Source organism: Heloderma suspectum, chromosome 9 (assembly GCF_057233095.1).
Source record: "Heloderma suspectum isolate Gila_16-S chromosome 9, 16-S_ref, whole genome shotgun sequence".
NCBI classification, from domain to species: domain Eukaryota; kingdom Metazoa; phylum Chordata; class Lepidosauria; order Squamata; family Helodermatidae; genus Heloderma; species Heloderma suspectum.
The window spans coordinates 9,393,996-9,538,174 of NC_139466.1; positions in this window are offsets into that span (position 1 = coordinate 9,393,996).

Consider the following 144,179-nt stretch of genomic DNA (forward strand, 5'->3'; position numbering starts at 1 on the left):
TGCAATATCTGATTAGGCTCTTGAAACATTCTGCTTTACTTGTCTGGCAGGCATTTTATGCTATTGATTTTATTTTGATTTATATTTAAACTTGTATAACATGCCCTAAATCTTTGGAATGAGGTGCATGGGAGAAAAAGAACAACAACAACACAACACCAATGGCGTTTATTTGTTGGTGCACTGATTATACACAGCTCCCCTGGAATGCAAGATAATGATCCAATAGCACAATTCATGTACAATGGCATAGTGAATTGAACAGAGGTGGTTTGCTAGACTCAATGCTGATTACCAGCCAAAGTAATCCAGATAAGTATGCAACAGATCAATAATGTGATTCAGTTGCTGACTTGAATTTATGGAGGTTTGTATGGTTTGTGACCTAGATATCCGGGGGACTGGAGCTGCTTATCAATGAAGCTGATCGTGATCAGCAGAAGATTCAGGAGCATCACAAGGGTTGTATTTCTTTTCTTTTATTCTGTACGCTGAATTAATGGAATTTACTAAGAAGAGTTTTGTTATAGCTTGGGGCCAAGCAAATGATAGTAATAATATTAAAACACACACACACACACACACACACATGCTAACACGAGATGGAGTGATAGGGGGCCTTAAAAATGTTATATAAATCCATGGAGAATAAGTTTGTTGATGACTATTCACCATTATGGCATTCTTCTTCCTCTCCACACAGTTGCCCAATTCACCTGCCCAATTCCCAGCATTCCTGTAGTTCAGCTGAGAATTGGCAAACCCAATAGCTTGAAATATATGAAAATAGGCACACAAGATGATTGAGCAGACTTGTTTTCTCTTGCTCCAGGGAGTATGACTAGAACTAGCTTGCCCAGTTCTTAAGGTCTTCAGCTGAGGGAGTATTTATTTTATATATTTATTGCATTTATACCCCACCTTTTTTTGAGTGGGGACTAGAACCCAGATCTCCCAGCTCCTACTAGTCCAACACTCTTGCCACTACACCACACTGGCTCTCAAGTAAGGAAGTAAGTGATGCTATTACAAAGGAGAGGGCTTTCTCTGTGATGATGCTTCAGTTTTGAAATGCTTTCCCCAAAATGCTAGGGTGCCTAATTTACATTCTTTTTTGATGTCAGGTTAAGACATATATATATATATATATATATATATACACACACACACACACACACACACACACAGGCATTTGAATTTGTATTTTTATTGTCTTTTCTTGCGGCTGTTCAGTATTAGTTCCACTGTACTGTATTTAGAGTAGACCCACTGAAATCAATGGGACATACGTTTGTCTTCAGTAATTAAGTCCCACTGATGGATATACTGTATTAACTTTTTAAATGATTAATTATTATTGATAATGAGATGCTTCTAGATAGCTGAAGCTCTCTGGGTAGTTTACAAAAGTTAAAACATTAAAATACAATGTACAAAGTTTAAATGCCATTTACACAAAATCATATGGACAATATACACAAACAACATATATAACTAAAAACAACTTTGAACTAAAAACAATTTAATAAAAAACATCCAACAATAAAACAACACCGCTTAAAACAGCACAGCTTAAAAACAGTATAGAAGGGTCAGCAAAAGGAACAAGAGTTCTCAAAAGGGAAGCCCCGCCAGAATAGCAGAGCCCAGCCCTGGTAGTCGCTCCAGGACTGGCAAGGTCATTTTAAAAGGTTTTTTCTTTCTTTTAAACAGCATTGCTTTAAACAAAGAGTTCATTGCTCAGGCACACCTAAGACAGCCTTATTTTGGGAAGGCCCTAGGAAGGGGAAGAGTTTTGGCTGAAACTAAACGGAGGTGGAGGATTTCAATTTTTTAAAAAATACATACATATTTACAAAAAATAGCAATTCTTACGGAAGTTATGCAGACTCACGGAGATGGCTGGGCACTGGAATTACGGTTTTCAGTACGGATTTATCTTTGTAATTTTCAGAGCAGAAAAAAAAGGAGAATTCTGGGGGCTTGTGAACAGTGGAACAGAGCACTAGCTGCAAATTGCGGAAGTCAAGCGGCACCGAACGTACACAATTCGTACATCCCAAGTGGCAAAGGAAAAGTTCCTCTTGCACGTGGCTGCCAATCTCACATTAGGTAGCCTCAGCAGATAGCCCTCAGATGACCTTCCGTGGTGGACTGGGATGTAGGGGAGAAGGCCTATTTCAAGTATGACTAAGTTTTGTTCCATCCCATTGCACACAGGCCTGGAATCCCATGTGATGAAGGGCAGTATATATAATGATGATGGGGGGGGGGGAGAGAGAGAGGTGTAGTGGTTAGAATGCTGGATGGGGACTTGGGAGATCTGGGTTCTAGTCCCCACTCAGCCATAAAGCTCACTGGATGACTGTGGGCCAGTCACTGACTCTCAGCCTAACCTACCTCAGAAGGTTGTTGTGAGGATAAAATGGAGATGAGGAAGGCCAGTGAGCTGCCTTGGGTTCCTTCCAAGGGAAGGGAGGTGGGATAGAAATGCAATTTAATAATAGTTTAGGGCATAGCCCTCACACACAAAAAATCATAAAAATCATTAAAAGCATTAAAAGCATAGTACACCATTTAATAGAGCAGCTTGTAAGGTATGTCTAAAGCACTGTGTAGAGATTTACATTGCACACATAAAAAGCCAGCTGTATTGTTAAGAGAACATGGCCCAGAATAGGTAAATTATATATTCCAAGGGGAGATATCACAAAGAAGCAGATTTCAGTTAAACATTAGGAGAACCTTCCTAATGATAACAGCAATTTAACAATGAAACAAAGTTCCTCAGATTGGGGAATTAACAATGAAATAAACTTCCTCAAATATTTGCGTAGCCTACTGCGTGAATGAAAAGCACGGATGCAAATGGCATCCAGGATGCCATTTGCGGCCGTAAAGGTCTTAGTTTAAGCTAAATGGAGCCATTTACGGCTGCATTTACCTTAAACTAAGGCCTTTATGGCTGCAAATGGTGTCCTGGACGCCATTTGTGTCCACAGTTAGTCCCCTTCAGCCAGCGATATGGCATGGCGGCCGTATCACTGGCAATCCGGAGCCGGATGATCCGACTGAAGAGGATTCCTCAGGGAACTGGAGGTAAGTGTTCTGTTCCACCATGGACTCCAGGGGGCCAGATTCTTTGGAATCCAGCCTCATTGGCATCTATGGCAGAATTCTCCGCCATCCCTAGCTAGCATTGTTAAACACAATAGAAAGGAAGTGTGATGCTTGCAAGAACTGAAGGAGATGAAGCTAAGATCTCTGTATGTCCTTGGGGAGAGACAATCCTGCTTAATGCATCACCGTTTTTTTTGTAAATGATGTTCTGCAGAGTTGTTTCTGAACTGTGGTTGGATTATAGATCTCCAAGGCTGTAATCTGTAAAACAACTAACCTAATTCTTATTCCTTCTCAGTATATGAGCTCATTAATGTAAATGAGTTAACCTACTGAGAGCACAATTCAGCAGTCTTTGTTCAATGGTGGCTATATCTCAGGTCTTCTCTGATGGATAAGGTAAAGTTTACTTCTACATGTTTAGTTGTTTTGGCTCTGTTGAGTTTTGGTTTATATTTATTTAGTTACTTATTTTAGGGGGGGGGGTTGTCTCCCTGAATCTTGTTAAGGATAGTCAAACTTCAACCAGCTCACCCCACCCCACCCATCATTAGGAGTTTGTTATCCCTTGAAATATCCACAACATTAGGGACAGGGATGTACGAAAGTGACTGAACTTTCGCAGATTATGTTGATGGGGGGGGGAGGCGGTCCGTCCCTCCCCCCGGCATCCTGGCCGGAGGGGGGAAGCGCTCCGTTCCTCCCCCTGGAATCCTCGAATGGCCGGCTGTGCTCCACGGCAGCTCCGCAGCCGGATTTCCAGCCACAGAGGGCTCTGGGTAAAAAAACCCCAACAACCGCATATGCAAATGGTGGCAGTTACGGCCACCGCCATTTGCGTTCCTTCTTTTTGGCCGTCTAAATCTACGTAAATATTTACATAACCTATGATAGCGAAAATCAAGGGGAACGCAAATAGTGTAGTGGGCGCTATTTGCATCCCTTTTTCATTCAACATTTTAGCCCATGTAAATATTTATGTAGGCTAAAATGGTGAATCAAAAGGTTGCCCTTATTAGCGTTTCCCTTATTATCGCCATAGTCTATGTAAATCTTTACGTAGACTACCCGGGCCCAAATAAGGAACTAAAAAGCATTTGCGTACGTGCTTTTTTTTTTTTTTGCAAAGTCACCCGTGATAGGCTACGTAACGATTTATGTAGCCCATCATGGCTGACTTTGGAAATCTAGCCGTGATAGGCTACATAAATCGTTACATAGCCTATCACGTGTTTTTTTTTTTAACTTAATTTTGTAATGGCGGCGGCGGCAGCCGGTCGGAAGACTGGCCACCGCCCATACCCCCGCTGAACTGCCGCCGGGACCCGCCACCGAGAGGGACATTCGCAGGAGGTAAGTCCCATCCCGGGGGGGTGGCGGAGAATTTCACCGCCAATTTCGGGGGGCTGAATGCATTGGCATTCGGCCTCCCTGAGATTCGTGGAGAAATTCTCCGCCATCCCTAATTGTTTTCCTCGATTTCTTTGCATTTTTCATTTAAAAAGGCCTCCTTGTCCCTCCTTGCTATTGTCTGGAAATCTGCATTCAGTTGAGTGTGCCTTCCCCTTTCTCCCTTGCTTTTTGCTTCCCTTCTTTCCTCAGCTAAAGCCTCATCAGACAGCCACTTTGCTTTCTTGCATTTCTTTTTCTTTGGGACGGATTTCGTTGCTGCCTCCTGAACAATGTTATGGAGCTCCGTCCATAGTTCCTCAGGTACTCTGTCTATCCGGTCTAATCCCTTAAATCTATTCCTCACCTCCACTGTATATTCATAAGGGATATGATTGAGGTCATACCTGAATGGTTTAGTGGTTTTTCCTACGTTCTTCAATTTAAGCTGAAATTTTGCAATAAGAAGCTCATGATCTGAGCCACAGTCAGCTCCAGGTCTTGTTTTTATTGACTGTATAGAGCTTCTCCCTCTTTGTCTGCAAAGTACATAATCAATCTGATTTCGATATTGACCATCTGGTGATGTCCATGTGTAGAGTCACCTCTTGTGCTGTTGGAAAAGAGTGTTTGCTATGATCAGCGTGTTCTCTTGGCAAAACTCTATTAGCCTTTCTCCTGCTTCATTTTGTACACCAAGGCCATGCTTGCCTGTTATCCCAGTTCTTTCTTAACTTCCTGCTTTAGCATTCCAATCCCCTATGATGAAAAGGACATCTTTTTTTGGTGTTAGTTCTAGAAGGTGTTGTAAGTCTTCATAGAACCAATCAACCTCAGCTTCTTCAGCTTCAGTGGTTGGGGCATAGACTTGTATTACTGTGATGTTGAATGGTTTTCCTTGGATTCGTACTGAGATCATTCTATCATTTTTGATATTGTACCCCAGTACTGCTTTTTCCCCACCCTTTTATTGACTATGAGTGCTACTCCATTTCTTCTAAGGGATTCTTGCCCACAGTAGTAGATACGATGGTCACATGAATTAAATTCACCCACGCTTGTCCATTTTAGTTCACTGATTCCCAAGATGTCGATGTTCAATCTTGCCATCTCATGTTTGACCACCTCCAGCTTGCCTTGATTCATTGATCTGACATTCCAGGTTCCTAAACAATATTGTTCTTTACAGCATTGGATTTTCTTTTCACCACCAGACACATCCACAGCTGAGTGTCCTTTCAGCTTTGGCCCAGCTGCTTCACTCTTTCTGGCACTACTTGGAAATTCCCTCTGCTCTTTCCCAGTAGTATATCGGACACCTTCCGACCTGAGGGGCTCATCTTCCAGTGTCATATCTTTTAGCCTTGTGATACATTTCAAGGGGTTTTCTTGGCAGGAATACTGGAGTGGGTTGCCATTTCCTTCTCCAGTGGACCGCATTTTGTCAGAACTCTCCGCCATGACCTGTCCATCTTGGGTGGCCCTGCACGACATAGCTTATGGCTTCACTGAGTTATGCAAGCCCCTTCGCCACAGCAAGGCAGTGATCCATGAAGGGGGAAAAGATATATACTTTGACCAAAAAGTCACCAGCTAATAATACTGAATTAATTTCCAGTCATACATGGTGCAGAAATTCAATTTGAAATCAGTAGTTTTCACCCATGTCTGCTTTTTTTGCATTTATTAATGTCTTGCATTTTTCTGCCATAAAATTATTGAATTTCAACAGATGTTCTACCAGGCATTAAAGAGAAGCATTCTCTTAAATATACTTTAGAGTGTTTTTTTGTAAACCTACCTTCTTCCTCTTTTTTAAAGGATCTCTGATAATGATGTCAGTTCAAGTTAAATTAGTATTATTTCATATTTATTTTAAATGTGTAGATGCCATGGGTAGGTGGGTGGGCAATGTGAAAAGAAGAAGAAAAAGGAATTAATGTCAATTTCAATGCGTAAACAGGTTTAAAAAATGAAACAAAATGTTCTGGTAACTTCTTTAAAACTAACTCTACCATTCAGGTAATCCAAACCTTGGATTATTATGGATTCATGGTTTAACAAAACAGTCTTAAACATATCTCTGTTTGGTCATTCACCACCACCACCAGAAGAGACTAGGAATGGAAAAATCTCTCACTTTAACTTTCCATAAAATTGATATTTTATCAAGCACAAGTTCATCAAGTTCTGCTTCCACATATTTGTATGTGAATTTGTATTCTTGTAAGTCTGCATGAGAATGTGTACGCATTTTCATACACATGAAAATTCATATGCATTTTTATACACATTTTCCCTAACACATAGATTTTTGTTTGCATTCTTTGATCAGAGATCTGCACTGCAAACTTTGGAGAAGTGCAAAAACCAAAGGAGAATTGTTTTCCAGTCTGTTTTAGTTTCAGAATTGAGAATTAGGTTGGTTCAGATTAAAATGTAAACCAATCAAATGTTTCCCTCATCCATAGACATATTCTAGGGTAGAAATTCCTAGACATTTCTCCCCTATCCCTAGACCATACATATTCTAATGTATCCCCAATATATTGTTTCTTTGTGACACATTCAATTGTTTGTAAGCTTATTTGGGGGGCATTTTTTTCTGACCGTTGAGGCAAGATCAAATGTGATCATTCAATCAGCCAATGTTTCTTCAATGGCTGGAGTTACTAGGGTTACTAGAGCTAGTAACATGTCCTGTCCGCTCTCCGGTGGAGTCCCCGAGTACAGCCCTCTAGTGAAGGGGGAACAAAAATGACAATTTGTACCTGCTTTCAAGATAAGTGGCACAAATAATGCCAAAGATCCAAGATTAAATAGAGAACACCTTGTTTTTTATGGATGCTAAGCCTGTATGCATGATATAACTTGTGTAGGAAGGTATCAGGAACAACTGAGGCTAGAACTGAATAGTCTTGGCTAGGGATGCTGGAGAAATTTGAGATGGACTAAAATTAGTTCAGATTTCTAAGAATCCAATCTGCAGAACCTCCTCCTTGGGACTCCACAGAGTCCATGGACTTTTGGACCATTTTTTGGACCAAAATTCACACAAACATATTTGTTGGAAAATTCACAAGTTTTCTGTGAGACATACGCTTTTCTGAAAAATCACAGAAACATATATTCCAGGAAAAATTGAATGGAACCAGGGAAACTATGTTAGATTGTGTAAATTGTGGCAACATCTCTAACATATTTTTTTTTGTCTACCCCCCCCCCCAGACTATGAAGCACATGTTTTCGATGTCTATATACTAATGCCCAGAGTATGGGAAACAAACAGAACGAACTTGAACTCTTAATACAAGAGGGAAATTATGACCTGATAGGTATAACTGAGACTTGGTGGGATGACTCTCATGACTGGAATACAGCAATTGAAGGATATAACTTGTTCAAAAAGAACAGGAGGAACAGAAAGGGAGGTGGGGTTGCACTGTATGTGAAAAATACATATCTCTGCACAGAAAGACAGGAGGAGGAGCTTGGTAGCCCCATTGAGAGCATCTGGGTTGAAATAAATGGAGCAAAGAATAAAAGGAACCTGGTGGTCGGAGTCTACTACCGGCCACCCAATCAAGGAGAAGACAAGGATGAAACTTTTGAAAAGCAAATAGCCAATGTTTTAAGGAAGCATGATGTAGTAGTAATGGGGGACTTCAATTTCCCCAATATTTGTTGGGAGACAAATTCTGCAAAACATGGCCCCTCCAGGAAATTCCTGACTTGTGTGGCAGATAACTTCCTCCTACAGAAAGTAGAGGAAGGAACTAGAGGATCGGCTATCCTTGACTTGATCCTAACCAACAGAGATGACTTAGTGGATAAAGTAGCAGTTACAGGAACTCTGGGGGAAAGCGACCATGTTGTACTTGAGTTCTTGGTTCTAAGGGAAGCAAAAGCTGAGTGTAGTCAAACGCGTACCCTGGATTTTAGGAAAGCTGATTTTCATAAACTCAGAACAATGATCAGTAAGGTCCCATGGCAAGCGATGGTAGCGAGAAAAGGAGTCCAAGATGGGTGGGAACTTTTAAAAAAGGAAATTCTCAAGGCACAATCACAAGCAATTCCAACAAGAAGAAAAGGTGGAAGACAACAGAAGAAGCCAATGTGGCTTCACAAAAAGCTTAGGGATGACCTGAAAACAAAAAAGGACACATATAGGAAGTGGAAAGAAGGCCAAGTAACAAAGGAAGAGTACAGGCAGATAGCACAGAATTGCAGGGATGGCGTCAGGAAGGCTAAAGGTGAGAATGAGCTGAGGTTAGCAAGGGATGTTAAAAACAACAAAAAGGCTTTCTTCAGTTACATGCATAGTAAAAGGCAGAGGAAAGAAATGGTGGTTCAGCTATTAAATAAGGATGGCAAAACGATAACAGATGACAAAGAAAAGGCAGAGGTGCTCAATTCCTACTTTGGCTCAGTCTTCTCCCAAAAGAGGGTCTATGACCCCCCTGGCAAAGGCGAAGTACAGGCTGAAGGGGCAGGATTGCTGCTTGAGATCGACAGGCATATGGTCAAGGAACACCTCATTACTTTGAATGAGTTCAAATCTCCAGGGCCAGATGAACTGCATCCTAGAGTAATAAAGGAAGTGGCAGAAGAACTCTCAGAACCGCTGTCTATTCTCTTTGAGAAATCATGGAGGACGGGGGAAGTGCCAGATGACTGGAGGAGGGCTAACGTTGTCCCTATCTTCAAAAAGGGTAAAAAGGAGGAACCTGGGGACTACAGACCAGTCATTCTGACATCAATCCCTGGGAAAATTCTGGAGCAGGTCATAAAGCAATCCATCTGGAAGCACCTTGACAACAATACTGTGATTACTCGAAGCCAACATGGATTTGTCAAAAACAAGTCTTTCCAGACAAATCTGATCTCATTTTTTGATCAAGTAACCTCCCTTGTAGACTGTGGGAATGCTGTAGACATCATATACCTCGACTTCAGCAAAGCTTTCGACAAAGTGCCCCATGATATCCTGATGAGCAAACTAGCTCGAAGTGGGCTAGATGAAACAACGATCCGGTGGATCCACAGTTGGCTACAGAATCGGACTCAAAGAGTGCTTATCAATGGGACCTTCTCAAACTGGGGAGAGGTAACGAGTGGGGTACCGCAGGGCTCAGTCCTGGGCCCAGTGCTCTTCAACATTTTTATTAATGACTTGGAGGAGGAGGTGCAGGGAGTGCTGATCAAATTTGCAGATGACACAAAATTGGGAGGGATAGCTAATACTTTGGAAGACAGAAACAAAATTCAAAGTGATCTGGATAGACTGGAGCACTGGGCAGAAAACAACAGAATGGCATTTAATAGGGATAAATGCCAAGTTCTGCACCTAGGAAAAAGAAACCAAATGCACAGTTACAAGATGAGGGATACGTGGCTCAACCACACTACAAGCGAGAAGGATCTTTGAATTGTTGTTGATCACAAGCTGAATATGAGCCAACAATGTGATGTGGCTGCAAAAAAGGCAAATGCTATTTTGGGCTGCGTTCATAGAAGCATTGCTTCCAAATCCCGGGAAGTACTAGTTCCCCTCTACTCAGCACTGGTTAGGCCTCATCTGGAGTACTGTGTCCAGTTCTGGGCACCACACTTTAAGAAGGATGCAGACAAACTGGAGAGGGTTCAGAGGAGGGCAACAAAGATGATCAGGGGACTGGAAACAAAGCCCTATGAAGAGAGACTGAAAGAACTGGGCATGTTTAGGCTTGAGAAGAGAAGACTGAGGGGAGATAGGATAGCACTCTTCAAGTACTTGAAAGGTTGTCACAGAGAAGAAGGCCAGGATCTCTTCTTGATCATCCCAGAGTGCAGGACACGGAATCATGGGCTCAAGTGACAGGAAGCCAGATTCCGGCTGAACATCAGGAAAAACTTCCTGACTGTAAGAGCAATATGACAATGGAACCAATTACCTGGGGAGGTGGTGGGCTCTCCCACACTGGAGGCCTTCAAGACGAGGCTGAACAGCCATTTGTCAGGGATGCTCTGACTTGGATTCCTGCATTGAGCAGGGGGTTGGACTCAATGGCCTTGTAGGCCCCTTCCAACCCTACTATTCTATGATTCTATGATTCTATGATCCCCCAATCCATCTGTGAGCAGACACCAGGAGAAGTGACACTGCATATTCCATGAAACATACAGGATGGATTCGAAAAAGTCCAGACATCCCTGCTCTTGGCTCTGTATTAGGAGTGCACGAAAGCCACTTACCTGGTCTCGTAGCTTTTTGCGGTGGGGGGGAGGTGCTTCGCTGCTCTCCCCCCGATGTTCAGGCTGGGGGGGGAGGCTTCCCACCTCGCCCGGCCAAAATTCAGGCTGGGGAGGAGGCGCCTCGCCTCGCCCGGCCGCAAAATAAAAAGTAAAAAAAAAAAAAAAAAGCCCCCGTGATAGGCTACGTGACGATTAACGTAGCCTATCACGGCTAGATTTGCAAAGTCAGCCGTGATAGGCTACATAAATCGTCACGTAGCCTATCACAGGTGACTTAAAAAAAAAAAGCACGTACGCAAATGACGGCCCCCATAGGGAGCCTCCATTCGCGTTCCTTATTTGGTCGCTGTAGTCTACGTAAATCTTTACGTAGACTATGGCGCAAATAATTTTCGCCGTAGTCTACGTAATCTTTACGTAGACTACAGCAACCAAATAAGGAACGTGAATGGCGGCTCCCTATGGGGGCCGCCATTAGCCGTACACGCTTTTTTTTTTTAAGTCACCCGTGATAGGCTACGTGACGATTTACGTAGCCTATCACAGCTGACTTTGCAAATCTAGCCATGATAGGCTACGTTAATCGTCACATAGCCTATCACGGGTGTGTTATTTTTTTTTTAGTTTTATTGGAATGGCGGCGGCGGCAGCTGGTCGAAAGATCAGCTGCCGCCCCCGCCCCTGACAAAGACCCGACGAACCGCCGCCGGGACCCGCCTCCGGGAGGAACATTCGGGAAAGGTAAGTCCCATCCCGGGGGCGGTGCGGGGGGCAGGGGGGTGCGGAAAATTTCTCCCCGAAACTTCTTCGGGGGGCTGAACACGTTGGCGCTCAGCCCCCCGAAGTTTCGGGGAGAAATTCTCCGCCAACCCTACTTTGTATATACCCCAGAAGTGTGGACTGGAGCATCTTTCTTGCAGTAAAGTATTTTCAGGCTCTCAACTGTTCCTGGGCACCCAGCGGGGCCACTGGGGCCTCCTGAACAAGAAGGGACACAAAAAGCTTCCTGTTTGGACTAGGACTTTGCTTAGACTTTAACCACAGTGGTCTTCCTGGTTCTGATGAGTGTGGGTGTGTTACTCAGCACTGACTCAGTGGCACAACTCCTGGTTTCTGGCTCTTCTCTGACAACTGACCACTACTGATGGGAGTACCAGCTAAGCTCCCCTAAATTCTCCAAAGATCATTTTGGTTTCTCCTCTTTCTGCTTTTGAACTTTGGAGGTGGGGGTGGGTGTTCAAATGGGAAAAGACCACATTTCTGTGTGTATTTTTCAGAAGTGTGTACTCTCCCCCCATTGAATAAAGTGTGAAAATGCACATTTTTAAGAAATACACATTTTACCAAGTGATTACAAATGTGGGAATTTGGGAACATTTTGCAAGCAAAAGGACTCCTGCCTGTGCTTGCAATTGTGAATAGGACATGTTTTATGATTTGCAAACAGAAACAAAGTTCTCACACATCATTACTGACTACAATCAGCCCTGACACAAGGCCTCATTGCTAGACCTCGCTGGTTGAGAGTAGTGTATATGGGATGAGGCTTCTTTGAGATAATCATGTTTCAAGCTGTATAGGGTTTTAATGGTTAAAACTAGGGATGAACAGATCCCCTCAATTTTGCTTCACGATTATTCCAATGCTCCAATAGCCCTTGGGATTCTTCCTTTTCTTTTTTTAAATGTTATCAGGAATCCTGGATTTCTGAATGCCCATAAAAGATTTTGAACATGCACCCTCAAAATACTATTTGAAAAGCAAAGTACCCAATCGTTTGGTTTCCTTTAGAAATTTAGAAAACAACAAAAAGCGAACAAAGCACAAAACACAGAATTATCCCTTTAAAAAAAGGCAAGATTTTTGTTCAAGTAAAAATTACTGGAAAACGAAATAAAACAGGCAGGAGGAATGTGATAGCAAGTTTGGGAATGTGCAGTGCAGACATCCCTCCCGCCATGGTCCCATTTGTGCTTGTGTTCAGGGTTGTGAATGAAGCATGTTAATTTGTGAATTGAAACGAACTTCTCCTACATCCCTATTCTCTAGAAAATCTATCCAGTGAAGTGGGCCCTCGAAATCTGGGCAGGAATATGCAAGAGGTCGATTCCATAACCCCCCTCTCCAAACCAATTACAACACCACAACACCACCCACCACCACAACTCCTTGATTTGGGCCTGAAAACAGATGGGTAGCCAGTGAAGATGTTATATCACACTGCATGGGGGAATGTGTGAGGTCAATGGGACCTAGAATAGCATCACGATTTGGCCAGATAGTTAAATAAAGTACAACACTTATATTTTACCTTTCTTCCACCATGGTATTCATGTGCTCATACACCAGCCTAAAATCTCAATTTAATGCAGGGCTTTCTGCTTGGGTTTTAAATGCATGATCATGGCAGATTCCCTTTACACGTGCTTCCTTTTCCCTGTCCCCTGTCCCCTTCCTTTTCCCCTTTATCTGAGTCTTCCATATGTTTCATTATACATCCACTAGATGGTGCTGTGGTCTAGCTCCTCTTATTGCTGGTTTTTAGTGATGTACGAAAGGTACTTACCTTTTGGGGATTATGCTGATGGTGCAGGGGGAGGAGTTCCATCCCTCCCCCTGGAATCCTTGACAGGGGGGGAGGCGCTCCGTTCCTCCCGCTCCCAGAATCCTGGCCGGACGGCTGTGCTCCGCAGCGATTCTGCGGAGCTTCCGGCCGGCTCCACCAGCAGCTGGACATCCGGCCGCTGGCTAGCAGGGCCGCAAATGGCGGCTGCCGTAGCCGCCACCGTTTGCGTCCCTGCAGTCAGCCGCGATAGGCTACGTAAATCTTTACGTAGCCTATCACAGCTGATTAAAAAACAAACGCGCGTACGCAAATGGCGGTGGCCATGGGCACTGCCATTTGCGTCCCTTATTTTGGCACGTCTTAGTCTACGTAAACATTTACGTAGACTAAGACGGCGAAAATAAGGGGAACGCAATTAGCGTAGCATCTACACTATTTGCGTTCCCCTTATTTTCGCTGTCTTAGTCTACGTAAATGTTTACGTAGACTAAAACGTGCCAAAATAAGGAACACAAATGGCGGTGGCCATGGCCGCCGCCATTTGCATATGCGCGGTTTTTTTTTTTTGTTTTAAGTCAGCCGTGATAGGCTACGTAAACATTTATGTAGCCTATCACGGTGTTTTTTAAAAAAATCTAGCCGTGATAGGCTACATAAATCTTTACGTAGCCTATCACTTTTTTTTTTTTTTTTAAACCTGGAAATGGCGGCGGTGGCAGCCGGTCGAAAGACCGGCTGCCGCAGCTGCCGCTGCCGAACCACCGCCGAACTGCCGCCGGAGCCACCTCCACCAGGAAGATCTGCCCCAGGTAAGTCCCGTCCCGGGGGGGGTGGCAGGGGGTGGCGGGCCATTCTGCTACCGATTTTGGGGGGCCGAACGCACTGGCATTCGGCCTCCCCGAGATCCGTGGCAGAACTTTCGTACATCCCTACTGGCTTTCCTCTTTCCACAAGGGAACTCAAGCGGAACTCAAGCACAGTAATTTGATAGCTCATCATATCTGATCTTTTAAGAAAGGGAATAAAGGTCATTTAGTGTGAGCAATGCCCTTGAGGTTGCCGACATCATCTAAAGGACCCACAAACATCCAGAAGTAACCAATCTCAATAGCACGATAAAAGCTCCATGTGAAGAAGCTCAGGGTTCAAAACTACTCTCCAATCCAGGCTTTGACCAGACCTAGATGTTTAGCAGGAATGCTACACCATGTACCCTCATATATGTGCCTCCACATGGATGTCTATGTGTATGGACACCTCCTTCCATTCACAGAGCTCCCATGGTCAATTGGGGCAGCTGTATTTTACAGCTGAATACATTTCAAAGTTAGGGATGTAAAGCTGTTGTAGAATCACGTTCTTGTTATTCCATTTAACAGGCCTGTGTGTGTTTGGGGGGAGGGGGTGGCTTAGAAGCAAAATAAGGTTTTCTCCTGCATGCACTAACTGGGATATTTATGTTATAGTAATAATAATTAATGGGACAGTAGCAGTTGCTTGCACCGGACTCAAGATCAAGAACTGATTACAAATGCAGAGGGATGAGACTGCATATTAAACATTATGTGAACAAGAATGGCTCTGACTTAAGGAGAAATGCCCGGTGATCTGGAAACTACAGAGCTAGGTTGAAATTACATATTGTATAGCATTTATGAAACCAGTGGAGGAAAGTAGTTTTCCTTTCTACACATTGCAACATTTTAATAGTGATACTATCTATGCATCAGATTAGACAGGTGGTTTCAAGCTACTTTTGGATGAGCTCAAATCCAGCAAGAGAGATCTGTTTTAACAATATAAGAACATAGGAAGAGCCCTGATGGATAAGACCACAGGTCTATCTAGTGTATTCCTAACTGACCATAGAGATTTTAGAGGCAGACAAGTACCGATATTTGTGGTGGTGGTGGTGGTGGTGGGATCTATGCTCTACTTACATTGTTGGTAGCTTAAAAATGGTAGGAGGACCTAATCTTGGTGATCAAAGATTAGTCCTCACAGGATGTAGGAATCTCATAAAGCACAGACCTCATTTTTGTCCCTTAAAATGAAGGGTGTTTTGTGTTTCTTCTTCCTGGAAATTTTCCGGTGGGGTGGGGGTGGAATAGGAAGCACACACACACACATGCACACACACACACACATGCACACACACCACGGAGGTCTCTGGATAAGCCCTCTGCTCAATTAAAGATTGATAAGGTGTTCTAACTATTCTTCATCTCTTTCCTTCGTACTGATGTTTCAGAGGGAAGTTCCCTCCCCCGCCCCCATCACAACTATGAAAAGATGGAACCGATTTTCCATTTGCTGTTTTCTGCTTTATTTACCTCCATTACATGTTTCCTCCCAGTTCTTTCCCTCCCTCCAATCTGTTCCTTTTCAGTCCCTCCACGTGTATGTATTTGTCATGCAGCAGAGGAGAGCTCTGGATGACACAGGAGATTAATGTACACGGCTGTTTCAACTGTGATTGCATACCAAACAGTATCCTTTGCTTTTCTATCATCACTAATTTCAATGCAAAAAAGAGAAAAAGAGCGCCTTACACTTCAGTTGTTTTAATCTTGTTAAAAATATTTTCTTTTTCTGCCCTTATGAAGACCAACTGCAGCAAGATTTATCATGCGCCTGCTAGTTGTACACAGAGCTGAGCTGAAATTTCTCACAAAACATTTTTCCTGAGAAAATGTCTGAGAGTTTTGTTTTTGTTTTTAATCACCCCCATAGGGAAAAAAAAAGGAATTATGATTATTATTTATTACATTTCTATACTGCCCAATAGCCAAAGCTCTCTGGACAGTTTACAAAACATTAACACTTTAAAAATGAAAGGCCACTTCGCAGAATTTTCTCTGAATATTCATTCTCCACCATTAACTTGTTCTGGTGGCGACCATCCCTTCCACCCTGCACAGTGCCCCAGACTCATGCTAGGTTGGGGCATTGTGCAATATGCAAAATGGTGGCCAGGCTGCTACCGCTTATACCAGCAGCAACAATAACAACTCCTTAGAAGTGTGTGAGGTGGTGTGGGGGGGGGGAGAAAGAGAGAGAGAGAGAGAGAAGCTTGCTACTGGCACCTCCGAGAACCTGTTTGACAATTGCTCCTCCCCCTGGAGAAATTTGGTGAAATGGTCCCTCCTCCAATTTCTTTCCCCACAAATAGGGTGTGGACATTTGCTCACAGCTCTAGTGTATCCTTTCAACCCTTTGGCTGTGTGTGTTCTGGATACCTGAAGGACCACTTACTTCCATTCAGACTTCTGCAGGTGTTAAGATATTCATTTCAGATACTTTTCTGGTTTCTCTAACCATCCGAGGTGGGGCTGGTGGATACCAAGGACAGACCTCTTTCAGCGCTGGTGCCCCTGGCTGTTTATGAAATGTCATCCCCAGGGAGGTCTTCTTCACACCCCTCATGTTAGGTTTCAGGAACCAGGTGAAGACCGTAAAACAAACAAACAAACAAACACTTCTCAAATGGAAACACCAAGGCTCAACTCCAATGGCAATGTTCTTCTGCTTTTGAAATTTATGGGATTTTCAGAAGCCATAGCATGTTACATGGGAATAGAGGTCTTCTCAGTTAAAAAATAAATTTACTGGATATGTCCAGGTGGCAGGGCATATCAAAAGTAGCTTTTAACAACTCTAATTTGTTTATTTATTTATCTATCTATTGCTCTAAGAAATTTTACACAGACAAATCCTTTGTTGGACACTTTTTACAGACTAAAGTATAATTACCTGCATGCATGTATAAATAATTATGATAAATGTATTAATAAAATGCCATAATAATAATAATAATAATAATAATAATAACAACAACAATAATAATAATAACAACAACCACTGCAAGTAAAATAATAGAAGGTCTTAGGCTTCAATCCTATTCCCATGCATAAATAAACATGCATAAATTGCCTTCATTCATAAATAAATAAGTTTGATAATGTATATTAACACAATGTCTTTATAATAACCACTGCAAGTAAAATAATAGCAGGCCTTAGACTTCAATCCTATTCCCTTGTACTGTTTCTTCTTCTTCTTCTTCTTCTTCTTCTTCTTCTTCTTCTTCTTCTTCTTCTTCTTCTCTCTCTCTCTCTCTCTCTCTCATGACACAATGCATCTCATGAAACAATGCATCTTATAGCATTGTGCTGGTAGTAAACAAAAATCAAAGAAATAAACCTACATAAAAGATTGTAACGTGTTATTTGTACTTATAATATTTAAAATAAAATATAATTTGCATAATATCATCTATTGCAAAAATCATATTTTTTTTAAATACTAATTGTATAGAAACTTGTGTTTTGCATAACATTATCTAACACTGCAATCCTATACACGTCTATTCAGAAGAAAGCCCAATCAAGTTCAATGGGACTTACTCCCAGGTAAGAGTGTATAGGACTGCTGAGTATAATAGGTCTTTCTGACTAATGCTAATATTTATTTACTCATTCATAATCATTATTTTTTCTCCTACTTTGATATGTCTTGCTCTGACCTGATTTGTATATAACTGAAGGGCTTCCAGGTAATCAAATTCATAATAAAATCAATAATAGAACATAATGGGTGTTGAGTAATCAAATTTGATAAAGATATGGGCTTCTCAAGTGGTTGGAGTTTTTTTGTGATCATCAATTTTAATTTTGTTAATACAACTAGGGATGTACGAAAGTCACTTAACTTTTCGCGGATTCTGTTCGTGGGGGGGGAGGCGCTCCGTCCCTCCCCCCAGAATCCTCAATGGGGGGGAGGAGATCCGGTCCTCCCCCCCAGAATCCTCGACAGCTGGCTCTGCTCTGCAGTGGCTCTGCGGAGCGGCCAGCCAGGGCTGGCCATAGCCGGATTTCCAGCCATGGACTGGCTGGTATGGGTGCAAATGGCGGCCGCTGTAGCGGCCACCATTTGCGTCCAGCCAGGCAGCCATGATAGGCTACATAAGTCTTTACGTAGCCTATCATGGCTGGGCAAAAAAAAAAAAAAAATGGCGTACACAAATGGCAGCTATGGTGGCTGCCATATGCGTTCCTTATTTTTCCCCATTTTAGTCTACGTAAATATTTACGTAGACTATGACAGAGAAAAAAAGGGGAACGCAAATAGTAGGGATCTATGAAAATCACTTACCTGTTTGCGGATTATGTTTATTGGGGGGGAGGAGTTCTGTCCCTCCCCCCGGAATCCTGGACAGTGGGGAGGCGCTCCGTTCCTCCCACCCGGAATCCTCCGCAGCCGGCTGTGCTGTGTGGCAGCTCCGTGGAGCAGCCGGCCAGGCCCAGCCAGCAGAGAGCCATCCGCAGTCGGATTTCCAGCCGTGGAGGGCTCTGGGGAAAAAAAAAAAACCCCGCATACGCAAATGGCGGCGGCTATGGCCACCGCCATTTGCATATACTTTCTTTTTTTAACCCAGTCGTTTTAGGCTACGTAAGTTTTTACATAGCCTAAAACGTCTGGGTAAAAAAAAAAAAAAGTATATGCAAATGGCGGCGGCCAATGGTGGCATAGCCTATCACGTGTGTGTAAAAAAAACAAAAAAAAACCTGCAAGTGGCGGTGGAGGCAGCCAGTCGGAAGACCAGCCGCTGCCGCTGCCTGGAAGATCCGCCCCAGGAAAGTCTCATCCCGGGGGGATCCGCGGGGGGGCCGGAGGGTGGCAGGCCATTCCGCCACAGATTTCAGGGGGCTGAATGCACTGGCATTCGGCCTCCCCGAGATCCATGGTGGAATCCTCTGCAATCCTTAGCAAATAGCATAGTGGGAGCTATTTGCATTCCATTTTTATTTGCCGTTTTAGCCTATGTAAGTATTTACGTAGGCTAGAACGGCAAAAGTAAAGGAATGCAAATAGTGCCCACTATGCTATTTGTGTTCCTCCTTTTTTTGCCATTTTATCTTATGTAAATATTTACGTAAGATAAATCGGTGAAAAATAGGGAACGCAAATGGCGGCTGCCGTAGCCTCCGCCATTTGCGTACGCTGGGTGTTTTTTGGGGGGGTTAGCCATGATAGGCCATGTAAATTCTTACGTAGCCTATCATGGCTACAAGGATGGCAATGGCGGCGGCAGCAGCAGGCCGGCCATGGCCGGCCAGGAGACCAGCCGCCACCTCCGCCAAGTCCGCTGCATCCGCCCCAGGTAAGTGTCATCACAGGGGGATTCTGCGGGGGGGTGGGGGGGCAGGGGGCCGTTCCACCATGGATTCCAGGGGGCCAGATTCTAAAGAATCCAGCCCCACTGGAATCTGTGGTGGAATTCTCTGCCATCCCTAAATACAACCCAGATAATGTAATGAAGAGAACACCTACTGTGCCTCAGCATCAAAGATCTACTCATTTTAAAGCAGCAGTTCAGAAAACTTTCCCCCTGAGTAATGATTTCCAGTCATAACTTGCCTCAATGTCATGTATATTTCATTGCAGTAACATCTTCTTCAACACCTGAGCAAATTGTCCCCCCCCCCACCCTTAGGTCATGTTTTCTTTATTTTCTGGTCTTGATCTTTGACTGGATTCAGAGAGCTTTTGAATAAATTAACATCATTTCGGAGTTCACCAATTCTTTGTTTGTTCTTCACCAATTTAGCCAACTGTCAGTCCTTCTAACAGTGGATTTATGGTGAGTTCTAACTGTTACTGAGCCAAAATGGGTGGCTGAGAGATTAGAGGGATTTACAAACATGTCATGGGAACACCAAGGTTTGCAGAAGAACAAACACATTAAAAAGGGGCAAAAACCAACCACCCAGTCAACAACCCAAAACAGCCTAATTAGGACTAGGGATGTGCAATGCTAGGAATTCCATTCTGTTTAAGTCCAATGGAATTCTGCAGTGTTTCCATTGCGAGCGGAGATGGGTTAAAGAAGACGCAGACAACAAGCTTGGGTTGAAAATTGGGCCACATTTATTGAAATAGCTGCAAAGGGGTAACTAGGACGGGCATCTAACTGTGTCAGCGGCTAGCTGGCACTTCTTGGGCAAAAACATACCCAGCCTGAGGGGTGGCAGTGATTTCACCATCCCTCCGGACTGCCCCTTCTGGGGGAGGTAGACCTTCCGGTTTCACCCCCAACCCGGTGCCGCGAAACACCTGGGTGAGTGAGTAGGGTTGGTCTCCCAGGCAACCCTTATCCCCCCGCCGAGCCGCACAACCCGTTCGGGGGGCTCTCAGGCGTTACCTGTCACCATAAGGTGCCTCTGCATGCACACCATCCCTACTTTCCTGTTTTGCCTCTCCTAGCCGCCACAGGAGTCACAAGCCTAGAGCTTGTGAAACTCCCCCAACCTGCACAGAAGAACTTCCCACAGGCCCCTTTGCAGATCAGACAGACATATGTTATTCACTAAATGAGACAGGCGGACACCGTCCTACCTGTAACGCTCCCTCCATGTCCACAGAATTCCCTGGCGGGTGGTGCATCCATCACCTCATTCACCTGGCAATAAGCCATTTCTCTGTGCACTTTCCAACGTGCCCTGCCACTGGCAATGTCATTCCATTCCTTCCCATTGATCCATGGGAGCAGTGAGGGCTGCAATAGGCTACTTCCGGCCAGGTATGCCAGACGACCTGTATCTCAACCAAGGCCTGTTCCATCAGGTCCTCGCCTGGCTTACAGCCGAAGTCATTCCCTCCAATGTGCAGCACCTGGACCAGCGGAGGAAGACTGACAAACTTGGTGGGACAGAGTGAGGAGGGGACTCCCACCGTATGCTACGTCTATGGAGCCACTGGATCTTAATGTGACAGGGTGACAGAAGCTGAATTCTGAAGAAGACATACAAGCTCTTCATGCAGCTCCAGACATCGAAACGTGCCCATGTAAGAGCACCCGTACCGGCGTACAATGAGTCTGCTGGTCTAAGGAAGAAGCACATTAAGGGAAACTACACAATTGCCCTTAAGTCAACAGCAAACCGTTGAAGTGATAAAAACGGAGGCCCCACCTCAGACCCGTGCATGCCATAATACCCATAAGGTGCCGCCAGAGCATAATCCATTGACTTGCGGTTGGCTGTGGGCCACTGCCGTGCCCTTGCCATGCCGATTAATTTGATCACCAAATATGTAAATGGATTACTTTGGGCCAGACCTGTACCTTGCAGCAAATCAAGGCCCTCCGGGACAAGTCGGCCTTGTGAGCCCAGACCAACCCTGCATTCCGTTAGGGCTGCTACTTGGAACAGGGAAACGTCTTATTGGAAAGCTCAAATGGAGGGCCATTACCCCCGGAGCCCGAAAGGGGTATCCAGAGAGAGAGGGTGGTTAATTTACTAATGCAGGCAAACATCTGCGCCCAACACTATCTTGCATGCCAAAACCTAAATTCTGACATGGAGTCAGTGAAACCCACCTTTGTGGGCTGGAAGGCTAAATGGCCAGCTTGCGACTTATGGTCCCAAATGGTCTGTTGTTCCTTATGGAGGTGTGAAATTGTGGCCAATGATCTATAGATAAGGGCCATGAATCCTATCGCTGAGGTTTTGCCTAATGCGCGGCAGACACACCCTGCTCTGTCGCAGGTGGCTTCTGTATGGAGAGCCATGGAATGCAGGCTGGCATGCCTGGCTTCAGTATCCCGATCTCCCATAGTACTGCAAGGATGGGATCTGGGAATGGAGCACCCACGGGGCTAAGGCCCGGAAGATGCTGACCTAATTTCATGACAAGGCATCGACAATTGGGTTTGCCTAACCCAGCACATGGTGGACCCAGAACCAGGTGTTGTAATACTGACTCTGGAGCGTGAACACACTAACACATGACATGACCCTCCAATTTCGGGAGGACGGAAAATGAATAACGTGGTCATGTTGTCATAGCGAAGGGGGGGTACTGACTTGGCTATAAGGTTATCCCTCAATGTGCTTGGCGGGGGCGGCAGCCTCCACTCTACAGGCCTTTACCCACTGCACGATTCGACCTGCCCTAAGAATCTGAAACCCCTTGGGGTAGGGGCGGAACCATGTGAGTCCGCAGTCTGGCTTTGAGGAGAGGCTCACGCTTCTGAAAGGAGGTGCCATTAAAGCCCTACTAAGTTGAAGCCATGCCTGATGTATCACTAATTGGAGCTGTGCCTAATGGACCTAAAAATTGTCCTGAGGGAGGTGAGAATAACACCTAAGGGTATCGGATTGGCTTCACCGAATGTTGCTGTGGGAGACAGGCCCTCAGCCTTTGTGAGCTAAGGGGCACTGAAGTAACAGAAAAGGGGAAGCAATACTTGCGTTAGGTCAGAACAATGACCACCATCTTTGGACTCCATGTAGTACATGCCCATCAGGGACCCGTGGCCGGGATCCCAGACAAAGACAGCTGCCTCAACGAAGAGGTGTGACACACTGAGCAGAGATGATCAGGGATCTCGTGATAATTGACTGGCCCTCAGAAAAGAGAGGTTACGAATCAGGATAAACTCCCTAGAGGATTTCCTGGGCACCATTTTGAGAAGGGAGATCCCTAGAATAGCTAATGGGGTGTGGAAAAAAGAGGGGGGGCTAAAACCCTTCTACCAGTACTGCATTGTTAACCTCTCCTGAACCTGTCGAAGCCTAGCAAGGAGAAATGTTGCTTACGAAGTAGGGATGGTCTATGTTGACCTAAAGAAAAAATGCTAGGAGGCCCTAGAACCTAGCATAAACCGTGTTCCAAGTTAAGACTCGTTCCCCCAGTTGGGTAGTGTCTTCAAGCCGGAGTATCAGCGCCAACCTTACTAGGCATTGGCCATCCAGAGCTTCCTACTGCCTCGGCTTTTCCAAGGGGACCCTCCCCTCCTGAGCATTGGACAAGAGGTGCAAGAGTGCTGACTGCTACAAGGGAGCCTTCACGATGAAAACTGCACGTGTGCTGGGAGCATGTGCCCATTGGGGCTTTACTCCCAGCACAGATAGCAGTGCGGAAGCAGCGGACCCACCATAGGCCGAGGGCCAGTGCGGGAGACCACCTGGTGAACGTGGCCACTGCCGGATCTGTTGCGACCCCAGCTGGGAAGGAGTCAAAATTGGAGTGAAAGGTCCTGGTCAAACAGGTCCTTACGCAGAGAAGGGCAATGGCGGCCCTCCTGCGAGAGGCCTAAAGCCATTCGCACACCTCCTCGGGCGAAAGACATTATGAGAAGGAGTAGCCCTGGTGACAATACAACTCGCCAGATTAGCATAAGGATCTGATATGCCCCTTACATGGATGTCCAAAACGGGCGGGGGCAGGCGAGGGATCCTACTTAATCCAGGAAAAAACCCTGTAAGATGATGCATTAAGCGGCTGGGGTTACTGGGGTGTGACTGACGGAGCTGCAGGCGGCCCGAGCGTCATATAGGGAGATGACATTGGGAGGGACAGCCGCCCCCAGGTAGGTAAGCTAAGGCAGCAACCCCCCAGCCCTAAGGGTCATCCGTCTGAACAACTGGGGTGAGGTGCAGTCATCTCACCCATATCCAGGGCAGCCGTGTCTGGGTCCCCGGGAGCAAGGGAGGCGATACCACTTGCATTGCTCCTGATGGAGATGCCTCATGAGGGCGGACTGCCTTCAGGTGTGCTGTGTCGCCTGGGCGAAACCCCAAGGAGGAGGATGTTGCTTGGATCACTGCTGACGGAGATGCCGCAGGAAGGTGGACTGCCTACAGTGGTGGGGTGCTGCCATGGTGAACCTGCGAAGGCGAGATGGAGGCCTCAATGGCGTCCAGGTGCCCTGAACCCAGAGACGCGCTGTACCAATCGTGGGCACTCTGATCCCCAGCTGGAAAAAACCGAGGTTGTTGCTTGTGCGCCCAGGAAAGATAAGGCAGCAGAAGGGAGGAGCTCCGCTGAAGGCGGTGAGCCTTCTGGAAGAGCCGATGAAGAGGAGGTGGATGCCTCAATAGCATCCAGGCGATCTGAAATAGAAAGGAGCAACGAGCGTTGGGTCTGCTGTCATGTTCGCTTGTGCTGGACCACTGAGGATTTTTGTGCCTGGCCAGGGGAGGAGGAGGGATCCCCGAGGAACGCTCAGCAGCTTCCAAACGAGAAAAAATTGATGCCAGTACCGGGTCTGCGTCCACATCAGAGTCAGAATCGGGCCTTGGCAGTGGACTTTGGGGAGGGGGGTGGGGCCCTGCCATTCCCTTTCTTACCACCCTGGCCCTTCTTAGGAGGCATGATGCAGGAGGTGAATTAAGCAAGCTATCTGTCAGGGTGGACACTGAGCCCATAGGATCCCAGAGTAGTTCTAATGCTGAGGAAGAGCAGTCGCTCCTGGGAGAGGAGCGCGCTCCTCTTTCCCAGGACCAACAGCTGACGGTGTTTCCTCCCCCCCACATTCCTAGTTTTAGTTAGCAGTCAAGGGAGTGACCGAGCACAGATAGCAGACTTAGTGAAGGCGCGCACTCAACGGTTGCGCCCCGAGGATCCAAGGGAAAAGGGGAGGGATTCTCCCTAGTCCTTATATTCAGGGGTCTGCCAGTAATTGCTTTTCAAACGGGGACCAACTGTTCAACTTAGGGCATAGGTACTCTGCTGCTCAGATCTAGTTGATACCTGTAGAGTTGTTAAGTTGCAAAGGAAGAATAAATCTTTGAAAAGAATCCCTTTGTCTATGTCTGGACTTGGCTACTGGATTAGACTGAGAGAGCCCTCTAAGGAGCTCTTGACACCATCAAAGAGTTAATAAAGCCGCTGGGCACCCCAGACAATAGGCAGCCACCCCACAGTCTTACGATCTGTGGGTATGAGTTCCAGACCGAGACAGAGAGGCCTGGGGATGAAGATGGGAGCGCTGCGCTACCGTTTAGATAGAAAATCAGATTTTCAAGAGGCGCAGCCAGGGGCCAAAGGTGATGGGAGCTGCGTTTGAGCGTGGGCGCCCACAGCCGAGGGCACCCTGTCACGGGAGGCGCCAAACAGGCAGTCGCCGCTGTTACGCAATTTTATTAATGAAATATTTAATAATCGTAATTTAATGATTTTTTATTATTTTTTTATTATTAATATTAATATTATTATTTATTTAATTAAAGCTTTCTTTTCATGCAAACATAGGAAGCTGCCTTATACTGAGTCAGACCCTGGGCCCATCTAGCACGGAATTGTTGACACTGACTGGCAGCAGCAGATCTCCAAAGTTTCAGGCAGGATTCTTTCGTAGCCCTACCTGGAGACGCTGGGGATTAAACCTGGGGCCTTCCTCATGCCAAGCATGTGCTCTACCACTGAGCCGCAGCTCCTCCTATTTTTTTTTTAATTATTATTATTTATTTATTTATTTATTTATTTATTTTTGGGTGGGAGGGGGAGACGTCGCAAGCCCGTGGGAGGCGACCAATCGGGCTGTGATATACACGCCCCGACTCGGCTCAGCAGCCAGGCGCCCCTCCAACAGGCAGGCTCGGCTGACCAGTGGGGGGGGCAGTCAGACCGTCGCTTGGAGCGCTGCCGCCAGCAAACACCGGCGCCGTGCTCACCCGCCCGCCGACGCCTCCCGCCGGGAGCAACACCTCAGGGAGGCCGGCAAGGCGAGGAGGAAGAGCAGGCCAGAGTCCCTCAGCGTGACTGAGGAGAAAGGAGGGGGCGGGCGCACTGCAGCCTCAAGAGCCAGGGCCCTCAGCATGCGTGACGACACCGGTCTCCAGCAGGCCGGCGTCCTTCGTCGTTTCTGGCGGAGCTGCAGTTCTCTCTAGCTGCGTTGAGCCAGAGAGCTGAGTTTGAGAAGGGGGCTGAGTTTAAGGCAACTCAGCCTGCCCCTCCTTGCATGGTGGTGCCACTGGGGTGCACCAATCAAAGGCCCCTGCGTCATGCCACCCCACCCACCCGCAATGCCCCCCCCTTTTAGATTCTGGAAATATTTTGCCCATTTGTTTCATGTTCCACTATTTATGCAAATTTGCCCTTAAAAAGGGAGAGGGGATCTATGAAAGATAGGAAGACTAAAAACCGAGTATTCTAAAAATATATTTAAGATAACATTTCAGCATTCACCCTCATCAGTAGCTGTGCTCTTAACTGGGTATCGGGATCGGCAATTTGGAATGCCTGGAGATGAAAGTTCCTTCAGAGAAACAAACAAACAAACAAACAAAGGCAACAACAACAACAACCAGAGGTATGAGTGGTATTTTGCTTATGAATTGTCCTCCAGATTAAGGCCATTGAGACTAAGAATTCTCTGTCTATATATCCAGAAATGAATCTGCCCTTTTTTCAAGCACATCATTGCCTTTGTTTGTTCTGTTGGACTCGGAAGCTACTGTAAATTCAAGAGACTATGTGAAGGAAAGCTAAAATGTCTTGCAACAGGCTTCTTCAGTTTTTTGGTAAGAATTGCAGATTTGTGGTTACAGAACCTTGTTCTTAGGTCTTTTGTAGTTTTCCCTACACATTGGATACAGGTAGATTTGTGATTGTGTGCAATTGCCCAAGATGGGAAATACCCCCCCCCCAAGCACAAATTTCAGGATCCCCACCCCAAATACTTTTGCAAATTCCCACCTTAAAAAAGAAAAAGAAAAAAGACGGGTGGGGAAAGGGGTGGGAATCCACATATTGTCTCAAATCGCTAGATCAAGTCAATGCCAGTGCGAGGAAACAGAATGAAATACGCAGGGTCAAACTGGAAAAAATCTGTCAGGTTTTCACTCACTTCCCTTGAATTCTCATACATTCCTAATTAGTACTGCATGCTAGCTGCCCCATCACATTGAGGGTCAGTTGGAAGAGAAAGGTGGAAAACTGGGCAGGCAGGAAACGGATTAGAATATCCTGGATGTGAGCACTGATATCTGGAAGGCTGCATTCCTATTAGATGTTCAGAATACACTGCAATATCTTCTCCATCGATACAAGCACACACATCCGTTCACAGACACCCTCCAACCAAACCAACCACATCCACACACACTTTATTCACACAGCTGGAATCGATACTGAGTCCCCTTTGCAAGCAGCATAGAGTGGGGGAAGTAGGGATGTACGAAAGTTCCGCCACGGATCTTGGGGAGGCCGAATGCCAGCGCATTCAGCCCCCCGAAATCGGTGGCAGAATGGCCCGCCACCCCCCACAGGACGGGACTTACCTTGGGAGGATCTTCCTGGCGGCAGTGGCTCCTGTGGCAGCCCCGGTGGCGGTTCAGCGGCTGCCGTGGCCGGTCTTCTGACCAGCTGCCACCGCAGCCATTTCCAGTTGAAAACAAACAAACAAACAAAAAAAGTGATAGGCTACGTAAATGTTTATGTAGCCTATCACGGCTGACTTAAAAAAAAAAAAAGCACGCGTACGCAAATGATGGCGGCCATGGCTGCCGCCATTTGCTTTCCTTATTTTGCAATATCTTAGTCTACATAAACATTTACGTAGACTAAGACGGCGAAAATAAGGGGAACGCAAATAGCGTAGACGCTACGCTATTTGCGTTCACCTTATTTTCGCCGTCTTAGTCTATGTAAATGTTTACGTAGACTAAGACGTGCCAAAATAAAGAACGCAAATGGTGGCGGCCAAGGGCGCCGCCATTTGCGTACGCGCATTAGGGATGGCGGAGAATTTCTCCCCGAAACCTCGGGGGGCCGAGCGCCAACGTGTTCGGCCCCCTGAACAAGTTTCGGGGAGAAATCCTCCGCACCCCCCCGCCCCCCGCACCCCCTCCGGGACGGGACTTACCTTCCCTGAATGTCCCTCCCGGCGGCGGGTCCGGCTGGCAGTTCATCGTGTGTTCGAGCAGGACGGGAGCGGCAGCCGGTCTTTCGACCGGCTGCTGCCGCCGCCATTGCAATCAAAGAAAAAAAAAAAAGTCCCCTGATAGGCTACGTGACGATTCACGTAGCCTATCACGGCTAGATTTGCAAAGTCAGCTGTGATAGGCTACATGAATCGTCACGTAGCCTATCACGGGTGACTTAAAAAAAAAAAAGTGTGTACGGGTAATGGCGGTCCCCATAGGGAGCCACCATTCCCGTTCCTTATTTGGTCGCTGTAGTCTACGTAAATGTTTACGTAGACTACGGCGAAAATAAGGGCAACGCTATTTGCGTTCCCCTTATTTTCGCCGTAGTCTACGTAAACATTTATGTAGACTACAGCAACTAAATAAAGAACGCGAATGGCGGCTCCCTATGGGGGCCACCATTCGCGTACGCGCTTTTTTTTTTTTTAAAGTCACCCGTGATAGGCTACGTGACGATTCACGTAGCCTATCACGGCTGACTTTGCAGATCTAGCCATGATAGGCTACGTGAATCGTCACGTAGCCTATCAGGGGACTTTTTTTTTTTTTTTCACTTTCGTGTTCGCGGCCGGGTGAGGCGGCAAGCCTCCTCCCTGGCCTGAATTTTGGCCGGGCGAGGCGGGAAGCCTCCCCCCCAGCTTGAATTTCGGCCGGGCGAGGCGGGAAGCCTCCCCCCCCGGCCTGAACTTCGCGGGGGGAGCAGCGAAGCGCTCCCCCCCACCGCGAACAAGCTGCGAGAAAAGGGAAGTGACTTTCGTCCACCCCTAACGCGCATGTTGTTGTTTTTTTAAAATCAGCCGTGATAGGCTACGTAAACATTTACGTAACCTATCATGGCTGACTGCAGGGACGCAAATGGCGGCAGTTACGGCCACCGCCATTTGCGTCCCTGCTAGCCAGCGGCCAGATGTCCGGCTGCTGGCGGAGCCAGCCGGTGGCTCCGCAGAATTGCTGCGGAGCACAGCCGGCCAACCAGGATTCCAGGGGGGAGGAACGGAGCGCCCACCCAGGCCAGGATTCTGGGGGGAGGGATGGAACACCTCCCCCCCAGCATCAACATAATCCACAGAAAGGTAAGTCACTTTCGTACATCCCTAGGGGGAAGGGACAGGCATGTGTAAATCAGCCCAATTCAAGCTTGTAGATATTCTCCAAATTCCACCTTGAAGCTCATTCTGACTCAAGTCCATATCATAGAATCATAGAATAGTAGGGTTGGAAGGGGCCTACAAGACCATCGAGTCCAACCCCCTGCTCATTGCAGGAATCCAAGTCAGAACATCCCCGACAGATGGCTGTCCAGCCTCATTTATGTTCCTAAAGGATGTACAAGAGGCAGAAAAGCAAAAGTAATTAGGCAATAAGGCAAAAGAAACCTGAAAACATCTCTGTTAAGTAATCTGCCTTTTTTCTATTTATGGGTTGAACTTTTCAAATGCTTGTAAAAACATGACTCCACAGGCCCTGCTATTTATTTTATGTATTTATTTACAACATTTGTATACCTAGAATCATACAATAGATTAGTAGGGTTGGAAGGGGCCTACAAGGCCATCGAGTCCAACCCCCTGCTCAATTCAGGAATCCAAGTCAGAGCATCCCTGACAAATGGCTGTCCAGCCTCATCTTGAATGCCTCCAGTGTGGGAGAGCCCACCACCACCCTAGGAAATTGGTTCCATTGTTGTATTGCTCTAAAAATCAGGAAGTTTTTCCTGATGTTCAGCCAGAATCTGGCTTCCTGTAACTTGAGCCCATTATTCCGTGTCCTGCATTCTGGGATGATTGAGAAGAGATCCTGGCCTTCCTTTCTGTGACAACCTTTCAAGTACTTCAAGAGTGCTATCCTATCGCCCCTCCGTCTTCTCTTCTCAAGCCTAAACATGCCCAGTTCTTTCAGTCTCTCTCCATAGGGCTTTGTTTCCAGTCCCCTGATCATCTTTGTTGCCCTCCTCTGAACCCTCTCCAGTTGGTCTGCTTCCTTCTTAAAATGTGGTGCCCAGAACTGGACACAGTTCTCTGAATGAGGCCTAACCAGTGCTGAGTAGAGGGGAACTAGTACTTTCTGGGATTTGGAAGCTATGCTTCTATTAATGCAGCCCAAAATAGCATTTGCCCATTTTGCAGCCACATCACATTGTTGGCTCATATTCAGCTTGTGATCAACAACAATTCCAGGATCCTTCTCGCTTGTAGTGTTGTTGAGCCACGTATCCCCCATCTGGTAACTGTGCATTTGGTTTCTTTTTCCTAGGTGCAGAACTTGGCATTTATCCCTATTAAATGTCATTCTGTTGTTTTCTGCCCAGCGCTCCAGTCTATCCAGATTACTTTGAATTTTGTTTCTGTCTTCCAAAGTATTAGCTATCCCACCCAATTTGGTGTCATCTGCACATTTGATCAGCATTCCCTCCACCTCCTCCTCCAATTCATTAATAAAAATGTTGAAGAGCACTGGGCCCAGGACTGAGTTCTGCAGTACCCCGCTCGTTACCTCTCCCCAGCTTGAGAAGATCCCATTGATAAACACTCTTTGAGTCTGATTCTGTAGCCAACTGTGGATCCACCGGATCATTGTCATCTAGCTCACTTTGAGCTAGTTTGCTCATCAGGATATCATGGGGCACTTTGTCGAAAGCTTTGCTGAAGTCAAGGTATATTATGTCTATGGCATTCCCACAGTCCACAAGGGAGGTTACCTGATCAAAAATGAGATGAGATTCATCTGGCAGGATTTGTTCTTGACAAATCCATGTTGGCTTTGAGTAATTACTGCATTGTTTTCAAGGTGCTTCCAGATGGATTGCTTTATGATCTGCTCCAGAATTTTCCCAGGGATGGTTGTCAGACTGACTGGTCTGTAGTCCCCAGGTTCCTCCTTTTTACCCTTTTTGAAGATAGGGACAACATTAGCCCTCCTCCAGTCATCTGGCACTTCCCCCGTCCTCCATGATTTCTCAAAGAGAATAGACAGCGGTTCTGAGAGTTCTTCTGCCACTTCCTTTTTTACTCTAGGGTGCAGTTCATCTGGCCCTGGAGATTTGAACTCATTCAAAGTAATGAGGTGTTCCTTGACCATATGCCTGTCGATCTCAAGCAGCAATCCTGCCCCTTCAGCCTGTACTTCGCCTTTGTCAGGGGGGTCAGAGACCCTCTTTTGGGAGAAGACTGAGCCAAAGTAGGAATTGAGCACCTCTGCCTTTTCTTTGTCATCTGTTATCATTTTGCCATCCTTATTTAATAGCTGAACCACCCTTTCTTTCCTCTGTCTTTTACTATCAGATTGTGAGCACTGTTCTCTTTCATTTTTCATGAAGATCCATGCATGTTTTCATATTTTCCAGATACACGTCAACTGTGTGCATCTTTGAAATGTGCACATTCTTCTCCCTTTTATTAATGTGAATTTGCATGCATTTTTCAGAGGTACATATTTTTGCATTCACGTTTTTTCAAATGTATGGGTTTTGTAAAAAAAAAAAAAGTTGTTTTTTTAAAAAAAATCTGTGAATTGCTTTGCAAACTTGGAAACATTCAGAATTTGATTTGTGTCCAAATCTGTGTTCAGCCCACAAGTTGCAAACTGGACAAATCCGAATAAAAAACAAACTGAAACAAATTTCTCATACATCCATAGGTAGAGTAGAGCTGCTCCTTTGTCCCATTGCCACAATGCCTCCTACCTTCTCCTGCACAGCGAAGTCCTTGCCGGCGGATCCTCCCTGCCACCGTCTCCAAATCCCCAGCGATACGGCCTCCATGGCTGTATCACTGGCTGCGCGGATTGACTGAGGATGCAAATGGCATCCGGGATGCTATTTGCGGCTGTAAAGGCCTTAGTTTAAGGTAAATGCAGCCGTAAATGGCTGCATTTGCCTCAAACTAAGGCCATTATGGCTGCAAATGGCATCCTGGACACCATTTGCATCTGTGGTTTTCACTAATGTGATAGGCTATGCAAATATTTGCATAGCCTATCACATAAAATCAGGGACGTCCCTGCATCCCTGCTTTTACGTGATAGGCTAGGCTACGCAAATATTTGCGTAGCCTATCACGTTAATGAAAACCACAGACACAAATGGCGTCCAGGACGCCATTTGCGGCTGTAAAGATGTTAGTTTAAGGCAAATGCAGCCATTTACGGCTGCATTTACCTTAAACTAAGGCCTTTATGGCCGCAAATGGCGTCCTGGATGCCATTTGCGTCTGGAGACTCACCCTACCTACCCCAGCGATACAGCCCTGGCGGCCGTATTGCTGGGGCTTCGGAGCCGGCCGGCGGTTCTGCGGCATCACCGCAGAGCTGAGCCAGCCGAAGAGTATTCCAGGGGGGAAGAAACGGATCGCCTCCCCCCCTGCAGACCCCCCTCCGGAATGGCAAGTAAGCGTTCTGGCCATCCCTAATTAGAACCTTCATTGGTCTTTTCAAATTTTCACCCCTCAAAGTCCTAGCTAATTAATTTATCTTTAGGTACCAATCTATGTGGCCTCTACTAACTTCAAAGGCTCCAAGATGCCAACAGAAAACCTTTAAAGGTGTTATGGCCTAGCAGTTACACATATTATCACATCAAGTATCCCTTCATTTTTTGAAAAAAATCAATTATATCTTATATCCTATATATATTCTCACACACACACACACACACACACACACCTCACTAGTTACAAAATTCTTCTTTAAGCACGCTCTGTCAAATTCATAGGATAGCTGGGTTGTGAAAAATATGCACTTTTATGCATATTTGCTAGGATTTACATCTGGATGTGTTCAATGGGATTTACTCCTAGGGAAGTGTGAATAGGGCTGCAGCCTAAAACCCTACAAAGACTAGATTCCTTCAGTATATGTCATCTCATTCTCCATTCCATGAGGATGGAAATGATAACAGATAGGTCTATACCAGACTTATTTTACTTATTGCATTTATATCATAGGATGGAAATAAGAGGCTGAATGACACCCAGTGAGATCACAATATCCATCCAGCTCCATCTAACTCAGTATAGAATCTAACTGATAGCAACTCACCATGGTTTCAGAAAAAAATCTTTCCCAGATCTACCTGGAGATGTCAGGGATTAAACCTGGGACTCTCTGCATGCTGCAGCCTTTGTCTCTCATCCCAAATTTTCTCCAATAAGCTTTGGGTGATGTATATGTTTGTCCCCTTCAATCCATCAATAATTATGTAGGGATGGCAGAGAATTCCGCCACGGATCTTGGTGAGGCCAAATGCCAGTGCATTCGCCCCCCCCGAACTCCGTGTTGGAATGGCCTGCCCCCCCGCAGATCCCCCCATGGATCCCCCCCCCCCGGGACGAGACTTACCTGGGGCGGACCTTCCGGCCGGCGGTGGCTCTGGAGGTGGCTGTGGCGGCGGCGGCGGCGGCTGCAGCAGCTGGTCTTCTGTCCGGCTGCCGCCACCGCCATTTCCAGTGTTAAAAAAAAAAATAAGACGTGATCGGCTATGTAAAGGTTTACATAGCCTATCATGGCTAGGTTAAAAAAAACAACAATGACATGATAGGCTACGTAAATTTTTATGTAGCCTATCACGTCTGACTTAAAAAAAAAAAAACACGCGCGTACGCAAATGGCGGCGGCTACAGCCCCCGCCATTTGCGTTCTTTATTTTGGCCCGTCTTAGTCTACGTAAGTATTTACGTAGACTGAGACGGTGAAAATAAGGGGGAACGCAAATAGCGTCTGCGACGGGCCAAAATAAGGAATGCAAATGGCGTCGGCCATAGCCTAGGGATGTACGAAAGTCACTTACCTGTTTGCGGATTATGCTGATGTTGGGGGGGAGGCGCTCCGTCCCTCCCCCCAAAATTCTGGCCGGGGGGTTGCTCCGTCCCTCCCCTCCCCTAATCCTGGCTGGCCAGCTCCGCTCCACAGGGATTTTGCAGAGATTCCGGCTGGCTCCGCCAGCAGCCGGACATCCGGCCGCTGGCTAGCAGGAACGCAAATGGCAGTGCCCATGGGCGCCGCCATTTGCGTATGCACTTTTTTTTTATCAGCTGTGATAGGCTACGTAAACATTTACATAGCCTATCACGGTGGTTTTTTTTTAAATTTAGCCGTGATAGGCTACATAAACCTTTACGTATCCTATCACTTTTTTTTTTTTTTAACTTGGAAATGGCGGCGGTGGCAGCCGGTCGGAAGACCGACCACCTCAGCCGCCGCTGCTGAACCGCCACCGAAGCTGCCGCCGGAGCCGCCACCACCAGGAAGATTCGCCCCAGGTAAGTCCTGTCCCCGGGGGGCGGGGGGGGTGTTCCGCCACCAATTTCTGGGGGCCGAATGCACTGGCATTCGGCCTCCCCAAGATCCGTGGCGGAACATTCGTACATCCCTACTTTAGCCACCGCCATTTGCGTACGCACGTTGTTGTTTTTTTTTAAAGTCAGACATGATAGGCTACGTAAAGATTTACATAGCCTATCACAGCTGACTACAGGGACGCAAACAGTGGCAGCTATGGCCTTATTTGGGCACGTGTAGTCTAATTTAAATAATAATTATTTTCGCCGTAGTCTACGTAAATGTTTACGTAGACTACACGTGCCCAAAGAAATAGCACGTCCCTGCTAGCCAGCGGCTGGATGTTCCTTATCCCCACGGAGCCCATGTGTGCCGCCATTTGCGTACGTGCTTTTTTTTTTCCCCCCAAAGTCAGCCGTGATAGGCTACGTAAAGATTTACGTAGCCTATCATGGTGTTTTTTGAAAATCTAGCCGAGATAGGCTACGTAAATCTTTGCATAGCCTATCACGTTTGTTGTTTTGTTTTTTACTTGGAAATGGCAGCGGTGGCACCTGGTCGGAAGACCGGCCGCCTCCGCCGCTGAACCGCCGCCGATCCGCTGCCGGGAGCCGCCACTGCCAGGGACATTCGCACAAGGTAAGTCCCATCCCGTGGGGGGGCGGGGGGGCGGACTGTTACTCCACCAATTTCGGGGGGCCGAATGCATTGGCATTTGGCCTCCCGGAGATTTGTGAAGAAATTCTCCGACATCCCTACCGGAGGGAATCCTCGGGAGACGGAGGTAAGTGATCCATTCCACCATGGATTCTGGAGACCAGATTCAAAAGAATCTGGCCTCTTTTGAGTCCATGGCGGAATTCTCCACCATGGATTCCCTACCTGCTGGTCCAGGTGGGAATCCGCCCTTGCGGGGAGGCGATCCTTCCCTCCCCCCAGACCCCCAGAATCCATCCGGGCCAGCTCCGCTCCACTACAATCCTGCAGAGTGGGCTGCTGGGTCCGCATCACTGGCAATATGGCCGGCCACCATTACTGTGCCATATCGCTGGGCTACCTCCGGATGCAAATGGCATCCATTAATGTCTGCATTTAGGTTAACCCAACAGCTTTACAGCCGCGAATGGCGTAGTGGACACCATTTGTGTCCAGAGTTAGCCCAGCGACTTGGCATGGCAATGGTGGCTGGCGGTATCGCCAGCGATGCTGACCCAGCAGCCGGCTCCACAGGATTGCTGCATGGAGGAGCCGGCCCAGATGGATTCGGGAGGGAGGTGGAAATGAGTGCCCCATTCTGCCATGGACTCTGGAGAATCCAGCCTCATTGGGGTCTGTGGTGGAATTCTCCGCCACCCCTACTTTTTTCTTCTTTTACTAGAACCCTGGGATACACCAACCAGAGCTTGGTGCATAAGACATGCTGTTAGGATTGAAGAATTATGACCTTGGGTATTTGTTTTGAGGCCCAGAACTGACATGAACTCACAGTCCTTCAACATAAAAAAACCAAAACCCACTTCTGGTATCCGCACTCTCTGCAAAGCTTACTTCATTTCAGCAGTACAATATGGAGGAGGGGTGTCACATGATTGTTGCTATTGCTAAATGTTTGGGGGTTAGAAATCATTGCTGATCTACTGAAAGTCACCCACAGATCTGCCACACACAAACCCCTTAAAATACCCCCACACACACACACACACACAGACACATGCACACACAGTTTCCCCTAATTTCAGGGGCCCATTTTGCCTCACCTTCCCCAAATTCAAGTCAAAATGTATGTCCAGATAATTCTTGGCATGCCACTAGGTTTTAACCATCACTATTGGCCTATATCCCCTCCCCCATACACCACACATTTTCCCGTTTATATTTGAAAACAACAACAACAACAACAACAGAGCACAAAGTTCTATTTATAAAGGAGAATAAAGGATAAATGTAAAAGTGATGAATAAAGTTCTCTTTACATTTCAGGCTGGTTTATTTTATGTCTGAAATTTTGTGACACTCTTATCTCTTTGGGATTAGTGATCTTCTATCGAAAGCTGAAGGAATATTTATCTTTCTCAGCTCAGCAGTTTAAGAAGACGGAGATAGAAGGAGCAGTTTGTGTGTTTGTGTGTTGATTATGGTCTTGAATAATGTAGATCCTTCTTTCATCTCACTTGAGGAATCTGACTGAGGCTGTAGGGGGCCTATAGGTTTTAGAACTTTGCACATACTGAGCTTATCATTAGGATTCTGGATATGCATCTGGAGTAAAACTGGAACACAAAAAATTGGACCTGGGATAAAATGTATTTCAGAGTGATTACACAAATGCCACCACCTGCATGCAAGTATTATTTGAGCATGGAATATCTGCATAAGAGGGGATGCAGAATGCAGCCACATGAAAGAGAAAGAGAAACATTATAAATGAAGACTCCATTGAAAATCCATGCTTAGAAGCAGTAAGGACATGGGAAGCAAGTGTAAAGTGATGCATATTGGGGTAAAAATGTCCCAGCTTCACATATAAGCTGATGGGATCTGAGTTAGTGATGACTGACCAAGAAAGAGGTCTTGGGGTTATAGGGGACAGCTCAATGAAAATGTCAACCCAGTGTGCAGTGGCTGTGAAAAAGGCAAATCTCATGTTCAGTATAATTAGAAAAGGAATTGAAAGTAAAACTGCCAATATCATACTGCCCTTATACAAATATATTGTGCAACCAGACTCAGAATACTGTGTACCGTTCTGGTCACCTAAAAAGGATATTACAGATTTGGGAAAAGTGCAGAAAAGGACATCTGGAATGATCAAGAGGGTGGAGCAAGTCCCCTATGAGGAACAGTTACAACATCTGGAATTGTTTAGCTTAGAGAAAAGGAGAGTAAGGGGAGACAGCACATAGAATCATAGAATCATAGAATAGTAGGGTTGGAAGGGGCCTACAAGGCCATCGAGTCCAACCCCCTGCTCAATGCAGGAATCCAAGTCAGAGCATCCCTGACAAATGGCTGTCCAGCCTCGTCTTAAAGGCCTCCAGTGTGGGAGAGCCCACCACCTCCCCAGGTAATTGGTTCCATTGCCGTATTGCTCTGACACTCAGGAAGTTTTTCCTGATGTTCAGCCGGAATCTGGCTTCCTGTAACTTGAGCCCATTATTCCGTGTCCTGCACTCTGGGATGATCAAGAAGAGATCCTGGCCTTCTTCTCTGTGACAACCTTTCAAGTACTTGAAGAGTGCTATCATATCTCCCCTCAGTCTTCTCTTCTCAAGGCTAAACATGCCCAGTTCTTTCAGTCTCTCTTCATAGGGCTTTGTTTCCAGTCCCCTGATCATCTTTGTTGCCCTCCTTTGAACCCTCTCCAGCTTGTCTGCATCCTTCTTAAAGTGTGGTGCCCAGAACTGGACACAGTACTCCAGATGAGGCCTAACCAGTGCTGAGTAGAGGGGAACTAGTACTTCCCGGGATTTGGAAGCGATGCTTCTATTAATGCAGCCCAAAATAGCATTTGCCTTTTTTGCAGCCACATCACATTGTTGGCTCATATTCAGCTTGTGATCGACGACAATTCCAAGATCCTTCTCGCTCGTAGTGTGGTTGAGCCACGTATCCCCCATCTTGTAACTGTGCATTTGGTTTCTTTTTCCTAGGTGCAGAACTTGGCATTTGTCCCTATTAAATGCCATTCTGTTGTTTTCTGCCCAGCACTCCAGTCTATCAAGATCACTTTGAATTTTGTTTCTGTCTTCCAAAGTATTAGCTATCCCTCCCAATTTTGTGTCATCTGCAAATTTGATCAGCATTCCCTGCACCTCCTCCTCCAAGTCATTAATAAAAATGTTGAAGAGCACTGGGCCCAGGACTGAGCCCTGCGGTACCCCGCTCGTTACCTCTCCCCAGCTTGAGAAGGTCCCATTGATAAGCACTCTTTGAGTCCGATTCTGTAGCCAACTGTGGATCCACATGATCGTTGTTTCATCTAGCCCACTTCGAGCAAGTTTGCTCATCAGGATATCATGGGGCACTTTGTCGAAAGCTTTGCTGAAGTCGAGGTATATGATGTCTACAGCATTCCCACGGTCTACAAGGGAGGTGACTTGATCAAAAAATGAGATCAGATTTGTCTGGCAGGACTTGTTTTTGACAAATCCATGTTGGCTTCGAGTAATCACGGCATTGTTGTCAAGGTGCTTCCAGATGGATTGCTTTATGATCTGCTCCAGAATTTTCCCAGGGATTGATGTCAGACTGACTGGTCTGTAGTTCCCAGGTTCCTCCTTTTTACCCTTTTTGAAGATAGGGACAACGTTAGCCCTCCTCCAGTCATCTGGCACTTCCCCGGTCCTCCATGATTTCTCAAAGAGAATAGACAGCGGTTCTGAGAGTTCTTCTGCCAGTTCCTTTATTACTCTCGGATGCAGTTCATCTGGCCCTGGAGATTTGAACTCATTCAAAGTAATGAGGTGTTCCTTGACCATATGCCTGTCGATCTCAAGCTGCAATCCTGCCCCTTCAGCCTGTACTTCGCCTTTGCCAGGGGGGTCATAGACCCTCTTTTGGGAGAAGACTGAGCCAAAGTAGGAATTGAGCACCTCTGCCTTTTCTTTGTCATCTGTTATCATTTTGCCATCCTTATTTAATAGCTGAACAACCATTTCTTTCCTCTGCCTTTTACTATGCACGTAGCTGAAGAAAGCCTTTTTGTTGTTTTTAGCATCCCTCGCTAACCTCACCTCGTTCTCCGCTTTAGCCTTCCTGACGCCATCCCTGCAATTCTGTGCTACCTGCCTGTACTCTTCCTTTGTTACTTGGCCTTCTTTCCTCTTCTTATATGTGTGCTTTTTTGTTTTCAGGTCATCCCTAAGCTTTTTGTGAAGCCACATTGGCTTCTTCTGTTGTCTTCCACCTTTTCTTCTTGTTGGAATTGTTTGTGATTGTGCCTTGAGAATTTCCTTTTTTAAAAGTTCCCACCCATCTTGGACTCCTTTTCTCGCTAGCATTGTTTGCCATGGGACCTTACTGATCATTGTTCTGAGTTTATTAAAATCAGCTTTCCTAAAATCCAGGGTACGCGTTTGAGTACACTCGGCTTTTGCTTCCCTTAGAACCAAGAACTCAAGTACAACATGGTCGCTTTCCCCCAGAGTTCCTGTAACTGCTACTTTATCCACTAAGTCATCTCTGTTGGTTAGGATCAAGTCAAGGATAGCCGATCCTCTAGTTCCTTCCTCTACTTTCTGTAGGAGGAAGTTATCCGCCACACAAGTCAGGAATTTCCTGGAGGGGCCATGTTTTGCAGAATTTGTCTCCCAACAAATATCGGGGAAATTGAAGTCCCCCATTACTACTACATCATGCTTCCTTAAAACATTGGCTATTTGCTTTTCAAAAGTTTCATCCTTGGCTTCTCCTTGATTGGGTGGCCGGTAGTAGACTCCGACCACCAGGTTCCTTTTATTCTTTGCTCCATTTATTTCAACCCAGATGCTCTCGATGGGGCTACCAAGCTCCTCCTCCTGTATTTCTGTGCAGAGATATGTATTTTTCACATACAGTGCAACCCCGCCTCCCTTTCTGTTCCTCCTGTTCTTTTTGAACAAGTTATATCCTTCAACTGCTGTATTCCAGTCATGAGAGTCATCCCACCAAGTCTCAGTTATACCTATCAAGTCATAATTTCCCTCCTGTATTAAGAGTTCAAGTTCATTCTGTTTGTTTCCCATACTCTGGGCATTAGTATATAGACATCGAAGACCATGTGCTTCATAGTCTGGCTTTCTTCCTACATGTGTCTGAAGACTATTATTGGGCGCTATCAGCGCTGTTCTCTCCATTGCAGTGCATGCGCCTACGTCCATTGTTACCCCCAACATTACATCTCCCTTCCCCGTAGGATTCAGTTTAAAGCCCTCCTGATGAAGTTCTTCATGCTGTGTCCAAACACATTCTTCCCAGCCTTTGTGAGGTGCAACCCATCCCTAGCCAACAGCCCATCTTCCAGGAAGTATAGCCCGTGGTCCCAGAATCCAAATCTCTCTCGTCGGCACCACCTTCGTAGCCAGTCATTCACCCGGAGTATTTTTCGTTCCCTTTCTATCCCTCTTCTAACTACTGGAAGGATGGATGAGAAAACTATCTGGGCCCCAAAGTTCTTGAGTTTCCTTCCCAAAGCTTCAAAGTCTGACGTGATCTCTTCGTAGCTCCGCTTGGCGGTATCATTTGTTCCCACATGGATGAGAAGAAAGGGATACCTGTCAGTGGGCTTTATGAGTGCAGGCAACCTTTCAGTCACGTCTCTAATCTGTCCTCCCGGGAGACAACATACCTGGCGAGTCCACGGGTCTTCGCGACATACTTGGGTCTCGATCCCACGCAGCAAGGAGTCTCCCACTACTACCACTCTTCTCTTCTTCTTCTTGTAGGCCTGGGTTTCATCGCCTCTGTTTGACTGACCTTTAGCCTCTTGCTCACTCTCATGCAGGTTCCCCTGTGATTCTTCCTCTGCAGGCTGTCCTCCAGTCTCATCTGCAAGTACCTGGAATCGGTTCCACAGCTCCACCGCTTCCACTGGTGCAGAGTGGCGTCTAGTTCTTCTTCTCCTAACTGTCACCGTTTTCCAAGGAGTATCCTCTACTCCATTTTTCTTCTCCTCAGCATTTCCCACTTCTGCCTCATCTTGCTGTTGCTCTTCAAGCTTCTGGTCTGCCCTTTGCTGCTGTAGTTCCCCCATTCTGTCCAAGAACTCTTCGTGTTCTCTTATTCCCCGGAGGGTTGACAGTCGCCGCTCCAGTCCACTTACTTTTTCCTCCAGCAGCGTGATCAACTTGCACTTGTTGCAGGTGTAGGCCATGTTGTTCTCAGGCAAGAAAACAAACATTGCACACACCTTGCAGGTCACCACCACTGGAGAGTCTTGTCCTTCCATAGCCCCTTTTCCCTTTTTGTGTCTAGCTTTGTGATTGTTCTAGACTAGCCTGTGCCTGCTCCTCTACTCAGTAGAGGTTAAAAGCAGAGTCCCACTGGTGTGGAAGTGTGTGTTACAAGACAAATAAATGGGAAAAAGTTAGTTAAAAAAAAAAAAAAATGTTAGGGGCCTCCCCCTTGACCTCCCCTGCCGAACTCCCCTGGCCAACTCCTGTTTCCTCCCCCTGTTCGCTCGCTCTGTTCGCTCGCTCTCTGGGAGCTTGCCTGCTTCTGTAGTCCCTGGACCAGCTGGAGCAGCTTGCTCTGCTCTGCTCTGCTCAGCTGGGAGGCGGGAAACAGACTGAAGCTTCCCGCCCAGTCAGCTGCTGGGAGTACTCAGGCCACACCCCTCCAATTCAGTTGGAGCTCTCAGAAGCTCCTGGTGAGCTCACAGCCAGTCAGAAGGATAAAGGGCAGCGCCCTGGGCTTCCTGCAACCCACTTACCTCTTAGCCTCTGTCTCCTTTGTCTCCTTTGTCTCTTCAACCACTGCAACTCCCCTGGCCAACTCCTGTTTGCTCCCCCTGTTCGCTCGCTCTGTTCGCTCGCTCTCTGGGAGCTTGCCTGCTTCTGTAGTCCCTGGACCAGCTGGAGCAGCTTGCTCTGCTCTGCTCTGCTCAGCTGGGAGGCGGGAAACAGACTGAAGCTTCCCGCCCAGTCAGCTGCTGGGAGTACTCAGGCCACACCCCTCCAATTCAGTTGGAGCTCTCAGAAGCTCCTGGTGAGCTCACAGCCAGTCAGAAGGATAAAGGGCAGCGCCCTGGGCTTCCTGCAACCCACTTACCTCTTAGCCTCTGTCTCCTTTGTCTCCTTTGTCTCTTCAACCACTGCAACTCCCCTGGCCAACTCCTGTTTGCTCCCCCTGTTCGCTCGCTCTGTTCGCTCGCTCTCTGGGAGCTTGCCTGCTTCTGTAGTCCCTGGACCAGCTGGAGCAGCTTGCTCTGCTCTGCTCTGCTCAGCTGGGAGGCGGGAAACAGACTGAAGCTTCCCGCCCAGTCAGCTGCTGGGAGTACTCAGGCCACACCCCTCCAATTCAGTTGGAGCTCTCAGAAGCTCCTGGTGAGCTCACAGCCAGTCAGAAGGATAAAGGGCAGCGCCCTGGGCTTCCTGCAACCCACTTACCTCTTAGCCTCTGTCTCCTTTGTCTCCTTTGTCTCTTCAACCACTGCAACTCCCCTGGCCAACTCCTGTTTGCTCCCCCTGTTCGCTCGCTCTGTTCGCTCGCTCTCTGGGAGCTTGCCTGCTTCTGTAGTCCCTGGACCAGCTGGAGCAGCTTGCTCTGCTCTGCTCTGCTCAGCTGGGAGGCGGGAAACAGACTGAAGCTTCCCGCCCAGTCAGCTGCTGGGAGTACTCAGGCCACACCCCTCCAATTCAGTTGGAGCTCTCAGAAGCTCCTGGTGAGCTCACAGCCAGTCAGAAGGATAAAGGGCAGCGCCCTGGGCTTCCTGCAACCCACTTACCTCTTAGCCTCTGTCTCCTTTGTCTCCTTTGTCTCTTCAACCACTGCAACTCCCCTGGCCAACTCCTGTTTGCTCCCCCTGTTCGCTCGCTCTGTTCGCTCGCTCTCTGGGAGCTTGCCTGCTTCTGTAGTCCCTGGACCAGCTGGAGCAGCTTGCTCTGCTCTGCTCTGCTCAGCTGGGAGGCGGGAAAACATGATAAAACATTATGCATGGTATGGAGAAAGTGGACAGGGAGAACTTTTTCTCCTGCTCTCATAATTCTGGAGCCCAATGTTGTCATCCCATGAAGAAGATTGGTGGGAGACTCAGGACAGGTAAAAAAAAGTACTTCTTCACACAGCACATAGTTAAACTATGGAATTCAATTCCACAAGATGTAGTGATGGCCACCAATTTGGGTGGCTTTAAAAGGGGATTGGACAAATTCATGGAGGAGAAGGCTATCAATGGCTACTAGTCCTGATGGCTATGTGCAACCTCCAATATCAGAGGGAGTATCCCTATGTAAATCAGTTGCTGGAGAGCATGGGCAGCTGGGTGCTGTTGCACTCATGTCCTGCTTATGGGTTTCCCTCAAGCAGCTGGTTGTCCACAATGTGAACAGGCAGCTGTAGAAGATAGATCCTTGGCCTGATCCAGCATGGCTCTTCTTATGTTCTTAGGTTTTTATTATACCAAACCTGACCATTGGTCCATCTAACTACTGGATAATGGGCCTTTTTGGTCATGGTGCCTAAACTGTAGAGGTCTCTCTATATTCATCTGGAACCATATCTGTTAATCTTTAGGAACCACCACCAATCTGTCTTGTTCTCTTGTGCTTTTAGTGCAAATAAAAAAAAAAAACTTTTAATCATTTAAGCTGCTTTTTAACAGAACAGTGTTATTTTTATTTGAATAAAATAAAATGATTATATTTTATTGAATTGTATTGCTTTTCATTGCAATTTTATACATGCCTACTCAGAAGTATATGCCATTGAGGTCAATGGGGATTACTGCCCAGGAAAATTGGTATAGGACTACAGGCTTTATTAATTTATTATCAACTGCCATGAGGGTGTTCATGGTGAAAAGGGGCAAGAAATCCTACAGCAGGGAAGGGGGACATGTGGACCTTCAGATGTTTTGGACTTGAGCTCCCATCATCCATCACCACTGGCTATGTTGGGTAAGGCTCATGGGCACTGCAGACCTACAACAGATGGAGGGGTCACATTCCACATCCTGGAGAAATTTTGTTCCACCTGTCTTTGATCAAGGTTTACCCAGTTCACATCTTCTGGACTGAACCCAGACTTGGATGAAATCAGCAGTGGAAGTCCATCTATTTCTGAGCTTGCAATGTGATTTGCATATTCCCCCCTCCCCCACGTTTAACAGCATGTATACATTTGAATAATGTGTATGGAAAAAAAATGTGCACTTTTGAAAATGTGTACAAATTTGCTTTAGTTAATGGGAGAAGAATACATACTATTCAGAGATGTGCACAACTGATGCATACATTTGGGGAAATGCCAAATATGCACAAATTCAGACATAATTTACTCAGATTGCTTAGGAATTCATGCAGATTGCAGAAACTGGGGGGGGGGATGCGTGAGATGCCCAGAAAATCTGCAAACTGGCCCAACTCACCAAGTGAGTTGGTGAGTCTCACCAAGGAGAGCAAGTCAGGCACTGCAGTGTGAACCAGAATGAAGTCTGGGGTGGGTGAACTTTGGAAAACCCAACTAAGGCTGCACCCAGAAAAACTTGGATTGGGTTAGAAAATGATCTCAGTTCTTTCTAGGGGTGTACGAAAGTCACTTACCTTTTCACGGATTGTGTTCGCGGTGGGGGGGAGGTGCTCCGTCCCTCCACCCGGAATCCTCGACGGCGGGGGAGGCGATCCAGTCCTCCCTCCCTGAATCCTGCCCAGCCGGCTCTGCTCCTCAGCGGCTCCACAGAGCAGCTGGCCAGGGCTGTCCACAGCTGGAGTTCCAGCTGCGGACTATCTGGGTGGAGACGCAAATGGCGGCCGCCTAGGGATGGCGGAGAATTTCTCCCTGAAACTTCGGGGGGCCGAGCGCCAACGTGTTCGGCCTCCCGAACAAGTTTCGGGGAGAAATCCTCCGCCCCCCCGCCCCCCGCCCCCCCCCGGGACGGGACTTACCTTCCCTGAATGTCCCTCCCGGCGGCGGGTCCGGCTGGCGGTTCGTCCGGTGTTCGAGCGGGGCGAGAGCGGCAGCCGGTCTTTCGACCGGCTGCCGCCCCCGCCATTGCAATGAAAGAAAAGAAAAAAAACACGTCCCCTGATAGGCTACGTGACGATTCCCGTAGCCTATCACGGCAAGATTTGCAAAGTCAGCCGTGATAGGCTAAGTGAATCGTCACGTAGCCTATCACGGGTGACTTTAAAAAAAAAAAGCGCGTACGCAAATGGCGGCCCCCATAGTGAGCCGCCATTCCCCTTCCTTATTTGGTCGCTGTAGTCTATGTCAATGTTTATGTAGACTACGGCGAAAATAAGGGCAACGCAAATAGCGTTGCCCTTATTTTCGCCGCAGTCTACGTAAACATTGACGTAGACTACAGCAACTAAATAAGGAACGCGAATGGCGGCTCCCTATGGGGGCCGCCATTCGCGTACGCGCTTTTTTTTTTTTTAAAGTTACCCGTGATAGGCTACGTGACGATTCATGTAGCCTATCACGGCTGACTTTCCAGATCTAGCCGTGATAGGCTACGTGAATCGTCACGTAGCCTATCAGGGGACGTTGTTTTTTTTTTTTTTTACTTTCGTGTTCGCGGCCGGGCGAGGCGGGAAGCCTCCCCCCCCGGCCTGAACTTCGCGGGGGGAGCAGCGAAGCGCTCCCCCCCACCGCGAACAAGCTGCGAGAAAAGGTAAGTGACTTTCGTCCACCCCTACGGCCGCCATAGCGGCCGCCATTTGCATCCAGGCAGGCTGCCGTAATAGGCTATGTAAGTATTTACGTAGCCTATCACGGCAAGCCAATAATAATTAAAAAAGGCTTACGCAAATGGCGGCGGCTACGGTGGCCACCATTTGCGTTCCCTATTTTTCGCCATTCTAGCCTACGTAAATATTTACATAGGCTATTATGGCGAAAAAAAGGGAATGAAAATAGCATAGTGGGCGCTATTTGCATTACTTTTTTTTCGCCGTAATAGCCTACGTAAATATTTATGTAGGCTAGAACGGTGAAAAATAGGGAATGCAAATGGCGGCCGCCATAGCCGCCGCCATTTGCGTACGCTGGTGTTTTGGGGGGGGGTTAGCCGTGATAAGCTATGTAAATACTTACGAAGCCTATCACAGCTGCAAGGACACCAATGGCAGCCATGGCAGCCCGGCCGCGGCTGGCCAGGAGACACCGGAACCACCACCACTGCCACCGCATCTGCCGCATCCACCCCAGGTAAGTTCTGTCCCAGGAGGATTCCATGGGGGAGGCAGGAGGCCATTCCATCATGGATTCTGGGGGGAATCCATGGCAGAATTCTCTGCCATCTCTAGTTCTTTCCAATTTGGCAGAAAGAAAGAAAAATAAAATAAAACCACATTAGTTATTTCTAATAATTAATCCAAGGAGAGGATAGAAGAGCTCACTGACCTCCAAAAATAATGTTAATAGATCTTGTCATCATTATTACCTGATAAATAAGTGAAACTAGTTCAAAAGAAAAAAACAAGAGATTACTATCTCCCATTCTTTATACTAAGAATCATAACTGTTCTATCCACCTTCCCATGGTATTGCCTTGTGAGAAATCATCTCCTATACCACATAAAGAACATTTATGCAGTAGAGGAGATAAAGATTATTCTAGTAGACATTCAAATTCACTTGAGGACTCTGCACTCGAGACCTCTGGGTTAGTAAATCTATAAAGGGAGCCCTGATGTCATATGCTTTTAGTATAAGCCACCACTGATGTACATTTTCCTGTTAAAATAAACACTTTTGTGCTCTGTTTGAAAGTTCCCAGTGATTACTGATGTGCTGATCTGATTTAAATTCACAGAGCTTCTGAAGAATTTGGCATGGTGAAAGCCCTAAGATATACTGGAGTAGCATATGTGATATCTTTGGGGAACTGAGTTCATATTCTGAGGGGGGAGGGGAGATCCTTTCTGTAGTTGATCAGAAAGATAAGGATGAGTACAAGCTTTCCCAATCAACTGAAATGAACCTTTTCCAATAGAAGGAAAGGAGAATTAGCCAGGGCTGAGGTTGGCAACCTTATCTGAGTTCCACCTTGAAGCTTGGTCCACCTCATTCCTGAATGCAAGCTTCCTCTTTTTTCTTCAAAGAGAAGTGCAGAATTTATAAAACTGTGCACCAAAATTTGCATGTTCCCCTCTGCTGAATAAAGCATGAAAATGCTCCCCCCTTCCTTGAAATGTGCATTTTTAAAATGTGCAATTTTCTAGTGAACACATTTTGCAAACACAATGCGAGCTTTGCCTCAAAACTGTGCCAATGTTTGCATTTGGAGGTGTGAACAGTGCAAGTTCTGGTAAAAAAAAAATGAATCAAAATGAAATTCATAGATATCTCTAATCCAGTATCTTAAAAATGCACTAGGGGAACCAACAGACCAAGCCAGAAACTTAGGAACATAGGAAGCTGCCTTTCACTGAGTGGGTGTTTGCAAACAAGCGATATTCACAATCACTCTGATTTTTCGAATACCACGTTGAAGCTAGCCTGCCCCAGATTTGTTGCCACTTTTTTTTTTTCATTTTGTTTGAATGGGGAAAGTGCAGATTTCTAATGGTGAAAATGCATTTAAACAAACAAACACCCAGAAAATGTCAATTTCCCCCCCATCAAGTAAAGCGTGAACATCTGCACTTAAAAACAAAACAAAATGAGTATGGTTGAAAATTTAGGAATGTGCAATTTTTTTCGGAGAACTAGGGATGCTGGAGAAAGTCAAGATGCACTAAAATACGCTCAGATTTCTAAGAATCCAACCTTAGGGATGGCAGAGAATTCCAGCACGGATCTCGGTGAGGCTGAATGCCAGTGCATTCGGCCCCCCGAAATCTGTGTCAGAATGGCCTGCCACCCCCCACACCCCCGCGGATCCCCCCCTGGATGAGACTTACCTGTGCCGGATCTTCTGGGTGGTGGCAGCTCTGGTGGCAGCTTTGGCTTTGGCGGCTGTGGTGGCTGGTCTTCCGACCGGCTGCCACTGCCACCATTTACAGTCTTGGTAAAAAAAAAAAAAAAGACATGATAGGCTATGTAAATCTTTACATAGTCGATCATGGCTGGGTGGGTTAAAAATAAAAAACACCCGTGTACGCAAATGGCGGCGGCTATGGCTGCCGCCATTTGCGTTCCTTCTTTTTGGCTGTCTTAGTCTATGTAAATATTTACGTAGACTATGACAGCAAAAATAAAGGGGATAGCAAATAGCGTAGCGGGCGCTATTTGCATCCCCTTTTGATTCACCGTTTTAGCCTACATAAAGATTTAAAGGGAGCACAAAAAAGGGAGCTGCTGCGGAGCACAGCCGGCCATTCGAGGATTCTGGGGGGGAGGAACGGAACGCCTCCCATCCACCATAAACATAATCCGTGAACAGGTAAGTCACTTTCGTACATCCCTATCCAACCTGCAGAATCCCCTGTGGAGCAACATCCTCAGGTTGTGTGGAGTCCGTGGACTTTCGAGTGATTTCTTACTTTCCGGAAATGTATGCATATTTATTCATAGGAAAATATGCATGTTTCTGCTTAGGAAAAGTTGAATGGAACTTGGGACAATATGCTAAATGATGTTACATATGAAGGTAAAGTATGTAAATTCTTACAAAGCTTCTCACGTAATTATTTGCATATTTTTTCCGCATGATGGGGGAGGGGAATCTGCATTCATCTGTGACAGGTAGGGGTGGACGAAAGTCACTTACCTTTTCTCGCAGCTTGTTCGCGGTGGGGGGGAACGCTTCGCTGCTCCCCCCGCGAAGTTCAGGCTGGGGGGGGAGGCTTCCCGTCTCGCCCGGCCGAAATTCAGGCTGGGGGGGGAGGCTTCCCGTCTCGCCCGGCCGAAATTCAGGCCGGGGAGGAGGCTTCCCGCCTCGCCCGGCCGCGAACACGAAAGTGAAAAAAAAAAAAACAACGTCCCCTGATAGGCTACGTGACGATTCACGTAGCCTATCACGGCTAGATCTGGAAAGTCAGCCGTGATAGGCTACGTGAATCATCACGTAGCCTATCACGGGTGACTTAAAAAAAAAAAAAAGCGCATACGTGAATGGCGGCCCCCATAGGGAGCCGCCATTCGCGTTCCTTATTTAGTTGCTGTAGTCTACGTAAATGTTTACGTAGACTACGGCGAAAATAAGGGCAACGCAAATAGCGTTGCCCTTATTTTCGCTGTAGTCTACATAAACATTTATGTAGACTACAGCAACCAAATAAGGAAGGGGAATGGCGGCTCCCTATGGGGGCCGCCATTATCCGTACACACTTTTTTTTTTTTTTTTTAAGTCACCCGTGATAGGCTACGTGATGATTCACGTAGCCTATCACGGCTGACTTTGCAAATCTAGCCGTGATAGGCTACGTGAATCGTCACGTAGCTTATCAGGGGATGGGTTTTTTTTCTTTCTTTCATTGCAATGGCGGGGGCGGCAGCCGGTCGAAAGACCGGCTGCCGCTCCCGCCCCGCTCGAACACCGGACAAACCGCCAGCCGGACCCGCCGCCGGGAGGGACATTCAGGGAAGGTAAGTCCCGTCCCGGGGGGTGCGGGGGGCGGGGGGGTGCGGAGGATTTCTCCCCGAAACTTGTTCGGGGGGCCGAACACGTTGGCGCTCGGCCCCCCGAAGTTTCGGGGAGAAATTCTCCGCCATCCCTAGTGACAGGATGACAGAACAAAAGGTGCCTGACAATCTGTGAAGCACAGCTGGGGCAGATTTTACACAGTAATCCCTTTCCATATCCCTATGGAGAACATAGGGCATTTCTGCATGATTTACAAACATACACCAAATTCTTGCACATCCCTAATACCGAGTCGACCCTTTGGCCCATCTAGCTCAGTATTGTCTACACTGAACCAGCAGTGGATCTTCAGGGCTTAGTTAGACAGGAGTCTTGCCTGGCCGGGCCGGCCCTACCTGGTGATGCTGGGGAATGAACCTGGGAACTTCCGAAGGCAATGCATGTACTGTGCCACTGAGCTAACCCCCTGTGAAGGTTTGGGGCCTATAGGGGAAAGAAAAAGGTCAGGCCTAGAGGCCTGTTTTTTTGTTGTTGTTGTTGGGAGGAGGTATCCCTGAGAGGAGTAGTTCCATTCCCCTAGTTTAGTTTCAGTTTCATTTCCCCAGTTAAGTTTCATTTCTTCTGGTTTGAAGCAGTACTTTCAGTTTGTGGGGAGGAGGGCATAAAAAAAGAGAGCAAGAAAAACCAGACCACTGTGGGGAGAGTCAGGAGACCAGAGACTGAAGAGGGAGCAGGAAGAAACAGCCCAGAGGAGTCTAAGCACAGCTAGGGTAAAGGAACTTACATTTTGCAACTTTTATTTTCTTTTAAGGCCTTTTGTATCACTCAGCTCTATTGTGTAAATACTTTTACTTGTCATTTGCTTGCTTTAATTTACTAGTAAACTGTTATGGTTAAACCCTGTGTCTGGAGTGTCACTCACCCCCTGTCTACAGCCTAAGCTCCATGTTATTGGGAAGGAGAAATTTAAAAGAAGGAAGGTGGGACTTTGATGGAGAAAAGACATCCTTAAGGAGTTGCTCAGGGAGTCCAGGTCATAAGGGGAACCTTGACACCTCTTCTCCATTTTGAGCATGGTAGGTGGAACATGGACATCAGTTGTTGGCTAAGGAGTAGCTTCTAGGGATATCAGATAAGCCCGTTTGGGGGGTGGAGTTTGATGAGTTTTCCTAGGATTTTCTCCCTGATTTAATAATCTGGTGCAATACCATAGAGATACCCAAAAGTAAAAGCTCTGCAAGTGAAAAAAAAAAAAAATCCAGTGCCTCATGGAAGTTTTTGTTCTTATTTTGTGTACTTTTGTTCAAACACCTGCCAATGAACTAAGAGGGCCTGGATGACTCCTGACTTAAAATAGGCATCAATTTAACTCTCTTTCATATTTTTGTTAGCTTCTATGATTTTATAATTGTGCCAAAAGACAGGCAGGTGTGGCTATCAAAGACGGGTTTTTTTTTTTCAACAGTGTTACAAGATTCTGAGCAAGCACGTCAAAGCAAAATAATAGATAGGTCCAACTTTCCCCAGCACAAAATGTTCTGCCAAATCCCCACACACAACTGTACTCAATTCCCTTTGTGTAGAGCTGTGACTACAAATTAAGGCTTGCTGGCATATACATTCCCCCGTAGGTGGACATTTGTGTTTGATAGTCAACCACATAGAAGCTAATGGAAATTGGAAAACTCACAGAGGAGTTGGAAGTCTTGATGGTCTACACTCATTCTGGCCACTACCCTTTAAGAACCATATAGACAAATTGGAAGCATATAGACAATTGAAAACAATGAAGTTGGTCAATGGTATGAAAAACAAGTCCTGTGAGGAAAGGTTGAAGGAACTGGGTATATTTTGCTGGGAAAGTGAAGTCTGAGAGCAGATGATGGGGGGCAGGCATGATAGCACGCTTCAAATCCTGAAAGGGATGTCACATAGAAAAGGATGAATACTTGCTCTCTGCTGCACCATAGGGCAGGACCAGATCTAAGGAGCATAAGTTACAGGAGAAGAAATTTTGGTTGGACATCAGGAGAAGCTTCTTGAGGGTAACAGTTCAACAATAGACCCAATTATCTAGAAGGTTGGTAAGCTCTCTCTCATTGGATTGGAGGCCTTTCAGCAGAGGCTGGAGAGTAGTCTGTTAAGAAGTGTTTAGCTCTGGTTTTCCTGCATCAACCAAGAGGATGGATCTGGTGGCCTCCAACTCTTATGATTCTATTTTATAACTTCCATTCATGTGGGAATCTATCAGCAGTGGTAGCTAGCTAATGTCTCCACGTACCAAGACAGTATACCAGATGTTGAGGACAAACAATGGGGAATTATTTCATTCATGCCTTGGTTGTAAGCTTACCACTTGGTTGTAAACTTATCATGCCCAGTTTGTAAGCTTACATTCATGCCCTGGTTGTGAGTATCTGGGTGACCACTAGTGGGAACAAAAACACTGGAGTAAATGGACCTTTGGTCCGAACAAGCAGTGCTCCTCTTGGCCTAGTTCTTCTCACTGAGGTGATGATGATGGTAAACCTGTGACCATGTACATCCGCAGATGTGGATGTACATGATTAAGATTGCAAAACCTGCACCTATATCTACTTATTTTGGAGTAAGCCCAGGTCTACTGCAGTGCTGGGCAAACTATGGCTCTTCTGATGTTTTAGCTTACAACCCCTATCAGTACTAAACACTATAGCCAATGACAAGGGTTCATGGCATGGGAACTGTAGGCTGAAACAACTGGAAGGCCACAAGGTTCCCACCACTGCAATAAACCAATCTGTATGGTCTGAACACTATGCCACCTTTACCTTCTTCCATCTGCTCCCTTATCAAACTTTCTCTAGAATTATTTCCATCTCCCGTCCTTGAATCACTAAAGCAAACCAAAATAAATGTATGTGGGGAAAAAGGAGCCAGTGCCCAAAACAAACAAACAAAAACCAAACACAATAATTAAATTTTCCACCTACCCTTGCCATTGCCCAAGTTACACAAGTACACAGTATTTGGCTTGGCAAGCATCAACAAACAGGGTTTGACAGTACAAGTGCCAAAACTCTAGTGCATTTCCCCTTGCTAAAACAACAGCAACAACAACAATAATAATACCTTTGTGTTCTTAATAATTTAGAGCAAGATGTTCTACAACCTGGAGAAGGGGATGACGAGAGAAGAGGGAAATGAAAAGCTCTCATTTTTTGGTTCGTGTTCACTTTTCATTATGGCCTTACTACTAGGGGTGAACGAAAGTCACTTACCTTTTCTCGCAGCTTTTTCGCGGTGGGGGGGAGCGCTTCGCTGCTCCCCCCACGAAGTTCAGGCCGGGGGGGGAGGCTTCCCGCCTCGCCCGGCCGAAATTCAGGCCAGGGGGGGGAGGCTTCCCGCCTCGCCTGGCCGAAATTCAGGCCGGGGAGGAGGCTTCCCACCTCGCCCGGCCGCGAACACGAAAGTAAAAAAAAAAAAAGAAAAAGTCCCCTGATAGGCTACGTGACGATTCACGTAGCCTATCACGGCTAGATCTGGAAAGTCAGCCGTGATAGGCTACGTGAATCGTCACGTAGCCTATCACGGGTGACTTTAAAAAAAAAAAAAAAAGCGCGTACGCGAATGGCGGCCCCCATAGGGAGCCGCCGGGAGGGACATTCAGGGAAGGTAAGTCCCGTCCCGAGGGGGGGGCGGGGGGTGGGGGGGCGGAGGATTTCTCCCCGAAACTTGTTCGGGGGGCCGAACACGTTGGCGCTCGGCCCCCCGAAGTTTCGGGGAGAAATTCTCCGCCATCCCTACTTACTACGTTGCCTGTCTGCTGGAGCTTCGTCAACAGGAGAGGGAGAGAGGGGGAGTGAGAAAGAGAACAGAGCAATGAGTCCCTTTGCCTTTACTTTTGTAGCTTCTGCTTAACTTTTTTTCCCTGTGAACTTGACACTTTTCTTGATGATAGTGTGTCCTGTAATGAAAGGATGTGTCAAGAGTGTATTTCTTTGTCCAGCATTTCTGGCCTCACACAGGTGCTGTGGTAGTTTTTAAGGACACAATTTACTGTTCTGATTTATTGCAACTGACAGTACCCATAAGGAAGCCAACAGGCCTCATTGCTGGCTCTTAATGGGAAACCTTTGCTAACCAAAACTCTTCCCATTGTTATTTATTTCTTTTCAGGGTTGTCTTGTATTTACTTTTTCATAAGTATTTCCAGGCAGGCATTACAAGCTCTGGTGCTAAGGTCAAAGTGTATGGAGATGATTAGTTTAGAAAAAGGGATGATGTCAGTGGAACATATGGTACTGCCTGATTCCAGGACAGATTATGGGTTGGATCCAATGCTGCCCTTGTGCAGGCAGCCTCAGCACTGGTGACAGAACGTGCACAACCCCTACCAGACCTTTTTATTTTCCCAGGCATTTCAGCATTTTAGCTTTCTAGACTGTTAGCATTGCTGTTTTAAATCTGCATTTTAAATCTCTGCATTGCTGCTAGGATATTGTTGTTGTTGTTCAGTCGTTCAGTCGTGTCCAACTCTACATGACCCCATGGACCATAGCACGCCAGGCCTTCCTGTCCTGCTCTCTCTCCTGGAGTGTGCTCAAGTCCATATTCATTGCATTGGTGATACTATCTAGACATCTCATCCTCTGCCATCCCCTTCTCCTTTTGCCTCACAATCTTTCCCAGCATCAGGGTCTTTTCCAGGGAGTTTTCTCTTCGCATTAGGTGGCCAAAATATTTGAGCTTCAGCTTCAGTATCTGTCCTTTCAATGAGCACTCAGGGTTGATTTCCTTTAGGATGGACTGATTTGACCTCCTTACAGTCCAGGGGACTCATAAGAGTCTTCTCCAGCACCACAGTTCAAAAGTATCGATTCTTTGGCACTCAGCCTTCCTTATAGTCCAGCTCTCACAGCCATACGTTGCTACTGGGAAAACCATAGCTTTGATTAGATGGACCTTTGTCAGCAAGGTGATGTCTCTGCTTCTTACTATGCTGTCTAGGTTTGCCATAGCTTTCCTCCCAAGGAGCAAGTGTCTTTTAATTTCATGGGTACAGTCACCGTCTGTGGTGATCTTGGAGCCCAAGAAAATAAAATCTGTCACTGCTTCCATTTCTTCCCCTTCTATATGCCAGGAAGTGATGGGGCCAGATGCCAATATCTTAGTTTTTTTAATGTTGAGTTTCAAACCAGCTTTTGCACTCTCCATTTTCACCCTCAACAAGAGGCTTTTTAGATCCTCTTTGCTTTCTGCCATTAGGGTGGTATTGTCTGCGTATCTGAGGTTGTTGATAATTCTCCCAGCAATCTGAATTCCGACCTGTGATTAATCCAACCCGATGTTTCTCATGATGTACTCTGCATATAAGTTAAATAAGCAGGGCGACAATATACAGCCTTGTCATATTCCTCCCCCAGTTTTGAACCAATCAGTTGTTCCATGTCTGGTTCTGACTGTTGCTTCTTGACCCTCGTTCAGGTTTCTCAGGAGACAGGTAAGGTGGTCTGGTACTCCCATCTCTTTAAGAATTTGCCACAGTTTGTTGTGATCCACACAATCAAAGGCTTTAGCACAGTCAATGAAGCAGAAACAGACGTTTTTTCTGGAATTCTCTTGCTTTCTCCATGAACCAGCAAATGTTGGCGATTTGATCTCTACTTCCTCTGCCTCTTCGCAACCCCGCTTGTACTTCCAGTAGTTCTTGGTTCGCATACTGCTGAAGCCTAGCTTGTAGGATTTGGAGCATCACCTTGCTGGTATGTGAAATGAGCACGATTGTACGGTAGTTTGAACACTCTTTGGCATTGCCCTTCTTTGGAATTGGAATACAAGCTGACTTTTTCGAGTCTTGTGCCACTGTTGAGTGTTCCAAATTTGTTGGCATATTGAGTGCAGCAATTTAACAGCATCATCTTTTAGGAACTTAAATATCTGAGCTGGAATACTGTCATCTCTGCTAGCTTTGTTGTTAGTAATGCTTCCTAAGGCCCACTTGACTTCACTCTCTAGGATGTCCAGCTCAAGTTCAGCGACCACACTATCATGGCTATCAGGGACATTAAGATCTTTCCTGGATAGTTCTTCATTGTATTCTTGCCACCTCTTCTTAATCTCATCTGCTTCTGTTAGGTCCCTGCCTTCTTTGTTCTTTATCATGCCCATCTTTGCACAAAATGTTCCCTTGATATCTCCAATTTTCTAGAAGAGATCTCTTGTCTTTCCCATTCTATTGTTTTCTTTGATTTCTTTGCATTGTTCATTTAAGAAGGCCTTCTTGTCTCTCCTTGCTATTCTCTGGAACTCTGCATTCAGTTGGATATATCTTCCCCTTTCTCCCTTGATTTTCGCTTCCCTTCTTTCCTCAGCTACTTGTAAAGCCTCATCAGACAGCCACTTAGCTTTCTTGCATTTCTTTTTCTTTGGGATGGATTGCGTTGCTGCCTCCTGAACAATGTTATGGACCTCCATCCATAGTTCCTCAGGCACTCTGTCTATCAGGTCTAATCCCTTAAATATATTCCTCACCTCCACTGTATATCCCACTATAAGGGATATGATTTAGGTCATACCTGGATGGTTTAGTGGTTTTCCCGACATTCAATTTCAGCTGAAATTTTGCAATAAGCAGCTCATGATCTGAGCCACAGTCAGCTCCAGGTCTTGTTTTTACTGACTGTATAGAGCTTCTCCATCTTTTGCTGCAAAGGACATAATCAATCTGATTTCGATATTGACCATTTGGTGATGTCCATGTGTAGAGTCGCCTCTTGTCTTGTGCTGTTGGAAAAGAGTGTTTGATATGATCAGCGTGTTCTCTTGGCAAAACTCTATTAGCCTTTGTCCTGCTTCATCTTGTACACCAAGGCCATGCTTTCCTTTTATCCCAGTGATTTCTTGACTTCCTACTTTAGCATTCCAATCCCTTTGATGAAGAGGACATTTTTTTTGGTGTTAGTTTTAGAAGGTGTTGTAGGTCTTCATAGAACCGATCAACCTCAGCTTCTTCGGCCTCAGTGGTTGGGGCATAGACTTGTATTATTGTGATGTTGAATGGTTTGCCTTCGATTCATACTGAGATCATTCCACCATTTTTGAGATTGTACCCCAGTACTCCTTTTCCCACACTTTGTAGACTATGAGTGCTACTCCACTTCTTCTAAGGGATTCTTGCCCACAGTAGTAGATATGATGGTCACCTGAAGTAAATTCGCCCATGCTTGTCCGTTTTAGTTCGCTGATTCCCAAGATGTCGATGTTCAGTCTTGCCATCTCATGTTTGACCACCTCCAGCTTACTTTCATTCATTGATCTTACATTCCAGGTTCCTAAACAATATTGTTCTTTGCAGCATCGGATTTTCTTTTCACCACCAGACACATCCACAGCTGAGTGTCCTTTCGGCTTTGGCCCAGCTGCTTCACTCTTTCTGGCACTACTTGGAAATTCCCTCTGCTCTTCCCCAGTAGTATATTGGACACCTTCTGACCTGGGGGGCTCATCTTCCGGCGTCATATCTTTTAGCCTTGTGATATATTCCATGGGGTTTTCTTGGCAAGAATTAGGGATGGTGGAGAATTTCTCCCCGAAACTTCGGAGGGCTGAGCGCCAACTTGTTCGGCCCCCCGAACAAGTTTCGGGGAGAAATCCTCCTCACCCCCCGCCCCCCCCCCAGGATGGGACTTACCTTTGCCGAATGTCCCTCCTGGCGGCGGGTCCGGCCGGCGGTTCGGCGGGTGTTCATGCGGGGCGGGAGCGGCAGCCAGTCTATCGACCGGCTGCTGCCGCCGCCATTCCAAGAAAAGAAAAAAAATACCACCCCCCCGTGATAGGCTACATGACGATTAACGTAGCCTATCATGGCTAGATTTGCAAAGTCAGCCATGATAGGCTACGTAAATCATCATGTAGCCTATCACGGGTGACTTTAAAAAAAAAAAAAAGCTCGTACAGATAATGGCGGCCCCCATAGGGAGCCGCCATTCCCGTTTCTTTATTTGTCGCTGTAGTCTACGTAAACATTTACGTAGACTACAGCGACCAAATAAGGAACGCAAATGGTGGCTCCCTATGGGGGCCGCCATTAGCGTATGCGCTTTTTTTTTTTTTTAAGTCACCCGTGATAGGCTACGTGATGATTAACGTACCCTATCACGTCTGACTTTGCAGATCTAGCCGTGATAGGCTATGTTAATCGTCACGTAGCCTATCACGGGGGCGTTTTTTTTTTTTTTTTTAACTTTCGAATTCGCGGCCGGGCGAGGCGGGAAGCCTCCTCCCTGGCCTGAATTTCGGCCGGGGCGAGGTGGGAAGCCTTCCCCCGGCCTGAATTTCAGCCGGGGCGAGGCGGGAAGCCTCCCCCCACCAGCCTGAACTTCACGGGGGGAGCAGCGAAGCGCCTCCCCCCCACCGCGAACAAGCTTCGACGACAGGTAAGTGACTTTCGTCCACCCCTAGCAAGAATACTGGAGTGGTTTGCCATTTCCTTTTCCAGTGAACCACATTTTGTCAGAACTCTCCACCATGACCTGTCTGTCTTGGGTGGCCCTGCACAGCATAGCTTATGGCTTCACTGCGTTATGCAAGCCCCTTCGCCACAACAAGGCGAATCCATGAAGAGGAAGGAAAGGTTCCTCCTGTGCAAGCACCGAGTTATTACTGACCCTTAGAGGGATGCCGTTTTTCCTTGGCGTTTTCCTGGCAGACTGTATAGTGGGGTGGTTTGCCATTGCCTTCCCCAGTCCTAACTACCTTTCCCCCATCAAGCTGGGTACTCATTTAACCAACTCGGAAGGATGGAGGGCTGAGTCGACCTGAGCCGGCTACCTGAAAACCAGCTTCCGGTGGGATTGAACTCAGGTCATGGGGACAGTTTCGGTTGCAATACTGCCACCTATCACTCTGGTTTTATTCTGGTTGTATTGCTATATTGTGGTTTTAATATATTTTTTATTTTTTTATATTGTTTTACTGTGTGCTTTTTAGGGTTGTCAGAGAATTTCTCGACGAATCTTCGGGAGGCCAAGTGCCGACGCATTCGGCCCCCCAAAAGTGTTGGGGAAATTCTCTGCCGGCCCCCCGCCCCCCCTGGGATGGGACTTACCTTGTACTAATGTCCCTCTCAGTGGCGGGTCCCGGCGGCGGTTCGGCGGCGGTTCGTCAGGGGCAGGGGTGGCAGCTGGTCTCCCGACCAGCTGCCGCCGCCGCCATTACAAAAAAAAAAGTAAAGTAAAAAAAAAAATCACCCGTGAGAGGCTACGTAATGATTTACGTAGCCTATCACAGCTAGATTTCCAAAGTCAGCCGTGATAGGCTACGTAAATCATCATGTAGCCTGTCACAGGTGACTTTGAAGGAAAAAAAAAAGCACGTACGCAAATGGAGGCGCCCATGGGGCGCCGCCATTTGCGTTCCTTAGTTTGGCACATCTAGTCTACGTAAAGATTTACATAGACTATGGCGAAAATACGGGAACGCTATTTGCGTTGCCCTTATTTTCACCGTAGTCTACGTAAATCTTTACGTAGACTAGACGTGCCAAAATAAGGAACGCAAATGGCGGTCCCCATGGGACCATTTGCGCCATTTGTGTACGCGATTTTATTTTTCCAAAGTCACCCGTGATAGGCTACGTGACGATTTACGTAGCCTATCACGGCTGACTTTGGATATCTAGCCGTGATAGGCTACGTAAATCGTTACGTAGCCTATCACGGGTGTGTGTGTTTTTTACTTTTTTTTCGTGGCTGGGTAGATGGGGCGCTCCCCCCCGGCCTGAATTTCGGCCGGGCGAGGCGGGGCACCTCCCCCCCCTCACCTAAACTTCAGAGGGAGAACCGAAGCGCCTCCCCTCCACTGCGAAGCAAGCTGCGGGACGAGGTAAGTCCCTTTTGTCCATCCCTAGTGCTTTTTGGTTTTAATTTTTGTGAACTGCCCAGACAGCTTCGGCTATTGGGCGGTATAGAAATACATACATACATACATACCACTGGTGGCCACAATGTCACACTTCCAGGGGCAAGTGCCTAAAGAAGTGGAAACACTAACTTCTGGAAGGGACAGGTTGTGTGTAAGGGCAGCATTGGATCCAACCCTTTATGTCCATCTGTCCCAGTACTGACTGGCATTGGCTTCCCGGGGTCTCAGGCAGAATGTTGTATAGGTTTATAAAGAAGAGAAAGCGGTGTAGAGAAAATGAATAGAGACAAGTTTATTTCCTTGTCAGTTAATACTAGAACACAGAGATGTGGTCGTCCAATGCATCTGTTTGGCAGTACAGTAGATCAGGACATGGAAAAGAAAGTCTTTCACAAAATGGATAGTAATGGGTGAAGATGCAGTGTTCAAGCTTATTGAGGTTCTCTAAATTCCTCCCCAAAGCTTGGTTCATCTCATTCGTGTTCCCAAATATGAGCAGCTGCTGCTGCTCCTTCTTTTCCTCCTCCTCCCCCTCCTCCTCCCCCTCCCCCCATTGGGGAAAAAATGCACATTTTTAAAAATGTGCATTTTTTTGCAATTGAAAAATGTTCATCCCCCCAATGATATTTGGAAAATATCCCCCCCCCCCGAGAACTGCATTCCTGCCCATGTTTGCATTCAGGATTGTGAATGGAACATGTTTGCATGAATTGCAAACAGGAACACAATTCTTCTACATCATTCTTTATGGAATTCACTGCTGTTGCTGCAAGTTATTATGATGGCCGCTCCCTTCCTGGGCTTTTAAAAGGGATTTAATATGTTCATGGAAGATGGGTCTATCATTGGCTATATGGAATAATTAAATACCAGTTGCTGGGGAACAACAGCTGGAGAAGGCTATGGTATTCATGTTCTGCTTCTGAGCTTCCCAAAGGCATCTGGCAGAGTAACATGGGAAGCAGGATGTTGGTCTAGATATATCCAAATGGGCTCTTCTTGTGAACTTTTCCACAAATAGAAGATGAGAAGTTAAACCTGGCTTTGGACTCTAACATATCAGTCTGCAGATGGAGGCTTACACTGTTGATATAACGTAAAATATTTATACTGATCATGTTAAGATATAATAATGTAAACAATATAGAGAAGCTCTCCTTCAGAAAACAATATACAGCACTTTAAAACCCAACATACCAAACAGCATATCATATTTCCAAAGAATGCTAATAAATTCCACCACCACCACCACTGTCCACCCCCCAAAGAAAAGAAAACCAGCAACCTGAACATCCACTGGATCAGCACTAATACCACTCAGACAAGACATCTTCACAGCTGATGGTAATCCTTGTGTAGCTTGACAATGATGCTGTAAAATATCATTGATGTCAATGCAAAACTTGAAACAAGTTTAAAATTCCAGTATCTTCTTTACTGTCTGGTTGCTAAGATCCTGGTTGGAGGCTGTACTTTTGGTACCACTGCCCACAGTGGTGAGATGGGTGGCTACCAGGAAAGAACCTTCTCTGGAGTGCCCCCCCCCATCTATAGAATGTCCTTCCCAGGAAGATCCACCTGGCATATTTATTTATTTATTTATTTATTTATTTATTTTCTCAATAGCCCATCTGGTTGGTCACCCGGCCACTCTGGGTGATGTACAGCAGTACAAACAGTCTAAAACAGTAAACATTAAACATTACAACATTGTATTTCTAAAAAATACCCTAACCCACCCTAAATGTCTTCCTGAACAACCAAGTTTTCAATGTGTGGCGGAACCTCATTAAAGTTGTGTAACATATTCACTAAGCTGGTGAATGCTGGGAGTTGTAAGGAGGGCTGTTGGAGAAATCCATCCTGGGGCTGAAGTTCACTGAACTTTCAGCACCCACCCCCCAGCTCACTAACCTGTGTGCTGGCCCAATCTGTATGACTCAGGCCAGCTCACAGATCCCCCCTCCCTAAAATGGGCATTTACTAGGGATGGTGGAGAATTCCGCCATGGACTCCAATGAGGCCGGATTCTTAGAATCCACCCCCCCCCAGGGTCCATGGTGGAACGGACCATTCACTTCCACCACCCCGCAAAGTTCGGCAAGTCCTACCTGCCACCACCGGGTCCAGGTCCGTCCACTGCCATACTGTGGATGCAAATGGTGTGCGGTGTAGCAGACACCATTTGCACCCCTGCTCTTCACTGTGATAAGCTACGTAAATCTTTATGTAGCCTATCAAGGCAAAGAGCAGGGGCGCAAATGGTGTCTACTACGCCGCACACCATTTGCGTCCACAATCTGGCAGTCTGGCAGAGGACGGACCTGGCTGGCAGCTCCACGGACACACTGCAGAGCAGAGCTGGCTGAGGAGGATTCCGGGGGGAGGAAAGGATTGCCTCCCCCCCCCGTGGCCCCCCCGGTGGACTCAGGTAGGTGGGGTTTGTACACCTCTAGCATTTATGCAAATTGTGACTGCAAGTTGTGTAACGTGCACACATTTTGGACATAATTAAGGAAATTGTGGCTGCAATTTGCATACATAGTGCAAATGGTGGCTGCAATTTGCGCAAATGCCAATGGCGGGGTCCTGATAAAGTTCCCAGATTCTGGGGAAAAGCCCACAGCACAGCTTGCAAATGCAAGCCAAGCCAGGGCCTCCAGGGAAATCGACTGAGCCAAAAAAAGGGACAGATTTCTCTGTGATGACCATCCTCAGTTGTAAGTCTTTTTTTTCTGTCTAAACATACATAGGATTGCACCCTTAGATGGCAGGTTAAGATCTTCCTCTTTAAACAGGCATTTAACCTTTAATCTGTTGTTTTATTACTTTTATTTCTTGTTCCCCGATGTTTTTCATATTGTAAACAAAAAGTTTTTTATAATGTGTAATTGTTGTTTTGATACTTGCATCATTGTATGATTTTATTTATTCATACACATAAATAAATAAATAAATACATGGGTGTTTTGTTTTGTTTTTTTCAAATCTAATAAACAAATATACTAATAAAACAGAATGGAAGGGCAGTCCTTTTGTATCTGTTTTGAATAATATATTAGGAGTTAAATAGTATTAATAAATATATTGGAAACCATTGATGTTCAGCATCTGAACACTTTGTTCAAGGTGATTCCACTTACCCATGGCTCTATCCCATGCCCGTTTGTATGGGAATGACCATATGATTGGCCTATTCCATGTCATTTTCTGAATATTAATGCTACCACAGGGAACTGATGACCATACAATTCCAATAATATAACAATGAGCCAGTAATCCATTGACTGATAAGTCAAACATTCCTTGTAGCCTGCTTTCCATCTTCATGCAGAGGTCAAGCTGGCCAAATATATTTGTATCCTGACTTTTCCTGCAACCATACTCTCTCAGATTCTCCACAGTTTAATTCGAAGCCACACCAGTAAAGAGTTAAATGGTCACAACCAATACAATATTCATTTCTTTCTTCTGGCAACAGCTGCTTTTAGTTCTTTAGCTCCTGTTATTTGCAGAACGGCACAATGAAATATTCATTTTCTCAATTCAGAACATCTGTCCCAAGTTCATTAGTTTACGCAAAACTAAAACACCTTCTTATCATTGTTTCAGAATGGATGTTTGGGAGGCACAAAGGTGGATGGGAATGGATTTCTTTATTTTTATTTTTTTGGTCTACACCCTTCTGAGGTAAGCATAGGGGTGTACAAACCCCACTCACCATTCCGGCTGGTGGCATCCGCAGCGGGGGGGGGGAGGCGATCCTAAACAATATTGAAAAAGAGCAGGGCTGCAGATGGCGGCCGCTACACCATTTGTATCCCTGCTCTTTGCCATGATAGGCTACGTAAATATTTACGTTGCCAATCACAAGAAGGGACACAAATGGTGGCCACTACGACAGCCACCATTTCATTCCGCAGCCTGGCTGTGGAAGGAAGACGATGACCCAACCTGGGGCAGCTGCTGCCACCAAGTAAGGTCCATCCCGGGGGGATTTTGGGGGGTGGGGGGGTAGTCTGTTTCGCCACGGACTCTGGGGGGGCAGATTCTGAAGAATCCAGCCTCACTGGAGTCCGTGGTGGATTTCTCCACCATCCCTAGGTAAGCATTTCTGCAGGGAGAGTATGGATGTACAGATTGTATACAATGTATTCCAGCTGTATTTCATGGATTGTCAGGTGTCTTTCATCCCATCATCCGCACATTGCAAGAATCAGATTTTCTGAGATCTGAATTTGTGCAAATGCGCATATGTGCAAATTTGCACCTGCAAAAATGCACAAATTCCCCCCAAATGTGCATTTTTCATACTTTAGTTTATGGAGGAAATGTGCATTTTTGGTCATTTAAAAAAATTCTTATTTTTCTATGAGGTAATTTGCACAAAATATGAGAAAGTAAAAAAAAATAAATAAATCTGCAAGTCCATGGATTCTGCCTGACAAGGAGGGGTGGGTAGTCAGTCCTCTGTGGAATCTGTGGGTTAGATTCATGAAAATCTGGATTCATTTGGTTCTGTTGCAGACTTCTCCCACATCCTTACTGGAAAGACAGCAATTCTAAAGTCATATTGCCAAGTAAGATTGGCCCTGATCTGTTCATCTCATGCAGAAACAGTAAATATAAAGCTCCATTGTCTCTGTAATTTGAACTCTTACTCATAACTAAATACCAATTTGAGGAAGACAGAATCTGATAAGTTCTTGCAATGGATGTCAGGCCTTTTCGTGAAGCAGGCAATATATTTTAATAATCTAATAGAGAAATAAATGACCTGAGTGCTGGCCCTTATGTAGCCAAAATTGCATCATCCAAACACAAGATGGAGGTATCAGCAGGCATGGGGGGTGGGGGGACTGAGTTTTGCAGGATTGAAACTTTAGGGGGGACCCTATGGGGGACCACCCCCAAAAAAAGCATAATGGGTATTGAGCATGCTGAGTGGGTAAAGCATGATGGTTGGCCATTGGAAAGGGAAAATTAGAAAGCTGGTGTGGGAGGAGGATTGGAATGAACAGCAGTATTCCATGCTGCAACATTTTGTTGCAGGTCCAGTTGTTTAATTTACTTTTTAGTCAAAAAAAAAGTGTCTGGTGTAAAGAGAGGTGACTGTGCGGGACTGCCTCAGCTGCATGAGGGAGTACAATGAGAGGGGATGATGTGAGACAACACAAAAGTTCATTGCTGTTGCCTGTAATTATTGCCTGATGGTCTGGCTTTTATCTTCGTTGGTCCTGGGACTATTTTGGCCCCTCAAAGCCCCCAATGACACTTAAGGAGCTCAGTTCGATGCTCATTTAGTTTATGTACATCTTGTCTTTGTTCCTCGGAACTCAAGATGGAATATAAAGAGGGCTTATGTGGTGTCTGAACTAGGGATGTGCAAATGAGCAAAACCTGAGCTTGCTGAAGTTCTCCGAATTCCATGTCAAAGCTCATTCTGACTGGAGTCCAGAACACACTTTCACTGAGGGTTTACTAAGGAGCAACAGTCTACTTTGGAGCAAGGCCCTACTCATGAGAAAGAGGGCTTAGCTGGAGCTAGGGATGCGCGAATCAGCAAAACTTGAGCTCACAAAGTTCTCTGGATTCCATCTTGAAACTTATTCTTGACCTGAGTCCATATCAGATTGTAAGCTTTGTTTTGGGTTGTTGTTGTTTTAGTCTTTTCACATGAAAATCCTTGCATATTTTCATGTGTATTTTTCCAAACGTATGCTTCAATTGTGTGCATCTTTGAAATGTCTTCTCCCATGCATTAAAGCATATTTGTGCACATTTTTCAAATGTACGCATATTGCCGAACAGATTTGTGATGGGTGGTGGTGGTGCATGAATTATATTGCAAATTTGGAAATATACAGGCTTTGACCACAGATTGCATCTGAGTGTGTGTCTTTCCAGAATGTGCAAACTGGTCAAATCCTGATCAGAAACAAACTGGAACAAATTTCTCACACAATCCTACTCTGAACGAGGCACTGGTTGCTGCATCATGTGTCTTCAGGTGCCCTTTTACCTAGGATCATGGGTGTCCAATCCTGTTTGGTCGTGTCTTTGCCATCTTTGAAGAAAAGGACTGTAGAAGGAGGAATGCATGGTGTGCATTCTTCTTCTTGACTTGGAGTAAAACTGCCAACTGCAGATCCATTCCCAAGAGGGTCCCTGAACAAGACGAATCAAAGTTGCACAGGTGTGGAGAATTTCAATGCATGTATCTTCTCCACCTATGGAGAACCAGTAGCTTAATGATAAAAAGTTCTAGTTGTGCTATTCATGGAATTATTATTGTTGTTGCTGTTGTTGTTATTATTAGCATTAGCATTATGACTAAACTGATGCATCCCTTTTGCTTATTCCCATTCGTAGTCTTAATGGAAACCAGTTCTCTGTGAGAATTATCTACCTGATCTCAAACCAGAAAGCCTGGAGTAAATACAGATGCACTCATTCCAGTGGAGTTAGGGATTCCAAAGAATTGTGTATTTTTATTACTTTACTCCCTTGGGTTAAATGAGCTTAATTTACTATCTTTATTTTGATTTGTATCCAGCTAAATTGGTACATCTGTGACTGGCTACATTAGCTGTTCAAGTGTATCTGAGCAGGGACCAAAACATCACCATAGCAACTTCATCCGCCCGCTCCTCCTTGGTAACCAATTTAACATAACTATTTATGATATGAGGCTGTATTATGGCTCTAGGGCAGAATATCTTTAAAAAGTCTATTGCTCTCGATTGTAAAACAAGCCGATGACCCAATGCATATGCACATAATTCATTGCTAAAATCTAATATCAAAGAAGCTGCTTGGTCCCCATCTACACAATTTAGCCACTATTCTGATGATTATACAGCTTCTAATCAGTCTGTATGCATTGCCCCACGATGTACCAGAGGGTGGTTTGTGGGAAGAAGGAAGGAAAAAAAGACGAAGCAAGAGAGAGAGAGAGAAAGAGAGAGAGAGAAATCACCTTAATTAAGGGGCAAGGTTTTGAAAAGGAATCATGAAGTATTTCTGTCTTTGCACCATACTTACTTTAGAAGAGATTTCAAGGTCACAGAGCTCCAGGGGGCCTCATAGGATTTTGAACCAAGGACTGTGACAGTAGAACCTTGGTATCTTACTCTCTGCAGCTTTTAGGAGCTTGGCGGAAAAATGAATCCAACAATTTTGCTTTCTCTTGCATCTGAATTATTTAAATTTCATGTTCTTTCTGACCAAAATATGGACAACGTAGGAAAGGTGGGTAAATTCTTATCAACAGTGTGGGCTGCAGGTTTTTGAAGGCCCTTGGGCAAGACACTTTCCATGGGCCCTCTCCCTCAGTGACTCTACCTTTTCACCACAGCTATCACCAGCTGCTCTTACTCCTTATCCTCTCTCTCATCGGTGCTACCACTTGCTTGTTTGGCAGGAAGAGAGCCAGGGAGCAGGTAGGCAGTAGCATCTCCTGCTTCTCCATCTCACCACCACCATTGTCTGAGCCAGAGCAAGACGCAGGTGAACAAGCAGGTTGCGAGGGTGTAAAGGAAGGGCAACTCCAGGGGTTCTTGTCAGTGGGTTTTAATGATGGGCATTTGGGGATGAATCACCCAAGTTTGTGGATTGATGTGTAATGCAAATGGCTGACTTATTAACTGTGGATTTATACAGTGAACTTTAGCCAGTGTATAGATGGACCCATTAGTTTGGGTGTTTTTGATGTCATCATCATCATCATCATCATTTTTTAAAGTTATCCTGCTTGTTCCCTTCCTCTGAACACAGAGAGGGCATACAACTGGCTCAGATGATATGGTGACCTTAGCTGACTGTTGCTGTTTCTTCTGCTCATTTCAATCCTCCCTTTAAATATGGTATGAAGTCTGTAAGATCAGGGGAAAAACACAACTAAATATAAAACAGATATGCCAGTTCTTCTCTGTTTTAATAAATCATGTGACTGGGAAAGCTATTAAATGTGTTGACAACATCCAGAAGAGACCAACTGGTTATTGCGGAGAGGGGACATAAGTCATTGCACACAGAAGAGAATGCCTAGATGATAATTATGGCCCAGATAATAATTGGTGGCCCAAACGTTTGATCTTACCCCTGGGAAATTTCCAGTTTCCTCCAGTGCAGCTCCCCCTACCCCTTCATATCAATGTGAACAGAATGTTTGATAATCTCTATTTTATTTGTTAACCCCCTCCAACTCTGAGGAACAAACACATATAAGAGGAGCTCAGCTGCTGTTCTAGAACCTGGGGTGGAGGAAATGCTTCCATTGGAGGTGATCAGGACCAGAAAATGGGACACTTACTCTTTTCCACCTACCCACTGTTTCCATGCTCCAAACTGCTTACCTTTCATATGGGACTTTCCTTCCCAGGTTCTAAATTGCAGCTGTGCCTTTTTTTTCTATTTCTTTTTTGCAACCTGGATCCAAATCATTGTTATCTATTAGTTTCTCTTTCACTCCATTCAAATGAATACATGAGCCCATTTCAGGTGGTCAAAATGAGAGTATAAATGGAGTGAGGGAGCAAGGTCACACCTGCTAGCCCCACTGCCAACATTCTCGTCCAAGGAGCTTCAGACCTTTCCACATTCTACACAAAGATTTGAACAGAGCATCTATGTACATTCAGCTGAATGTGCTTAGATGTGTCCACATGATAAGGGACATGGATAAGGCAGGGTTCCAGCCACACAGAGCCTTCGAAGTATGTTCAACTGAATGTGTATATTTATTTGCTACAAGATTTATATACCACTCCACATCTAAACAGATTCCAGAGCAATGAACAATAGAAGATAAAAGGATTAAACCACTATAGATGTAGATACACACACACACACTCACACACACACAGAATACCAGTAAAAACTGTGGCTTGTTGAAATAAAGTTATCTTCAGCAGGCACTGAAAATAACACAATGTCTGATCTCCAGAGGGAGCCACCACACTGAAGGATCTATTCCGGTTGGACTCCAACCAGGCCATAGGTCCATGTGGAACCACCAGGAGCATCTCATCTGATGACCTCAGTGAACAGGCAGGGTGATAAAGGAGAAGGTGCTCCCTCAAGTAGAAGCTGCCTTCAAACCACTGCACTGAAGGTCTGAAGCTCCCTCTAGGATGGGGAGTCTGTGGGCATGGCTTACACATATGGTCTTCCCTAGGGTTGGCGGAGAATTTCTCCCCGAAACTTTGGGGGGCCGAGCGCCAACGTGTTCGGCCCCCCGAAGAAGTTTCGGGGGTAAATTCTCCGCACCACCCCCCCCCCCCGGGACGGGACTTACCTTTCCCGAATGTCTCTCCCGGTGGCGGGTCCCGGCGGCGGTTTGTCGGGTCTTCGTCAGGGGCGGGGGCGGCAGCCAATCTTTCGACCGGCTGCCGCCGCCGCCATTCCAATAAAACTAAAAAAAAAAACACGCCCCCGTGATAGGCTACGTGACGATTAACGTAGCCTATCACGGCTAGATTTGCAAAGTCAGCTGTCATTGGCTACGTAAATCGTCATGTAGCCTATCATGGGTGACTTTAAAAAAAAAAAAAAAGCGCGTACGGCTAATGGCAGCCCCCATAGGGAGCCGCCATTCACATTCCTTATTTGGTCACTGTAGTCTACGTAAAGATTACTTAGAGTACGGCGAAAATAAGGGCAACGCTACGGGGGCTGCCATTTGCGTACGCACTTTTTTTTTTTTAAGTCACCCGTGATAGGCTACGTGATGATTTACGTAGCCTATCACGGCTGACTTTGCAGATCTAGCCGTGATAGGCTACGTTAATCATCACGTAGCCTATCACGGGGGCGTTTTTTTTTTAACTTTTAATTTCGCGGCCGGGCGAGGCGAGGCGCCTCCTCCCCGGCCTGAATTTCGGCTGGGCGAGGCGGGAAGCCTCCCCCCCGGCCTGAATTTCAGCCAGGCGAGGCGGGAAGCCTCCCCCCCCAGCCTGAACTTCGGGGGGAGAGCAGCGAAGCGCCTCCCCCCCACCGCGAAAAGCTGTGAGACCAGGTAAGTGACTTTCGTGCACCCCTAGTCTTCCCATCAGTAGAGGGTGGCGGCTCCTATGTCAGTGGGGCAGTGAATCCACTCTGGGTTGCAGTTAGAACCAGTCAGAATTCTAAGAGGGCTATCCAAGGTGCTGAACTGATTTGGGGGATAGGGTTAAGCATTTTGGATAGCTCCTTTAGAGTTCTGACTGAAACCCAGAGTGGATTCACTGCCCCACCGACATAGGATCTACCAGTCTCCCCTGCCTACCACCTCTTCACACATTCCTTCTCAACACCTGAAAGCTGCCTTATTCTGAGTCAGATCATTGGGCCATCTAGGCCCAGTATTCTTTACTCTGACTGGGAGTGATGGTCCAGGATCTCAGGATGAAGTAATTGCCAGTCTTGCTACCTGAGATCTGAGATGCAAAGGACTGACCTGGTCCCTTCTGTGTATATAGTGTGTGTATGATCACTGAGCTGTGCCTTGTCCCTTTAGAATTATTGCAGTTGGCTAGAATGGACATCCATATGCAGCTAGTCCATTGTGTGCATTCGACAATAATAGACTCAAGCTTTCTGACTGTTTGGCACACATTAGTGAATACGTGTTCTCTAAGGTGGGGCTGTGGTGCAGGGGGGATAAAACCATGGATATTTGTGGCATTGCTAATACGGAGACTCCTATTAGATCCAACTTTTTAGGATACTGTTCATCTCAGCAAACTACATAAATGGCTGAATAATTTCCTCTCTCTCATTAGTTCTGTTCTTCCACTACCATCTTCTTGCCACCCATTGATAGACACACAATGCTGAAATTTGATTAATCAATTAAGGGTAGTTGGGAGGGGGGAAAGTAGCTCCCTGTCCTTCTTTGAAACACATGTTAATAGCAGGGAGTTCTGCAGAAGGAATTGTTTTGTAACAATTCACAGTTATCTGGGCAAACAGATGTTTGATCCTTCGGCAGAACATAGCACATTCAATCCAATGAATTATGAAGCAAACACATAAATCTTAGGGGTGGACGAAAGTCACTTACCTTTTCTCGCAGCTTGTTCGCAGTGGGGAAGAGCGCTTCGCTGCTCCCCTCGCGAAGTTCAGGCCGGGGGGGGAGGCTTCCCGCCTCGCCCAGCCGAAATTCAGGCCGGGGGGGAGGCTTCCCGCCTCGCCCGGCCGAAATTCAGGCCGGGGAGGATGCTTCCCGCCTTGCCCGGCCGCGAACACGAAAGTTAAAAAAAAAAAAAGTCCCCTGATAGGCTACGTGACGATTCACGTAGCCTATCATGGCTAGATCTGGAAAGTCAGCCATGATAGGCTACGTGAATCGTCACGTAGCCTATCACGGGTGACTTTAAAAAAAAAAAAAAAGCACGTACGCGAATGGCGGCCCCCATAGGGAGCCGCCATTCGCGTTCCTTATTTAGTTGCTGTAGTCTACGTCAATGTTTACATAGACTACGGCGAAAATAAGGGCAACACAAATAGCGTTGCCCTTATTTTCGCCGTAGTCTACGTAAACATTTACGTAGACTACAGCGACCAAATAAGGAACGGGAATGGCGGCTCCCTATTGGGGCCGCCATTCGCGTACGCGCTTTTTTTTTTTAAAGTCAACCGTGATAGGCTACGTGACGATTCACGTAGCCTATCACGGCTGACTTTGCAAATCTAGCCATGATAGGCTACGTGAATCGTCACGTAGCCTATCAGGGGACGTGTTTTTTTTTTCTTTGATTGCAATGGCGGGGGCGGCAGCCGGTCGAAAGACCGGCTGCCGCTCCCGCCCCGCTCGAACACCGGACGAACCGCCAGCCGGACCCGCCGCCGGGAGGGACATTCAGGGAAGGTAAGTCCCGTCCCGGGGGGGTGCGGGGTGCGGGGGGGGGGTGCGGAGGATTTCTCCCTGAAACTTGTTCGGGGGGCCAAACACGTTGGCGCTCGGCCCCCCGAAGTTTCGGGGAGAAATTCTCCGCCATCCCTAGGTGTTATAGGAATAATTAATATAAATACTATGTGTCTCCTGAAGGGATGGAGGAGAATTCCACCACAGATTTCAGTGAGGATGAATGCAATGGCATTTGGCCCCCTGAAACCCGTGGCGGAATGGCCTCCCACCCCCCACCACCCCGCGGAATCCCCCCAGGATGAAGCTTACCTGGGACGGATGCAGAGGTGGCAGAGGATCCAGCGGCGGTTCCGGCAGCAGCAGCTCGTCTCTTGGCTGGCTGCTGTGGCCTCAAATGGTGGCCATAGTTGCGGCCGCCATTTGCGTCCTTCCAGGCTGCCATGATAGGCTATGTAAGTATTTACGTAGCCTATCATGGCAAAAAGCAGGGGCGCAAATGGCAGCCGCTACGCTGTTTGAGCCCCTGCTCTTTGCCGTGATAGGCTATGTAAATACTTACATAGCCTATCACAGCAGCCTGGAAGGACACAAATGGCAGCCACTACGACGGCAGCCATTTGTGGCCGCAGCAGCCCAGCCGCAGCCAGAACTCTGGGACCTGCTGCGGAGCGGACCCGGCCTGAAAGGATTCCAGGGAGAGGCATGGAACACCTCCCCCCCACCGCGGATGCCCCAGCGCGGAACCAGGTAGGTGTTTCGTACATCCCTAGTCTCCTGTTGTTTCAACACTGTCTTGAAACATTGGAACGTATAGTGTTGGTGGAACAGCAACCTAGCATGCACACACATGGACACAGACACACAAGACCTAAAGAAAAGCAGAATTACCTATGCAAATGACAGGAGTCTTTAATTTATTCTTTTATATTTCATGTCATTTTATGGAAGGCAGGATAACTTCAAGAAATACAGGGCGACAGCGCAGGTGATTAGATAACAGCCAAATCAAACCTTAATTTAAAAAACAAAACAAAACAACAAAACAAACTTTTTAAAATTTCTTTTTGGGGAGGATCGACACATAGAAGACACAAATGGCTCACTTCAGCACGGGGGGCAGGGGGGTACAAATATTGCACACACATCTGCTGCTATAACATGCCGTTCTTTAAGGATTTAGATAGAAAGAAAGAAAGAAACTAAGTGCTTGAATATGACTTAAAAAGGGCAGGGGGAACATGACCAAAAAAGGGCAGGGGGAACATGACCAGAAGTCAATGTTTGTTTTTAAAAATTGAAATAAGACTCTGTTTGTAAAAATCTAAAAGAGACGGGGATGACTGACAAAAACAACAAGGAAATGGAACGGATAAAGCAGAAGTAAGGCTCAATGTTACACAACAAACACAGCCTTTTCAAGAGTCCAAAATTGAGATAAACAAACAGACAAACAAAGGAATGCCGGGGAAGGGGGGAGCATAGCAACAACAAGTCAGGAAAAGCTATGTTAGTTTGAAAAAAATATATGGAAAGGAGAGATGAATATATCAAATACAAATAACAAACGAGTCGGAGGTAGAAAGAAATAGGAGAAGGAGGCTGTAAGGGGTGCTGCAAAAGACACCATCCAAAAGGGAATGGGCAATCAAGGAGCGAGGGAAGGGAACACTCCCAGTACAACCAAGCTGTTTCCTTTTAATTTAAATTTTGAGGAACACCTCATGGTGATCAAAATTGAATAAATTGAAGGACCAACTCCTAGGAATGCACACATATGTGCACACACACAGACACACACAATCATCTACTCTCACCAGCCCTCTCTCCCAGAGACACAGCTAGCACAATGATCAAACACAGCCTTTCGCTGAAGTATATATACCCCTTTCCTCCACCGCTCTGTCTGATTGGAGACTGCTGGCATCGGTTCTGGCTCAGAGTTCCTATTTGCCAAAGCACACTCCATCCTCCTCCACTGCTAGCCTCCCCCCTCCCCCCACCTCCCCACGTCTGCTCAGCTTCCCCCTCCCTCCTCCTCCTCCTCCTCCTCCTCCTCATGCACCTCCATGTGAACGGTGAGAAGTTGATACACTTTGGAGACAGCCTGCCTGGACTGCTCAGGAATTCAGTAGAGCTCCAAATTTATGAAGTGGAGGAGGCACTTCGGGGGGGGGGGTGCTTCTCCCCAGAGAGCCTCGTACTTCTGACCCACCTCATATCACAAGGGTTTTGCTCGAAAAAGCCCACTTCGCCTCATTATTTGGGCTTCGTAACAAGGCTGTGCACAGCCCTAGAAAATAATATGCTGTATGCCATTTTAGGAGCCTTCAAATGTCCATTACGTAAAAAGAAAAGAAAAAAGTGGGCAAAGCCTCTGTTTCTTGAATAGGGACTTCCCTCCAGGTTTGGAAGTCCCTCAGAAGTTTGGTTGACTTTAACAAGAAAAGAATGTGAATAAAATAAAATGATCAGTTTAAATGGCATGCTGACCATTGACCCACAATTTATCTCATGGGAGCTCATATGTGGATACACACACAGAGAGAGATGGAGTATCTCTGTCTATCTATCTGTCTGTCTGTCTGTCTATCTATCTATCTATCTATCTATCTATCTATCTATCTATCTATCTATTCCATCTTTCCTTCTGGGGAGGTAATAATGAGAAACTGTGGCTGATGCCTTGTCAAGATAAGCAATATCAAGCCAACACATCTCCTGTAAGGAATTGGCAAGTAGAAAAAGGTCAAATAATATTTGTGATATTTTTTCCTCATGGCTATGATCATCTGGGATTTTGGAAGAGGTGCCCCCCCATCCTCCCCCCCCCCTTGCACTCATTCTAGACCCTCTGAATCTCATTTAATGTGCTGGGACATTCTCTAATGGAATCTACCTTTTTGCCAACACTTGATATTTACCAATTGAATCAAGTAGCTTCTGATATCAGACTTTGTGAAGCTACCAGGTGTGATCTGACTGTTTTAATCCCACAAGGCCTGTGGCCACAAATTGCATATTGGTTGATTCAACCTCGCAGGATTTAAAGAGAGAGAGAGAGAGTGAGAGAGAGACCCAAAGAGGCAAAACAATATGGAAAGATGAGGAAATGGTTGGACATTTGTCAATGAGATGTTTAAACCAGGGAGGAGGGGAGAAGTGAATGTGTTTCAGCTCTGGGATGCAGATGACATCAATGGACAGTGCTCCAGGAACAAATATGTGTCTAAAAATTTGGATGAATCTCTTCATTCTCTTCTGTTGAATTAACAACAACAACAACAAAGAAACCCAGTGGTCCCTTGGTGTCAAAGTTGAGCTGTAGACAGCTGTTGAGAGGGAGCCAGGAGACATCCAGGGGTGAGAGCCAACACAGTTGAACCAGGGTCAGAGCTAGCAGGGAACATGCCAAGAGTAAAAATGAGCCAGATCAAAGGAAGACTTCCACTGCTCTGGCAGGGCTCCAGCCCAAGCAGGAAATCTTAATATCTCTCCCTATAGAGAAAAGCCAATGCCTAGCTTGGAAGTGGGTGGGATGGAGTAGGGATGGACAGGCTCACCCATGCCCACCTTTGTTGGGTGCTTCCAGAGCCACCACCCACCCCTGCTCACAGCACCATGCAAGCTCTACTGCAGCCCGGAGAGTGCCTGATGAAGCTGTGGGGCCGCCCATCCTCCTAGTGAGCCTCCACTATGTGCAACAATGGCAGCTCAGGATCTTCCAGGTAGGTGAAGTTGTAAATGGGCCCATTACAGCTTCCAAGTATGCAACATTACCTACGCGGAAGAGCCTGAGCCGCCATTGTTGCACACAGTGGCTGCTTGCTAGGAGGACGAGGCAACTGCTGACCCGTGGGGCACTTGTAAAGTGGGTCCATGAGCACCCCGTGGTTTGGAAAGTGGGTCCGGGAGGGCGGGTGAGGGGGACTGTGTCAGATTCCATCCCCCACCCCCACACCTATGGTGGAGCCAGTTGCATACCTGCAAATCATTCACTGCCCAGGGAGAAGGGGGGGGTTATGCAAAATCCAGGAAACCCCAAATGCTCATTGGCCCTAGGAAATAGGGTGTGGCCTGTGGAAGTGGGTATGGCCATCTGAAGATGACTGGCAGGCTGGATTTAGCCCCCACTGCCAAGGTTCTGCATCTTTGCTCTGACCTGTACACCTGGTGGCTCAGTTCACAAGATAGCTACACACAGAGGTAAGGGTAACTAGTACAAAGCCCTAGTAGTAGGGATGTATGAAATTGGCATTACCTGGCTCCACCGGGTTCCACTGGGGGGTGGAGGCGCTCCGTCCCTCCCCCTGGAATCCTCGCCAGCCGGCTCCACTCCACAGGGATTCCGTGGAGCCGCCGGCCAGCTCCGCCAGCAGCCGGACATCTGGCCACTGGCTAGCAGGGACGCAAATGTAGGGATGGACGAAAGTCTCTTACCTGGTCCCGCAGCTTGCTTCGTGGTGGGGGGGAGGCACTCCATTCCTCCCCCCAAAATTCTGGGCGGGGAGGAAGGTGCCCCATTCCTCCCCACTGAAATTCTGGATGGGGGGGAGACGACCCGTCCCTCTGGCTGAAATTCTGGCCAGGTGGGAGGCACCCCGTCCCTCCGGCCATGAATCCTCTGCTCCTGCCGGGTCGCAAATGGCAGCGGCTGTAGCCACCGCCGTTTGTGTACCTGCAGTCAGCCGTGATAGGCTACGTAAATGTTTACGTAGCCTATCACGGCTGACTTTGGGGGGGAAAAAAGCGCGTACGCAAATGGCAGCGCCCATGGTCACCGCCATTTGTGTTCCTTATTTGGGCATGTGTAGGCTACATAGACATTTATGTAGACTATGTCGAAAATAAGGGCAATGCAAATAGCGTTGCCCTTATTTTCGCAGTAGTCTACATAAATGTTTACGTAGACTACACGTGCCCAAATAAGGAACGCAAATAGCAGCGCCCATGGGCACCGCCATTTGCGTACGCGCTTTTTTTTTTTTTCCAAAGTCAGCTGTGATAGGCTACATAAACATTTACGTAGCCTATCACGGTGTTTTTTGAAAATCTAGCCGTAAAGATTTACGTAGCCTGTCACGTTTGTTGTTTGTTTGTTTTTTTTACACTTGGAAATGGTGGCGGCGGCAGCCGGTCAGAAGACCGGCCGCTGCTGCCGAACTGCCGCCGGGACCCGCCGCCAGGAACCGCCGCCGCCAGGGACATTTGACCAAGGTAAGTCCTGGGTGGGGGGTTGGACCGTTTCTCCACCAATTTCAGGGGGCCGAATGCGTTGGCATTCAGCCTCCCAGAGATTCGTGGAGAAATTCTCCGACATCCCTACGCAAATGGCAGCGGCCGTAGCTGCCACCGTTTGCGTCCCTGTAGTCAGCCGTGATAGGCTATGTAAATCTTTACATAGCCTATCACCTCTGACTTTAAAAAAACATACATGCGTATGCAAAGGGCGGCTACAGCCGCCGCCATTTGCATTCCTTATTTTGGCCCGTCTTAATCTACGTAAATGTTTACGTAGACTAAGACGGCCCAAAATAAGGAATGCAAATGGCAGCGGCCATAACTGCTGCCATTTGCGTATGAGCTTTTTTTTTTTAAAGTCACCCGTGATAGGCTACGTGACGATTTACGTAGCCTATCATGGCTGACTTTGCAAATCTAGCCGTGATAGGCTACGTTAATCGTCACGTAGCCTATCACGGGGGCGTTTGTTTTTTTTTACTTTTATTGGAATGGCGGTGGCAGCAGCCGGTCGAAAGACCGGCTGCCACCTCTGCCCCTGTCAAAGACCTGCCGAACCGCCACCGGGACCCGCCGCCGGGCGGGACATTTGGGAAAGGTAAGTCCCATCCCGGGGGGGGCGGGGGGCGGGGTGGTGCAGAGAATTTCTCCCCGAAACTACTTCGGGGGGCCGAATACGTTGGCATTCGGCCCCCCGAAGTTTCGGAGAGAATTCTCCCCCATCCCTACCTAGTAGCTCCTGACACTCACAGAACAAATTCATCTTTTTAAAGCATCAGCTTTTGGACATCATCTCTGATGCATTAGATTTTTCCTGGTTCTACCCTGAATAGTCCAGGTTTTGCCCGGCACCAGCTGTCCTGGTCTAATCCATGAATCCGGATTCAAAAATAATAAAATACAATAAAATAAAATATAGAAGCCCTACCGACACAATGTGCAGGGAATTCTCACTCCACATCATTTATCATTTTATAAATCTCTCTGATGTCCTCCTTAAAACAGGATTGCTGTTCTTACAGCTAGGGATGTCAGAGAACTCCGCCACAGATCTTGGTGAGGCCGAACGCCAATGCATTTTGACCCCCGAAATCTGTGGCGGAATGGCCTGCCACCCCCCGCCCCACTGCGGATCCCCCCTGGGACGAGACTTACCTGAGGCAGATCTTCCAGTCGGCAGCGGCTCTGGCAGCAGCTCCAATGGCGGCTCTAGAGGCGGCGGTAGCTGCTGCGGCACGCAGTCTTCCAACCAGCTGCCGCCACTGCCATTTCCAGGCTTATGGGGGAAAAAAAAGAAGTGATAGGCTACGTAAAGATTTACATAGCCTATCATGGCTAGGTTTAAAAAAAAAGAAAAAAAAGACGTGATAGGCTATGTAAATCTTTACGTAGCCTATCATGGTTGGTGGTGGGTTTAAAACACACACACACACATACGCAAATGGCGGCGGCTATGGCCGCCGCCATTTGCATTCCTTCTTTTTACCGTCTTAATCTACGTAAATATTTACGTAGGCTATGACAGTGAAAATCAAGGGGAATGCAAATAGCGTAGCAGGCGCTACTTGCGTCCCCTTTTGATTCACCATTTTAGCCTACGTAAATATTTACATAGGCTAAAATGGTGAATGAAAAAAGGATGCAAATAGCGCCCGCTACGCTATTTGCATTCTCCTTTATTTTTGCCATCATAGTCTATGTAAATATTTACATAGATTAAGACAGCCAAAAAGAAGGAACGCAACTGTGTACGCAGTTGTTTTGGGGTTTGGGGTTTTTTTTACCCAGAGCCCTCTGCAGCCGGAAATCCGGCTGCAGACGGCTCTGGCCTGGCCGGGCCAGGCCTGGCTGCCTGTTCCATCGAGCTGCCGCGGAGCACAGCCGGCCGTTCGAGGATTCAACATAATATGCGAAAGGTAAGTCACTTTCATACATCCCTACTTACAGCCAATCCACATGGGTTCAGCCTGGGACAGTTTTCTGGGAGATCCCCAGACAGACGCAGGGAATATGAAGGAAGCAGGAAGGAAGGAAGCTTAGATGGTCACTTTGAGTCTGAGTAGGATTTGTTGACTGTTTTACAAAGATGCACAGGTTGACAGTTTTTTAAAAATATATATTATTTTATTATTTGCATTTTTATTGTCCTTTTGTTCATCAATTCTACACTATCTTGGGGTGGGATACCGATTAGTTAATAAAGGCATTTAAATGTTTTGAGCAATTTATTCAGCCACAAGGACTGTGGTTTGTTGGGAATAGGGATGTGTGGACTGTGTAAAATCCGTTCCGTTTCCATTTCATGGTTTTTCAGGTGCCTTTGGTTCCACCATCTGCCCATTGACAATATTGAGTGTTTTCATTTCTGAATTTGCACAGATTCACACTTGCACAAATTTGTGCTTGCAAAAATGTGCAAATCCCTCCAAAGTGTGCATTTTCATGCTTTAGCCTATGGGGGATCTGTGCATTTTCAACATACATACATACATGCATACATTAATTTGCACAAAATTCCAGAAAGTTAGGAAAACAGTCTGCAACTCTGAAGAATCCGTCCAACTGGGGAAAAGCCAGTCCGCTGTGGAATACGCAGGCCAGATCCATAAAACTCCAAACTCATTTGATTCTGTTGTGGATTTCTCTGACATCCCTAGTTGGGAAGGTAGTAAAGCTGAGAACGTTGGTGGGCACTTTGAGGCACCATTATGATGACTGGGGTGTGGTGGCCTGAGACTCCCCACTCGCATTTGTGGGACCTGAGTGGTTGTGGTAAGGAACTTTTTGTGGACAACTTGTCTCACTCACCTAGAGTCATGAGGCTCAGGGAGGAGTGACTCAGGAAGGACTAGGCATGGCGGAGAATTCCGCCACGGATCTTGGTGAGGCCGAATGCCAGCACATTCGGCCCCCTGAAATCCATGGAGGAACGAAGCCCCCCCCACAAAATGGGCCCAGAACGGAGCCTACCTTGGTCAGCCGTTCTGGTGCTCCTCGAATGGCGGCCATGTCTGCAGCTGCCATTCGCGTCTTTGGAATGGCCATGATAGGCTATGTAAATACTTATGTAGCCTATCACAGCTAATGCAGGGACACCATTTGCATCCCTGCAGAGGCTGTGATAGGCTATGTAAATATTTACGTAGCCTATCACGGCAAAAAAAAAGGGAACGCAAATGGTGGCAGCTACAGCGGCTGCCATTTGCATTCCTTTTTTCACCATGATAGGCTACGTAAATATTTACGTAGCCTATCATGGGCCGGCGTAGGTACGCAAATGGCATCCCCTACACAGGATGCCATTTGCGTCTGCAGCAGCCCAGGATGCAGCAGCCCATCAAGGATTCCTGGGGGAGGAACGGATCGCCTCCCAGCACCTGAGGAACCTGGCGGAGCCAGGTAAGCGGGGTTTCTTACACCCCTAGGAAGGACTCATTCAGCACCATGGATCAGTGGAAGAGCATCTGCTTTGCATGCAAAAGGTCTCCAGTTCACTCTGGGTAAATCCCTACATGAAACCCTGGAGAGACACTGCCTGTTAGGGATGGCAAAGAATTCCGCCATGGACTCCAGTGAGGCCGGATTCTTTAGAATCCGCCCCCCCCCCCGAAGTCCATGGCAGAATGGAGCAATCCCCCTGCCACCCCATGAAGTCCCCACAGACCGGATCCTATCTGCCTCCGGCGGTCCAGTTCCGGCCACTGCTGGCCGCTGCTTTGGTGTGTGACCGTGAATGGCATCCTGCATAGGGGACGCCATTTGCATCACTGCTTTAGCTGTGATAGGCTACGTAAATATTTATGTAGCCTATCACGGCTACAGCAGCAACACAAATGGCGTCCCTTACTCAGGACACCATTTGCGTCCACAGCAGCCCAGCTGCAGATCCGCCCGGCCAGCAGTTCCGCCAACGCTCCGCGGAGCAGAGCTGGCCGGAGAAGATTCCGGAGGGGAGGAATGGATCACCTCTCCCCCCTTGAGGATTCCGGATGGAGGACCAGATCTCCTCCCCTCTGCGGACCCCAGTGAAGCAAGGTAAGTGGGGTTTCATACACCCCTGCCAGTCAGTGTCAACAATACTGGGCTAGGTGGACCAAAGTTCTGACTCAGTATAAAGCAGCTTCCTATGTTCCTAACAACTGAAGAGTTGTGGATAGTGGGGATCATGCAACCTCCAACTTCTGGCCAGTATATCTAACCCTGATTCAAGGCAGGTGCAGCTGCTAGGAGGCTCCTGCATTTGTAATATCTCACACACTCTCCTAATACTTGTGGATTCTATTATGTTAAATTAAATTGGATTGATGACAGTGACACGTGTCTTCTAATCCTTAGTCTGGTTGCAAAATTCTGCCTATAACAACCTGAGCTCTTTGGAGGGAAGGTAGAAGAGATATGGGATAAATAAGCAAATAAAAGAATAATACCAAAAAAATTAAGTGTTCCTTGTGAAAGCATCTTGTGATTCATGGAGTGCAACCCTCTTTACAATGTCATCCATGCACCCGCTTCAAGAATGTGAAATCGAGAGATAAGAGGCAAAGGGATCAGCCGTGGCATTTTGAAAAACTAGCAACATATATCAAAGTCAAGTGAGCTAGAAATGAGAATGCAATATATAAAGTACAGTACTGATATGTATGCTAAGATAGTACAAAACTAAAACAAAGTGGTTAACTTCACATCCTATTGCTGACCGTAGTCACAAACCACCACCACCACCCTCCTAAAAGGGGCATGTGAAACAAAATTCTCCTAGGACATATTTACATTGTGGACTTATACTGGTTTAATAGCTATTTCATCTCCAGAGGGAACTGTCAGAACTGTTTATCTACCTCAGAAACAAACCTCTGAGATCCTTAAAAGTATACGAATATAAGAACGTAACAAGAGTCATGCTAGACCAGACCAAGGATCCATCTAGTCCATCATTCTGTTCACACAGTGGCCAACCAGCTTCCCAGGGAAAATTCCAAGTATATAACTAACTGTAGGAGTGGCACCCTCCCACTCATGTTTCCCAGCGACTGGTGTACATAGGCTTACTAGAGGTACCATGCACTCATCAGGACTTGAGAACCTTATCCTATATGAATTTGTCCAATCCTCCTTTAAATCCATTCAAATTGGAGGCCATAGCTACATCTTGTGGTAGTGAATTCAATAGTTTAACTATGTGCTGTGTGAATAAGTTGTTATTTTTATCCATCCTAAATCTCCCACCAATCAGCTTCATGAGATTACTGCACTGGGTTCTAGAGAGAGGGAGGTAGAAATGTAGCCCTGTCTTTTTACTCCATTAATACAACTCTATCACAGGGGTAGGTGTTGAAGCAGTGAGGAGGTCACTATCCCTAAACTCTGCTGTAGGTTTCTTTGAAGTGCAAATAACCCCTTTCCTCTAGTAAGTACTACTTATTCACAGTCAATGACTTCAGGGTCTCTGTGGCTGAACTGCCTGGGAAAACATTGGCTGGTAGGCAGGAAGCAACCAAAGACAGCAACCCTGCCAGATGGGCACAACAACTTGAATGAAGGGCAACAAGAGTTGTCTGCTGGACTGACAGAGGCAGGAAGAAGTACGGCAACCCTGCCAGGAGGGCACAGCAGCACCTTGCCCACCTCTGCCCCTGCCAAGGCTTAGAAGATGCCTCATATTGGGCTTGCTTACTTTGCAACACACACACTGACACAGTGCAGTATTATATTATTTAAATAATAGTCTTCATATAGTGCTTCACCCACTGTTTTTGGAAATCTGGACTGTGTGGGGTCATTTGACACACATTGTTTGCTTGTTGACACAGCACACGCGCACAGAGAGAGAGAGAGAGAGAGAGAGGGAGAGAGAGAGGAGCAAAAGAAAAGCAAACACTAACTAAATTACAAGCAAGGCAGGGGACTATAATCCTGACAGAAGAGAAACAGGTGTTGTTGTTGTTGTTGTTGTTTATTTTTAGGGAAAAGAGAACAAAAAAAATGGGAAGGGAAGGAATACAGGAACTGAGAATGGGAGGTGGAGGGGACCCAAGAACAAGGGAAGGAAACTAATGTAGATGCTGCTGCTGCTGCTGATGCTGATGATAGATAGATAGATAGATAGATAGATCAATCGATAGACAGACAGACAGACAGACAGACAGACAGACAGACTCAAAGTAAGGGCAAACTAATGGTTGACAGAATTGAAAAGGTCTGTGTGAACTTCCCTCTTGGCTCCCGCCCCATCCTGCCACCGCCACCACCACCATCATTGCACACAATGGCAGCTCATCAGGGCAGTGCGAGGCTGCTCAATTATCAAGTGGCTCGCAAACTAGGGATGGGCAGATTCCCTACCTTCTGGTCCATGGGGAATCTGCCCATGGGGGGGAGGCGATCCATTCCTCCCCCCAGAATCCTCTTTGGCCAGCTTCACTCCGCAGCAATTCTGCGGAGCCACCGGCCAGCTCCAAAGTGCTAGCGATACGGCTGCCATGCTGTATCGCTGGCTGAAGGGGACTTGACCTGACTGACTGCAGATGCAAATGGCACCCAGGATGCCATTTGTGGCTGTAAAAGCCTTAGTTTAAGGTAAATGCAGCTGTAAATGGCTGCATTTAGCTTAAAGTAAGACCTTTACGGCCGCAAATGGCGTCCTGGACACCATTTGCGTCCATGCTTTTCATTACTTGCGTAGCCCATCACCTGAAAAAACAGGGCCGCAAATGGGGCCTCCATTTGCTTCTGCAGTCAATAGTCCCCTTCAGCCAGTGATACAGCATGGCAGCTGTATCACTGGCAATCCAGAGCCGGAGGATCCAGCCAAAGAGAATTCCGCAGGGAGGTGGAGGTAAGTGTTCCGTTCCACCATGGACCCTGGGGGGCCGGATTCTAAAGAATCTGCAGTCTGTGGCAGAATTCTCCACCATCCCTATCACAAACCCTAATGGATCATCTTATCACCCCCCCCCCCCAGGTGCGTGCACCCATCTTTGGAGACCACTGCTCTAGCTTCTAGTCCTCTCCTCTCCATGTCTCTTGCAATAACCAAACGGAGGCTGACTCACAGAAAAGCTCCCTCCCTCCTCCACCTCCTCCTCCCTCCTCATCTTCTGCCCCTCCTGGTGGCCAGATCTCTCTCAAATTGATACATTTGGTGCCTCCAGCATGATCTTTCACAAGGTGATACATTTTGGAGCCTGTCTGGGCTGCTCAGAAGGCATAGGAAGAACTCCAAATATATGAAGCGGACCGAGGCACCTCGTAGGTGACCTGCTTCAGTTAGGGGCACCTTGGCACTGTTCTTATCTGCTTCATAGCAAGACAAGGAATGTCCAAAACAGCATGCTTCACCTCCTTATTTGGGCTTTGGACTGAAGGGGTACACAGCCCTAAAGGACACATCTAGCAAACTGGAAAAAACTGTTGTGGCTAGCACTACAAATGGTTGCCTTGGGAGGCATGGCAAAAGACAAGTAAGCATCCCAGAAGACTGTATAAAAGGCAGAGGTGGGGGCTGAGCATAAACAACTCCTTTGAACCCACAGTTTTCTGTACCAACAGAAACCTATTTTACAGCAAAATTTGTTAATTAAAAAAGTATGAGAGGTAGGGCAGACACCTTGGTGGGTGCCAATGAAGGCGTATGGGGGTGAGTTCCTCTATCATGTTTCCCCTTACTCACTTTTTTTAGATGCTAAATAGTCCTAGACATTGTAACCTCTTCTCATAGTAGAGTTGCCACAATCCCTTCATTATTTTAGTTGCCCTTTTTCCAGCTCAACCATACCATGTTTAGGTGTGGCGACCAGAACTATACATAGTTCTGACACATGCTTCAGAGGTTAGTGGAAAGCATCCTGACCCCCCCCCCCACACACACACACACTGTTCTCTGGTTCAGATCAACATTCAAGCCAGATAAAGACTCCTTCTAGTGTCCCTCCCTACATCCCATCATCTGCCCAAATGCCCTACCCTGCATCTGGCATGTCTGGCCATGGGGGGAGGGGCAGGAAAGAAGGGAGGTGTGGGTGACCACCATTGACAGTCTCATATAGTGCGACTGGGGCTGGCAGGGGCTCAAGAGGCACTTTAAGCTCTCTGGGCCCCTCCTAATGCCTCTTCAAAGTGAGGCTCCCTCCTGTGCTCCCTGTATGCAGTGTGGGTTTTGCTGGTCACCCTTTTGGGGGCTGAGTAGGAATTTTTGGTTCACAGTCTGATTGGCCAGGTCTATGTGTCTTTTTCCCTACTTCACACTGTAAATGGGGTGGGTGTGTCCATTAGGTGAATTTGGCTTTATCTGATGATGGTTAGGTGTATTTGGTCACATTTTCTCCAGGTAAGCTGTTAGGGATGGGCAAGCAATGCTAATGAGAACAGGGATGGTGAGCAATGCTTTGGTGACAGGTGATGCCTGAGGCCTCCTGCTCTGGGTTTTGTGGCCCACCAGGGGGATAAGGATTACCTGTGAGGCCAACTTACCTCACCCATCCAGTGTTTTGCAGCCTGGGAGGGGGTGAGAGGGGAAGGCCTACCTTCCTCAAAAGGGGTAGCCATGAAGGGTGTCAATCTGTGAAGTCACTCTACAGCCTTTGAATGTTTTCACCCATCACAGTGCCTCACTAGTTGCTGGCACAGATTAGTTTCTTGTCCAGGTCTTTCCTCTTTGCAGATAGAGAAATAAATGTGGCCCAAGTTGATACCAATCAGTGGTGTCTCATCTCTTTATGTCTCCCCTTTCTGCCCACAAACACCCACCCTGTTCTTCCTTTTACTTCCTTTCCAGGGGGATTGTGGTGGCCACCACACCAGAGAGCAGGGGGAAGGGAGGGTTTCCCCCTCCCACCAATTTTCCAAGTGGAAGTGCCCTTCAAGAAGACTCAAGTACCCAAGAACTGCTGCTCTGGCAGTCTTCTTGCTATGAAGCATGCCAGGATGAGAGGGAACACACACAGGAAGGAAGAAGAAGCACCTCCAGCCTCTCCTTGTGATTATGGCCACTGACGTCTTCCCTGGAAGGTAAGTAAAGGAAAGTGTGGGGACCATGCTTGGAGCAGTAGGAGGCTGGGGTGGTAGTGTTGATTCTCTGAGTCCTTCCAACTGGCTCAGGGAATGAAGTGATCTGTCTCCATATTGTGGTGGAGGAACTGATGGGTTCATTTCTGGGTCCAAGAGGAGCTATCAGAACTTTGCCCATCTATGTCTAATCCTGTCAAAAAGCTTTGTAACTCTTTTGGTTCACAAAACAATCCTCAGTGACTCAGACTGTCTACCTCAAATAAGACCCCTGGGTTGTTCTGCAACACGTATTTTTAACCAAGCTGGAGAAGAATTCAACTTCTCTCTCTGTCCCCAGCTTTGAAGAACCTCACTTTGAAGCTGCTACCACCCATTTCCCTTGCTGAAGCTAACAAGGGCGGGGGGAATTGGGGTGTTGGTGGGAAAACAGTTCAGCTTATTCTGAGCCAGTTCAATGAGAAGTGGGGTTGGTGGTTGTTCACCCATCACTACTTCTATATCATGGAATATCTGACAGATAATTTTGAGCAAACTCAATTAGGGGTGTCAGAAATATCCACAATGGATTCAAATAAGTTCAGATTTTTATGCATCTGACCAGAGGATTCCTCAGTGGCAGAGCTTTTTCCAACTTGTGTGTATTCCATGAACTTGTAGACTGATTCCCCCCACCCTTGGGGAGGGGGGTTGCATATGTGTGCACTTGCACGAGTGAACTCTTGTGCAAAAGTGCATTAGCGCAAGTACACATTAGCTCAAATACACCTTTCCAAACAGGAACAAAATTCTTATGCATCCTTAAAAAATTCTGATTTCATCAACGAGTGGACGATGGAACGAAGGATGCCTGATGATCCATGAAACACAGACGGAATGGATTTAACATAATCTGTACATCCCTCCCCTCACCAAACTACAGTTATCAACTTGCTTTGGGGGATGGGGAGAGCCACAACAGTTATGCTGAAATAAAACTCATAGAAGTGTTTAGTGTAGACAGGCCCTTTGTACCAGTTGTGATGAGTGAGCTATTACCATTCCACATTTAGATTTGAAAGGCATGGAATTCTCTCTTTATACCCCAAACATAGTTATTAAATCATCCTGTAATTTTCACTGCAGTCTTTTTCTATGGTCAAGAATTTTGGAGAGGAAGAGAGAAAAGGAACTTACCACCTGATGTCTGGCTTTGTTATTTAATTTGGCTTATAGATACGCACATAGGGCACACAATCCTGACATTCTACTCTTTTGAAATAATATTTATTTCCATGCAATGTTGGGATGGGGTAGGTAGACTATAATGGATTTTACTCTCTCTCTCTCTGTGTGTGTGTGTGTGTGTCGCTCCTTGGTAATGTTACATTCTGAAAAGAGATAATAACTAAGGACTAGGACATTACTATTATTTATGATGCTGACATTTACAGAGACTTGATGGCCAAAATAAAAAGTTAAGTGAATGGCAGTGATGTAGGAAGAAAGAAAAAGAAAGAAAATCTTCAATACTTTTTGGAGTTGAGGTTGTTTCTCCTTAGGGTATCAACCAGTATAGAAAGTAATAACAGAGAGTAGAGGACTCCAGAGAGGTTCCATACTGTGTCATATTCAGGCCCAGTGAATTAACTGTGTGCCCCTTTAATACAGCACAACTTCCAGTGAGTCTGCTTCCTCTGCAGCCACCGAGAAATGGGGATGGACGGACTCACCTCCCTGCTCACCTGACCTCACCCCCGCCTGCTGAGCTGTCCCTCCTCTGTGCACCGAGGACTCCGGCAGTCTAGCCTTTCGGTGCACAAGGACCTTATGCACACAAGGGCTTGATTGCCAGGGTCCTCGGAACTCTGCATGCCTCCTCGCAAGGAGGTGATGGAGAGAGGGCTTGGGCTGCACATGGAGCTGAGGCCTTATCCTGCCCCCACTCAGTCCTAAGTGCTTGACAGCTGACAGGGGCAGGATGAGTCCTCAGCCCTGCACACACCCCAACTGCTCTTGCCATCTTCTCCTTGCAAGGAGGAGATAGCGAGAGTGGTTGGGGCTCTTGCAGCAGTGACAACTCTGGGCTGCTCCTGGCTGCTCACCGAGCTCTGGGGTGCTTGGCGACGGGTTCCATCTGCAACCCAAGGCTCGGCAAGCAGCATCCGGGGGGAGAGCACATGTGAGGGAGCCCACCGGCCTCCCAAACCAAGCTGGGTGCTCGTAACATCCCTACTGAGAAGGCCTTCTCTCACATCACCACCAAATACACCTGTAAAGGCAACAGTATCAAAAGATGAGCCTGTTATATAGATGTTAAAGCTGTTGTACCCACTTGACATATAGCTGTTAAAAAGATGAGCAGTCCCAATTTTCATAATTTGCAGAAATTGTGGCTGCAGTTCGCACAATTATGCAAATTGTGCCCAAAATATGTGTAGATTATTCAAATTGTTGTTGGCATTTGCACAGATTCCTATTCATGCAACCCCTCCCCGCCGAAACCCCCCGATAGGGATGTCAGAGAATTTTGCTATTTGCGTTCCCCTTATTTTTGCCGTAGTCTATGTAAATGTTTACGTAGACTACACGTGCCAAAATAAGGAACGCAAATGGTGGCGCCCATGGGCGCCGCCATTTGCGTACGTGTGGGGTTTTTTTTTTAACTCAACCGTGATAGGCTATGTAAACATTTACATAGCCTATCACAGCTGACTGCAGGGACGCAAATGGTGGCAGCTATGGCCGCCGCCATTTGCAGTCCGGGCAGAACAGGATTCGCGGCAGGAGGGACGGGGCGCCTCCCCCTGGCCAGAATTTCGGGGGGGAGGGATGGGGCGCCTCCCCCCCAGCCAGAATTTCAGGGGGGAGGGACAGGGCACCTCCCCCCCACCGCGAATCAAATTTCGTCACAGGTAAGTGACTTTCGTACATCCCTACATTTGGCCCTACTCAATGTAGACCAAGTTGGGCCAGCTCTTGAGGAAGTCTGGGGGGCTGACCTGTAGAAAGCTTGGCGAATGCTGCTCCCTGGACAGATTCCTCCAACATCCCTACCATGGACCCTTTGGCTACAAAGCATATGCTTTACAATTGAGCTATGGTGATTGCCTTTACCTATAATGGCTATCCATACACCATCTTCAAGCCCTGCTTGTGGCCTGCCTGGACGCATCTGACTGGCCCTTGTGGAAAACATCTGGCCTAAATGGATCTGCAGTGTGATTCTGCAGGGCTTTTCTTCCAGTTTTTGTTTGTTTGTTTTGTTTTTTGGAAGGACATAGTTCTCACTGCACCAAATCTGTGTCACTAAGTTTGACATTCTGCTGTGATTGCAGGTCTGTATTCCTCAGACATTGCAGTATTGAGCACCATAACTAAAGATGCAAGTGGGTTAGAATGTTCATTGCAAGAATTAGAGAAGATTCAAGTGAAAAACATTAGTTTTTAATGCTTTTTTGGTGCCATCTACTGCTTCATTTTTGAGATACAGAAAGATGCCAACTCTTTTGCACTGAGTTCTACTTTCTTTTGTAAGGCATGAAAATACTCCAGTTTGAAAGGTGGGGGAGATAATGGATGACTTAGTTAATTATAAAATGTAATACATATTATAGCCAAATCAATAGTTACATGGATTAGACAACATTAATCCAGCAAATTCATTAACACCCTTGGATAAACTACAGCTGCTTTATTTCACCCATAGCTCTTGTCTTTTCTAGGTTAATTCTATCAGTGTGTGATTTTCATTCACCTACGAATGCACTTTTATTGAAGAGGTCAGTCAATAGCAGAACTTTGGAAGGTGTGAAACCTCATCCTAAACACACTTATTTGGAAGTAATTGCCATAGAAAGCAAATCGATATCACTCCCAGGTAAGAGGGCAAACCTAAACACAATTACTGCATAGCATGCTGCTCTCTTTCTCTTTTCCTGTTACTCAAAAGTAACCACAGGATCCCTAATCGAGACTGGGGCCACAACACACAGGGTTCTTGTTGTTGTTGTCATTGTTGTTGTTGTTGCTGTCCTTCCCTTGCCAGGCATAATCCCCAAATCGTCTCATGCCTCTGTTCCTGCCAATTGAAACAAACAAATATTGCCATTGTTTTGTTTGTTTGTTTTTAACTGCTACTTACTACTGCATAGAGTGGCAATTCGAATGTGTGTGGCTGTGGAGAGAAGGATTAAACCTCCCCACCCATTGTGCTGCTCTCCTGATCTGGATCAGCTCCCTGTATTTTTATTGTATTGAGTAAAAGAAAATCAGAAAGAGAGCGGCTCACTTGGGCGGTATCCAACAGGGCTGTTGCACTAACACAGTTGATGTAGTGCTAACATAAGTGACTTGTAGTGCAACACCAATAGCATAAGCTGACACAACAGGTTTTCCCAGAAAACCCATTGCACCAGTTTATGCTATTAGTGTCCTTATTAGCTCCATTGGATACTGCCTGTCATATTTAACATAATGTTTAGTTTGACTAGGGGTGTGGGAATCAGCAAAACTCAAGCTCACCAAAGTTCTCCAAATTCCACCTCGAAGCTCATTCTGACTCTGTATCAAATTGCAAGCTTTGTTTTGTTTTTTCTTTTTACATAACCCCCTCAACCCCCCCGCACATTATTTTCATACCTTTCCCCCAAAAAAGGTATGCAGCAATTGTGCACATTTTGGAAATGTACACATTCCTCTCTCATGGATTAAAGCATATTTGTGCTCCTTTTTTTCCCCCTCCAAAAGTAGACACTTTTTTTATCCACATTTTTCAAATGAACTCATGCTGTCAAACACATTCCGGTTGGGGGTGGGGGGTGCCCACAAATCACATTGCAAGCTGAGAAATGTACAGATTATAACTGCAGTTTGTGTTAGGGATGTCAGAGAATTTCTCCAGGAATTTCGGGGAGGCCAAATGCCAGCGCATTCAGCCCCCCGAAATTGGTGGAGAAATGGTCTGCCCCCCTGCCCCCCTCCAGGATGGGACTTACCTTGTTCGAATGTCCCTGGCGGCAGCGGCGGCTCCGGTGGCGGTGCAGCAGTGGTGCGGTGGCGGCGGCGGCGGCCGGTCTTCGGACAGGCTGCCGCCACCGCCATTTCCAAGTAAAACAAAAACAAAAACAAACAAACATGATAGGCTACGTAAAGATTTACGTAGCCTATCATGGCTAGATTTTAAAAAAACACCATGATAGGCTACGTAAATGTTTACGTAGCCTATCACAGCTGACTTTGAAAAAAAAAAAGCGTGTACGCAAATGGCGGCACTCACGGGTGCTGCGATTTGCGCACACTTTTTTTTTTTTTAAGTCAGCCATGATAGGCTACGTAAACATTTACGTAGCCTATCATGGCTGACTGCAGGGATGCAAACGGCGGTGGCTACGGCCGCCGCCATTTGCGTCCCAGTAGGAGAGGAGGTTTCGCGGCCGGAGGGATGGGGCACCTCCCCCCCACCGCGAAGCGAGCTTCAGGATCAGGTAAGGGACTTTCGTCCATCCCTAGTTTGTGTCCAAATCTGTGTTTGGTCCAGAAGGTGCAAAATGGATAAAATCCTGATAAAAAAAAAATGAGCTGAAAATAATTCCTCAGACATCCCTAAATGGACCATCAGGATCTGCTTGGGTAGCGTAAGCAAAAATTAATGCTACCATTTAGTCAGGTAACCAAGAAATCACCTATATCATCCTGTCAAGTGATAAGGAGAATTCTAGGGATGTACGAAAGTTCCGCCACAGATCTCGGGAAGGCCAAATGCCAGTGCATTCGGCCCCCTGAAATCAGTGGTGGAACGGCCCGCCCCCCCACCACCCCGGGACGGTACTTCTGACCGGCTGCCACCGCCGCCATTTCCAGGTAAAAAAACAAACAAACAAACAAAAGTGATAGGCTACATAAAGATTTACGTAGCCTATCACGGCTAGATTTTAAAAAAACACCATGATAGGCTACGTAAATGTTTACGTAGCCTATCATGGCTGACTTAAAAAAAACACAAAAAAAGCGCGTATGCAAATGGCGGCGGCCATGGCCACCGCCATTTGCGTTCCTTATTTTGTCACATCTTAGTCTACGTAAACATTTACGTAGACTAAGACAGCGAAAATAAGGGGAACGCAAATAGCGTAGGCGCTATGCTATTTGTGTTCCCCTTATTTTCGCTGTCTTAGTCTACGTAAATGTTTACATAGACTAAGACGTGCCAAAATAAGGAACGCAAATTTGCATACGCGCGTGTGTGTTTTTTAAGTCAGCCCTGATAGGCTACGTAAACATTTACGTAGCCTATCACGGCTGACTGCAGGGACGCAAATGGCAGCGGCTACGGCCGCCGCCATTTGCGTCCCTGCTAGCCAGAGGCCGGATGTCCGGCCACTGTCGGAGCCGGCCGGCGGCTCCACAGAATTGCTGTGGAGCACAGCCAGCTGGCCAGGATTCCAGGGGGGAGGAACGGAGCACCTTCCCCCCCGGCCAGGATTCCAGGGGGAGGGATGGAATGCCTCCCCACCAGCATCAGCATAATCCGTAGAAAGGTAAGTCACTTTCGTACATCCCTAGAGAATTCTGGCATTCCTCTCCTTCCCTTGATTTCCAGGGTGAATGCTGAAGGCCATTGACCAAGGGATGGAATTTTCTTAACAGATAACTGTTAAATTGCCACTTCATAAATGAACTCAAGTCTGAACTCAACCTACCCCCCACCCCTGATATTGGAGATCAGTGACTAGAGTTCCTTAAAAAAAAGAAAAAAAAAGCAGCCATGGTGTGTGTGTGTGTGTGGGGGGGGTAGATCAGGGCCGTAGTACTGGGGGAATAGGTTAATCAGTTTTCCCCATGCTGCTTTTCTGATCTAAATTGTCCCTACACTTCTATTTACACAGTGTAAATACTAGCAGGGCAAATAGCAACTGGGGTGGGGTGGGGATTTAGATTGGGGGTGGCAGTGGTGGAATATCACAAGAAAAAGTGTTAAAACTCTCTCACACCACAGCATGATCCAGATCTGCCCCCCTCCCTCACTTAGAAAGGAAGAGGGAGGGAAGGAGGGAGGAAGGGAGGGAGGGAAGGGGAGAGAGACAGGATCTGTTCATGGATCTGCAATGTCTTGTTAAGTCCAACTCTCAGACTTTTGCCTTTTGCTGGATTGTAATGTTGTTATGTTTGTAATAGGACATTTATAAAGTGCTAGCAGTTTATTCTGATCCTAGCATCATCCCCCACTGCCAACATCTCATCTGTAGTTGGCAGGGAGAATAAAAACTAATGTACTCAATGACGTCAGTATCACACCTCCAATTCTTGGCATCTTTTAGCACTTCTATTTATGAATTTTATGATTGCCAAAGGATAAATGATTAAATGAATTATTATAATGTCAAGCTGGGCACATTCATATATTCAATATATATGTTACTTCTGATATTTTCTCTCTTAAAAAATAATAAAATAATGTCATTCCTAAATATCTTGGTAGAAAATAGAAAGCAAATGATTATGAAGGAACTTTGCTTCAATAAGCACAGAAGCAGTTTCAAACTTTATTATGTCTGCCAAAAAAATAATGTAATTTTGTACTTTGACTTTTGATGGAGGTCTAAAAACATGTAATGACAGGGTGGTATGCATAAACTGGCTTATCTATTGTCTGTACACATGATAGGTTAGAACAGCCTTCCACAACCAGGTATCCTCCAGATTTGTTGGACTACAACTCCCATCATCTATGACCACTGGCCAAGCTGATTGGAGCTGGTGGGAGTTGTAGTCCAACAGATCTAGGGGGCACCAGGCCAGGGAAGAAGAGTTTAAGGGAATGCTCTCTGTTACTCTAAAAATCTTTCTGCTTGGTTTGGAAGCCCCCCCCCCCTTACTTTATGCTGATGGGTTTGGTTCTTTGCAGGTTCCTTGTAGCTTGGTGGCTTCATGGTTGGGTCTTTGGTACTGAGCTTAGATTGACATTTTGTGGCCTTCTGCCCAGATTTATGAAGTTTTGATGGCACAACTCCTTCTATAGATGCTCTTTATACATCACTCATCCTGACTGGATCCAGCAGTCTTACATGCCATGCCTGCTGCTGTTGGTCCAGTCTACAGTCTTTCACTGTTTATTCTCAGTAGGGATCTCAGAGAATTCCGCCACGGATCTCGGTGAGGCTGAATGCCAGTGCATTTGGCCCCCCGAACTCTGTGGCAGAACGGCCTGCCCCCCCCGCCCCCCCCAGGATGAGACTCACCTGCGGCTCCAGTGGCAGCTCTGGCGGCAGTGGAGGCAGCGGCCGGTCTTCTGACCAGCTGCCACCGCTGTCGTTTCCAGGCTTGCCTTGTGTAAAAAAAAAAAAAAAAAGACGTGATAGGCTACATAAAGATTTACATAGCCTATCACGGCTGGGTGGGTAAAAAAAAAACTGCATACGCAAATGGCGGCAGCTACGGCCACCATCATTTGCGTTCCTTCTTTTTACCATCTTAATCTACGTATATATTTACGTAGACTATGACAGCGAAAATAAAGTGGAACATAAATAGCGTAGCGGGCGCTATTTGCGTCCCCTTTTGATTCACCGTTTTAGGCTAAAACGGGGAATCAAAAAGGGACGCAAATAGTGCCCGCTATGCTATTTGCATTCCCCTTTATTTTCGCCGTCATAGTCTACGTAAATATTTACGTAGATTAAGACGGTAAAAAGAAGGAACGCAAATGACGGTGGCTGTACCCGCCGCCATTTGCGTACGTGGTTTGTTTGTTTTTTTACTCAGAGCCCTCCGCGGCCAGAAATCCGGCTGCAGACGGCTCTGGCCTGGCCGGCTGCTCTGCAGAGCTGCCACGGAGCACAGCCGGCCGTTCGAGGATTCTGGGGGGAGGAACGGAGCGCCTCCCCCCCCCGGCCAGGATTCCAGGGGGAGGGATGGAACACCTCCCCCCCACATCAACATAATCTGCGAAAGGTAAATCACTTTCGTACATCCCTAATTCTCAGTAAACACTCATCAGCTATCAATGCCAATAACAACAAGCAAGCTTGGGATGGGATGGAGTTGGTGGGGAGAATATTCCATGCTCTACTCTTTCCATGCAGAAAGAAAGGGCATTGTTCCAAAAGAGGTAGTGTGGAATGTATCACTCTAAGGCACCATTTCTTTGTTTATTTACTGCATGTCCACTTTTTAGGCAATTATTGACTCCCAAAACAGTTTACATCAACAAGAGAGAGAGAGAGAGAGAAGCCCTGCCATCAGGATTACCAACTAAAATAACAAGCACACAAGGGAAGTGGAGTGCAGAAAAAAGCAAGATGGGAAAATAAGTTTTTCAAGGCCAGAAGTTTTTCAAGGCATTTCAGTGCACATTTGGACCAGACTGATCTTCTCTTTCTAGTAGGGATGGCGGAGAATTCCGCCACGGATTTCAGTGAGGCTTCAGTAACCCCCCGAAATCCGTGGTGGAACGGCCTGCCCCCCGCCCCCCCGCAGATCCCCCCAAGGACAAGACTTACCTGGGGTGGATGTTTATTTATTTATTATTTATTATTGAATTTATTAATCGCCCATCTGGCTGGTCACCCAGCCACTCTGGGCGATGTACAGCATACAATAAAACAGTTTAATCCAATAAAAGTCTACAGTAAAAACATTTTCTAAAATACCCTAACCCACCCCAAATGCCTGCCTGAACAACCATGTTTTTAATACACGACGGAAGCTCATTAAAGAGGGGGCATGGCAGAGTTCCCTAAGGAGGGAGTTCCACAGAGTGGGGGCCACCACAGAAAAGGCCCTCTCCCTCATCCCCACCAGTCTAGCTGTCCTGGCTGATGGGACAGAGAGAAGGCCATCTGAGACTGATCTTGTTAAGCGGCCTGTCTGGTGTTGCTGGAGGTGCTCCTTAAGATAGGCTGGTCCGGAACCATATAGGGTTTTAAAGGTCAAAACCAACACCTTGAATTTGGCCCGGAAAACAACTGGTAACCAGTGCAACTCCTTCAGCACTGGAGTGTTGTGATCTCGCCGGCGGCTGCCTTTAATCAGGCGAGCCGCCACATTCTGTACCAGCTGCACCTTCCAAACTGTCTTCAAGGGTAACCCCAAGTAGAGCACATTACAGTAGTCTAGATGAGAGGAGACCAGGGCATGTACTACCGATGGGAGCAGATGGTCGGGAAGGAAGGGGCGCAGCCGCCGTATCAGATGGAGTTGATACAGCGCTGTCTGGCTCACAGCTGACACCTTAGCCTCCATAGACAGCTGGGAGTCCAAAATGACCCCCAGGCTGTGGACCTGGTCTTTCAAGTGTAGCCGTACCCCATTCAACACCAGGTCAACATCCCCCAGCCTTCTCTTGTCTCCCACCAAAAGTACCTTGGGCTTGTCAGGGTTCAGCTTCAGCTTATTCCTCCCCATCCAGCCACTCACTGTCTCCAGACATTTGGACAGGGATTCTACGGCCAACCTTGGTTAAGATTTGAATGAGAGGCAGAGCTGCGTGTCATCCACATATTGATGACACTGCACCCCAAACCTCCTGATGATAGCCCCCAGCGGCTTCACATAGATGTTAAATAGCATCGGGGAGAGGATGGAACCCTGTGGCACCCCACAAGTGAGTGGCCACGGGTCTGAAACCTCCTCTCCCAGTGCTACCCTCTGGTACCTGCCAGAGAGGAAGGACCGGAACCACCGCAATACAGTCTCTCCAATGCCCAACCCCTCCAGGTGGTCCAGGAGGATACCATGGTCAATGGTATCAAAAGCTGCTGAGAGGTCGAGGAGAACAAGGAAGGAGCATTCACCCCTATCCAAAGCCCTCCTCATATCATCTACCAAGGCAACCAAGGCCATTTCTGTCCCATGCCCAAGCCTGAAGCCCGACTGAAATGGGTCTAGATAATCAGTTTCTTCCAAGTGTGCCTTCAACTGCACCACCACCACCCGCTCAATCACCTTGCCCAAAAATGGCAGATTTGAGACTGGGCGAAAGTTGTTCAGAATTTGAGGATCCAAAGAGGGCTTCTTTAAGAGTGGTCTTATCACTGCCTCCTTGGGGGCTGATGGCATCACTCCCTCCTCAAGGGAGGCATTCACCACTGTCCTGATCCCCTCACCCAGTCTCTCTCTGTAGCCAATAATAAGCCAAGATGGGCAAGGATCAAGTAAGCAGGTGGTCGGCCTTACAGATGAAAGCACCTTGTCCACTTCATCAGAGGGAAGAAGCTGGAACTGATCCCACAAAACCGGTTTGCCATGGGCTGCCTCTTGCTCACTAACTGTATCCACAGTGTGCAGGATTAGGACTCCTAATCCGATCACTTTTATCTGCAAAGTGCCTTGCCAAGGCCTCACAGGAGGCCTTAGAATGCTCCAGTGGTTCAGGAGCCACAGGACCGACCAGGCTCCGGACCACTTGGAACAGCCTCCTGGGACAGCACTCTGCAGATGCGATAGAAGCAGCATAATATTCCTTTTTTGCTGCCTTCACCGCCACGTGATAGGCTGAAGATGCAGCTCTAGCCTGTGTCTGATCATCTTTGGAGCGAGACTTCTGCCACCAGCGCTCTAGCCGTCTCACCTCCTGTTTCAGAGCTCGTAACTGCAGATTGAACCATGGTGCAGTCCGAGCCCTGTTCAGGGGGAGAGGGCGTTTCGGAGCCACCCGATCTAATGCCCCAGTGATTGCGGCATTCCAGCTACCCACCAGGGTCTTGACCGAGTGGCCGTTGGCATGCTCCAGAGAATCCCCAAGCGCGTTCAGGAATCCATTTGAATCCATAAGACGCCTGGGGCGGACCATTTTAATGGGTCCTCCACCCCTGGAGAGGGCTTGTGGAACCGAGAAGTCCAACGTCACCAGATAGTGATCTGACCATGACAAGGGGGTGGTGGATATACCCCCGACTTCCAGATCACTCCCCGCTTCTCCAGAAACAAACACAAGGTCTAGTGCATGACCGGCTACATGGGTGGGCCCAGTTAGAATATGGTGCAGCTCCCAGGAAGCCATGGTCTCCATGAAGTCCTGAGGTGCTCCTTTGAGGATGGCCTCCAAATGTACGTTGAAGTCCCCCAACACCAATAAGTTAGGGGACTGTACACGCACATCAGAGACCACCTCAATCACCTTGGCCAGGGAGTCAGTCATGCAGCGGGGTAGACGGTACATGAGCAGAATCCCCAGACTGCCCTCCGGGCCCAACTTCCAGTACATGCACTCAGCAACCTTGTTCTCCCAGAGAGGGGGCCTGGTGAAGACCAAGGACTCTCGGTAGATAACAGCCACTCCCCCTCCCCGATCCCCAGCCCTCGGCTGCTGTGCATACGAAAATCCGGCTGGACACATGGCTGCAAGGGTTGGAGCAGCAGCCCTGGCCAGCCAGGTCTTCGTAATACATGCCAGGTCTGCACCCTCATCCAGGATCATGTCATGGATGAGGGAGGTTTTCTGGGTAACAGACCTGGCATTGCAGAGCAGCAAACGAAGGCCAGAAGATGGGGTCATGCCTCCCCCAGCCATCCTTTGGCTCTGGACAGGCCCAGAGCAGGCGACAGCTACTACACATCTCTCCCTTGTTCCCCTTACCTGGCATGGCCTGCCCCTAGCGCTCCGCCAGCGCCTGCTGCCCAGCCTTGGTATGTTGCCCCCCAACACTCCCCCCACTGCCTCCATCAGGTGGACACATGCCCCGTCACTCCTGCCGATCAGGCAGGCTACCCACCCCTGAAAACACAACAAAATCCCCCCAAGATTAAAACAAAACAAAACAACAACAAAACAATTAAAAAAAACAATTAAAAATACCCTTAAAAATAATGCCAGGCAGGAGTCCACAGGGAAGGCCTGGTGTTGGTGTTGGTGTTGGTGTTGGTGTTGGTGTTGGTGTTGGTGTTGGTGGTGGCGGCAGCAGCCGCAGCCCCAGCCGCAGCCGCAGCCGCAGCCGCAGCAGGCCCGGCAGCAGCAGGCACGCCTCTTCCCCGTTGATGGTGGCTTCTTCAGCATGCCCGGGCTCTCCCAAACCACCTCAGCCAGCCAACTTATGTAGCCCCTCCAGGGAGAGGCAGGTGGAAGCAGCACAGCTGGCTTGGTACCTGGGGGCCTGGTCCTGCAGGGACTGGCGGTCTGCCAGGCAGGAATCCACAGTGAAGGCCTGGTGTTGGTGGTAGCAGTGGCGGCGGCGGCGGTGGCAGCAGCAGCAGCAGCAGGCCCAGCAGCAGCAGGCACGGCTCTTCCCAATGGTGAAGGCTTCTCCTGCAGGTCCCGGCAGGTCCCAGACGGTGGTGGCTCCAGCGGCGGCTTCGATGGCAGAGGCGGCTGGTCTTCTGACCAGCTGCCGCAGCCGCTATTTGCAGTCTTGTTTTTTTGTAAAGACTTGCGTAGCCTATCACATCCTGGTTAAAAAAATAAATAAAAACGGCATACGTAAATGGCGGCGGCTATGGCGACCACCATTTGCGTTCCTTATTTTTCGCCATTTTAGTCTACATAAATATTTATGTAGACTATTACGGCGGAAAAAAAGGGGAACGCAAATAGCATAGAGGGAGCTATTTGCATTCCTTTTTTATTCGCCTGTTCAGGCTACGTAAATATTTACGTAGGCTAAAATGGCAAAAAATAAGGAACGCAAATGGCAGCCACCGTAGCCGCCACCATTTGCATACACTTTTTTTTTTTTACTTTGCTGTGATAGGCTACGTAAATATTTACATAGCCTATCACGGTTAAGTACAGGGACGCAAATGGTGGCGGCAACAGCCGCCGCCATTTGCGTTCCTGCTGCCCAGCGGCCGGATCTCCGGCTGCGGGCGGAGCCGGCTGGTGGCTCCACAGAATCCCCGTGGAGCAGAGCCAGCCGGGCAGGACTCCAGGGGGAGGGATGGAGCGCCTCCCCCCCCACCGTGAAACAGTAAGTGACTTTCATACATCCCTACTTTCTGGTGTTCTTACTAGGGATGTACAAAAATCACTTGCCTTTCGGGGATTATGCTGATGGTGCGGGGGGATGCACTTCGTACCTCCCCCCCCCCGGAATCCTGGCTGGCCAGCTGTGCTCCGCAGCAATTCTGCGGAACTGCCGGCCAGCTCTGCCAGCAGCTCTGCCAGCATCTACGCTATTTGCGTTCCCCTTATTTTCGCTGTCTTAGTCTACGTAAATGTTTACGTAGACTAAGATGTGCCAACATAAGGAATGCAAATGGTGGTGCCCATGGGTGCCGCCATTTGTGTACAGATGTTTTTTTGTTTTGTTTTTATTCAGCCGTGATAGGCTACATAAACATTTACGTAGCCTATCACGGTGTTTTTTTAAAATCTAGCCGTGATAGGCTACATAAATCTTTACGTAGCCTATCACGTTTTGTTTTGTTTTTTAAACCTGGAAATGGCGGTGGTGGTGGCCGGTCGGAAGACCGGCTGCTGCAGCCACCCTCGAACAGCCGTTGGAGCCGCCGCCGGAGCCACTGCCGCCAGGAAGTTCCGCCCCAGGTATGTCCCGTCCCAGGGCGGTGGCAGGGGGTGGCGGGCCATTCCGCCACCGATTTCGGGGGGCTGAATGCGCTGGCATTCAGCCTCCCCCAGATCCATGGCGGAACTTTCGTACATCCCTAGTTCTTGCTTGAAAAGAAATTGGTGGCTCTTGTTCCCTTGGCTGAGCATTCTTTCCCCTTCCTTCTGCAGTCCCAGATTGGCAACTGCCAGTTGGAGCCAAGTGTTCATTCTGGCTGGAATGGAATGGAATGGAATGGTAGGTATGTCAATTGTCAGGAAATCTGGCCCTTTGCTCTGCTTCCCTTTTACTGTCCAGTCCCAGGATAACATATTCACAGTGCAATCCTATGCATGCCTACTCTCCCAGGAAAGGGTCTATCTCTTAAGTCCCTATGCTTTTATCATGAATTTAGTTGAGATATGGACTTTTTTTATTATTTTTTATTATTTTTATTTATTGCATTTATACCCCGCCTTTTTTCCTCTTGCAAGGAACCCAAGGCGGCTTACATTATCCTCCTCCTCTCCATTTTATCCTCACAACAACAACCCTGTGAGGTGGGTTGGGCTGAGAGTCTGTGACTGGCCCAAAGTCACCCAGTGAGCTTCCATGGCCGAGTGGGGACTACAACCCGGATCTCCCAGCTCCTAGTCCAACACTCTTGCCACTACACCACACTGGCTCTCCATCATCATGGTATTTTAAGCCTAGGCTTTGTCTTAAAATGATTTGCTGCTGTTGTTTTTGGCACTCTGTTGTTGGATTATTCATTGATGCAGAATTGCTAATTTCTTATAAAAATGGATCAATGATAATAATAGTAATAATAATAATAATTCGTTTTAACATTTCGTTTTGTAAGGTGTCTTGAGCACAAGCTGTGCAAAGTGGGCTAAAAATCGATGGATTAATTGACTAAACCGAATCTGGCAAAAGTTACAGAGTAGTGCAGGAGTACCAAACATGTATTGTGGAAAACACCATTTGTTCAGCAGACTGATGATGTAAACTTCCCAATTTCTAAGGAATTGTAACTGGCATGTTCAGCTACTTGAATGTGCACTATCTTTTCCCTCCACGTACTATCCTTATCAGCTGTATTCACTATTTTAATTTCCCGGAATTTAATCTGATACATTTTCGGCTTACATGGTTATTTTACTTTTCAGCGCAATATGTTTCTGCATCCCCCCCTTTGAACTGATAAATGTTTCGTGATAGGAGAAATTATAGCTGAACCGAGGTGTGAGCTTCACAGCTTAGAATTAATATAGCCCTCTGTTCCAGAGCAATATAGTCATTTCAGCTATCATTATATGGTGGAGCTTCCTTAATTTGTATAGGCTACACTGCATGTGCACACACACAGAGAGGTTGTGCTGCTGGTGAAATTAATGTTAAGTAATGCATGCATTTTTCCTCCAGTCTAGTGTCAATAGGCATCTATTATGTTGAATTGCTTGGCATTCTTTTATTAAGATTTACATACCTCAGTGGCCACAACAATGGCAGCAGCCCTGAGTCAGATAAAATTTAAACACATACACGCATGCGCACGCGCGTGCACACACACACACACACACTGTAATAAGTATGGAGAAGAACCAAATGTATTGATAAAATAATTGGAAGGGTGGGGCTGGTGGGATGTGTGGCGGGCCAGGGGTGTGTGATTAAGGACCAGGATATCTGCTCCTGCCTAGATGCATCTACCATCACCAGGGGCCATAGCTCAGTGTGAGCAAGCACATGCTTTGTGTGCAGAAGGTCCCAGATTTGATCCCCGGCATCTCCAGGTAGGGCTGGAAAAGCTCCTACCTGAAACCCTGAAGAGCCGCTGCCAGTCAGTGTTGACAATACTGGGCTAGATGGACCTAAGTTCTGACTCAGTATAAGGCAGCTTCCTATATTCCTATGTACCTGCCTGCCATATAGCTGTCAAAGTTGATGAGCCTCTCAGAAAACAAACAAACACCTGGCAACCCTAATTAACCACTGACATTATTGTTGTTGATGATGATGATGATGATGATGATAATAATAATAATAATACACTAACAGGGTTGATTGCACAAGAATTCAAACCCAGACTTTCTAAGAGCAAAACACTCACATTAGGGATGTACGAATCCCTTACCTTGCTCCGCTGAGGGGCATCTGTGGGGGGGGGGAGGTGCTCTGTCCTTCCCCCCGGAATCCTGCCTGGCTGGCTTCACTCCGCGGCCAAGCTGCGGACCCGCCGGCAGGCTCTAGCCACCCACAGCCAGACATCCGGCCGCTGGGCAGCCCTGCTGAGACGCAAATGGCGGCTGTTGTAGCCGCCGCCATTTGCGTCCCTGTATTGAGCCATGATAGGCTATGTAAATATTTATGTAGCCTATCATGGTAGGGGGAAAAACCCCAGTGTACGCAAATGGTGGCAGGCTGCAGCTACTGCCATTTGCATACGCTGGGTTTTTTTTCCCCTGCCGTGATCGGCTATGTAAGTATTTATGTAGCCGTTCACCTACGACGCCTACATAAATGGCGTCCCTGCATTAGCTGTGATAGGCTACATAAGTATTTACGTAGCCTATCACAGCTTGAAGAGGAGGAAGCGAATGGCGGCCATATTTGCAAAGCAGCACGTATGGGAGCAGGTAAGTGCTCAGTTTCACGTGCCTTTCATGGGGTGGGGGTGGCAGGGACTTTGTCCCGTGTGCCTTTCGTGGATTGGGGGGGCAGGGACTTTGTTCCACGATGGATTTGGGGGGGCCGAATGCACTGGCATTCGGCCTCACCAAGATCTGTCTTGGAATTCTCTGACATCCCTAACTCATATCCCTGGACCTGGATGGACAAATCTGTCAGTTTCAGTTTCTCTGAAAGTGGGTGAGGCCGTTGCTCAGTGAAATAGAGCACATGCTTTGTATGCAGAAAGTCCCAGGTTCGATCTCTGGCTTCTCCAGGTAGGGTGTGGAAAGAATCCTGCTTGAAGCCCTTGAGAGCTGCTGCCAGTCAGTGTGGACAGTACTGGACTAGCTAGGTGGACCAAGGGTCTGACTCAGTAGAAGACAGCTTCTGATGTCCCTACGTCTTTGTCCTGAATATGGAGAAACTTGAGAAATTGGGTAAAATCTTATCCAAAGTGAAAATCTTATCCAAACAAAATCCTCACCCATCCTTAGATGGCACAGAGATCTTTCAGTTGCTGGGCTCCTTAATGGGAGAGGGCCCCAGCAGAGGGCACATCAAAGCCATTATTGGAGGCAGTGGCTGAGGATTGCTTAGCATTGCCCATCACTGCAGCAGTAGAAGGACTTCAACATCATTGGCCACCACTAGGGATGTATGAGAAATTTGTTGCCATTCAATTTTGATAAGGATTTATTATGTTCTAACCTTCTGGACTGAACACTGACGTGGCGGCAAGCTTAGGTCAAGGTCCATACATTTCTGAGGTTACAATATAATTTGCACACCATGTGTTTGACAGAATGCACAGATTTGAAAAAAAAAAAGTGCATGAAAAAATTCATACTTTTTAAAAATGTACATAAATAGGCTTATTTGATCTGGGAATCACTTTGAAGGTCATTTCAGCTCACTCCCATTTTGGGGGGGGACATCATCATTATCATCATCATTGTTGGCTTGTTTGAATGGGAGTAGTGTGCAAATCCACAATTCCCTCCATTAACTAAAGTGTGAAAATTCATTTCTGAAAACAAACAAACAACAAAAACAAAAACAATCATATTTCAAAGTGCACATTTGTCACACATTTTCAGGAGCTACAAAGAGAAACACAATGTGTTTACATCCCAACCACCAATGACTGTCTCCATTTGCCAGTGCTATCCCTTCTGCATCCAATTAGCAAAATCAATTGCTAACAGCAATGGGAGGGGCCAGCCATCACCTTTCTAATTTGCATTGATTTAATGTAAGTCTATTATGTAATGTGCATTTTTGTTACGTGCGATGACAATACCAATGGAAACATGGCTATCAAGAGCCAGTATGGTGTAGCAGTTAGAGTATAGGATTGGGAGTCAGGAGACCTGGGTTCTAGTCCCCGCTTGGCTATGAAGCTCACTGCATGACTTTGAACTAGTCACTGACACTCAACCTAACCTGCTTCATAGGGTTGTTGTGAGGATAAAATGGAGAGGAGGAGGAGGAGGTGGACCATGTACACCAACTTGGGCTCCTTGGAGGAAAAGGCAGGATGCAAATGTAACTACTGAATGAATGTGAAATGAACAACGCAGACTACACCATCCCACCAACCTCTGATGCTAGTTATAGATGGATGGCTGCAGGGCTCTGGGAGATGCAAAAGTTGCTGGCCTTCCAGAATGTAACACTCACGCAAATAGCGCCCGCTACGCTATTTGCATTCCCCCTTATTTTCGCCGTCATAGTCTACGTAAATATTTATGTAGACTAAGGCAGCCAAAAATAAGGAACGCAAATGGAGGCGGCCGTAGCCGCCACCATTTGCGTACGTGGTTTTGTTTTGTTTTTTACCCAGCCATGATAGGCTACGTAAATCTTTACGTAGCCTATCATGTCTTGTAAAGAAAAAAAAATGACAATACTGCAAATGGTGGCGGCGGCGGCAGCCGGTCAGAAGACCAGCTGCCACAGCTGCCGGAGCCGCCACCGCCGCCCGGAACATCCACCCTAGGTAAGTCTCGTCCCGGGGGGGATCTGTGGGGGGGTGGGGGGGCAGGCCGTTCTGCCATGGAGTTTGGGGGGCTGAATGCACTGGCGTTTTGCCTCACCGAGATCTGTGGCGGAATTCTCTGACATCCCTACTAAAAGGAAACTTATTGCCATTGCGTTTCTGCTCTGGTAGAGTTGTAGGCAACAGGAAACATTTTAAGAAGTTTTAGTTCATTGGATATGGTAGGAAAACCGCTGACAAATAATCTTACTCAAGGGCCTTTTAGCAGCACACAATGAAGCAGCAGCAACACTTTTGAGAGCTTGGGCACATTCTCTGTACTTAAAATATTTTATAGATTGGTTTTTTGATCTCCCTCCCAATACTCATGTTTACTTTGAAAATCAGCGGATGGGAGTCTCAGAACAAAAATAACAGATGACAGTGGGGAGTTGTTTATTGGATCGATAGCATGATAAATGTTCAAATGTTCCATGCAGGGAGCGAGACAATGAGCTGAAGCGAACCTCACCTTGCAATCAATCCCCTGACAAGTCTCCTAGGCTGAGGAATTACAGTAAAAATTGAAGACACTGTCTTGCCCCCCTTTCATTCTCTTCTTAAGGCACCTGGTAGGGATTCTGGCCATTTCTCAGTTCTTCTTGAAGGAAGAGACAGAAATATCCCGGGAAATGAAATGGCCAGCTGGTGGTGTCCAACCAGCTGGTTCTGTCTCCCCACTTTCCAAGCAACTTCATCTGGTCCCTGGGAGTCTGATCAAGCTTTAATCAAGTTGTGGAAAGAAGTTAAAGAAAAGTTGTAGAATATGCCTACCCCTTCCTCTGTCAGTGTTCTACAATTCCTGAGTGTGTGTGTGTATACACACACACATACACATCTCCTGAGTAGGCCCCTTGATCCTTCCATCGAAGCAGTGTTTTGTATTTGAAGTTGATATGGATCAGGAGCCTTGCAGATTAGCTGAGGGTAATCCCTTAGTCTGTTTGTCTCATACACCATATGTAGGGATGGATGAGAATTTCATGTTTGCTTGCTCACAGAATATGTGAGCATGCCCTGTTGGGAACTTGGAATGTGAGAGTGAGCACGGGTCCACCAGAAGCATCTGTAAATGGTCAAACGCCTGCTGGTGTTGGTCTTGCCCCCAGTTCCCGGTTTGATTTGTGAATTTCCTCCATGGACTGAATCAGCCCCATTTTAGTCTATGGAGGAAAGTGGCTCAAATTAGGGAATGTGTGCAAATTTGGGGAACTTTGCCCATACTTCGGGAAACTTGTGCACATCTCCCATTTGATCGCTGCTTGGTTTGCCCAGGTTTCCCATTCAGATAGAATGAGTAGCAATCAGCAATCACAAGCATGAATGGGAATCAGGCATGAGATAAGTGGTGAAACAACGTTTGGATAATCCTCACAATCTCAAACATTGCTCGTTCGCCCATCCCTATATGCCTATACACCATATATTATATGTCCACCACACCTTTGTTTTAATGGTTGCAAATGAATACAGCCACCCCTAGCTACAGGTTTTGGTAGACCCTGATCAGGCTACTATCTATGCCCACCCCCACCCCCCGCCCATGCCCACCACCACTGTGCTGGGCCTGCATTACCTGGTGATGTCCATGTGTAGAGTCGCCTCTTGTGCTGTTGGAAAAGAGTGTTTGCTATGATCAGCGTGTTCTCTTGGCTAAACTCTATTAGCCTTTGTCCTGCTTCATTTTGTACACCAAGGCCATGCTTGCCTGTTATCCCAGTGATTTCTTGACTTCCTACTTTAGCATTCCAATCCCCTATGATGAAAAGGACATCTTTTTTTGGTGTTAGTTCTAGAAGGTGTTGTAGGTCTTCATAGAACCGATCAACCTCAGCTTCTTCGGCCTCAGTGGTTGGGGCATAGACTTGAATTACTGTGATGTTGAATGGTTTGCCTTGGATTCGTACTGAGACCATTCTATCGTTTTTGAGATTGTACCCCAGTACTGCTTTTCCCACCCTTTTGTTGACTATGAGTGCTACTCCACTTCTTCTAAGGGATTCTTGCCCACAGTAGTAGATATAATGGTCACCTGAATTACATTCGCCCATGCTTGTCAATTTTTGTTTGCTGATTCCCAAGATGTCGATGTTCAATCTTGCCATCTCATGTTTGACCACCTCCAGCTTACCTTGATTCATTGATCTGACATTCCAGGTTCCTAAACAATATTGTTCTTTACAGCATCGGATTTTCTTTTCACCACCAGACACATCCACAGCTGAGTGTCCTTTCAGCTTTGGCCCAGCCGCTTCACTCTTTCTGGTGCTACTTCGAAATACCCTCTGCTCTTCCCCAGTAGTATATTGGACACCTTCCGACCTGAGGAGCTCATCTTCTGGTGTTATATCTTTTAGCCTTGTGATACGTTCCATGGGGTTTTCTTGGCAAGAATACTGGAGTGGGTTGCCATTTCCTTTTCCAGTGGACCACATTTTGTCAGAACTCTCCACCATGACCTGTCCATCTTGGGTGGCCCTGCACGTCATAGCTTATGGTTTCACTGAGTTACGCAAGCCCCTTCGCCACAACAAGGCAGTGATCCATGAAGGGGCTTGAAACCTTCCTCCCTATTTATTCTTAGGAAACCCATTTTCCTCATGTAAGGCTGCCAAAGGCACTGTTTGGATGGGCTGTCCTCTGTCTAATTGCCAGTCATAGGAAGTTAACATTGCCTGAGCCACTGTTCTCTGGCACTTGACATTTTAATTTCATTTTTCAAAACTGTTTTGGCATACATGAGCAGAGCAGAGTCAAACGCTCAGAAAGTAGGGAAATATAGTTTATCACAAACTGTTGGAGTGTTCCATGTGGTCCATTTTTGTTGCTGGTGGCGGTGGTGTGGATTTGGCAGATAGATTTGGCATATATGAATGAAGCCGTATGTTGCCTCAGATGTAAGACAGCCAGTCACCTGGGTAACAAGAAAGGTCTGTCAACACTGCAGATCGTTTCAGAAAATCTTCGTGGATCGTAGCCGCAACTGAGTGGCTGAGAACAAGCTTTGCATGATGGATGTTCTGATCTGCAGCCCCTGTCATTCCCAGCTAAAATTATCAGGGAACACATGACTAGGGATGGATGAAAGGGACTTACCTAGTCCCGCAGCTTGCTTCGCGGTGGGGGGGAGGCGCTTCGGTTCTCCCCCCGAAGTTCAGGTGAGGGGGGGAGGCGCCCCGCCTTGCCCGGCCGAAATTCAGGCCGGGGGGGAGCCGCCCCATCCCTCGTTGCCGAAATTCAGGCCGGGGAGAAGCACCCCATCTACCCGGCCGCGAAAAAAAAAGGAAAGTAAAAAAAACAACACACACACCCATGATAGGCTACGTAACGATTTACATAGCCTATCACGGCTAGATTTCCAAAGTCAGCCATGATAGGCTACATAAATCAGCACGTAGCCTATCACGGGTGACTTTGGAAAAAAAAAAAGCGCGTACAGAAATGGCGGCGCCGACGGGGCGCCGCCATTTGCATTCCTTATTTTGGCACGTCTAGTCTATGTAAAGATTTACGTAGACTACATCGAAAATAAGGGCAACGCAAATAGCGTTCCCTTATTTTCACCGTAGTCTACGTAAATCTTTACGTAGACTAGATGTGCCAAAATATGGAACGCAAATGGCGGCACCCATGGGGCGCCGCCATTTGCGTACGCGCTTTTATTTTATTTTTCCCCAAAGTCACCCGTGATAGGCTACGTGACGATTTATGTAGCCTATCATGGCTGACTTTGGAAATCTAGCTGTGATAGGCTACATAAATCATCACGTAGCCTATCACGTGTTTTTTTTCACTTTTTCTTTCACGGCCAGGGAGACGGGGCACTTCTCCCCGGCCTGCATTTCGGCCGGGCGAGGTGGGGCGCCTCCCCCCCCGGCCTGAATTTCAGCCGGGCGAGGCGAGGCGGGGCGTCTCCCCCCCAGCCTGAACTTTGGGGGGAGAAACAAAGCGCCTCCCCCCCACCGCCAAGCAAGCTGCGGGACAAGGTAAGTCCCTTTCATCCATCCGTATGAAACACCAGGATATAAATGTAATGTAGGGGTGTACGAAATCAACTTATCTTTCCAATCCAGGGCATCCGCAGGCAGGGGGGAGGCAATCCGTCCCTCCCCCCGGAATCCTTCTCAGCCAGCTCTGCTCTGTGGGGTGTCTGCGGAACTGCCTGCTGGGCCCATCCGCAGCCAGACTTCCATCCGCTGCCGGGCTGCAGCCACAAATGGCGTCCGGCATAGGGAACGCCATTTGCATCCGTGCTTTAGCCATGATAGGCTACATAAATCTTTATGTAGCCTATCACAGCAAAGAGCAGGGATGCAAACGGCATAGCGGATGCCATTTGCATCCCTGCTCTTTGCCGTGATAGGCTACGTAAAGATTTATCTAGCCTATCATGTCTAAAGCAGGAACACAAGTGGCGTCCTCTATGCCAGATGCCATTTGCGGCCACAGACCAGAGCAGCTGATGGCAGCGGACGGACTGGACTGTCCGGCGGGAGGTAGGGTCCATCCAGGGAGAATTTCATGGGATGGCGGAGGGGAGTGGTCCGTTCTGCCATGGACCCCGGGGGGCTGGATTCTAAAGAATCTGGCCTTATTGGAGTCCATGGCGGAATTCTCCGCCATCCCTAATGTAATGATAAATAAACAAACATATACCTGTCCACTAGGAGAGTGATTCCCACACTTGAAAGAACTACATTCATGAGCATTAAATGTATGTGTGTGTGTGTATGTGTGTATGTGTGTGTGTGTGTGTGTGTGTGTATATATATATATGTATATTTATATATATATATATATAGAGAGAGAGAGAGAGAGAGAGAGAGAGAGACAGAGAGAGAGAGAGACAGAGACAGAGACAGAGAGAGAGAGACAGAGAGACAGAGAGACAGAGACAGAGAAGAGAAGAGAAGAGAAGAGAAGAGAAGAGAAGAGAAGAGAAAAAAACAACATCATTGCCCTTTTTCTTTTCTTTTCTTTTTTCTTTGTTTAGTAAAATATGATATCCCATGTTTACATAATTGCAAAATTTTAAAAGAAACATTAGTCAACTATAAACTTACCGGCTGGGCCACCCTTGAGGAAAGCCTACATGGAGAGGTGGTCCTTGAGCTGATGTCTCAAGATTGAGACTGAAGGCATCTGCTTAATGTCAATGGGGAGCACATTCCAGAGGGTGGGTGCTGCACCACTCTGTTGCAGGTATTCCTGAGGAAAATATCAGGAGCATGTGGCACTATCAGAAATCCCTGAGTACTGCAGGGACATAAGGGGTGATGCAGTCCCTAAAGTAACCTGGTCCCAAATGCCCTACCCCGCGTCCAGCTTGCCTAGCTGCGAGGGGTGGCATTGCGGGCAATGGTAGGGAGAGAAGATGTGGGTGGCCACCATTGGTGGACTCCGGTTGTGCCACCAGGGGTGGGAGTGTCTCTAAGAGGTGCCTTTAGCTCTCCAGGTCCCTCCTTAACACCTCTTTGGAGCATGGCTCCCTCCCTCCCTCCTTCCCTTATGCAATGTGGGTTCTGCTGGTTTCCCTTTTGTGGACCGAGTATGAATTTTTGGCTCTCAGTCTGGTTGGCCAGGGCTGTGGGTCTTTTTGCTTACTCCATACTGTAAGTGGGGAGGGTGTGCCCACTAGGTTCAGTTTGGCCTCATTTGCTGGTTAGGTTATCCAGTCACATTTTCAGGTAGGCTGTCAGGGATGGGAGGAGAACAGGGATGCTGAGCATTCAGGGGCACTGTTTTGGTGGCACGTGATGCCTGAGGCCTCCCACTCTGCCCATCTGGGGGTAAGAGTTACCTGTGAAGCCAACTCACTTCACGCACCCTGTGTTTTGCGGCACAGGAGGGGGTGGCAAGGGAAGCCCTACCTCCCCCACAAGGGGTAGTCCTGGAGGTGATGAACTCTTTGATGCCACTCAGTAGGCTTTGAATGTTTAGTGTCAGATATAGTGCCAAGATAGTTGCTGGAACAGATTAGTTGCCCATCCAGGTCTCCCCTTTTGCAGATGGATCAATAAATGTGGCCCAGTTTGATACCAATCACTTGTGTTTCATCTCTTCATTCCCACCTTTACACTTGCCACAGATTAGGATGTTATATGTTAACACATAGTTGTATTGTATTTGAACAGGGGGAGCAAACAGGAGTTGGCCAGGGGAGTTGCAGTGGTAGAAGAGACAAAGGAGACAAAGGAGACAAAGGAGACAAAGGAGACAGAGGCTAAGAGGGAAGTGGGCTGCAGGAAGCCCAGGGGGATGCCCTTTATCCTTCTGAGTGGCTGTGAGCTCACCAGGTGCTTCTGAGAGCTCCAACTGAATTGGAGGGGTATGGCCTGAGTACTCCCAGCAGCTGACTGGGCGGGAAGCTTCAGTCTGTTTCCCCCACCTCCCAGCTGAGCAGAGGAGAGCAGAGCAAGCTGCTCCAGCTGGTCCAGGGACTACAGAAGCAGGCAAGCTCCCAGAGAGCAAGCGACCAGAGCAAGCAGACAGAGGGAGCAAACAGGAGTTGGCGAGGGGAGTTTGGCAGGGGAGGTCAAGGGGGAGGCCCCTAACATTTTTATTTTTTTCCCATTTTTTTTAACTAACTTTTTTCATTTATTTGTCTTGTAACACACACTTTCACACCAGTGGGACTCTGCTTTTAACCTCTACTGAGTAGAGGAGCAGGCACAGGCTAGTTGAAAAAGAAACCAAATGCAGTTACAAGATGGGGGATACGTGGCTCAACCACACTACAAGCGAAAAGGATCCTGGAATTGTTGTAGATCACAAGCTGAATATGAGCCAACAATGTGATGTGGCTGCAAAATGGGCAAATGCTATTTTGGGCTTCATTAATAGAAGCATAGCTTCCAAATCCCAGAAAGTACTAGTTCCCCTCTACTCAGCACTGGTTAGGCCTCATCTGGAGTACTGTGTCCAGTTCTGGGCATCACACTTTAAGAAGGATGCAGACAAACTGGAGAGGGTTCAGAGGAGGGCAACAAAGATGATCAGGGGACTGGAAACAAAGCCCTATGAGGAGAGACTGAAAGAACTGAGCATGTTTAGCCTTGAGAAGAGAAGATTGAGAGGAGATATGATAGCGCTCTTGAAGTACTTGAAAGGTTGCCACAGAGAGGAAGGCCAGGATCTCTTCTTGATCATCCCAGAGTGCAGGACACGGAATACTGGGCTCAAGTGACAGGAAGCCAGATTCTGGCTGAACATCAGGAACAACTTCCTGACTGTAAGAGCAATACAACAATGGAACCAATTCCCTAGGGAGGTGGTGGGCTCTCCCACACTGGAGGCATTCAAGACAAGGCTGGACAGCCATCTGACAGGGATGCTCTGACTTGGATTCCTGCCTTGAGCAGGGGGTTGGACTCGATGGCCTTGTAGGCCCCTTCCAACCCTACTATTCTATGTTTCTATGATTGCTAAAACGGTGCAAAAATGTAAGCTGCATGTGCTTGTTCACATAACTGCACAATTAAAACATTTGGAAGTTGGCCTTTGGGATCCAGCCTTCCATTTAAATGTTGCTTGTAGTTTGTGCAAATAATAATGTAGCAGGGTAGACATTAATTTTCTGGTTGCAGCTTGGGAAGATATAACTATATGTAGTCATAATCTCTGCACGGCTTGTGATCCAGCCACTCTGGAAAGACAGTTATTAAGGCACAGTTCCAGGCGAAACAATTTATTAATGGCATTATACTCAATCCATGCGAACAGAAAAGTGTTTATAACTTTAATGAAGAAATGTGCAGTATTGTTTAGGAATAAAGTGAGCATGCCAGCCACAAATTAGGATCAAAACCTAAATAAAGTTGTCAGACATATAACTGTCTTGCTTACAAAATCATGTTCCAGTTTGTTTTCTTTTTAAAGATTTTCAGCTAGTGCTGTGCCAAAAATTTCTCCAACATTTTCCAAACATTCTCATCCAATTTGAAAGAAAATAAATTGATTTCAAAAAGAAATTCAAAGGAGGAGAAATTCCAGAGAAATTGTCATGGGTTGGGTTTGGAGTTCTTGTGGTTACCTTACTTATGAGGTGGCTGAGTGAGGAGTGTGCATGAAAATGTGTGCCATTGGTAGGGATGGGGGAGAATTTCTCCCCGAAACTTCGGGGGGCCGAGTGCCAACGTATTCGGCCCCCCGAAGTAGTTTCGGGGAGAAATTCTCCGCCCCCCCCGGATGGGACTTACCTTTCCCGAATGTCCCTCCCGGCGGCGGGTCCTGACGGCGGTTCAGCAGGTGTTCGACAGGGGCAGAGGCTATTTGCGTTGCCCTTATTTTCACCGTAGTCTACGTAAATCTTTACGTAGACTACAGCGACCAAATAAGGAACGCGAATGGCGGCTCCCTATGGGCGCCGCCATTTGCGTACGCGCTTTTTTTTTTAAGTCACCCATGATAGGCTACGTGACGATTAACGTAGCCTATCATGGCTGACTTTGCAGATCTAGCCATGACAGGCTACGTTAATCGTCACATAGCCTATCACGGGGGCTTTTTTTTTTTAACTTTTTATTTCGCGGCTGGGTGAGGCGAGGCACCTCCTCCCCGGCCTGAATTTCGGCCGGGCGAGGTGGGAAGCCTCCCCCCCGGCCTGAATTTCGGCCGGGCAAGGAGGGAAGCCTCCCCCCCCCGGCCTGAACTTCGGGGGGAGCAGCAAAGCGCCTCCCCCCCACCGCGAAGCAAGCTGCGAGACCAGGTAAGTGGCTTTCGTGCACCCCTAGCTATTGGACAATAATCTCTGTGGCAGCCTGTAGACTCAATGGCTTCCCACACTTCAGTTAAAGCCATCATGCAGAAGACATCATGAGTCGATTCCTCCCATGGGGCTTTTTCAGTTCAGAAAGTGGAGGTGGCCTGGGAGGCGGCAGAGCAATGGAAAGATGTGTGATAGAGAGAGAAAACACACACAGCCCTCTCGGCCCCCTCAGAGTGATTAGGAAAGTTCAAAAAATACCACCAAAAGGAATTCAAAATTCTGCCTCAAAACATGGAAGCCTCAACACTGCTGATGCTGTTGCCACCTACAGAAGCATTGCAATAAACAAAAAACCCTCAGGAAAAAAAGAAGAAAGACCCTGTGCTACAACCCCTGCCAATAGTAAGCCCTGTGTGTGAGAAACTGTTGGAAAATTTATCCTCCCCAAGAGAAATTCGATGAAATTGTCTCCCCCCCACCCCCTTTCTCTGCCCACAAAGAGGCTGGGGAATTTTGAGAGGCCATTTGTGCACATCTCTGGTTTCACCAAGTGTAACATGGGGAGGGAGGGGAAAGCAGAGGCAAATGTAACATGGGGAGGATTTATGCATATGCAGATCACCTTTATAATTTCCATTGGATTTAATTCGTATGTTTAGCTAAGGATGTATGAAAGGTACTTACCTTTCACGGATTATGTTTATGGTTGGGGGGGAGGCGTTCTATCCCTCCCCCCGGAATCTTCGCTGGGGGGGGAGGTTCTCCGTTCCTCTCCCCTGGAATCCTGGCCGGCCAGCTATGCTCCGCAGCGATTCTGCAAATCATCCGGCCGCTGGCTAGCAGGGACGCAAATGGCGGCGGCCGGAGCTGCCGCCGTTTGCATCCCTGCAGTCAGCCATGATAGGCTACGTAAATGTTTACGTAGCCTATCACGGCTGACTTTAAAAAAATAAACAAAAAACGCGTGTACAATAGCGTCTACGCTATTTGCGTTCCCCTTATGTTCGCCGTCTTAGTCTATGTAAATGTTTACGTAGACTAAGACGTGCCAAAATAAGGAACGCAAATGGTGGTGGCCATGGCCGCCGCCATTTGCATACACGCGTTGTTGTTGTTTTTTTTTAAGTCAGCCATGATGGGCTACGTAAACATTTACATAGCCTATCACGTTTTTTTTTAAAAAAACCTAGCCGTGATAGGCTACGTAAATCTTTACGTAGCCTATCACTTTTTTTGGTTTGTTTTGTTTTTTAAACTGGAAATGGTGGCGGCGGCAGCCAGTTGGAAGACCAGCCGCCACAGCCGAACTGCCGCCGCCACCAGAGCCGCCGCCGCCGCCACCGGAGCCGCCGCCGCCACCAGAAAGATCCGCCCAAGGTAAGTCTTGTCCCGGGGGGGGTGGCAGGCCGTTCTGCCACCGATTTCGGGGGGCCAAATGCACTGGCATTCAGCCTCCCCGAGATCAGTGGTGGAATTGTCGTACATCCCTATCTAGGGATGTACGAAAGTCACTTACCTTTTTGCAGCTTGGATTCGCAGTGGGGGGGAGGTGCTCCGTCCCTCCCCGCAGAATCCTCCCTTGTCCGACTCCACTCTGCGGTGGCTCCACGAAGCTGATGGCCAGGGCTGTCCACAGCTGGAGTTCCGGCCGCGGACGGGCTGTTGTGGTTGCAAATGGCGGCCACCATAGCGGCCACCATTTTCGTCCTGCAAAGCTGCTGTGATAGGCTACATAAGTATTTACATAGCTTATCGCAGCAAGCCAAAAAAAAAACAGCGTAAGCAAATGGCGGCAGCTACGGTGGCTGCCATTTGCATTCCCTATTTTTAGCCGTTTTAGCCTACATAAATATTTACCTAGGCTATTACAGCAAAAAAAAAGGGGAACACAAATAGTGTAGTGGGCGCCATTTGCATTCCTTTCCCTCCCCATTTTTTCCACCCACTACGCTATTTGCATTCCCTTTTTTTTCGCTGTAATAAAACAGCTAAAACGGCTAAAAATAAGGAACGCAAATGGCGGCCAGTGTAGCCGCTGCCATTTGCGTACACTGTTTTTTGGGGGCTTTGGCTTGCCGTGATAGGCTACATAAATACTTACGTAGCCTATCACGGCCTCCACAGGGACTCCGCAGTACTCCACAGGGCAGTACTCCGCAGTACTTACTACACAGTAAAAGTATTTACATAGCCTATCACGGCTATGATGAAGAAGCGAATGGTGGCTTCAGGGCAGCCGCCCTTCGCAAGTCAGCATGGATAACAGCAGGTAAGTGCCCCATTTCGCATGCCTTTCATGGGTTGGGGGGGCTGGGGCTTCGTTCCCCCATGGATTTGGTGGGCCAAATGCACTGGCATTCAGCCTCACCGAGATTTGTGGTGGAATTTTCTGACATCCCTAATTGGTGCAAGCGTGCATTGGCACACATGCTCATTTACAAGCAAGAACAAAATTCTTGTACATCCAATTCCATCAATGAGTGGATGATGGAACAAAAGATGCCTGATGATCTGCAAAACACAGAGTGGATTTAACGAAATCCATGTATCCTCTATCCATAGTGATGGGTGAACTCACCCCATCCTGTGCTGTATGCTGTGCACCGGACCCCCGCCGGCCACCTGTTTGTGGCATGCACTGAGCTGCCAGGTGATCTGTGGGCAGCCAGCAGGTGGTGTGTGGCCACCCACTCCTCCAGTCAGCTGCCATTTTGTGTAAAATGGCACCTTGGCCTTTTCCATAAATCGCCGTTCCATGCAAATGGCAGCCATAAAGTGGTTCAGTCGTGCAAAATTACAGGTGTAAATGATCTAAATACCCAATGTATGCATGTCATTTTGCATAAATGGGCTTCTTTACAGCTGCCATTTGAACAAAAGGGCCTTTACATAAAAGGGCGAACCACCGTTTTCCACAAAATGGTGGTTCAGTGGAGGAGTGGGGACTGCCTCACTTGCCCAACTTGGCTCACGCCGAGTCAGGCAAGCACAGGGGTCCACAGACTGGTGTCCAGGGGGGGGGGCAAGCTAGCAGGAACCTGTCAAGCTCAAGCCCTAAACTGGATATTCACAAAATCCCTATCTATGCATATATGAATCAACTACCAACTTAGAAAACAGATAGTTGACAGGACCTGTTCAGTCTTTGCCCATCTATGATGCAGACACCTGTGAGGAAGGCAGCTAGGCCAGCCTCTGGCATGATAGTTTGCTATGTTTGCTATGTACAGGAAGGTATTTTTGCATGTGAGATGTAGAACATTCAAATATATACATCCTCCATCTGCAGCATGGTTTAGGAGGAGTTGCACGATGCAATCGTATCACTTCAGCACAAAAGCTCAATTCATGCTCTTCCAAAAAAGTGTGGTGATCCCTCCCATTGTGATGTGTTAGCCTCTGTATGGAAATGCCCACCCATACAAATGATTGCTGGAGAGGTGTGGAAAGATGTGGTGGAAAAGCACCTCGTACACCACTAGGGATGTACAAACTGTATAAAATGCACTCCATTTGTGTTTTGTGGTTTGTTGGTACTGATGTTAGAGTTTCAGTTATTGAGGCCTGAGGATGCGGACAAGGTGCTTGGCCAAGTCCGATCGACCACTTGTGTGCTTGACTCTTGCTGTTCATGGCTTATTAAATCAAACAAGGAGGGGATGTCCGGCTGGATCCAGGAGGTTGTAAATTCCTCCTTGAGAGAGGGAGTGGTGCTGGCCACTTTAAAAGAGGTGGTAATCAGACCACTCCTAAAAAAGCCTAACCTGGACCTGGAGGATTTTAACAATTATAGGCCAGTGGCCAACATCCCCTTCCTGGGCAAGGTGCTTGAGCGGGTGGTTGCAGGACAGCTCCAGGCACTCTTGAATGAAAAGGATTATCTAGATCCATTTCAATAGGGCTTCAGGCCTGCTTTTGGAATGGAAACTGCCTTAGTCACCCTGTGGGATGACCTCTGCCAGGAGAGGGACAAGGGGAGTGCAACCCTATTGATTCTCCTGGACCTCTCAGCAGCTTTCAATACCATCGACCATGGTATCCTTCTGGATAGGTTGTCTGGGTTGGGAGTTGGAGGCACTGCACTGAAGTGGTTCTGCTCCTACTTGGATGGCTGACTCCAGAAGGTGGTGCTGGGGGATTATTGCTCTGTGCCATGGCAATTGTGCCATGGGTTTCCACAGGGCTCTGTTTTATCCCCCTTGCTGTTTAACATCTACATGAAACCGCTGGGGGAGGTTATCCGGAGTTGTGGCCTGATGTGCCATCAATATGCAGATGACACCCAGCTCTACCTCACTTTCTCATCAAACCCAGGTGAGGCAGTAGCTGTTCTGAACCAGTGCCTTAGCATGGTACTGGACTGGAGGTACTATTAGTGGGTGGTTCATCTGCCCAGCTAGGTGAAATTTAACCTGTTCTGGAGGGTGTTGCACTCCCCCTAAAGGATCACGTTCATAGTTTGGGGGTGCTCTTGGATCCAGAACTGTCACTTGATGCATAGGTGAACTCAGTGGCATGGAGAACTTTTTATCAGCTTAGGCTGGTATACCAACTATGCCCTTCTTTGGACAGAGATAGCCTAGCTACAGTTACCATGCTCTGATAACTTCTCGTCTGGATTACTGCAATGCGTTATACATGGGGCTGCCTCTGAAAACAGTCTGGAAACTTCAGCTGGTCCAAAATAGGGCAGCAAGATTGTTAAGAGGGACTGGCCAGCGAGCTCATATTACGCCAGTACTTTTTCAGCTGCACTGGCTGCCAGTCCATTTCTGAGCCCAATTCAAAGTGCTGGTATTAACATTTAAAGCCCATAATGGCTTGGGGCCAGTTTATCTGAAGGATTGCCTCCTCCCATATGTGTCTGCCCAGACCTTAAGATCATTCTCAGCAGCCCTTCTCCTTGAGCCCCTGCCAAAGGAAGTGAGGCGGGTGGCTACTAGGAGGAGGGCTTCTTCTGCTGTGGCACCCCGGCTGTGGAATGAGCTCCCTAGTGAGGTTCACCTGGCACCTCCATTGTATTCCTTTTGGCACCAGGTGAAGACCTTTTTTATTTTCCCAGGCATTTTAGCATTTTAGCTTTCTAGACTTTTAGCTTTGCTGTTTTAAATCTGTATTTTAAACTCCTGAACTCCTGCTAGGTTTTATTGTGGTTGTATTGTTACATTGTGGCTTTAATGTTCTATATATTTTATATTGTTTTATTGTGTGCTGTTTTAATTTTTGTGAACTGCCCAGAGACCTTTGGCTATTGGTTGGTATAGAAATGAATGAATTAATGAATGAATGAATCTGCTGCAAAGAATCTGGCCTCCGGAATCCGCGGTGGAATGGCTGCCCTTACCTCCGCGTCTGGAGGATTGTCTGCGGAATGGCACTTGGCTGCTTCCTTAGCCAGAGCCATTCTCCTCCATGCCGATCACCATTTTTTTTAAAAAAATGGTGATCAGCCGTATGTGCCCATAGACTTATATGCAAAATAGAGCCATGAATCTTGCGTATAAGTCTATGGAAACAAACTTATACGCATGATTCACAGGTCTATTTTTCTTGTAAGTCTATGGTAGGGATGTCAGAGAATTCCTCCACGGATTAAAGTCTAAAGAATCCGGCCCCCCGGAGCCCGTGGTGGAATGGCCTCCCCCCCTGCAACCCCATGGAATCCCCCTGGGATGGGCCTACCTGGTGGCAGATGTGGCGGCGGCTGATGAAGCGGTGGCTCCGACTGCTTCCAGGCTGCTGCGCCTGCAAATGGTGGCCATCGTAGCAGCCGCCATTTACATCCCCACTTTAGCCGTGATAGGCGGGGGGATGGCAGGCTGTTCCGTGATGGATTTTGGGGGGCCGAATGCACTGGCATTCGGCCTCACCAAGATCCATCATGGAATTCTCTGACATCCCTAATAGCGAATGGCGGCCGCAGACGCTTCGTCCATATAGCCGTGAGAGGCTATGTAAATATTTACGTAGCCTATCATGGTGGGAAAAAAAGGGAACGCAAATGGTGGCCGCCATATCCACCGCCATTTGCGTTCGCTGTTTTCTTTTTGTAGCCTATGACGGGCTGGTGTAGGGATGCAAATGGCATCCCCTACACAGGACACCATTTGCATCTGCACCAGCCCGGCAGCAGCTGGAGGCCCCGCTGCAGGTTGGCTCGGCTGGCAGCTCCACGGCCTGGCCACGGAGTGGAACCAACCGGGCAGGATTCTGGGGCGGGGGGAGGAACAGATTGCCTCCCCCCCATCGAGGATTCTGGAGGGAGGAATGGATCACCTCCCCCCACCTGCGGAACCCGGCAGAGCCAGGTAAGCGGGCTTTCATACACCCCTACACCTTGCCCCAAAATGAGAGATTTGAAACTGGACAAGAGTTGTTCAGAATCAGAACTTGGGGATCCAAGGAGAGCTTTTTTAAAAGTGGTCTTGTCACTGCCTCCTTGAGAGCTGATGGCATCACTCCCTCCTCAAGGGAGGCATTCAGCACCACCCTGATCCCCTCACCCAGCCTCTCTCTACTGCTCATAATGAGCCAGGATGGGCAAGGATCAAGTAAGCAGGTGGTCGGCCTTACAGATGAAAGCACCTTGTCCATGTCATCAGAAGGAAGAAGCTGGAACTGATCCCACAAAACTGGTTTGCCACAGACCACCTCTTGTTTGCTAACTGTTTCCATGGTGCATGGAATAACACTCCTAATCCAATCAATTTTATCTGCAAAGTGCCTTCCAAGGCCTCACAGGAGGTCTTAGAACGCTCCCGAGGTTCCGGAGCAACTGGACCGACCAGGCTCTGGACCACTTGGAACAGCCTCCCGGGACAGCACTCTGCAGACACGATAGAGGCAGCAAAACAACCCATCCCCCTTACAAATACTGCCAGGCAGGAGTCCACAGAGGGAGCAGCAGCAGCGGCGGTGGTGGTGGTGGTAGCGGCAGCAGCAGCAGGCAGCACACCCTCTTCCCTGAGTGGTGGCTTCTCATAGAATCATAGAATAGTAGAGTTGGAAGGGGCCTACAAGGCCATTGAGTCCAAAACCCTGCTCAGTGCAGGAGTCCAAGTCAGAGCATCCCTGACAGATGGCTGCCCAGCCTCATCTTGAATGCCTCTAGGGTGGGAGAGCCCACCACCTCCCTAGGTCATTGGTTCCATGGTCACATTGCTCTGACAGTCAGGAAGTTGTTCCTGATGTCAAGCTGGAATCTGGCTTCCTGTAACTTGAGCCCATGATTCCGTGTCCTGCACTCTGGGATGATGGAGAAGAGTTCCTGGCCTTCCTCTCTGTGTCAACCTTTCAAGTACTTGAAGAGCGCTATCCTATCTCCCCTCAGTCTTCTCTTCTCAAGGCTAAACATGCCCAGTTCTTTCAGTCTCTCCTCATAGGGCTTTGTTTCCAGTCCCCTGATCATCTCTGTTGCCCTCCTCTGAACCTTCTCCAGCTTGTCTGCATCCTTCTTGAAGTGCAGTGCCCAGAACTGGACACAGTACTCAAGATGAGGATGTCAGGGTGGAAACTGAGCTCATAGAGCCCCAGAGGAGTTCTGATTCTGAGGAAGACCAGCAATCCACGGGAGAGGAGCTTGCTCACCTCTCACAAGCACAGCAGCTGGCAAAGATTCCTCCTGCAAGCATTCCTGAGAGAGATAGTGACCCTGGTAGTGAGAGAGTGGTGGAGGTTGGCTTGCTGGATGCTCAGCGCAGATGCAGGGAGCGGCGACAGATGGAGGGCGCCGAAAGGAGGCACTCTGGTCATTTGGCGCTAAAATAACGGATGCGTCCCGAGGACCCAAGGGTAAGAGGGAGGATCTCTCCATAGCCCATAAGTTCAGAGTCTTCCTGGTTCCCTTGGTTCTCCTTCAAACGGGGACCAACTGCCTTACCTGGAGCTTAGGCTACTCTGCTATCAATAGGGATATACGAAACTGACTTACCTTTTCACGGAATCTTTCACGTTGGGGGGAGGCACTCTGTCCCTCCCCCTGGAATCTTCGACAGGGGGGAGGCAATCCGGTCCTTCCCCCCGGAATCCTTGACAGCTGGTGGTTCCGGTGGTGGCGGCGGCAGTGGCAGCTCCGGCAGCAGTGGCAGAGGCTGGTCTCCTGGCCGGCCACGGCTGGGCTGCTGCCGTAAATATTTACATAAGATAAAACAGCAAAAAAAAGGGGGAACACAAATAGCGCTTGCTACACTGATAAATCGGTGAAAAATAGGGAACAGAAATGGCGGCCGCCGTAGCTACCACCATTTGCATACGCTGGGTGTTTGTTTGTTTTTTTACACAGCTGTGATAGGCTATGTAAATTCTTATGTACCCTATCACAGCTGCAAGCCAGGATCTTAATGGCGGCGGCAGCAGCCAGGCCATGGCTGGCCAGGAGACCAGCCAGCGCCTCCACCGGAGCCACTGCCGCCGAATCCGCCCCACATAAGTACCGTCCTGGGGGGATTCCGTGGGGGGAGGCAGGGGGCAGGACGCCATTCCGCCACGGATTCCAGAGGGCCAGATTCTAAAGAATCCGGCCTCACTGGAATCCGTGGCGGAATTCTCCACCATTCCTAGCTATCTACCCAAATAGCGTTGCCCTTATTTTCACCGTAGTCTACGTAAATCTTTACGTAGACTACAGCGACCAAATAAGGAACGGGAATGGCGGCTCCCTATGGGGGCCGCCATTATCTGTACGCGCTTTTTTTTTTTTAAATAAAGTCACCCGTGATAGGCTAAGTGACGATTTACGTAGCCTATCACGGCTGACTTTGCAAATCTAGCCATGATAGGCTACGTTAATCATCACGTAGCCTATCACAGGGGCGTTTTTTTTTTCTTTTATTGCAATGGCGGTGGTGGCAGCCGGTCGAAAGGTTGGCTGCCGCCTCCACCCCTGACGAAGACCCGACGAACCGCCGGCCGGACCAGCCGCCGGGAGGGAAATTCGGCAAAGGTAAGTCCCATCCCAGGGGGGGTGCAGGGGGTGGGGGGGTGCGGAGAATTTCTCCCCGAAACTTGTTCGGGGGGCCGAACATGTTGGCGCTCACCCCCCCGAAGTTTCGGGGAGAAATTCTCCACCATCCCTAGTCGAGGTATATTATGTCTACAGCATTCCCACAGTCCACAAGGGAGGTTACTTGATCAAAAAATGAGATCAGATTTGTATGGCAGGATTTGTTTAAGGATGGATGGAAGTCCCTTACCTGGTCCTGTAGCTTGCTTTGCGGTGGGGGGGGAGGTGCTTCGGTTCTCCCCCCAAAATTCAGGCCGGGGGGGAGGCGTCCCGTCTCCCCAGCCACGAAATAAAAAAGTAAATTAAAAACACACACACACACGTGATAGGCTACGTAACGATTTACATAGCCTATCACGGCTAGATCTGCAAAGTCAGCCATGATAGGCTACGTAAATCATTACGTAGCCTATCACGGGTGACTTTGAAAAAAAAAAGCGCGTATGCAAATGGTGGCGCCCATAGGCGCCGCCATTTGTGTTCCTTGTTTGGGCAGGGATAGTCTATGTAAAGATTTAAGTAGACTATGGCGAAAATAAGGGCAACGCAAATAGTGTTGCCCTTATTTTCGCCATAGTCTATGTAAATCTTTACGTAGACTACCCGGGCCCAAATAAAGAACGCAAACACACTTTTTTTCCCCCAAAGTCAGCCATGATAGGCTACGTAACGATTTACGTAGCCTATCATGGCTGACTTTGGAAATCTAGCCATGATAGGCTATGTAAATCGTTACGTAGCCTATCACGTGTGCGGGGTTTTTTTTTTATAATTTACTTTGTAATGGTGGTGGCGGCAGCCGGTCAGAAGACCGGCCGTCGTCCCTGCCCCCGCCGAAATGCCACCGAAACGCCACCGGGACCCGCCGCCAAGAGGGACATTCGAAGGAGGTAAGTCCCATCCCGGGGGGGGGGTGGCGGAGAATTTCACCACCAATTTCGGGGGGCCGAATGCGTTGGCAGTCGGCCTCCCGGAGATTCGTGGAGAAATTCTCCACCATCCCTAGATTTGTTCTTGACAAATCGATGTTGGCTTGGAGTAATCACAGCATTGTTTTCAAGATGCTTACAGATGGATTGCTTTATAGTCTGCTACAGAATTTCCCCAGGGATTGATGGCACTGGTCTGTAGTTCCCAGGTTCCTCCTTTCTACCCTTTATGAAGATAGGGACAACATTAGCCCTCCTCCAGTCATCTGGCACTTCACCCGTCCTCCATGATTTCTCAAAAAGAATAGACAGCGGTTCTGAGAGTTCTTCTGCCAGTTCCTTTGTTACTCTAGGATGGAGTTCATCTGGCCCTGGAGATCTGAACACATTCAAAGTAATTAGATATCCTTTGACCATATGCTTTTCAATCTCAATCTGCAGTCCTGCTCCATCAGCCTGTACTTCGCCTTTGCCAGGGGGCTCATAGACCCTCTTTTGGGAGAAGACTGAGCTAGAGTAGGAATTCCTTTGTCATCTGTTATCATTTTGCCATCCTTATTTAATAGCTGAACCACTGTTTCTTTCCTCTGTCTTTTACTATGCACGTAGCTGAAGAAAGCCTTTTTGTTGCTTTCAGCATCCCTCGCTAACTTCAGCTCATTCTCAGCTTTAGCCTTCCTGACGCCATCCCTGAAATTCTGTGCTACCTGCCTGTAATCTTGTTCTGTTTCTTGGCCTTCCTTCCACTTTCTATATGTGTCTTTTTTGTTGTTGTTTTCAGGTCATCTCTTAGATTTTTGTGAAGCCACATTGCCTTCTTCTGTCATCTTCTGCCCTTTTCTTCTTGTTGGAATGGTTTGTAATTGTGCCTTGAGAATTTCCTTTTTTAAAAAACTCCCACCCATCTTGCACTCCTTTTCTCATTAGAGTTGCTGGCCATGGGACCTTACTTATCACTGTTCTGGGTTTGTTAAAATTGTCTTTCCTAAAATCCAGGGTATGGGTTTGGCCACACTCGGCTTTTGCTTCCTTTAGAACCATGAACTCAAGTATAACATGGTTGCTTTTCCCCAGAGTTCCTGTAACTGCTACTTTACCCACTAAGTCATCCCAGGCCACCTCAGCCAGCCAGCTTATATAGCCCTTCCAGGAAGGGACAGGTGGAAGTAGTCGGCACAGCTGGCTCAGCAGCTGGGGGCCTGGTCCTGCAGGGACTGGCGGTCTGCCCTGCAGAAGTCCGCAGGGAGAGCGGTGGTGGTAGCAACGGCACCAGCAGCAGCAAGCAGCAGCAGCAAGCAGCAGTGGCAGTAGTCATGCCCTCTTCCCTGGGTGGTGGCTTCTCTTGCAGATACTCTCCCTCTCTCTCTCTCTCTCACACACACACACACACACACCTTACCTGTGCTTCCTGATTCTGCAGTAATCTCTGAAACAAATAACCATTTTTTAATATAGTAAGAAGAGAATGTGGCATCCTGGATTTTTTTAAATATCACCTTAAGCCTGCCTGCCTGCCTGCCTGCCTGCCTTTTATATTTATCACTTGCATTGATGTTCTGCCATTTGCTTTTACAATTGCTGCTTACTCTGTGTGAATGGGAAAATGGCACAAATCAATCAGTGATCAAATGGGAGATAAGCACAACTTTCCCCAAATTTGTGCAAAACTCAATAGACTAAAGTGGGGCTGATGCAATCTACTGAGGAAATTTGTGCATATTAACCTAGGAATTAGGAATGAGACAAATGTGAGCACGCATTCGATAATTTGCAAATATTTTTGATGGGTGCGTGCTTTCTTGTGCTTGCATTCAGAGCTTCAAACAGGGCTTGCTTGCAGGTTTTGTGAGCAAAAATGAAATTCTCATACATCCATACAGAGAGAAAGAGAGAGAGAGAGAGAGAGAGAGAGAGAGAGAGACTTGCTAGAAACATTTGTCTGGCCACTGCTGGAGACAGGGAGCTAGACTAAGGATGATGGATGATGTAGTCCAACAACAACTATATATGCCCTGCAGCATTACAAAAATGTTGCTTCAAGGTAGGCATAAGATGCAGGGTGCAACCTATTCAATACGAAATTAGTCCTATATCCTTTGATGCTATTATTTTGAAGCACACATTTTGTGGATTGTAGCAAAGCTCCAGCACAAATATGATTTCTCTTTTAGATCTTTTTTTGCTTCAAATACCAACATCATCCCAAGATGAAAGGGAAAGCAATAACACACAAAGAAAATGGACTAATGCACTAGTCCATCTAGATGGCAAAGATAAACCATTGCTCAGTATACACAATATTCCTCAGAAAGATAAATCTCCAAATTTCTGGTCAAAGTTTAGTGAGACCTAATTTAATTTGAGATGAAGAAGGCCAAACAAATATATATCTTGGCCTGGTAAGGGAGGGAATAAATGCATTGACAGGTGGGGCAAGAAGGCTATTTTCTGAGTTAATTTATATCTGTGTGGAAGGAAAGAAAAATGTGAAAAGAGCAAAGAAGATAATAATGTTCTTGGTGACAAAATGTTACCGCTTCTGACATTAAAAAGTAATATGTTTTAGCTCCCATAAATGTTATCAGTGGTGAAGTGTGATGAGGAAATCTTAGTCATATCTGTCAGTGAAGTCCCAAGTTCAAATTATCACCCTTGCATGAAATTGATTCTTCACATCAAGAAACACCCCAAAAAATCCAGTGGGGTGTGTGTTTTCTTCATTCTGTCCATCTGCAAATCTTGCACAGGGGTCAAAACCTCTCAAACATAAATTTGACAATACTGAAAGGTTTTGGCTTTATCTTGCCTCTTCTTTCTAAGTAATTAAAAAAAGAATAGAAAAGAAAAAAAGAAATACACTTTCAGTGTTTTCACATTCAGTTTTAGCCCAATTCTTCCTTATTCTCATGAGAAATGACTGCCCCACAGAACCACTTCTGAGGAAAAAATGTTTGCTGTAAGATTATTTCCCAGAAGGGAAAATTGCTTGGATTGGATGCATGAAAATACGTAGTCATTTCTGAAGGCATTTCGTAGGCATTTTCCCTAATATGCACATGTTTTGCAAGCAATTTTCTCCAACACATGCCTTTTTGTATAGTATTTCCCTGAATGTATGTGTGTTTTGATCTGAGAAATACATCACAACATTTGGAGACATTCTAATGCCAATGTATAATTGCATTCTGATTCACTTATTAGTGCAGGAAGTGTGAGTTAGGATTTATTTATTTATTTATTTATTTATTTATTTCCTTCTACTGCCCAATAGCCAAAGCTCTCTGGGCGGTTCACAAATGGTTTCTATTAAAATGTGAACCAAACTAAGTTCTCCAAGATCCCAAATGGAAGACAGAAACTTATGCAAAGTGCTGTCCTGGAAAAAAGCACTCAGACAAAACACATGATGATGATGACGACTAAACAGTCGGTATAAGTATATCCTTTCCTATGATATATAGTCACTCTGTGCAATAATCAAGCAGCAAGAAGGATGAGCTTTTCAGCCAGCATGATGTGGATCACAGCAGACCTCAGCTCACCATGCTGGCTAGTGAGTCAGTCCATTTGCTTTTACAATTGGGATCTTTGAGGAGGGGGTGCATATTTGTGTATGGAGAAACAACAAGTCTAGGAATCTAGATGTGTTACTTTCTCATGCAGGCCCTTTATCAACTGGCTTCTGTGAAAAGAGAAGGGGAAAATGCAGAATAAACAAAAAATGCACAACAATCTGAAAGGATCTACAGCTAAATCTATGTTGTGCTACTACTCAGCCTTAATATATATTACTCAGGTTCAGAAGCAAGGCCAAGGTCCAAACAAACATATCACTAGATCCATGTACCCAAGAGATGTTCAGATGTTACAATGGATGCAATATCTGATGCAACACCTGTAGCCTTACAGTACAGAAGACCTGAAAGAGCTGTACAAAATGATGCATGGAGTGGAGAAAGTGGACATTTTTTTCTCTCTCTCTCATCATACTAGAACCCAGGGTCATCCCATGCAACTGATTGGTGGGAAATTCAGGACAGATAAAAGGAAGGACTTCTTCACAGAGCACACAGTTAAACTATGGAATTCACTACCACCGGATGTAGTGAAGCCCACCAATTTGGATGGCTTTAAAAGGGGTTTGGACAAATTCCTGGAGAATCAATGGCTATCAATGGCTACTAGTCCGGATGGCTACTTGCTACCTCCAGTACCAGAGAGAGTGAACATATGTACACCAGTTGCTGGAGAATATGGTTGGCAGGGTGCTGCTATTGCGTTCTTGTCCTGGTTGTGGTTTCCTGGTCGACAGCTGGGTGGCCACTGTGTGAACAGAATGCTGGAATGGATGGACCCTTGGTCTGATCCAGCAGGGCTCTTCTAATGTTCTTATGTTCTTATGATGGACATTGATGTGGAAGTGGGATCATGCCCACATGTGCATTTGGTATGATCTAGGGAAAAGTCTATGCATCTATGTATGTATGAATGAATGTATGTATGTATGTATGTATTTATTTACAATATTTATATACTGCTCCACATCAAAAGATTTCAGAGCAGTGAACAACAAAGACAAAAGAATAAAACACCATGTTAAAACAATTAAAACATTTTAAAAGAAACAAATTCTGAATGTAATAAACTGTGGCTTGTCTCTCAAGGAAGGCCTCTCAAAATATCAATGTCTTTAGGGGGAGCCAAAAGCAACAAAATGTTGCTGCCTGCCTGACCTCCAAAGGCAGGGAATTCCACAGGAAGGGAATTCCTTCAGCCACCATTTTCTTGGTGGACTCCAGACAGGGCATGGGTCCATGTGGAATCACCAGCAACATGCCCTTTGATGACCTCAGTGACCCGGGCAGGTTGGTAAAGAAGTATACATATGTAGGCTTTGTATGTGTACCTAGGGGATCTTTAATATGCAGGATCTCCCCAATCCTGCATAAGAAGAGAGGAATCTGCCACATTGCTTGTGCCCATCTAGACCAGTATTCTTTACCCTGCCTACTTTGAGCTCCTTTCACCAAACTATGTGTCTCTCCTTTGTGGCTATCAAGCCCTCTTGAAGTTGAATGTGGCAAATATGGATGTGCGAATGAGCAAAATTCAAGCTCACCAAAGAGCTCAGAATCCCATCTCAAAGCTTGTTCTGTCCTGAATCTGCATCAGATTGCAAACTTTGCTTCTTCTTCTTTTTTCTTTTTGCATGCAAATCTGTGTGTGTGTGTGTGTGTGTGTGTGTGTATATTTCCCCCAAACATATGCATCGGTTGTGCACATTTTTGAAATGTACACATACTTCTCCCATTGACTACAACATATTTGTGCATATTTTTAAAAAGTACACATTTTTCATGCACATTTTTCAAATGTATGCATGCTGTTGAATATATTGGGGGGAGTGGAATCACACTGCAAGCTCGGAAATGTACAAACTTCAACCGCAGATTGCATCCAAGTCCGTGTTCAGTCTGGAAAGTGCACGCTAGGTGAATCCTGATAAAAAATGAACTGAAACAAATTTCTCATACATCCCTAGTGACAAGTGGAGGGGCTAACTCCCTGGTGGTTCCCTGGGGTCTGTTCCTCTCTCCAAGGGGTACTTTGTTGCTCTGCTATAGCCACCTTCTTTTTTATCGTCTTGCAGCTCTTCCTATACCCTTCCCAGTGCTGGCCAGGGGTGTACGAACCCCACTCACCGAGTCTGCTGGGGGGGTCCACGGCAGGGAGGTGATCTATTCCTCCCCCTGGAATCATTCTTGGCTGGCTCTGCTCTGCGGCAAGTCCACAGATCCACTGACTGGGTCCGTCCACTGCCAGACTTCCGTCTGCTGCCAGTCTGTGGACACAAATGGTGACCGGCGTAGCGTACGCCATTTGTGTCCCTACTCTTTGCCGTGATAGGCTATGTAAATCTTTATGTAGCCTATCACATCAAAGAGCAGGGACACAAATGGCGTAGTGGACACCATTTGCATCCCTGTCCCGTCGTGTGATAGGCTACGTAAAGATTTACATAGCCTATCACGGCAAAGAGCAAGGACACAAATGGCGTCCACTATGCCGGATGCCATTTGCATCTGCAGACCAGCAGCGGATGGCAGCGGAGTGAGCAGATGGACCCAGACCCATCTGGCAGCAGGTAGGATCCGGCCGGCACGAACTTCACGGGGTGGCGGAGGTGAGTGGACGTTCTTTAGAATCTGGCCTCATTGGAGTCCGTGGTGGAATTCTCCTCCACCCCTAGTTCTGGCAGAGCTTCTGATGAGCTGGTTCTTGTTTCCAAGTCCCCTACCCTGACCCCAACATCTTCTCTCTTCCATAGCATAAGAAGGTTCTGGGCTGCACTAGACTCTGGACTGTGCTACACTACTGGAGCCCCGTTGCTGATGGTACTGCTGTGTTTTGATTGGGGATGTATGAGCGTTTTGCTTTGGTTCTCAGATCATTGAAAATGCCCCATTCACAATCCCAAATGTGAACAGGAGCACATTTTCTCCAAAAATGTTCACAAATTCCCAAACTTGCCTTCACATTCACAACGTGTCCTTGAAAAATGCACAGCTCTCTCGGAATGCACAGGTTTCTCAAAATATGGATATTTTAAATCACCCATGCCTTAGTCTATGGGGAAAATTGTCACATTTTTGAAGACTTGCACAAATTTGGGAATTGTGTGCACAACAGTCATGTTTGGTAGCTGTTCATTTTACACCATTTTCCCATTTGTGCAAAATGAACAGTGATAGCAAGCGTGAGTGCAAATCAAGAAGAGATGAGCAGCGAGCTGATATTCAGGGAATTTTGATGAGCTCGAACATCACTCATCCTCCTGACAGAGTCTTTGCTCCATATTTCCTCTTTGGATGACACCTGACTTGCTATTTTTTTTTTTCAAATAGTGGCATCCACCTCAAAGTTTGTGTTACAAATCTCCACTCAGAGTAGTATTCAAGGAGTTTGTGGTGCATGGCTTGCTGCGTGGTGAAATGGCCCTTTTGAATCTGTTCACAGCAGAAGGGTAGGTTTTTAAACATTAAAATCACCTCCCAAGAGTCACTGTTTCCATTTTCTAAGACTGTATTTTATAACGCTACCCCACTGGGCATCACTTTGGTGTGAGTCATCTCTTCAAGCTGTGTCATGTGCTGCCCATTGCACCTCATAATGAAATGGGCTGGATGGAATTCATCTAAACTCATGGGATAATTCTCACCTCCCTCCACATACTGCCCCCCCCTTTGACACAAGTACCATTAGTCACTGAATTCTATTTATTTGTAATTATCCATATATTGCTTCTTTTTTGGTTGTTTCTTAAAACCCAAATGAAGGAAAGGCATTTTTCCCCACCACCTGCTTTTGCCAATGGATTTAAGCATAATTAAATTCTGTTAAGAAATGATGAATTTGGACTGGGGTGGAACTGAAATGCAAACATCCTCTACTTGAAAAGTTTGGTCCTATGTTGAATGTTGCTAAACATTATTGGCCTGAACTAGAGCCAGAAGTTCAGTTGCAGCCAAGGTAGGGGTGGACGAAAGGCACTTACCTTTCGTCGAAGCTTGTTCGCGGTGGGGGGGAGGCGCTTCGCTGCTCCCCCTGCAAAGTTCAGGCCGGGGGGAGAGGCTTCCCACCTTGCCCCGGCCGAAATTCAGGCCGGGGGGGAGGCTTCCCGCCTCGCCCCGGCCGAAATTCAGGCCAGGGAGAAGGCTTCCCGCCTCGCCCGGCCGCAAACTCGAAAGTTTTTTTAAAAAAAAACACCCCCGTGATAGGCTACGTGATGATTAACGTAGCCTATCACGGCTAGATCTGCAAAGTCAGCCGTGATAGGCTACGTTAATCGTCACATAGCCTATCACGGGTGACTTTAATAATAAAAAAAAAGCGCATACGCTAATGGTGGCCCCCATAGGGAGCCGCCATTTGCGTTCCTTATTTAGTCGCTGTAGTCTACGTAAATTTTACGTAGACTACGGCGAAAATAAGGGCAATGCAAATAGCGTTGCCCTTATTTTCGCCGTAGTCTACGTAAATCTTTACGTAGACTACAGGGACCAAATAAGGAACGGGAATGGCGGCTCCCTATGGGGGCCGCCATCCGTACGCGCTTTTTTTTTTTTTAAAGTCACCTGTGATAGGCTACGTGACGATTAACATAGCCTATCATGGCTGACTTTGCAGATCTAGCCGTGATAGGCTACGTTAATCGTCACGTAGCCTATCACGGGGGCGTTTTTTTTTTCTTTTATTGGAATGGTGGCGGCGGCAGCCGGTCGAAAGACCGGCTGCCACTCCCGCCCCGCTCGAACACCCGCCGAACCGCCAGCCGGACCCGCCGCCGGGAGGGACATTCGGCGAAGTTAAGTCCCATCCCGGGGGGGGGGGCGGGTGTGTGTGGAGGATTTCTCCCCGAAACTTGTTCGGGGGGCCGAACACGTTGGCGCTCGGCCCCCCAAAGTTTTGGGGAGAAATTCTCTGCCATCCCTAAGCCAAGGCTGAGCTAGAACCATCCCCACTCCCAAATAAAATTATTGTGGTTTGACTGTCTGGATTGATCAAGGATGAATACATTTAAAGATATCGATCCTTATGTCTCTTTCAACTCTTTGAGGCCAAACTAGACAAGTGGTTTTCAGACTATATTCTTGGAGAGCTTCAAGTGGTCCCTTGGAAGCTCATCACTTCTGAATGAGGAGGTCAAGAAGAGTAGACCACTTTCCCAGAAAGTTACCTTGAATCTATCTTGCAAGTTGTATTGTTGGCATAGGGGGAGAGTGGGGCCTTGGCGAGACAGGCACTGATGCACTCCTAAAAGTGATCTTGCCAAAATGTGTGCAAATTGCAGACCCACCCCCCGCAGTGTACAAATCTGGAAAATCTATAAAATGCAGATGAATTCAGGCACCATGGTAGGAACCAAAACAAAGTCCATGGGGCCGAGCCTAGGGAAACTTGTCAAACTTCACCCCGCAAATGGATTTCTCCAGTATCCGTAATTGGGCGGTAATATATTATGTAATAAATAATCAAAATGTTTATGATGTAATAGGGAACCAATTTGTAATACATGGTAAGCTTTAACTTTGTAATACATGATAAGATAATGAAAACTAGTCATTGAAGGATTGCATAGGAACATAGGAAGCCGCCTTACGCTGAGTCATCTAGCCCAGTATAGTTGATACTAACTGGCAGTGGCTCCCCAGGGTTTCAGGTAGGGATGTACGAAAGTCACTTACCTTTCAGCAGATTATGTTTATGGTGGGGGGGAGGTGTTCTGTCCCTCCCCCTGGAATCCTCAAAGGGGGGGAGGTGATCTGTTCCTCCCCCCCGGAATCCTGGATGGCTGGCTGTGCTCCACAGCGGCTCCACGGAGCAGCCAGCCAGGCCCAGGCCAGAGCCGTCCACAGCCGGATTTCCGGCCGCGGAGGGCTCTGGGTAAAAAACACACACAAAAAAACCCCGCATACGCAAATGGCGTAAATATTTACGTAGGCTAAAACGGCGAATCAAAAAGGGTCGCAAATAGCACCCGCTACGCTATTTGCGTTCCCCTTTATTTTCGCCATAATAGTCTACGTAAATATTTATGTAGACTAAGAAGGCAAAAAACAAGGAATGCAAATGGTGGCGGCTGTAGCCACCGCCATTTGCGTATGCATTTTTTTTTTAACCGGGATTTGATAGGCTACGTAAGTCTTTATGCAGCCTATCACGTCTCTGTAAAAAAACAAAGAAACAAAATGACAAGACTGCAAATGGTGGCGACGGCAGCCAGTCGGAAGACCAGCCACTGGAGCCGCTGCCGCCTGGAACATCCGCCCCAGGTAAGTCTCGTCCCAGGGGGGATCTGCAGGGGGGTGGCAGGGTGGCAGGCCGTTCCGCCACAGATTTCGGGGGGCTGAATGCACTGGCAATCGGCCGCACTGAGATCCATGGCGGAATTCTCTGACATCCCTAGTTTCAGGAAGAAGGTTTTCCAGCCCTAAATGGAGAGGCCAGGGATTGAACCTGGGTCTTCCTTTATGCAAAGCAGGGGCTCTACAACTGAGCTATGATCCCTCCTATTGGACACTGTATTGCGCCAGAGTTATTTCCCTATATATGGCCTTCCTTTCTTTTCTGCAAAACAATTGGCAATCCTCTCTCTCTCTCTCTCTTTCTGTATGACTATGTGTGTGTGTGTGCATATATATATATATATATATATATATATATGCCTGAGTGATTTGGTCTTCCCTATTTAATCTCTTTTTCCAGAATGTATTCTGAGTTACCTCCTTTATTCTCATGCGTCATTTTAGATTAATTTGTTATGCTAAATAATACTTGCCAAATAAATAATGAGCTTTCAAATTAGTCCATATGTAATATGGCAAGAATTCAATTATTTCTTGATCCATTAAGATTTTACTGTGGCGTCAACACTACTTTTTGAAAAGATGATCGACATGCTGAGAAGTTTTAAAAGCCCCCATATGCTATTTATGAACAGTTTTTTTTTTTCTTTGCTGCATGCTGGTACGTTATGCATATAGACCCAAACACTTCCAGCTTCGCAATCCATATTTCAGCCTTCATTATTTTTAATGAATACTTGACTTCAAATTCACTCCCTCGGAGAGCCCTCAATGAATCTCAGGTGACTTCCAATAATTTCCTCCATTTATAATTAGTTAACTAGTGATGACGTATTTCACTGTTCAGAATCTACCAATTCCATTTTGGAATAGCTCGTAATGACCCCGAGAATTCTTTGCAACAGGAAGGCTCTTCTGCCTGTGTGAGGTTCTCCCCTCCATCCTGCAACAGGAAGGCTTTTCTCCTTGCATGAGGTTCCCCCCCCCCACACACACACTTTCCATCTCCCTCAACTGCAACCCCCTATGCAGCTACCAATGTTAGAAATTACACCTTATGGACTTTTTGACACAAGGTGGAGACTTTTTAAAAATTATTTCCCAGGCTTTTCAATATTAGACATTTTAGTACAATTTAGATCTGTTATTATCTACTGCTAGTTCTGGTTTTATCCTGGTTTTTTATTGCTGTTCTGTTCTATTGAATTTTGAACATTATTTACATCTTTTGCTGTATTTTACATTTTGTTTCTCTTATTATTTTTACTTGTAAACCACCCAGATAATTTCTATTATTGGTAATAGATATAATTATTCTATTATAATTATTCTATTATATTTATCATTTATAATGCTTGGTGAGAAGGCTATGCATGTCTGCGTTAGGAGTGGAGATATTCCCCTCTGGATAATCAGAAAGGTGGGATGCTCAAGTATGTTGTAAAAAGGGTTTTCTTCTATTTGCTATTGGATTTTACCTAAAGCAAAATGTAAGCCCACTTTGGAGTGTCCAAATGTGGAGGGCTATAAAAAGAGTTTTGATCAGACATGAATGTACATAAACTTGTGGGTTCCTTCTTGTGGGTTCCTGGTCAACAGATGGTTGGCCACTGTGTGAACAGAATGCTGGACTAGATGGATCCTTGGTCTGATCCAGGATGGCTCTTCTTATGTTCTTATGAACATATTACTGAGACAGAACATCTTGTCCAGAACTGACTACATTGTCTGGCAGTTCTCCTGAACAGCATTGCCATGCAACAGATCTGTTAAGTGTCCTTCAGCGTGTAGTATGAGCATATACTGTTATTTTTCAGCAGCTTTCAACCCAAGTACTTAAAAGAGCATTTTAAATGGTGGCTGGGGGAGGTGATGACAGGATGACTGAAGGGAAAATCCAGAACACAGAATGGGTGTGATGCCTACACCCCTCTATGCCTCAGACACCAGGCTTAAACTGATAGTCCTCAGGCCTGTGTTTTACATGGAGCCCAATGCAAGCAAATAATAGTTCACTTCAGGTGCTGTTGGGTGCACACCACGAATCCTGTGGGGCAAAGATGGTCACCGATTCTAAGTGCCACCAGGAACACTGCTTGGTGATATGGGATGCAGACAGCTCTGATCATGATACTAACATAGAAGACTACACCTTAAGACTAGGCCCTAAGGCTGCAGGTGGGAAACCTGCAGCCTTAGGGCCAATTCGGCTCTTGACTGAATTTCCAAATTCCACTGCAAGTGATCAGTCCAGATCTCTGGAGAGAGCAATCTTTCCCTTCCCCCAAAGCCTGTTGGGTAGAAGGAAGAGGAAAAGAGAGAGGACGGGTGTAAGAAAGTGGGGGAAAAGAGAGAGAGAGAGAGAGAGAGAGAGAGAGAGAGAGAGAGAGCCTGGCACAAAGAAAGAGAGAGAGAGAGGAGGTGGTCTTGCTCATTTTGGGTTCTGGTCTCACCACTACTGACACTACTGCCCTACTCACCTCTAGCCCCTGACATGTTACTCCCAAGGGAATTGAGATAAAAACAGATTGTTCACACCTGGACTAGAATATTCCTTCTCCTGAGATTCAGGTGATCTTCAGGAGCCAATCACGCAGAGTATTATTAACTATAAAACACTGGGACATGTTAATTTCCCCAGACTGGGCAATGTCTTGTTGAGGGAACCTTTCATACTGCCTCTCTGTGATTTTGGACACTGTGCCTCCCTCTTGTCCATTTCTTCTTCTCCAGGTGCCCATCAGCTCCCCAAATGAATGACATTTAATAGGGATAAATGCCAAGTTTTGCACCTAGGAAAAAGAAACCAAATGCACAGTTCCAAGATGGGGGATACGTGGCTCACTCACACTACAAGCGAAAAAGATCTTGGAATTGTTGTCGATCACAAGCTGAATATGAGCCAACAATGTGATGTGGCTGCAAAAAAGGCAAATGCTATTTTGGGCTGCATTAATAGAAGCATAGCTTCCAAATCCCAGGAAGTACTAGTTCCCCTCTACTCAGCACTGGTTAAGCCTCATCTGGAGTACTGTGTCTAGTTCTGGGCACCACACTTTAAGAAGGATGCAGACAAACTGGAGAGGGTTCAGAGGAGGGCAACAAAGATGATCAGGGGACTGGAAACAAAGCCCTACGAGGAGAGACTGAAAGAAATGGGCATGTTTAGCCTTGAGAAGAGAAGACTGAGGGGAGATATGATAGCACTCTTCAAGTACTTGAAAGGTTGTCACAGAGAAGAAGGCCAGGATCTCTTCTTGATCATCCCAGAGTGCAGGACACGGAATACTGGGCTCAAGTGACAGGAAGCCAGATTCCAGCTGAACATCAGGAAAAACTTCCTGACTGTTAGAGCAATACAACAATGAACCAATTACCTGGGGAGGTGGTGGGCTCTCCCACACTGGAGGCCTTCAAGACGAGGCTGGACAGCCATCTGTCAGGGATGCTCTGACTTGGATTCCTGCATTGAGCAGGGGGTTGGACTCGATGGTCTTGTAGGCCCCTTCCAACCCTACTATTCTATGATTCTATGATGCTATGAAATGTGGATGGGCTGGACTTTCCCAGCACTCATATCTGGGCTTGGCAGTTGGTGATCGCTGCTAAGCAGGGTTGGATCTGGGTAGAGCAATGAAAAATAAAATGTGAAGAAGAGGATAAGTAGAAGTGTGTGTGTGTGTGGGGGGGATCTGATTGGCATTGCAGATCAGCCAAATGGTTTCCTTAGTGTGATATGTCGCAAGATGTGGTCTGAGGACATATGAAGCAGCCACTCCAAGCTGAAGCTAAGCAGGTCTGGGTCTGGTCAGTGCTTGGAAGGGAGACCACCTGGGAACCACATGTAGCCACCTTGAGTTTCACAATGGAAGAAAGATGGGATATAAATATAATAAACAAACAAACAGGAGTGTGTATTTATGAAGCGCCTTCCCTTCCCTTCCCTTCCCTTCCCTTCCCTTCCCTTCCCTTCCCTTCCCTTCCCTTCCCTTCCCTTCCCTTCCCTTCCTGAAACTCTCTGGTCTGAATGCTTTCAGGACTTCTGCAGTGGTTATATCTGCAGGATTTACATCAGTTTTCCTTTTTTCTGCATTATCACCCCCTCTAAAAGGAAACTTAGTGCTCCTATGCCAACAGAAAGGAGGGCAAAACAGTGCCACTGAGAAACAAGAGGGGGGCATCAGGATGAGGTTTGCAGAACAACAACACTCAGAGATAACATGGGGATTCCTCTCCAAAGACCAGGAGGTGGGGATGGGAGAGGGGCAGGGCCCACAGAGTGTGCCCAACCCATTGTGGGATGAATTGGGCACCTCCATGAGTTGTATTAGACTTGTGGGCTAGAGGTTGTCCTCCCCTGTCTTAGGAGATGAGGGTATACTAGGGATGTATGTTGCTGGGAAATCCGGTTCTTTTTAAAAAAATTGGCAGAGTTCCATGGCATGAACAGCTTGATTTGTGTTTGTTAGCTGAGCTGTGGGATTTTCCCTGAACTCCGGGAACTTGTGTGTGTGTATGTGTGTGTGTGTGTGCAGGTTCCACAATTCGGGCAAACTTCAGAGCAATTTGCACACATTTCTGAGCAACACGTGCAACTTATGGGCGGATTTGCACAAATTGCTCAGAAAATTGTGCAAATTGTGGAACCTGTGGGCGGAGGGGGGGGGATGCCTGAACTGGCCCGACTCACTGCAGATTTAGGTGGGTACCACAGTGGAAACTGAACTGAAGTTGGTGCGGGGGAGGAAAACCCATCGAACTCCATCCCCCAAATTGATTTATCTGACAACCTTGGGATATACTGCACCATTTTGTTATAGGTCCTACTTGTTATACATTTCCAGTGCCATATCTCCAATTCAATAGAGCATAATAACAATTTTAACATTTCCAGGCTGACAAGTGGCTTTGGTAAATGTCAGATCAAGCTGAAGCTTCTGCTCCCACCTTCTCTAGTTTGCACCAAAGCCACCTATTAAGCCCAGCTCTCTTGGCAGCTTGCTGCTCCATGTCTTCCTGCTGGCAAGATGAGCCTGCAGAATATCAGTAGTGGATGCTGCTGATACAGAGAGATTGCATCCTACTTTTAACACTATATAATATTCCGGTGTATGTGTGAGTTCAGGAGGCATGCAGACTTACGTAGTTCAGCTCCCAGAAAGTCTGCTCTCGGAGCCAGATATCAACCAGCTGCACCAAAGTCTGAAAACCTAACTACAACCTTTAGTCCAATTACAACACACCCTAGAATATAGCGAACTAACAGAGAGTCAGATGGTGAGCATGAGAGAGATTCAGGAGACTCAGAACATGGACTCCTTAAATATACACTTGTATGACCTATCACCCATAAGAAAGGCTATTTACACAGGAAGATGAATACATCAACAGGTTCTTCTTCATCACTTGACACCCTTGCTGTAGGAATTCTTTAGCTTAGAGATCTCTGCCTCCTGGTTGAAATGGCTTGATTGTTTGCTTTGAACCCAGCATTTGACCTCACCCTTTTACACAAGGCAACTTGCAGCAGTCATCGTCGTCATCATCATCATGGAAACAAATTGGGTGCCAATGGTGCCTCATATGTTCTATGCGGCCCCACTCCTGTCAACAGCTCATCAGCTGCATTTTGTACCAGCTGTACTGAGAATTCTTCAAAGGCAGCTCGACCCAGTCACTACATTACAATAATGTAATCTGGCTGTGGCTAAGGCATGAATAGCACTATATCTGCCAGCTCCCATCTCATCCTGTTTTTAAGTACTTTCTCAGATTTCCCTGCAATAACAACAACATCCCCAAGCCTAAAGTAAGCTATTTTAAATCAGTCTGAAAACTAATAAAGAAAATATACAGAGATATCCAGCAAAACTGCTGACTTGTAGGTTTAAATAATAATAACAACAATTTGAAAAATGGAGAACATTTTATATTCCACGTGAATATTTATTTCATTGTTATTTTTGCCGAGGGAGTGAAAAATAGGGATGGACAGAACACTTACCTTCCGTTCCATTCTGTTTCCGCTGTGGGGGGAGGCGATCCAGTCCTCCCCCCCCCCGGAATCCTGCCTGGCCGGCTCCGCTCCGCAGCCAAGCCGCAGAGCCACCGGCCAGCTCCGGCTGCCTCCAGCCGGACATCCGGCCTCTGGGCAGCCTGCAGGGATGCAAATGGCGGCTGCCGTAGCCGCCACCATTTGCATCCCTATATTTAGCCATGATAGGCTACGTAAGTATTTACGTAGCCTATCACAGCAGGGGAAAAAAAAAATTAGCGTATGCAAATGGCGGCGGCTATGGCTGCCGCCATTTGCGATCCTTATTTTTCGCCATCTTAGTCTACGTCAATATTTACATAGACTAAGGCAATGAAAATAAAGGGGAATGCAAATAGCATACTGGGCGCTATTTGCATTCCTTTTTGATTCGCCATTTTAGCCTATGTAAATATTGACGTAGACTAAGACGGTGAAAAATAAGGGACGCAAATGGCGGCGGCCATAGCCGCCATTTGCGTACGCGTTTTTTTTTTTTTACCCAGACATGATAGGCTACGTAAGTCTTTACGTAGCCTATCATGTCTACATAAAAAACACACACACACACACACAGACTGCAAATGGCGGTGGCGGCAGCCGGTTGGAAGACCAGCCACTGCCACCAAAGCCGCTGAAGCTGCCTCTGGAGCCACCACCGTCCCGAACATCCACCCCAGGTAAGTCTCATCCCAAGGGGTATCCGTGGGGAGCGGGGGGGTGGCAGGCCGTTCTGCCATGGATTTTGGGGGGCCGAATTCACTGGCATTCGGCCTCACCGAGATCAGTGGTGGAATTCTCTGACATCCCTAGTGAAAAATAAAACAGGGGACAGGCTGTTTGAAAGGAGAAGAGCAAACGGTATATTGTAATGTTTCATTATAACAACACGAATCACAGCAAAGTGTTTCAAGATCTGCCATTATTCTATCAAGATACTTTTTTGTGGTTTTCATTACTTAAGAAATATACACACAATTTAATTTGGTTTCAGCAAGGAAGGCTGTGATGAATGGTGTGGGAACACCTGATACTGCAGCCTTGCTGAAGCTAAGTAAATATGAACTTGATCAGTTCTTGGGTGCTCCATTGTAATAGCAGGATACGTGTGTAATTAATAATAGCTTGTTTCTAAAAATCAGTAAAAGTAAATGTGTTTTGGACTGCATCTTAAGAGCCAGCTCCCATATGGTAGCTTGCAACTTCACCAGCATCACCACCTTAATCGACTAGTACAGTGAGGTCAAGATCTGGAGAACATGCATAAAGTATGTTGTCTATAGAACAGTGCATAGAACATGATTGCACACTGAAGAGATGCCTCCTACCTAGGGATGCCAGAGAATTCCGCCCTGGAATCCGTGGTGGAACAGCCTCCCCCCTCTCCCCCGCGGAATCCCCCCGGGATGGAGTGTACCTGGTGGTGTATCCGGCGGCTCCAGTGGTGGTGGCGGATATGGCGGCGGATGCCGTGGCAGCGGCTCCAGCTGCTGCGGCTGCAAATGGTGGCCATTGTAGCAGCCACCATTTGCGTGGCTGCTTTTCTTCATGATAGGCTACATAAATACTTATATAGCATATCACGGCAAAGAGCAGGGGCGCAAATGGTGGCTGCTACGCCATTTGCATCCCTGCTCTTTGCTGTAATAGGCTACGTAAGTATATACGTAACCTATCACAAAGAAAGGCAGCCACGCAAATGGCATAGCGGCCGCCATTTGCGGTTGCAGCAGCCCAGCAGCGGCTGGAATTCTGGCTGCGGCTGGCCCCAGCCGGCAGCTCCATGGAGTCACCATGGAGCAGAGCCGGCCGGGGAGGATTCCGGGGGGAGGGACGGAGTGCCTTCCCCTCACAACAGATGCCCCGGAGCGGAGCCAGGTAAGTGTTTCGTACATCCTACTCCTACCATATCAACCTGCCTGCTACCTGATGTTCTTAAGAGGCACCCACACATCCCTTGAAAATCTAGGGATGGGTGAGGATTTTGTTTCAGTTTGGTTTTGATTACACAAACAAATAAACAAACAAACAAACCCACAACTGTCATATTTGGGACACAAATAATTCTCCCCCCCCTTTTTAAAAGAAATGTTGGAAAACCCAAGACTGACAGATTTGTCCAACCAAACCCAGGGCTTTGAGTGCTTAGCTTTTAAAAGTCTGGGTTTGAATCTCTGGGTATTCAGCCAATGTTGTGTTGCTGAATTAAATCTGCCACCTCTTTTCTTTTTCTGACAGGCTCTTCATCTTTAACTGCTCCATGGCAGGCAGGTGTAACTTGGTCTTCTCCTGGGAGTAGCTGCAGCTCTTCTGGGAATTTAGCTGTAGCTATTGCAATTGACCAGTGAAAATGGATAACAATGTCATTTGGGTTCTTTTTTTTTCTCAGAAGTTACCAAACATCTGCATATGTCTTCATATTCAGGATGGAAAGAACCTGAGAATTTTATTTATTTTTTAAGGTGCAGAAAAGAATGTGTACTGACATGTTCTGTTCCCAACTACGGGGGGATGAGCAGTTTTGTTTCTTGTTTTGTTTTCTTCTCAGTACCTCATTCAATTTGGTTTGTCTCAAACTTTGATAATTTCTCTCATCTTAAGTTCAGTTTAAGATTTCTTTTTAAGTTTGTATGGAAATCAGTAGGTATTTGTGTATGCATTTTGCCTGATATTAATGGTTTTTCAAGTTTTCCTAATATAATGCATATTTGAACATTATTCCCTCTAATAGATGCATTCTTGTAAATATGTTTTGATCTGCGAACTCCATTACAACATTAAGACAAGTACAAATTGTGAAGGATAATTGTGTTTTCAATTTATGTAGTGGTTCAAACCTGCAACATTAGGGACGTTCACATTAAAATGTGAAAAAAATGTATTTCTCCACCCATCCCTATTCTCATCCTGGCTTCAATATCTGCTGTGTATCTTTTGTTTTGTTTGAGGGTTTATTTGTTAGAAATGTGATTACTTTTATCCCATTAATGATTTTTAGACCTGTTGTGAGCCAACTAGAGCTCCTTCTATTGAGACACAAGTTCAGAGATACATTATTTTAATGAATAAAAATAAATAAAAGAGAGAAGGGCTTACTATTGAACCAGCAGGTCTGCAGAGTAGATATGCCTTTAGAAAGAGGGGAAATAGAAATGGAAAAAGAAGGAAGAAGAGAGAGTGTGGCATGAAAAGCACAACTCTGCCACCATTCAAGCATAGAAGAGGGATGATCCCACTTTGGTTAATTAGCCAGCCTCTTCAGAAACAAAGCTCAGCTCCTCAGGATCAGAAATTGCTTATGCACAAAACATCAATAAAAGGATGGGTTGGGTTTTTTTTTTTTTGTCTGTTTGTTAATGGAACATTTATATTAGGGAAGGATGAAGGTTCCTACCCACATTCCTTGGTTCTTACTTCCCAGTGAAGTCAGGGAGGGATTCAGAGACATTAAAGTGTGGTGGTGGTAAAGTTTGGGTGACCTTTGGGTGGCTGGGGTGGGTAGTAAGGCAATGAATTATGAGGTGACCCAAGACATAATCTCTCTGTCTCTGTCTCTGTCTCTGTCTCTCTCATTCATGACATAGTTTCATTACAGTGGGCCTTGCAAGGACAAAGATAGCTGCCCCCATGAGCTGTCCATGGGGGGAAGCCTCCTCCTCCCCTCTCCTCCTTCTCCTACCCCTTCTTCTTTTTTCTATAGTTACCCAATTGTCAGGGTTGTATCTGAGCCCATAAAGTCCCAAACCAGCTCTGATTCTCCACCCCGCACAAAGTCTGGTGGCGGTAGTGGAACGTTGCTCTTGGGAGGAGCTCCTTCATAGGGATGTCAGAGAATTTCGCCATGAATCTCAGGGAGGCCGAATGCCAGCACATTCGGCCCCCCCGAAATCGGTGGGGAAATGGTCTGCCCCCCCGCCGCCCCCCGGGACGGGACTTACATTGGGCGAATCTCCCTGGCGGTGGTGGCTGCGGCGGCGGTTCGGAAGCGGTTCGGCGGCTGCGGCGGCCGGTCTTCCTACCGGCTGCCGCCTCCGCCATTTCCAGGAAAAAAAACCAACAACAAATAAATGTGATAGGCTACGTAAAGATTTACGTAGCCTATCACGGCTGAGTGAGAAAAAAAAAACTGCACGTACGCAAATGGTGGCACCCATGGGCGCTGCCATTTGCATTCCTTATTTTGGCACGTCTAGTCTACGTAAACATTTACGTAGACTATGGCAAAAATAAGGGGAACGCAAATAGCGTAGATGTGCGGTTTTTGTTTTTTGTTTTTTTACTCAGCCGTGATAGGCTATGTAAACATTTACGTAGCCTATCATGGCTGACTGCAGGGACGCAAACGGCAGCGGGTACGGCCGCCGCCATTTGCGTTCCCAGCCAGCCAGGATTCGCGGCGGGAGGGACGGGGCGCCTCCCCCCTGGCCAGAATTTCTGAGGGGAGGGACGGGGCACCTCCCCCCCACCGTGAATCAAATTTCGGTACAGGTAAGTGACTTTCGTACATCCGTATGTCCTTCACACCAAACAAGCTCAGGATTCTTTTGTCCGCGAGAAGGTGGCGGAATTAGGACTAGCCACTGGCGCCCCCAAGTCTATCCCCTTCTCCTTGCTAGTGTTGGCGGAGAATTTCTCCCCGAAACTTCGGGGGGCCGAGCGCCAACGTGTTCGGTCCCCTGAACAAGTTTTGGGGAGAAATCCTCCGAACCCCCCCTCCCCCCGCACCCCCCCCGGGACGGGACTTACCTTCGCCGAATGTCCCTCCTGGCGGTGGGTCCGGCCAGCGGTTCAGCGGGTGTTCGAGCGGGGCGGGAGCGGCAGCCGGTCTTTTGACCGGCTGCCGCCGCCGCCATTGCAATGAAAGAAAAAAAAAACAACACCCCCTGATAGGCTACGTGACGATTCACGTAGCCTATCACGGCTAGATTTGCAAAGTCAGCCATGATAGGCTACATCAATCGTCACGTAGCCTATCATGGGTGACTTTAAAAAAAAAAAAAGTGTGT